General features: G+C 36.6%; 8 protein-coding genes across 22 annotated transcripts; 4 read left to right on the top strand and 4 right to left on the bottom strand.

The window, feature by feature from the left end:
• The first annotated feature begins 4105 nt into the window (after positions 1–4105).
• dnajc19 (DnaJ (Hsp40) homolog, subfamily C, member 19) lies at positions 4106–8775 on the top strand. Of its 3 annotated transcripts, none has more exons than XM_027158788.2 (6): positions 4106–4203; positions 6864–6915; positions 7501–7574; positions 7672–7751; positions 8310–8380; positions 8654–8775. In XM_027158788.2, exons 2-6 carry the CDS (start codon positions 6873–6875, stop codon positions 8722–8724), a joined length of 339 nt encoding a protein of 112 aa, XP_027014589.1. In that variant the 5' UTR covers positions 4106–4203; positions 6864–6872; the 3' UTR covers positions 8725–8775. The 3 variants fall into 3 exon arrangements, with proteins under 3 accessions (XP_027014589.1, XP_027014567.1, XP_027014583.1); XM_027158766.2 differs by having other exon boundaries at positions 4154–4193; XM_027158782.2 differs by lacking the exon at positions 4106–4203 and adding an exon at positions 5944–6099.
• A 662-nt stretch (positions 8776–9437) lies between these two features.
• fxr1 (FMR1 autosomal homolog 1) lies at positions 9438–22561 on the bottom strand. Of its 3 annotated transcripts, none has more exons than XM_027158575.2 (17): positions 22409–22561; positions 19921–19973; positions 19701–19791; positions 19544–19615; positions 19305–19453; positions 18518–18611; positions 17843–17959; positions 17520–17690; positions 17353–17431; positions 17145–17254; positions 16923–17009; positions 15823–16039; positions 15442–15648; positions 14462–14629; positions 14104–14181; positions 13153–13238; positions 9438–11636 (listed from the first exon to the last, which is right to left on the bottom strand). In XM_027158575.2, exons 1-17 carry the CDS (start codon positions 22457–22459, stop codon positions 11478–11480), a joined length of 1989 nt encoding a protein of 662 aa, XP_027014376.2. In that variant the 5' UTR covers positions 22460–22561; the 3' UTR covers positions 9438–11477. The 3 variants fall into 3 exon arrangements, with proteins under 3 accessions (XP_027014376.2, XP_027014369.2, XP_027014398.2); XM_027158568.2 differs by having other exon boundaries at positions 19701–19794; positions 22409–22560; XM_027158597.2 differs by lacking the exon at positions 14104–14181 and having other exon boundaries at positions 19701–19794; positions 22409–22551.
• A 14617-nt stretch (positions 22562–37178) lies between these two features.
• On the top strand, positions 37179–83902 carry atp11b (ATPase phospholipid transporting 11B (putative)). 9 transcript variants are annotated; one of them, XM_047802714.1, is made up of 32 exons: positions 37179–37532; positions 45256–45372; positions 45927–46016; positions 47748–47828; positions 49762–49869; positions 50340–50468; positions 51503–51606; positions 52616–52663; positions 52767–52831; positions 52968–53049; positions 53196–53346; positions 53631–53828; positions 54026–54187; positions 54593–54768; positions 55287–55355; positions 55600–55673; positions 56480–56583; positions 57809–57990; positions 58692–58895; positions 59330–59483; positions 60412–60514; positions 60913–61058; positions 61161–61220; positions 62614–62741; positions 63169–63307; positions 64720–64743; positions 65099–65164; positions 65254–65357; positions 65995–66160; positions 69936–70021; positions 78858–78961; positions 82264–82401. In XM_047802714.1, exons 1-31 carry the CDS (start codon positions 37506–37508, stop codon positions 78946–78948), a joined length of 3438 nt encoding a protein of 1145 aa, XP_047658670.1. In that variant the 5' UTR covers positions 37179–37505; the 3' UTR covers positions 78949–78961; positions 82264–82401. The 9 variants fall into 9 exon arrangements, with proteins under 9 accessions (XP_047658670.1, XP_027014261.1, XP_027014244.1 ...); XM_027158460.2 differs by lacking the exon at positions 82264–82401 and adding an exon at positions 72344–72475; XM_027158443.2 differs by lacking the exon at positions 69936–70021 and having other exon boundaries at positions 82264–83902.
• A 158-nt stretch (positions 83903–84060) lies between these two features.
• Positions 84061–93549, bottom strand: mccc1 (methylcrotonyl-CoA carboxylase subunit). The gene is made up of 19 exons (XM_027158538.2): positions 93244–93549; positions 92674–92717; positions 92073–92206; positions 91747–91842; positions 91085–91206; positions 90844–90991; positions 90435–90556; positions 90200–90311; positions 89609–89690; positions 89180–89307; positions 88198–88381; positions 87832–87941; positions 87365–87581; positions 86143–86229; positions 85784–85833; positions 85441–85578; positions 85118–85225; positions 84724–84795; positions 84061–84630 (listed from the first exon to the last, which is right to left on the bottom strand). Exons 1-19 carry the CDS (start codon positions 93297–93299, stop codon positions 84502–84504), a joined length of 2139 nt encoding a protein of 712 aa, XP_027014339.1. The 5' UTR covers positions 93300–93549; the 3' UTR covers positions 84061–84501.
• A 275-nt stretch (positions 93550–93824) lies between these two features.
• Positions 93825–98852, bottom strand: LOC113650393 (lysosome-associated membrane glycoprotein 3). The gene is made up of 6 exons (XM_027158742.2): positions 98696–98852; positions 97046–97260; positions 96138–96257; positions 95318–95390; positions 94893–95063; positions 93825–94401 (listed from the first exon to the last, which is right to left on the bottom strand). Exons 1-6 carry the CDS (start codon positions 98754–98756, stop codon positions 94262–94264), a joined length of 780 nt encoding a protein of 259 aa, XP_027014543.1. The 5' UTR covers positions 98757–98852; the 3' UTR covers positions 93825–94261.
• Positions 98853–102811: 3959 nt separating this feature from the next.
• Positions 102812–106129, top strand: kng1 (kininogen 1). The gene is made up of 7 exons (XM_047810614.1): positions 102812–103171; positions 103272–103388; positions 103459–103528; positions 104346–104521; positions 105048–105158; positions 105361–105456; positions 105672–106129. Exons 1-7 carry the CDS (start codon positions 102974–102976, stop codon positions 105987–105989), a joined length of 1086 nt encoding a protein of 361 aa, XP_047666570.1. The 5' UTR covers positions 102812–102973; the 3' UTR covers positions 105990–106129.
• A 7006-nt stretch (positions 106130–113135) lies between these two features.
• Positions 113136–131518, top strand: cers1 (ceramide synthase 1). The gene is made up of 7 exons (XM_027158698.2): positions 113136–114183; positions 122638–122797; positions 125236–125416; positions 126088–126249; positions 126887–127034; positions 128606–128745; positions 129481–131518. The coding sequence occupies exons 1-7, from the start codon at positions 113953–113955 to the stop codon at positions 129518–129520; spliced, it is 1062 nt and encodes a 353-aa protein (XP_027014499.1). The 5' UTR covers positions 113136–113952; the 3' UTR covers positions 129521–131518.
• A 54-nt stretch (positions 131519–131572) lies between these two features.
• On the bottom strand, positions 131573–141100 carry ncln (nicalin). 3 transcript variants are annotated; one of them, XM_027158637.2, is made up of 15 exons: positions 140674–141100; positions 139460–139650; positions 139213–139357; positions 138757–138851; positions 138477–138557; positions 137664–137767; positions 137470–137558; positions 137078–137217; positions 136642–136820; positions 136472–136559; positions 135933–135971; positions 134711–134871; positions 134541–134594; positions 133576–133654; positions 131573–132982 (listed from the first exon to the last, which is right to left on the bottom strand). In XM_027158637.2, exons 1-15 carry the CDS (start codon positions 140846–140848, stop codon positions 132920–132922), a joined length of 1683 nt encoding a protein of 560 aa, XP_027014438.1. In that variant the 5' UTR covers positions 140849–141100; the 3' UTR covers positions 131573–132919. The 3 variants fall into 3 exon arrangements, with proteins under 3 accessions (XP_027014438.1, XP_047660694.1, XP_047660692.1); XM_047804738.1 differs by having other exon boundaries at positions 134711–134874; positions 139213–139354; XM_047804736.1 differs by having other exon boundaries at positions 134711–134874; positions 140674–141090.
• Positions 141101–144179: the final 3079 nt, after the last annotated feature.

Below are 144179 nucleotides of genomic sequence, written 5' to 3'. Positions count from 1 at the left end.
ACTATTATGACTAAACAACTCATTATTTCAATTAATTATTTCATTACTTACTATTCAATTCAATTCAAGTTTATTTGTATAGCGCTTTCTACAATAGACTTTGTCTCAAAGCAGCTTTACAGAACATAAACATAGAACAGAAGGTAAACATAAGGAATAATATAAAGAATTAATATAATAAAAAATTCAAGACTTACTAGTCAAAAGAATTAAATTGTAAATAATTGCTGAGCATTTTAAGAATAAATATTACAACATGTGGTTCTGTACATAAGGAATGTAACTAAATATAAATGGATGAAATCATATTGTCTTCAGTTTGTTTTTATGTATAAAGCTTGTGAGACAAAAAGACAGAGTTCATTAACATGAAGTTGCACCACTGTGTGATTCATTTCATTCATTCATTCATTCATTCACTCATTTTTTCATTATTTCATTCATTTATTCATTCATTTGTTCATTCATTCACTCATTCTTAGTAAGTTCCTGGTGGTTTTTTCATTTACTTCAAGTTTTTCACTTGCAACAAGTTCAGGTCACTCTGTCATGCTTTAACTGAAGTCTGATTTGAGGCAAGGCTGTTAAGGGACACTGTTATTGTGGGTAAAATGGAGGAAAAACAAGTGCCATCCCTATTTTCCCAATGCTAAGGTATCTGGTTGTTATGTGAAATAATTTAATTAAGTCACAGGCTGACAGCTGATAACTACAGGAACTAACTGCTAAAGGGAGTTGTGTATTTTTCTCTCTCTTTTATTATTGACTTTGTGAAATGACTATAAGTGCATTTCCAGAGCTTTTTTAACATTTAGTCTTAATAGTTAACTTTTGCTCTTGAGTCAAAGAACTTAACCACTGGCATCACTGCATCTCAGAGTCTAAGATATGGAATTGGTGCAAACATGGTTCACAAAAAAGGCATGCTGCAAATGGTATTTATAACATTTTCGAACTCCTTACAGTGCACATGTAGTAATTGTTTCCTGAGATAACTAAAATGACAAATACAATACAGAATAAAGGCAACTTAATTTATTGCTAAGAATCAATTTGTTATCTAAGCAGACGTGCAAAGATATACCACCATTCCAATCTTTCACAAATCTATTCAGCCTGTACACGAGCCCTAGTGTCAATGTGCATCCTAAACATCAGATATGAAACCTTTGTGTCATAAACATCATGCTTTTGGACTTTACTATCATCATAAACAAGATCTGAACTTTTAAATATGTGTATAATAGTCTAGAAAGGAAAAAGAGCAAAATGTTTAAGCTTCAGCTTGGTCACATTAGTGAAAACTTTCAAGCACTCATAAGTGCTGAAGGAGTTTGAGTACATTATGTGTGAAAATACAAAATGTGAAACATATAACACAGACAGACTTATGCATGATGCTGAATAAATTTACAAGTCTCAAAAGTGACAGAAGAGAAAGCACAATAGGATCTTTATGTTACCCGACATCACTCAGCATCAAAAATAAAAAACAAATAAATGTCACAATGTGAGACATAATTATCAGTAAAAACCAAAGCAGAAAGCACAACTGCTGACACTGTTAATATCAAGTAGTACATAATAATATAGAACAAATTAAAGAATGTAAGAAAGAAAAGTATGATGTCTAAAGAAGAATAAAGCCATCATCATCTCTTGTTAACCATTTGACAATGTTTCCAGTCACCACACATGACAAAACCAACACTTGTGTATAAAGTGTCAGATGAGGAGGCTTATGAGGATCTTTCCAGCATTAGGAATAAACTCTCTGTTTTAGAAACATTATGTCTAATCCATTTCAGACAGAAAGAACAACACCTTACTCTGTTTAAATCTGTTAAAGAAAGAAAGAAAGAAAGAAAGAAAGAAAGAAAGAAAGAAAGAAAGAAAGAAAGAAAGCTCAGTATCTCGTTACTTCTAACTCTCTCACATGGTGCTACCAAGAGCTAAAATTGTGTGAAAATGTAGAATATGCATTACTCTATATAGTATTACACATATCACATAATACACCAAATACAACCATAACACACATACTCTAAGATCTGATGTTGAACTCTTTTAGCTCTCATTAGCTCTCACATCTGAGAAAAAAAAAATCCATCACCGTCTCTTGTTAACCCTTTGACACCGCGTGCAGCATTGCACCTACAAAGCCGACATTCGTGTCTAAAGTAGCAGGTGAAGAAGCACACTGGGATCTTTAAACACTTCCCGGCGTCACCCGGCGTCCTGATTATAATGAGAAATTAAAGCTCCTGAGTGCCACATTGTGAACCTTAATTATCAAATCTGCATCGTAAACAAGCTCGAAACTTTGTTCATTCCAGCCAGCTTCCCAGAAGACCACAGCCTTTGATATTAAAAACAAATAATTATCCAATCCCAAACAAAACAAAACAAAAAATATCCCAAAATACCTTTAGATGCCCAGAGGAAGCCCATGGCCAGAGAGATGGCGTAGATATCGTTCTGCCTCACATTCTTACGCTGTTTCCTCTCTCTGCGGCAGAAAGCAAATGCTTAGAGACTCGGTGGCATATTTAATTAGAAGCGAGCTGTTTGCACTATCAGTGTGAGGATCTACCTCTCCAATCTCTCCTGAGTCAATCTTCCTCCATCTCTGATTTTCTTTTATATTTATGCCGGAATATTTAATTGTAGACAAAAGGTTACTCGGGCTGCATTCACTGCACACAGCCGGAATAATCTGCTTTAAAAGGCTTGACATTTCAGGCTTTTCAGAACGGCTGAAAAAAAATTATATCCCTGCTTTTGTTAATCAATGAAGTAGAACTCTCGTGAACAAAAGAATTAAATTGCTTGGTTGGTTTAATAAAAAAAAAAAAGAAAAACCAACAGACAGGGCTGCTTCCTCTGGGCTTTTTGTGCACACAGGCACCAACACTGTAATTCCATATGATTTAGGGGCAAAAACTCTCATTTCTGCACACAGTTGGCTGTGTTTTTTGTGCGTGTGTGTGTGAGGGCTGAGGAAAGATTTATCATTAAGGCTGACTTTCACTGACTTGCAGCCAGTCCACTACAATTTTCCATCTTTATACAGAGTGGAAAGAAAACAGGGTAATTATGCAAATGAAAGGGGCAATAATTAGGATCTTTAATCTGCGATCTGAGCCGTGTAGAAAGGACTCACCGGCAGTCTTTCCACTGGCTTTCCTTCAAGAATAGCTTTTAAAGATTTAGATTTATGAAACACACATCTTTACACATACTCAATTATAAATGAAAACTTTTAAAAGTGAAACCTAAATGTACACATGTAACTTTTTTCGTAAACACTCAAATCAGCCTTGTTGATAGGTCAGAGAGAGGTCAGAGAAAAACAGCCTGATGGGTTTGAGCGATAGGAAGGCTGGGGTAACTCTGATAAGCACTGCTTACAACTGTGCTGAGCAGAAAAGCATCCAGAATATGTAACACATTGATGTACGGGAAGGATGGGCTATCGCAGAAGAAGAAGAGTTTTTTCTTTCATGTCAGCCAAAAACAGTAATCTGAGGCTGGAGATTAGAAATATAGAGATTAGAAACACCTGGCCTTTCCCAACATTTAACTGCAGAGTTTAATTAATTTATATTTTAAACACAAAAAAGATTTAGTTCATATAATAGTTCAGATAATAGTTCATATTTATCTTATAGGCCACGGTCTGAACATGGGGATGCACCTTTGACTACACTAAAAAATTACATCCAAGAAACCCATGGACCACCACTGACAGTGTGTGATAGTAGTAGTGGTTTTGTTTTAGGATCTTTTAGCCTGCTTAGAACTTTTTGCTTGTATTTCCATGTAATAAGCTGAATCAAATATATCAGCAATGTGTACATTAACAGTTATATTACCTGTGATATGGTGCTTTTTTGTTAAAAAACTTTAAATTTTGTTAAAACATCATTTAAAGTGCTCAGCTCTCCACACAGCAAATTCATGAGCGTTAAATTCCCAGTGTTAAAGCATTTCAGAGTGAAGTGTTGAAAGTGTAGTGTTAAATCTTGGGAAATGAACACTAGAAGTGTTAGAAGCTGGATTGTGACAGTGTAAAAGTACAGAGTTACAGGTAACCAAAACCTGTCATTGTTATTTCCAACATCCATGTATTTATGCAGCGATCTAATTTAGAATTGTCTAGGCGCCATTTTGTCCTCGCGTCAGTCAGACAGGTAACGGTTGGTGAGTAAAGACACTAAAGCTGCAATTACTGCTATTTTTAAACCAAAAATAAGTTTTATAGATATTTATGAGTGGGTACTGTACATGATGATTTCTGATGTTCGAAAGTTTAAAATACATTAAACCATATACTAAAACGGCAAACAGCGTCGTCAGACACGAGTGTGTCATTTCCCTCAGAGAAACAGCAAGTGCTGACGCTAAAACTTTAGCATTTTATATACACATTCGGTATGGAAATATAACTATATATGCACATTTGGTAATATTATATCGTATATTGTGACAAATTTTAACAGATTACTTGTCGTTGATTGTGTAATTGCTAACTATAACTCAGTCGATCATTATAACCAACCCAGTCTCACTGGATTGACCCACCGCCGGTTCTCTTTTAATGATATCTTTCTTTCAACACATAAACACGAAAGTGTGCTAGATAATTCAACAATACGATGTCATGACCATCTGTCTTTATTTGATTCTCAGTAAAATAAATCACCCAATCGCAAAGTGGACGCCCGTGACCATTAACCGTGAGTCTCCGTTGCTGAGCCAGTCCGCTTTGCGATTGCAGGCTTTCTAAATGTTCAAATTTGATCATTACATTCAAGTAACATTACCTGGGAAGTGGTTTGAGCGCAATGAAGGAGAATACGCGGGCTGCAGAAATCAGGAAAATCCAATAAAACAGATGGTCATGACATCGTATTGTTGAATTACCTAGCACACTTTCGTGTTTATGTGTTGAAAGACAGATGAGGATATCATCAAAAGAGAATCGGCGGTGGGTCATCAGGTAGTTATAGCTGACGTCTTCAACACAGTAAAAGTAGATAAGGCTCATGGGTACTGTAGTATTTAGTTTACCCTCCGATTTGACACACCAAATAGAAGGAAAAACGGCTTTTATTTTGGAAAAGAAACCATAGCACAATGGTTAGTACTCTACAGAATATAAAGCAATAAAAACAAGGATAAAATCGCCTGGTTAAATGTTGAGTAATGTAGTGCTTAACGTTTAAAAATTAATAACAAATGAGCAAAAACAATGCTTCCGAGTGGCAGAAAGAAAAACGTGGTGCAGACACAAAAGATGCTTCCTATTGAAATACATTAGATCGAAAGTCGTGCTTTGGGACACGAAAAAAAAAGGAAATTCGTGTCCACGTACACAAATAAAAAACGTCACGAACTGCCGTGAGACTAGGTTGTTATAACAATCTGGTTTCTGCTGTTTAAAACTGTATAGAAAATATGTGGTTTTTTTTTTTTTTTTTAAAGTTTGAACTTGAACTTTAATGTATAATTTATATTAAACCGCCAATCGTCAGGAACGCGTAACAGTCTTCAAGCAGAGAGCATTTTTTGGTGGCACAACAGTTACTCTCGCATTTTATATACTTTCGGTATGGAAATATAGCGCCAAAACGAGCAAATTGGGAAGCATCGTCACGCACTCAGGGTATGCTTGTCTGCTTGAGGTCTCTGATACCAGAACATCACAAATTATTTAAAGAATTGTATCCAACTCATAATTTGATTCCAAAACCTTAGTGATCCATTATGGTTAACACTTTTGTGGTGGTACACATATATACACTGCGAAAGTGTTCTGGTTTCATATTTACAGTGCATAGACTAGCATTGGCTAACGACAAAGTATTGCCCTTTCCAATATGGCGAAAATATTGTCGCGTCGTGGTATCTTGCGTTACGGGGTTTGATTTTGCGACGATATGTACGTTACGACATCACGTCCCGTTTTTTGGTAGATACGAAGTTCGCCTTCCAGAATATGGCCATGAGAGTCTGACATTGATGTGTGTGAAAATAGGTTATTAATATTATGCTCATAGACGTGAGGACTAAAAGAGCATTACTAGGGGAACAATGGTATGAATTATTTATCATTTAAATGAATGCTTGTGTTTGTGAACTGTGTTAACTGTCAGCAGAAATACATGATTAGCATCACAGCTAAGCTAATAAATTACCTTTAAATAATAAATTAGCTTATTAGACGAACCGTGTGCTCTTTATCTCCACTAACCTCGTTACGTTTTATTAAACAGTTTAACAGAATGAAATCATTATTATCGGAGCATATAGAGTTATATGGCTGTATCTATATCGTCTACATAATTTTGTATAATATCACATTTATTGTGACTTGGATATGAATATTATATCGTCACATTTAAGTTACATCAACAACAATAACGTTTAAATATTTAAGTCCACAGTGTTTACCCAAAAGAGTCGATTCACAGAGTCAATTCAGAGAGTCAACTCTCTAGTCAGCAACAGGCAAATATAATCACACACACTAGGGATGAGAGATGATATAATAATATCCATATCAATGTCATGTATAGTATTCAGCTTAATATCTACACTTGTAGGTGGCCTTAATGAAACCTGAGTGAGTGAGAACAGTGTGGATCTTATTTAAATCATCATATATTTTGTCCCCAATACATACACGTTGTGGTATCATACTGTATACTGTCCATTTTTTTTCATTTGGAAAAAATCCTGCTGATAGAAAACGTGATTTTCAAGTTTTTCTTTCCAATGATAGAAACTGTTGTATCTTTTGTGTGACGTTATGCAGATGATTTTTTTTGTTTGTGTGTTTGTTTGTGTGTGGTTTGCAGGCTGGCACCATGGTGGCCATGGGCCTCACCCTCGCAGCAGCAGGATTTGCAGGTTTGCAGGATTTTGACACTGATAAACATCTAATAAATTTAAACACAACTTTAAGGACAGTGTGATTTTCATCTGTGCACACACTATGACAAAGAGTGAAGGATAAAGATAAAGAGCGTCACACACACTACACACGACCTTGCCACTAATATAAGCATGTAGATGTTAAATTATTTGAGTTTTGTTTGTTTTGAGTTTGAATATCACTGTCCAGTTGTTCATTATATATCTTTATATATTTGAATATCACTATCTAGTTGTTCATTATATTTATAGTCCAGTTATACTGAACTCAGATTAAACACATCAGTAGTAAACATTTTATTGTATTTATCTGGAGTATGTTTGTATAATTGATTCATTATGCAAGCAAAATAATTGATTGCTGAGAATATAGAGAGGGGATTAAATTTTTTACATTATTTAATCACATCACACAGGGTTTATATATATATATATATATATATATATATATATATATATATATATATATATATATATATAATCAAATCTATCTATTTATATATTAGATGAAAAACACAAAAAAAATGTGGAAAAACAAAGCTAAACTTGTTTCTCGAACAGGTCGATATGCCATACAGGCCATGAAACAGATGGAACCCCAGGTGAAGCAGGCTATCCAGTCTTTTCCCAAATCAGTAAGCAAGTTTATATTCAGTACCCACACATTATATATAGTTACACATATATGTGTAACCAAAAAAAATGAATGTGTGTGATGTTTTTCTCCGACAGACGTTTGGAAGCGGTTACTACAGGGGAGGATTTGAACCCAAGATGTCAAAGAGAGAAGCGACTCTCATCCTAGGAGTCAGGTAGTGATAGTCATTTCTACAGTCTGTAAACAATAAACACTCACTTTATTTGTTGTCACCAAATGTGTAATTCCTCATATACTACAGCAATGAACCAGCTTTATCAATTTATTCTTGTTGTAATTTTTATCCATTTACAGTTACACGCAATGTTAATAAAGGTATAGCAGTTGTAATCAGTTGTTTCATTATCTGAATCTTTCTTCTCACTTTTGAAGTAAATTAGACAGAAAACCACTGTTGTGTTACAGAGAAAACAACTCTGTCTTTTAGAAACAGTTATTTACAGTTTTACCTCTGACACTGTTACAAAATACGGTCACAAAATAAATGTTAAATAAATGTCTTCAGTATCAATGATTACACCTGTTTTTTAAGGAGCATTTGGCATTCAACTCTCTGTGAATGGCTGAATGGCAGTGAATAGAAACCAAAACTTCACTGGTCATCATCTGACCAATCAGAATCCAGAACTCAGCAGCACTGTTATATTATACTCACTGATGTGAGAATGTAAGAGGATTTGTGACATTACTTTCTTTTTTATTTCTCCACCAGTCCTACAGCCAACAAAATTAAGATCAGAGAGTCACATAGGAAGCTAATGATCTTAAATCACCCTGATCGAGGTAAGGTCTCTGTCTACTGTATCTGTGTGTGTCATGTTATTCTGCACTAAGTTAAGAAAAGTTAAACATTGTTATTAAAATTTTTTATGAAAGCTAAAAAAAAAAATTTTCATTTACATTCAAACAGAACAAATCGTCCTGGTTGTACAGATATACAACTTTATTAATAGTGACTTCTCTGTTCTTTTCTTGTCAGTGTTTGTCAGTGGTATACACACACACTGTATATATGAGTTTCAGACTAATCTCCTTTGTGTCTCGTGTGTCTACCAGGTGGATCACCATACATCGCAGCGAAAATAAACGAAGCAAAAGATTTACTGGATAAACAAGCCAAGAAATAGTTTTATACACACTCAGTGAGTGACTCTGTTCCATTAAACTGATCGATTGTATCACAGGAGTCATGCGTCTTATTTTCATTTCAAAGTGAAGATCTTTACCGAGTCTCTTATACTCCCGAGTCCGTGACCATGGTGACTAAACACGTCTGTTACCGTGCACCCACACACACTAGGTTATGGACTCCTCCGTCCCACTGAGAGAGGCGTGGTCTACGTGAGAAGGGTGTGGCTTATGCTACTGTAAGTTTCAGTGGACGTATGAACTGTACTGTCAATTTTAGTGAAGGCAGTGAAGTCAATGAACACTTTTAATGCAGAAGGTGTGGCTTATGAACCTGTCGAAGGATGTGAGGCATACAGTATATTGTAGTCTTTAAAAAAGAGATATGGCCCATACATCCTTTAGGAAGTTTTAGTGAGGGATTATAAACTTATCAGTTAATTCAATTCAAATTTATTTATATAGCATTTTTAACAATGGACATTGTCTTTGTATTGTTTCCATAAGAAAAACACCGTATGTAGTTGGCATCTCCTCTTAAGGAGTTAATGGAAGAGGTATAGTTTATTCACACACAGTTTCTGCTGAAGGAGCTGAGTTGGTTTACACACTAGTTTTAATGAGGGAGTTGTGAAGTAGACAGGGAAAGAAGTACGTCCTACTTCAGTGGCCTATTTGCGCATACATTTCAAGGTAAAAAGAAAAGATGAGATTATTTGGAAGATCAAAGTTTATTTAAGAACTAACTGCATACAAAACATATTGCACATTAAACAACCAGTATGATTAAAAAAAGTTTACAGAACAGAAAATCTGGAAGTTGATCTCTCAGTAGTCCAATTTATCTCCTGCGTGCAATGTTCAGGTGGCCGATTTAGTGTTAGAAGAATTCCTTCTGCATTTCTTGATTAAATACTGTACATTTTAATAAATAAATCAAAGCGAGGCTCCTTTCGCTGAAGTCAGTCAGGCTTTTCAGGTCACGTGGAGCGTTTTTACGACAGTTTTCTATGCTAACATTTTTCTAAAGGGACAGAAATTACTATTCAGTGCAAAAACATCCTTTACTTTTCTGACTGCGTCTCCTAAACCACTGTATGGAACAGGCATGTGCCGATACGATGGTTTCCTTTCATAGGAACTGCCTCGTTTTCTATTTCTAGTCACAGTATTAGAAAGTTTAGCATCAGTTCTGTCTTTATTGAACAAAGTTGAGACATTCTTTAAGATTTGTCCTGAATCCTGGGTCTTAGCTGAGATCTGTGCTTTTGTTCTAAATTAGACAGTCCACCCTATGTAAGCATCCTATTTCTAAGTTTGTTATCTCAGTACTGGATGTTATATCATATATCAGCACATGCCTAATACGAAATTGGTTGCATATTTGAAAGAGAAAGCAGCTAATTCTCCTCTCTGGTTTTATTGTGGCCTAAGCCAGCCAGTGACACTACTCTCTGAAGGCACGACACCTGATTGTTTACTTCAAACCTTACAGACTTTTTTTTTAAATTTCATTTTGTCTGTAATGAAGCCCAGAAAGGTCATGCATTATACTTTATTCTGTCCCATTACCATCATGTCAAAATGACAACATCTCTGAGGTTTGTCGGTCAAAAAAAAGGACGTAAAAAGACATGAATACTTTGGAAAAACAGGAACACTGAGATCACGAGAACTTTCCAGAAATGCAGTACCTGTCAGCCCTGAATAAATGCAGTAAAAAGCACAGCACATTATCGGTCTATCACCCTTTCACAAATTGTTAGGCTTAACTAGAAACCGTGTATTTAACAAGATTTATCCTCCAGCAGCATGGGGGAAGACACGTTTTAAACACTAGAAAAGTTTACATGAATTATTTCTTTCTTCATATTATAGGAAAAGAGATGTTATGTACAACAATAGATTTAAAAAAGTGTGTATGTAAACCTTTCTAGTGTCCACTTCATAACTAAAACTCACTATAAATATACACACACACACACACACCAGTTTCTATGGCGATGGAAAAGATTGCTCGGTGTGAATGCACTAGTGCTGACAGTGCAGGAGAAAAGAAAAATTTTAACCAACTTCTAATTCTGTTAAAGGTATTTGTATAAAGTGTTTGATTTGACACTGTTTTTTCTCTTTTGAAAAAGAAAAAAAAACGTGTTGTTTTTGACTATCCACAGGAAACAATCTGCGGTATCTCAAATAAATCTCAAAAACAGATGTTAGCTAATTGGAACACACTGAAAGATTTAAATTCATGTTAACAAACTGAAAACATTCTCCATTTACCATGATGACACATCAGTGGGAAAATAAGAGTCGATTAAAAAGATTACTAATGTGAGATGCTGCTGGGGGCTGGTTAGTATAGACAAGATCAACAAAAACTGTCAATCACTGCAGATTAAAATATTGGTCAACTCACACAGCGGTCCGATGCAAAATGCGTAAAGGTGGGAAGGTCTGGAGTGATGACGTTCATAAAGAACATTACAGAGATATGTATTTAGCCTTCATGTTAAAGATAAATGAACAGAAAAAAAAGCTAGTAATGCATCGCACTTCAGGGCTCCTTATGTATTTATTGTTCTCCATTCATACCTGATCCACGGTGAAGGAACAGAAAAGTGCAGCAGAGAGAAGAATCTGGAAGTCCATGTGTGTTTGTAGCGGTGTGTCTATCTTTGGCGAGCTCGTACAAGCACAATTATAAAAGTGTAAAGGTTACGACTGTTTGAAGAAAGAATACAGGAGCAGATCAGGACGTTTGGGAGAGTCCGTTAACGACGCTTGGCTTGGCGGGGATCGTTTCCTTGGAAGCCTTCTGTGGTGCCTTTTTTTGCTCTTCAGTGTTAGCATCGGGACCGTTAGCGAGTTGTTTGGACACCCTGTGCTCAGATATCACGTCCACCTGATCCTGAGAGAGGAGAGAAATCACATGAACTAAATAAGAATGCTCTCCTGCAGATGTTCAAGTAATCATTTCTGAAAAACAATCTGAAGGGAAGAAATATCAGTTATCTTTATCTTTCCTTCAGAGTTCTGAAAGCAATAAATCACTGTGTAATGGCTTGAGTTTAAAATAATCAGTGATTTGGTGGTGTAATGTAAGTGAGTCTCTCTGATATGGGGTCAGAATTGTTTCGTTATTCTGAATAAATATACTATGATCCACAAATAAATATAAAGAGTTTCACAAATATTTTTTAAATTAACAAATGCACAATAAGCATTTTGAATACTGAACATGAAGAGTTAGTAAAACATGTTATTGTTGACAAGATTATTGATATTAGAGTTAATTTTTAAGGTTCTTCCTCTTGTGTAGATTTTTCCTCTTATTCCCAATGATACATGTTGACATGGTCTACCTCCAACCAATCACATGCCACGATTGGTCAGCGCCACGAGACCATTGTCTGATTGGCTGGAGTAGACGGTGGGCGGAGTCCACCTATTTGTGGATTCTTGCACAGGTCTTGACGTTAGAAATGTTTCAAATCCACAAATGCGTGCAGTGATTCACAATTGCACAGAACGCGATTTACAAATGAGCAGGAAGCCATTCACAAATAAATACAATTATATATATTTATAAATATTTTTTTTATTTGTAAATCACATTTTATTTATTTGTGAATTACATTTCTTTTTGTGAAATTTGTAACATATTTACGTTTTGCTTATTGTGCATTTGTTGATTTAAAAAATATTTGTGAAACTCTTTATATTTATTTGTGGATCATAGTATATTTATTCAGAATAACGAAACAATTCTGACCCCATACTCTGACCACACTGAAGATGATTATCTTCCTATAACAGAATATTCTTATATTTTTCATTCCTCTTATACAATAGCAAATTTTGAATATCCGACAGTCATTTTTTCATTTATTGATTATGTTTTTTAAATATCCATTTAGAGTTACATTAAATGTTCTAGAAACATCCGTGAAATAATGCTAATTCCAGTTTAATGTTTCAGCATTCTCTACCCCTCCCGCCCCCCCCCACCGTGTGTTTTCTCTCTTTGAGTTAATCAGTTGCTTGTCATATTAATGTTTAAAACCAACATGTGAACTCCTCTGTTCTGAAGATGAAGCAAATCTTCAAGTTTCACCTTTGGACTCTAGATTCTATAAATAAAAAACATCTCCTTACTGAAAACCTGAGGTCACAAATACATGTCTTTGTAAAGGTGCTGTTGCTATAGAAACAATAACGTATGAGTGCAGTAATACAAAGCTGTGATTCGTCAGAGCTGCTGTTCTAGAATGTTAATCAACAGCTTCTGACCAATCACATTCAAGAATTTAACGGAGATGTTACTGGTGGAACCTCTTTGTTTCCTGACAGTGGAGAAATTCTGGCTGATGGGAAAACATTGAATTAGTATTATATTATTATAAACAGAAGGAATTCTAACCTACCAAGTCCTTTTTATTCTTCTTCAGGTCTCGTGGCGTTCTCTGCCTGCTGTGGGATTCAGCTCGTGATATGTAATCAGCCACAGTGACTGCAAAGAAAAACCCATTAAAACTTTTGTAATGTTACCGGAATTTTATGTTCCATGCTGTAAAATATAAAGACAAAGTTTGCAGTAGTAGTTAGTAGAATCCTGACATGAGCCAAAAATGAGACATGCTGGACAATTAATTAGCACATGCCTAATAAACATTAGCACTAATAAATACAGAAACCACAGAAACACTCATTATTTTTTAGAACATCATAAACATTATACACATTGATATGTTTAGATTTTTGTGTTAATTTATGTGTTTAACATTTATGGAAGGAGTCTCCAATGTCAGCTCTCATACATCTTCACGACAGATCAGTTTTTCTTATTAACTTCAACAGAGCAACAGGAAATAACTTATTTATTACACAAAGTCTTCAGTAAACAGAAGATAAAGAAAGCCAAAGGCCTAGACACCGTCTCTCCAGCCTGCGCTGCTGTTCAGCTATCATCCACCTTCACATTAATCTTCAACAGATCACTGGAGCTGGATCACTGGATCACTGGAGCTGTGTCAAGTCCCTTCCTGCTTCAAACATTCCACCATCATCACCAAAACCCTAAACAGATTCCTTGGATCTGTTCACACTTGCCAATAAAGCTGATTCTGAGTTCAATTAACAATAAATGAAAAAAGTAGGAATTCTTGTTCTTTATCAAATAAAAAAATTGTGGTCGTTGGTAAATTGCTGTTGTATAAGTAGAAGAAAAGACACTATTAGTAGATTAAGCATTAGTTGGAAATTCACTCAAACTTTCTAGCTAACTCACAATCATTAAACCCTTAAAAGGAGTGAGTTACGCTCACTACACACAGTTTAGGGCTCAAGCACACTTGGTTCATGCACTACTGCACTACCTGGCTGTCTCTCTTCTGGGGGCCGAACACGGCGGCGGCGGCTGTGGTTTTGCCGTGGGGGCTTAGGTTCAGGCTCGTCTACAGCAGAGTAAAATCTCAGTATTACTTCAGCAAACACTCCGGTGCGTTTGGCTTAAAGCCGAAGGTTGATAGAGTTTACACAACCTTGCATGCCAAGTATATGTTGCTAAGTATAAAAGTCTACAGCTGAAATAACCTGTTCTGGCTCATGGATGCCCTGCATTAGCACTTTTGCACTTCCTTAAGTCATGTGAATACTAAGCAGTGGTGTGCAATAAAAATACAAACAGGAAGTTGCGTTTGAAGATGAGAAGCTGTGTGAGGGTGTGTTTCTTACCGAGACCGTTCTCACTGAGTGATGTGCTGTCGTCAGATTTAGGGCGTCTTCGACGCGAGCGCCGGCTCCGAGAACTCGCTTCACACTCGCTGGCTTCTGCATCGGCAGTCTGATCCGACTCAGAGGTGTCCAAAATACTGTACGGGTTCCGGTCTGGATCCTTCAGAACTGCCAGGAAAACCAAAAATAAATGTAGAGAACGAACGCAGAATTCTCTATCCATTCCTTCTTACGACACTTTTTTGTTTTTGTATTGTACTTTTTCTTGGAATTAGCAAATTAGCAACTCTTCCCTTTATCGATATACTGCTTAATACACAAATTTGCACAAATGACTAAGGATCTGCTACAGAAGCCCTGCTAGTTCATGTATAGAAAAGTCCCCGAGTTAAAAATATGCCTGGGTTACAGAGGTTTGCATCTCCTGACACACTCTTCTAGGTCTAGTGATTAATAAATAACAACATTGTCCTCAGTTCATGTAGTAGCTTTCTAACACTGTTGTAAGGCTGTTGTACACATGCATCAGCATACATGGAGAAACTGGGAAAAGAGTTTGGAGAAAAGATATGTTTTAAGTTGACTGGTAAATTGTATAAAAAACCCCAACAATGCATGGTTTAAAGTATTGTAGTTATTGTATCAGATGAATTCTCTGGTGTTTAGAAGGAACACTGGCTGTTTCATCATATAATTGGATCGAGTGTATGGATGTTGCAACAGATCTTAAATCAAGCACAAGCATTTGAAATGAAACAGAAATATTACCTCGTTAAACAAATGACTACCACAGCTTACATAGCTTACATTCCAAAATGGCCGCCATTTATTGTTGTAGTGAAGTGCACACGAGTTCAAAATCATCTGAAATCTCCGCTGGCCAGCCAGAGCTACAGCAGCTCTGTAGTTTTGTGTCACCGTGTGTCATGTATGAAACATGGGATGGTGCAGAGTGAAAGGTATTTCTTCACTAAATATACCTGAGCTCATGGTGCTCCCTGGCACTCTTCCAGCCCCACGACCTCTGACTCCTGAACTACCGCGACCTCTGACTGCTGCCACTCTCCTCCTGCTGTCTCTGGGCTGGACGCCGCGCTCATCCTCATCTTCTCTTACAGAGAATTCACTCAGCTCGTCTCTCCGCTCAGAATCCGTCTCCGAGGTGTACGAGTGCTCAGAGTTCATTCCTACGAACGCGGGATGAGACAATGGTCATTTATTCTCTTTTTATTTTAGCACTTTTAACAATTAATTTATAAAAACTTGAATGTTACTTTTTTACTAAAAAAGTGCATGAAGAAAAAGATCTGACAGGTAAAATTCTGGCAATCGTAGCATGGCGAGTGTGTAATGTGTGCTACCATAAGCGGAGTTGTGGTTGGCAGTCCTGCGTGCACGTCCCCGGCCTGTGTAGGAGCGCCCCGTGTGCAACGAGACTGCAGAGACGTTGTTGTCCCTCCTGTCGCTCTTTTCTTTGTCTTTCTCAGTGGAACGTGCCGGAACGGGCCGGAACCCCGAACCGATCTGACGGAGCTGCTCGTCAATCTGCAGTCGCTCCAACCTCAACTGTTCCACCTCCTATACACACAAATAAATAAATAAATAAAAATCACACAATCATTGACCACAACCATCATACAACAGAGGATATCAAAATTACCCTTCACCTGTGCAAAATAGTGACAGTTGATTACTAATACTATAAAGTTCCCAGACTGAGTAGAACATCTGTATTACATTTATTTAATACGGTGATGAACTTTCTAGAACAGCAGCTCTGAAGGGCTTTTTACACTTGGTCACTTCATGCCTTTGCTGTGATCCGATAGCTATCCGATCGTAAAAAGACCAGGTCTAAATGCCCCCGAAATGTTTTTGGACGACACGCAGGGTTGGTTTTTCTGTAGCATAACCGTCGTAACAAGTTTTTTCATCTTCTTTTTGATTGCATTCTGAAAACCGCATACACCAAAGCGTGTTCCATTTCAATTACCCCGGAAATGAGGTAAAATAGATTTGCATTTTGGGCGAGAGTAGAAAGATCGGATTGATATCGCCGTTATGTGGCCTAACGTAAATGGAACGGTTTTAACAAATCAGATCGGATCAGAGAAAACACATGAAGTGACCAGGTGTAAGAAGGCCCTTTTAGTCGCGCAGCTGCAAGTCACAGATTTATATTACCACACACTTTCTAATAATTTATCGTTTCTATAGTAACAGCTCTGTAAGTTCATTCATCTGTTGGCAGTCATTTACTTAGGTTTTATGGAAGGAGTCTCCAGTGTCAGCTTTGTGGAACAGCTTTAAAGCTGTAACTATGTTGTGTGACGTGTTCAGAACAGAGGAGTTTATAGTTTGTGTTTTTTTTATGACAAGCTTCAACAGAGTGATAAAAGTGAGGCTGGACAGGGTAATGTGTACAGCTGCTATAACAAGTGAGAGCTTGTTTAATACTCACATTCAGGTAAGCAATGTGGTATTCCAGAAGGACCTGAACATTTCCAATGCTCTCTTTTATGCCAACAAACGTGAATGGCACCATTCCCTAAAACAACAGTGTGTATTGTGTTTTTTTTGTTTTGTTTTTCAAATGATAATGAAATACAATGTTATGATAAGAAACAGCACTTGCTGTAGTAAAGGAAAGAGACATGAAAGCATTTTGTGAGTGAGATCTCACCTCTTGTCTGGGAAGGTTGTTGTCGTTGTCTCCTTCGACCCGCACTCTCACTACGCCGGATTTATCCACAATCTCCTGAATGACTTTGCCATTTTTACCAATCACCTTGCCTGCAATGGAAAAACACAGCGAGGAAAAAAAGCTATGAAAATATGCAAAGAAAGTACAAGATGATTGTAGTAAAAAAAAAAAAAAAAAACACCCATACCAACAAGATTTCTGGGAATTTGTACCGACTCTTCCAGAAACTCTAGGCAGCTCCTTGCTTTCTGGACGGCTTCAACGGTCTGGAGCAAATTTATAAACAAGAAATGAATAAACCCATCATCAAGCCGCAGATGACTGATGATCCATGCTGACGTGAAGGATAAATACCTCTCCGTAAACCCTGAATGTGCTGCTCTCTTCGTCCAGCTCGATGGCCGTCACACCTGGAATTTTCCGCGCCTGCTGTATATTTGTGCCGTGGCTGCCGATGGCGAGACCCATCAGATCCTCTCGCACTGTGAACTCCTCCTGGAAAGCAGAAGCTAGCTGCTTCGTGCACTGAAAGAGATCAACACATTGATCAAAAAACTAATACTCAGCTCATCCTTATTAACCATCGCATGTTTCCATAGAAACCTGCTCCATCATCATTTCATTCAGATTTAGATGATGAATTTTTCTTAACCCTCTTCATCAACACGTGTTGTTACCTCTAAGTGCTTTGTGGCCTCCTCGTTCCTGTACACGAGCATGAGTTTAGTCCGGATGCTCCTCAAGTGCATGTCGCTCAGGAGAGAAACTCTCTTCACTGTCACCTCGTTTACAGACTGCAACACACACACACACACACACACACACACACACACACACCCCAAGTATTGCTGGCTGTCTTTAAGGGTGAACATTGGAGGTCTTTGAAAGTTTTTAAAGAATTTAGGAGAATATTTGGAAGAATAAGATTTTTTTGGGAGATTTTAGAGAACTGAACACAGGTGAATAATGTAAGTCTGGAGGGAAACTTAAATAAATGAAGTTAAAAAAAAAAAGTCTTGTGTGTAACAATTCTAGAGAAGAAATATCTGTTATAAAAGATTTAAAAAGTGTCATACCTTATAAACAAAACAATGTTTTATGCAAAGCTTTTTTTATAAAAATTAAAAAAGATTAAAATAAAATCAGAATTAATATTTCTAAAAATGTTTACAGCATACATTTAAATTATGAGACTGCTATTTCCACTTTGTTTTAAATAAATACATTTTTATTTAACTCGTATATCGGTAAAAAAAAAAAAACTTCAGAAGAAGGTACAATATAAAATACGATCTGACAAATAGCAACAAAAAGCTAATATAGATATGAATGTCACAGTGTTCAGAACTCACCAGAACGAGCAACTCGCCGGTTTCAGGTTGGTAAACAATCCTGCTCGCTCCTACAGACTTCTTAAAGTCCTTATGAGCGAGCTCGTTCTCACAGCTAAGGAAAAATAATAATAATAAAAGGAGATGATGTACAAGTTACAGTACAGACAATTATTTCAGGTGATAAATTTAGGGAAGGCACTGAAGTAAAAAGTGTGTTTTCAGAGAGTAAACCGAGCAACTGAGATAGCAGCCGAGCAAAAAAAGTGCAATATTGAAGAATAAAATGTTAATTTAGGAAAGAGATTTTTGGGAACTACATAAGTTACAAAAGTGGGATTTAAAAAGGTTTCATGATGCAAAGGGGAATAAAATTGAAGTTTTCAGGAAGTAAACAAGAGGAAAAAGGGATTCTGGAGTAGAGAAGATTTAAGAGTAGAAAAAAGGGAGGGGGTGGAAAGTAAAGGAGTTGAAAGAGTTTAAATTCAATTTCCCCTTGAAATAAAGTGAGCTCAAGGGGAAATAAAGCATTAAAGATGATTTGGAGGTGTAAACTGTAATAAAAAGAAAAAAAATGGCTAATTTGAGAATAAATGGATTAACAGGAATAGAACAGTATTAGAATCAAAAGAAGAGAGATGTGATTGTGAGATAATTATGACTGGGGGAAAAAACTTTTCAGAAAGGGGAGCTGCAGCTTTACCTTTGGGATGTAATGCATTTCCAAGAACACTTACTTTAACATCATTAAGAAGTGTGGAGAAGAAAAGAATGAGGGGGAAAAGGGGGGGGATACAAATCCACTTACGCAGCCTTCAGATCATCAGGAACAGGAATAGTGCACTTATAGAAGGTGTTTTTCGTCACGGCTTTGTTCGGATTCACCGGTCGCAGACGCTCGAACGTGACAATCTCATTGTACGTGGCGTCACAGGCCGCGTACTCGATCACGTAGAACTGTGAGGTGGAGAGAAAGGGAAAGTTAAAGCGACAGTGCAGAAACAGAAAGTAAAAGAGGACGTGTGCAGGAAAGCTCTGTATACTCACATCTCCCTTCATCATGCGGACTTTGGCGAGCCACCAGCCAGACGGTTCCTGCTCGTTCGCCCTCGAGTAAATCTGAGAAACACAATCAGGAGTTGACACGATTCTTCCGGAAATAAGTTCAGTATTTCTATAAATGAGCCATCTCACAGGCACTTACCTCTACTTCATCTCCCTCACCGATCTCCTTCTTCACGTCAGCAGGAGGAGGCAAGCGCACGCCACTGAACGGGACCTGTTTCTCTGGCTGCCAACTCATTAAAAAAAAATAATAATAAATAAATAAAAGAAAAAAGAAAAGAAAGGATGAATAATTACACTTTATTTCTTTTTAAATGGGTACTGAATCAAAATGAGTCAGAATCAGAAAAAATGCTTACTTGTTTTCGAACGAGATAGTGAGCGAGTCGTCATGAACATCTTTGACGAAGCCCTGAAACATGACATTGTGTTTTCAAGTGCGTTTGTTTGTCACATGCACACAGTTCTACAGTGTAGAGATCTTCCCAAGCAGTTTCCCAAGATATACAAACATTACAAGACAAGATACATAACTCACATTGGACAGAAATCTTAGAACGCAGTGCAGGAAATAAACATTAATATCTACTTCAGTAGATATTGGGCAAGTCGTGGCCTAATGGTTAGAGAGTCTGACTCGTGATCCTAAGGTTGTGGGTTCGAGTCTCGGGCCGGCCACACGACTGAGGTGCCCTTGAGCAAGGCACCGAACCCCCAACTGCTCCCCGGGCGCCGCAGCATAAATGGCTGCCCACTGCTCCGGGTGTGTGTTCACGGTGTGTGTGTGTTCACTGCTGTGTGTGTGCACTTTGGATGGGTCAAATGCAGGGAACGAATTCTGACTATGGGTCACCATACTTAGCCGTATGTCACGTCACTTTCACTTTACTAGTAATGTGCTATACACTTTGTACATCAGAGTCATGTTTCACGTGTGTGTATGTTTGTTCTGTGAATGAAAAATATGTTAGAAAATAGTCCCGGTCCACATTGGTGCTGTTCCGTGTGTGTGTGTGTGTGTGTGTGTATCCATGTTGTAATAGCTTTAACACTGCAGTGAGAGCAGACTGTGGTTTGATAATATAAAAAGTGTCTGCTACTTGAGTAAGGAATAAAACACTCTAAGCCATGGAGTTATGGCTAAATAATCAATGACAGGGTGTGATGAAGTAGAGCGGAACAGCATAATTACACTATATCGGTAACACAACAGTAAAACAGTTTGAGAAAACTGTAACATGTTTATCCTTTTTAGAATTAGAGACTGAATGGACATTTTGTTAAATTTTATTAATTCTTTACAGTATTTCACAAAACATTTCAATGATTTTTTTTTTAACTTTTCCACACAACATGACTGTTCTTTAATTTCTGTAAAATTGCCAAATATTTTACGGTTATTTTATGAGCAAAATAAAAAGCAAAAAGCAATGCCAAACCACTAAAGTATGGCTGTGGTATGCAAAAGCTCTAATATCATAAAGAGTCAGTGGGAGTTTTTAATCAAGCGATCAACAGCAGCCAAGCCTCTAAGAGAAAGCTTTCTCTCATGTTCTCAGCTAAGTGAGAGTTATCAACTCTCTAACAGCGAATTAAAAATAGACCTGGCCTTTGATTTTATCCACTCACATCTTCCGATGACAGCTCATGATCCAAAAAAACTAACAGCTGACGTGCAGGCCAAAAACACGCATGTGTGTCATAACTTTTGCATGAAGCTCAAGAACAGATTCTCTGACCAGGCCTCGTCGGCATTAAGCTGTTATGGACCTGGAGTGAAAGAACAGTGTGCAGTGTAGTTGAGTGGCGTTACAGAAAACCACTTTTCCTGTGGCTCCAGAGGTTGCAATTTTGAACTCCTGAAATGCCATCTATCTGTGTCTGGGAGTCAAGACTATGAGTGGGAGGGTCACACTCTTTCAGCTGTCAATTACAGTGACACCAGCCAATCACAGCCATCTGTGAGGTCATATATGTAGAAGATGACATTCCTTCAGAGGTGTTGTATGAATGTATAAATGTGTACTATGTCTCTACTTTATATTTGCACATTTTCTTCTTTGCTGCTGTAACACAGACATTTCCCCAATGTAACACAAATAAACACATATATCATATCTTATCATATCTTATAAATGTAATTTGTTGTATTGTTTGTTGTCATGCTCATTGTTGTTTACCTACATAAAAAATACAGCAAACGCGTTTTAAATGCTTCAGCTTTAAGGTATACTGACATTAGGAAAGCGAAAGTTATGTATTGGTAAAGAAACGAAAGTGAAAATGTTTGCATTTAAAACTCCATTTAGCTAAAGACTTACTGATGAACTGAAATTGAATGTTCTTAATTATTTCAATGGACCCAAAAGTCGCAGACTGTATATAAACAAGCATGTCTGGTAAACAAGGATCTACAACTGATTCATTAATTTAATCCGTCGATCAAATGCAAAATGATGATAATATTTAGGTATAAATTCACGGTTAACGTATAACTAACGTCGAAAGAACCCGCCCGTAATCCGACGCCTCCTAGATTGTCCGTTAGGATTGGCTAGTGTTACTCCATATCCTGTACTGCGATTGGTTGACACCGCCGAAAATAGCGTTCGAGCCTATCCTAACGAAGTAGGTGGGATTTGTCGGAAAACGGGTTGGATAAGAACGCAATCTGAACCGTAAAGCTATGCTAACTATAGTAACTATAAAAGCCGAACCAAATACGTAACGCATTTTAAAAAAAAACAACAACAACAACTCAGCCTTCGTTTGTAACAACTTTGGCGTCTTATATAGCTTCGGCTATAAATAACCATCACGATCTGTTAGTATTTAAACACATTTTACCTTATAATAAGCTCCATTGGAGCCGCGAACCTCGACCGTCAGTTCGTCCATTTTGAGCACGCTAGGATTTGTGGGTAAAAGTTCTAGAACTATTCAGGCTAAGGCTAAAGCTAAAGCTATCGTTCGAAAGCTCAAATCTCTCTTTACAAAACACCGAGTGCATTTTGTGCACTGGTCAGATATTGATTATTTGGGATTTTTTTTCTATTTGGTGTAGTTATATATCGTTTAATTGCACTGAAACCCAATTTACATCTTACTATAAATGTATCTTTCTATACAACATGTATTTAGCCTTATTAGTGCACTCATATAGGGAGTAAGTAAAGATTTGGGATACAGCCATTTGTTCATACGTCACACTACATCCATGTTTATTATTATAATACACATTGATATAACAATAGAATGTCCTCAAGATTTTTTGTGAAGTTCCTATCATGTTCTATTATTTGTCAAAATGTGAAATTACTTTATGACTTTTCAGAGTTTGGGACCTCGTTCATTTAAGCTCATAAAAAAGTAAACATATATTTTCCAATATAACAGCACGGTTTATAACATCATTCTCCATTTAGTCGTTTTCCAAATTGATAACAAATGCTTTTTGAAGAACAGACACCACAGAAGGCTGACATAGTGGCATCACCCCAAAAAAAAATTAAATAAAAAATCAACATAATCACAAATCAAATGAACACAGATGAAAATAAAATAAACATTTCGGTATTGCTGCATATGATACTTTCCATCTCTCTCTCTCTCTCTCTCTCTCTCTCTCTCTCTCTCTCTCTCTCTCTCTCTAACACCAGCATTACAGTATGTTCCTAACACATGTTCTGAATGAGGATTTGAACAGGTTTCCATAGCTTTCTTTAGACAAAACCTGTTAGTGACACCTAGTGGAAAATCAGTGAAACTTAAACATTTTTCCTACTTCTTTCAGTCAGTCAAGGATCAAAATCCTTTTTTTTTTTAATGAAATTATGTCTCTATTTAATTTAGATTCTAAATACCATTTCAGAAATCCATGTCTGTTATTTTTGTTAATATGGTGAGGTATGACCATGTGAAATTTGATGAAAGCAGAAAGTTGATGTGTGAATGTTGTGCAGTCTCTCTTGCGTTATGTGTTCCAACTAGAAGTTGCATGGAACTGTAGACAGGAGACAGCCTTCAAGCTCAAACTGTTGAGAAAGAATTGAGTGCTTGTACAGTATTTACTTCAACAAGCAGGTATTAATGTGGTGAAGGTTGTAAAGTGAAGCTGTTCTTATCCTGTAGCTCAATGTGTTTTGCCATGTTTAGTTCACGTTTACTTTTATGCCATTTGTCAGATGCCATTATACAGAGTGATGTACAAAAGTGATGATATATTATTAAATAGATATGTTGTTTATCCTTCTTACCCTGAAGTTTAAACTGTACTTTACCGTCTTAACCTGTAGGTGTACTGTCTAAATCATTTTATATCTTATTTTATCTTCTTAACCTGTATTATAAACTCTACTATACCACCTTACACTGTAGTTTACCAAGTTACACATTTGTTTACCTCATTACACTGTAATGTACACTTTAGTTTAAAAAAATGTCCTTCAGTTTCCATTGTTAAATCTTAGCTTGCCTTTACACCCTGTAGTTTGCACCATATTTTAACTTCCTACCTTATATCTGTCTGGTTCCAGCCTGAATTTGCTTTTATATTCTTTGGACTCGGTTCCACATTGAGACATGGTCATGTGAAGGTCAAAAAAATCAGAAACACTTTTATGTCAAATCATAACTATGATTAAAAAAATGGATGAGAATAATGTTAATCTCAGTCACAATTTGCATCCTGAACAATAGTTCTCATTTTACATTTACATTTACGGCATTTAGCAGACACCCTTATCCAGAGTGACTTACAACTGAGCAACAAGGGCCTTGCTCAGGGGCCCAGCAATGGCAGCTTGGGGGACCTGGGGTACGAACCCATGACATTCCGATCAGTAGCCCAACACCTTAGCCACTGAGCTACCACATTTTATTGACCTTTCAGCTATAGTATAGTGTTTCTAATGAAATGTTACATTTATATAAAGGCACATCAAAAAATAACGATCAATTATGACTCACCTTGTCTTTATATTTTAACAGTGAATATAATTAACCTGCAATAGCTGATTACATTTAAACTAAGTTAATTTTCTGTAGAGGCATCTCTGACAGCAGGGGATTATATACTATGCTAAGAATGTTGGTAAAATCTATAATAAATACTCTATCTATATTATAAATCTATTAATAATTCAAGATTTGCTTTAATGGCTGAAGGCTACAGGTCCATTTAGCTAGCAAGTTTTCTCCTCAAATTACAGTGTTCAGAAATGTCCTGAAACCCTTTTCACTATAGGAAGAAAAGCTAAAATACATTTTCTAAATATGTGTTTGATCTCAGTTGAGAGTTATAGTAATAATTCCTTCTTTTAAAAACAGAGTAATCATTGGTACAATGCATGGATATCTAGTTGAAGTGAAGCCTTGGTTTTGAAAAGGTTTTGATGGTTTTATGTTTTGATATTGACACGATTCACCCTTGACCTCCTTAATACTTGACTTAAAAACTTGACTTAAAATCTTGACTTCTTCTTGTCTAGTTCTGGTCTTAACACTGGAAGTCTTCATTACATCCCTGTTTGTGTAGTAAATGGCCCAGAATCAGAATCAGAATCAGGTTTATTGGCCAGGTGTGATGACACACACAAGAAATTTGGTTCCAGCTAGACAGTATGAGTATTAAATATGAATACAGGATATATGACAGATCAGTAATGTACATAACGTGTGAAACTGCATGGTAGTGCAAATAACAGTATTGTGCAATATTATGCTTTTTGTACAACATACAGCAGCAGTAGTGTGTGTAATATATACAGATGATGTGATGACTGACAGTTCTGATAATGCAGTACTTATAGATATGAAGCAGGGAAATATAATTATGGTGAGTTGTTAATCAGGGTGATAATGGGCCCGGGGAAAGATTCTGTTCCTGTGTCTGGCAGTTTTGGTAAACAAAGCTCTGTAGCACCTGAGAGAAGGAAAGAGCTGAAAGAGATTGTGTCCAGGGTGTGAAGTCAGTAGTGATTTTTCCTGCCCGGTTTCTAGTTCTTGGATGGTACAAGCCCTGGGGAGTGGGCAGGGGAGCGCCAATTATTTGTTCTGCTGTTTTAACTGTGTGTTGCAGTCTGTTTTTGTCCTGTTTTGTTGCTGCCTCAAACCAGATGGTGATGAATGTGCACAGGACAGATTCAGTGACTGCAGTGTAGAAAAGCATCAACAGCTCCTGTGGCAAACCAAAGTTCTTTAATGGCAAGTTATGCTTCCCCTTGGAGTGAACAGCTAGAGGTTCTTTCTAGAAGAAAGAAAATCAATTATCCGTCCTGTTTTTCTGCAAGAGTGTTGATTGTAAGAGTGACGGCAAGTTTGGTTACTAGGTTATTAACAATTTCTGCAGTTCTCGGCACATGAACTATGGCGAGGTGTCTATCCGTAATAATGTGTGCCAAAATATATATGGAATATTCCAGGCACTGTGTGTGGCAGTGTGTGGGAGTGTGTTAGTGCCACATAAGCCGTTATGGCGGGGCTGATAGCGCGGCCTCGTGTTCACACTAACCAGTTTACCAATTCCATTATGCTAAGCCCGTACACACTCGCTGCTGATGAACGATTAGGAAATGCGTAATCTCCTGTGGCACCATCGCCGTGCTACAACAGGGAAATTTCATTCATCCTATCCAATTTTTCTCCTTATTTAGGAAAATAAATTACTCTCCCTCAGTAATCAGATCCATAGCAGGGCTGGTTCATGAGTTAAGCCAACTTCCATTAGGCTTTCTCCTGCTGTATTGCAAAAAACCCACACGTACACTCCAAGATTTGCCAAAGCTCTCTGTATTATCTTTAAGAAAAGAAAAAAAACATCTGAATTTCTGAAATAGTGCAGAAAGAAGCATTTACAGCTTAGTTTACACTTGACTTGTACAAATGTCATTATTAAATCATGAAACCACAGAACTGTAAATTCAGGTGTAATTAACTGACATGGTGTTTCTCTCAATTGTTCGTGAAATTTGTCATTTATCTGAGCTGTTAAAAACAACGAAATGTGCAAATGTTTGACTCAAAGCAAATTATTAACACTTATAATGACACAAGTGAAGCATTTTAGCAACTTTTTTCTATTTTATTGGATAGGACAAACTTTTTTTTAATGAGATTTTCATGAAATGCAATTATATTGTCTAAAAATTGTCTAAAAAATGTATGATCCCAAAGAAAGCTCTTATCCCAGCTTTTATCTAGCTATAAAAAAAATCATGAACCAGTTAGCTAGGTACTTACAGATAATTGATAATAACACAGCATCAGTAATTGACAGCAAGTAGTTATGCATTTTTCATAATTCAGGATGAAACCTGATTAGTTAGCTAGCAAGGGTTTTCTGAAAGAACCCCATAGTAATACTAATACTAATCTGGCTAGATCCTGCAAAATGACATTTTATGATGATTTCTAGAAACATCTTATTACAGTCATAAGATCTTTGTCAAAAAAACACACAAGCACAAAAAGCCCACATTTACATGTTAGATAGCTAGCTAGCAATAGCTTAATTACATAGCATGCGTGAATTGCAAATGCATAAATAAACAAACAAATAAATAAATAAATACAATTTTATTGAAAGTTGACTTTTTATGTTTAAAATGACTATTTCTTTAAGCGCACACTTTTATTACTTATTGATTCTTAAATTGACCTTTTCTATTAATAATTGAATGTTTATAACTCTTTTTTATTTAAAATGATCTCTTTCTTCAGATTGACTCTTTTTATTTAATATTTTCTATAGATATTTAATCATGTCCTTCATTTTTAAAGCCAACTTTTTCTTTTTCAGTAATTTGCCAAGGATGACCAAACATGCTGAAACTAATTTTAATTAAGGTCACTTTGCATGAAATCAGTTAAGAAGATAGATAAGTTTATGTGCAAAGTTTATATTTTATACTAAAAATAATAGAATCTAAAAGACAACACGGAAAAGTCATTATTACAAAGATGGATGATTTTCAAATATTATTTTAAACCCCATCCTTAAACTGATTATAAGGATACATGAGCTTATCACAGGCTTCACAGTAAATATTAATGTGCTTTAAAATATCCAACACAGATGAGGCCTTCAGAGTGATTGGCTGATCTAAAAATGGATTTCACATCCTTTAAATGGCAAATGAGTTTGTTTTGTGTTGAGAGAGAAAAAAGAGAGAGAGAGAGAGAGAGAGAGAGAGAGAGAGAGAGAGCTGGATCTGCAGATCTATTAGTTTGCTCTCCAAGCGTATCCAATTCCTCTTTAATCTGACGATGCATTTATAGGTATAATTGAAAATTAGCTGTACATGTTTTTTTTTTTTTTTGGTAGGCAGGCTAATTTATCACAGCCCATTGTTCCTCAGTGACACTTTCGCCCTGCGTCTAACGAGGCTGTGGGAGCTGCAGGTCGAGCCAAAGCGCCCGAATCTATTCCTCTCATGCATTTTCTGTGCTTTGTTGCTAATTGTGGCGTCCTCTCCATTGAGCGGTGAGTGGACTAAAAGAGCACGCTGGCTCCACACCGGCCGGCTCGGCCTATTATCAAAGATACTCTTGATCTTTTCAAAAGCAGGAAATAGATTTTTTTATCCTCTTCTTACTACATGAGAGATGAGGGGGGAAAAACGTAATTTGCAATGCGTCCATTAGTTCTTCATTAAAGCAAGATTAAATTGCACTGCAAAATCACATCTGCCCTTCCATGATTAAAGGGTGGCATTTTTTACAGGCCAAAACTAATTACTAGTCAAAATGAATGAGGGGTTAAAAAAAAACTACAGGCGTGTTTTTACATTAGATAGTATGGCTTGTAATTAGATTCGACCTAATTCTACTATTTTGTCTCCATTAATGAGATGCGGCAGTTCTCATCATTCTCTCTCTCTCTCTCTCTCTCTCTCTCTCTCTCTCTCTCTCTCTCTCTCACTCTTCTAAAATTCACTCCTGTTCTAACACATTAGTAAAGTTTAAAATATATTCATGTCATGTTACAAATGCTGATTTTTTATATAGAAAGATTTATAAAAGACTTAAACAAAAAACTTAAAAAAAAGATAAAAAAAAAAAAAAAAAAGGTGCCTGAGTGAGTATATCAGCAGTTCAGGAAGTATGCATGGACTTTTACAGATTTTCTTTTACATTTTTCAAGTTTGCATGTCACATATGCATATTACATTTTCAAGATAAATTCCAGAATCCAGAATGTTTTCTCTGTCAACTAAAGTGGATAAGGAATAAGACTGCTGGCTGAGCTGCCAACAATTGCAATTATTTTAATATACTAAATACAAAACATTTGAAGTTCTATTAAATTAAATTTCTTGTTGTGTTACATCTGGAAAACATGTTCTTTTCGTTCCTTATAATATAAGTGCGAACAAGTACAAATAGTTTTACAGATGTTCCACAACATTGAATATAACTTTAAACGAATACAAACTTTAATGTTTTGTTCTTTTATAGATAAACATTTTAATTTGCAAACACATTTGTACAGTGTAGGAAGAATAAAACACTCTGTGTTAACATTAACTCCACTTCATCACCCCACACGGTTATTGATTATTTTATCAAGAAAAGGAGCACACAAAGTGGTTTATTCCTTATTTGCTCATATCCATATATATGTTTCTTACTAGTTCTGTTTTTTAGGATTAAAAAAACATTCTGATTACATGAAATCCTTTGACTCTCAAGAAATATACATGCACTTTTTTCACTCTGCCTTTTTTTAGCAAAAATCCACACACTCACAAATGTTTAGTGCCAGAATCAGCCCAGTTGTGCTGAGCCAAGGTTTTTCACCATACACACGCACACAGAGACTCACACATACTCACACACTCCCAGCTCATAAACGTCGCAGCCCAAGCTTATCCTAAGCATGTTAGTTTTTGTGATGGTGTGTGTGTGATAGCGTTGCAGCAGCTGCAGCCCAAATCAGCAGAATAAACCGTGAGCGTTGTTGTGTGTGTGTGTGTGTGTGTGTGTGTGTGTGTGTGTGTGTGTGTGTGTGTGTGTGTGTGTGTGTGTGTGTGTGTGTGTGTGTGTGTGTAAGTAAAAGTGGACGACATGTGCAGCAAATATGCAGCACAGAATTTATTATGATAACAAACCATTATAAATGCTCCTAATCTGCTTATGGCCAGGGTTCAAATTCATTCTATATTTGTGCTTCATCGGGCAAATATTTTCCCCACAACATGCTGTATGCTTAACACGGCAAAATGTAGACACTTCCTGTGACGTTCGTGTGCTTAGAATTTATTTCATTCTGTTCATTTTGCCTAATTGATCTTATTTCAGAAAAAAAGTTTTAAGCAAATTAATGAAGAGAACATATAATATGATTTTATCACAGAAGCAAGTCAGCATCATCATCATCATCATCATCATCATCATCATCAAAGCATTTAAAAAAAATATCCCGAATGGTAAAGCAAATAAATACCAAACATTCCTTCAAACATCTACTTATTAATATCAACCACTTCTTTTACTACAAAGTACAACCACCACCCAGTGTCTTGTTGCTAAGCAACAAATTAACAATGTCCTTATTATAAACAGGTTAAAAAAGCACGCTTTGTCGAGAAGGCTAATCTGGATAATATATGTAACGTGTTTAGTAGTGAAAGGATGACTGAGATGAAATATTATTATATATGCATTTGAAACATTATTTCATCCTTCTGAGGGAAAAATTATTTAACTTTGTAATCAATCATCTTTCAGTGAAAATGTCACAGAGATTCCCTCAAGGTATGACAGCAAAATTTCACTTTTTTTCTCTGACTGATTTACTGTCGTTAATAAATGTATAATTAAATGTGTAAGGTTAACTGTACGGATAACTAAACATATGAATGTTGTGTATTTATAGTAATATAATTTTGACAGGACAATGAAAAGTTCTGCAGTCCAGAATTTGATTCTTGATCAAGATTTTCACTACAAATGACAAGTTTATAACATTATACAATGGATCTGGTTACTGCACAGGATACTGTTTTAATAATAATAATAATAATAATAATAATAATAATAATAATAATAATAATAATAATAATAATAATAATTTGTAAAACTTTTTAATCTTTTCTAAGATGATGTTCCTTTTATTTATTTAGTCTTCAGCATTCTATTATATTACATTTTAGAAAATAAGTTGCACTATTTATAATGTAATAGAGTGTTTATTTGTTTGCTGTTTAGTTTTATGAGTATTATTACTACAAGGAGTCTTGGCACAGTAGTAAAGCTTCACGAAAAAGGACAAGCGTTTTTGGAAATGATGATTTCAACGTTATGTAAATTCTCCCCCTCTTTATCAGCTATATTCATTCCTGTAAACACGAGTCAAATCCTTGTAGCAACATATAAAAGACACATCTTCCCTCTGGCTTTTTTTTTTTTTGCTTTAGCGCTCGATAAAACCGTGCCATTGCGAAGGAGGAACTAATGATTTAACTGAATTCATCTCATCAGATCTGGGAGAAATCCTAATGTCAGTTATGTCACCCTTTAATTCAAAGCAAATGAGTCTGGGCTGTAATAAGGAGCTTCTCCGAATTAGGTTCCGTTTGCAGAAAATTGCAAAGGCCCAGTACTTTTATCTGTGAATTTCACTCCTGCATAAGCAAAAAAAAAGCCTTCATACATTATTTGGTTACATTCCATCACTATGAGGAATAACGGCGGGTAAATTCTATGCATGCTAATGATAAATAGAAATCCACCTACCAGCCTACAGATAAAATGAGTTTAATTTTCCTCGTGCCTGGCGCTGGGTTGGCCTTTCACAAATTACTTATGCACAGCTATTATTAAAATAGGAGGGAAAGCAAATTAGTCGTCATATCTCCAGACTGGATTTAGCCAAGGCAGGCCCGAGCCCACAGAGTCAGCATTTTCCCCTCCTCTCTCTCTCTCTCTCTCTCTCTCTCTCTCTCTCTCTCTCTCTCACTCTCTCGTTCAGAATCCCTCCTCATTTCCACATCTCTTCATACTTCTATAACCGTGTTGCAGAAGGCCCGACCCTGTGTTTACCAAATTAACCTGAATCTTTTCTCCACTACAAGTGTAATGCAATTTACAGCCACGCATTCAGCACATGTTCAGATGCGTTTGTTGCTGAATCGCAGTGACCTTTTGCTCCACAATGCCTCGTCCTCCCGCCACCGAGGGAACACAATGAGAAAATATGACATTGTATATTTGTGATTACTGCTGTAGGAATGCCAAGCGAACGCGAAGTTCAACCCTGCTTTCTGAACTTGTGAGGCAACAAAACATTAACTGATGAGGCAGTGGAAAGTAAAATAAATATTATTAAGTGTAAATAATGGATCAGAGTAAACTGAGCAAATCTCATTGCCTTGCCAGCTTAGGGGCACAAAGCAATAAACTCAGCAAAACTGTTAATAACAGTCATAGCTCTATTTTGAAACACTTTCTTCTGCAATTCACACTTTGGTGGAAGGCGACTTGGAAGGCGACTTGGCCTAAAGTCTGTAGACGGAAATTGTATGTTAGCTAGATCGGCTGATAATAATGTTTTTATTTGAATTATAAAGTTCATAGATCATAGTGTTGTTGAAATCTCAGTTTTCGCTGGTCAGAAGGTGTTGATTCATTTTCTAGAACAGCAGCTCTGAGAATAGCGCAGCTGCAAATCACAGGTTTATTATATTAATGCTACACATAAACTGATTAAACATTGATATGGTGAAGTTTTCTGTAAGGAGACATTTCTGTCACATTCTAATGGACAAAGTCTCCAGTGTCAGAGGTAGACCTGTAACAATGAATTTCTGGACACGAGTTCATGCTCCTGGACACTTCAGGACACGAGTTCATGCTCCCGGACACTTCAGGACACGAGTTCATGCTCCCGGACACTTCAGGACACGAGTTCATGCTCCCGGACACATCAGGACACGAGTTCATGCTCTACGGTTTCTTGCTTATGTGAAATGCTACATTGATTTGCCTTCCAAATTTAAAAGTGTAACATGTCTTTCTTAAATAAATAAAAATGTAATTGTTGTGTATAAGAGGAATAAAATGGTTGTGTACATGCTGTTGTTGGAAATTTATCACAAGTATGGTAACTCCAAGTGTGCTTTATCGTACCACCCTTTTATTGGTCATTTTTCTATATCAGCACAACATGAAGCTTATTACTACTTATATGTAATATATACTTATACTGCTACTTTATTTATTTATACTGCTACTTTATTTATTATAGTGGACTTCAGGACACACACACACACACACACACCCCGCTCTTCCCCCGCTTACCATCATGGACAGCATTGTCACAGCAGTGGAGTCATTCAGATTCCTGGGAACCACAATCTCCCAGGACCTGAAGTGGAACATTCACATAGACTCCATTGTGAAAAAGGCTCAGCAGAGGTTGTACTTCCCTCATCAGCTGAAGAAGTCTAACCTGCCACAGGATCTGCTAAAACAGTTCTACACTGCAATCATTGAATCCATCCTCCTGTTTGGTTCAGCTCAGCCACCAAATTAGATCTCAGAAGACTAGGGTAGTCCAAACTGCTGAGCGAATCATTGGCACAACTCTCCCCACTCTTCAAGACCTGTACTCCTCCAGAGTGAGCAAAAGGGCAAAGTCAATCACTCTGGACCCCTCACATCCAGTACACTCCCTCTGAACTGAGCACAAGAACGACCAGACATAGGAAGTTTCTTTCCTATAGCAATCCATCTGATGAACAATTCACACCATGGAACACACAACACCTAATTGCACATTTCACACTTGCACATTTGTACTGTATGTATACCTCAATTGCACATTTCACAATTGCACATGTGTACATACAAATTGTATACAGTATATTGTATACTTCAATTGCACATTTCTCACACTTGCAAATTTGTACATACAAATTGCCTATATTTGTGTATATATATTTCAACTGCATATTTCACATCTGTAAATGTGTACATAAAATTTTGTCTATACTGTATGTCATTCTGTTACACTGTGGAGCTTCTGTCACTAAAACAAATTCCTTGCATGTGAAAACATGCCTGGCAATAAAGCTGATTCTGATTCTGATTCTGATTATTTAGTTATTATCTATGTTGCAAAAACAAAGTGAAACAATGCTGTTATAATAGCAGCCGTTACTTAATTTACCTGTTAGCCACATTAGTCTGTCGTGAAAATTTCAAAAAGGAGGAAACTTCACACACTGGATAAGTTTTGTGTGGTCAAGTGCATTTTGGTAAAGAGGACATAGGGATAATGTTCAGTGCTTTAATATATCTTTAATAATTTAAAGTGCTAATAAACTATACTTAGTGACAAAAAGGATTTAAAGTTTAGAAAGTGTCTCAAAAAGATGGATGATTTTTAGAGCAAAACTTTCTGATTTATTATTTATGATCTTTAAACCAAGGATTCTGAGAACTTGTGTCTCTATATATTATTTTTAAGCTATTGGCCCAATTTTCCTCTCCAGCATGAAGTCCTGCTCAGGAAATCCTTCAGTTTAATAACTCAGTTCTATTTTCTTCTTCTTTGAATCATAAGCATCTCACCTCAGTCAGCGGGTTTGTCTGAGAATGAATTAATTCAAACAGAATTTCTTCTCTGAAAGGAGCTCAGCCTGGTTTTCCATCATAAAGTACTCAGAGAAATAATTTCTTCAGTAATAATCACTCAAGAGCTGCTCAAGGGCATTCAAGGTCCTTCAGACATCCTGTTGGAGAAGGACACTTCCAGACTCGTACGTTATTATGAGGAAAACAGAAACGAAGAGGGATCGATGTTAAGATTATAATGGAAGGATACATGAATAACAAAACCAAACACACACACACACACACACACACACACACACACACACACACACACACACACACTCACACACACACACACACACAGGCACGCTTACATACACATACACATACAAGCACACACACCCTGAAGGACATCTACTGATGGAAAAGAATTATAAAAAATTATATTGAAAAGATTGAGTAGTATATGTTTACTACACGAAATTTCACACTTTGAGGATCAGCATCATATGTCACATATGACCTGAGGTGAAAGCCATTTGAGGCATTTAACCACAAGCCTCATTGACATCTCTTCATGTCACTGATCTTTGTTTAAGCTTACACTATGGTGAAATTATAGCAGTTTCATTCACACACATCTGTTCTGTTGGATCAGTTGAAACATTTCTGTAAGGTGAAAGCACAAGCTCTTCTCTGTTTTTATGATATGATGGCACAGGGCAGACATTTTGATTACAAATTGAAATCATTTGCTGTCCATTTGCCGTGACTTCAAACATCTGAATAAATTGTGAAAATGATACTTAGCTGGCAATGTTTTAGACATTTTTAATCAGACTGTCTCTTTTTAGAGCTGTCTTTGTTTAGCTGACTGCTAACACAAGGTCAGGAAATAACTTAAATAACAGGAAATAAAATTTCTATGGCAATTTGGTAAATTAAATCTCTTTATGCTTTCTATTTTTTAGTTTTACACTTCCAATTCTGATGTGGCTCTGGAAAGAGATCCTTTTACCTCCTGGCCTCATAAACCTGAACAATGAGACACTGGGCCGAAATAATATTTAAATTTGTTCAGCTCCACTGTCTGAACCAATGCTCACTATTTTACAAACACACACACACACACACACACACACACACACACACACACACACACACACACACACATATATACACACACACACACACACACACACACGCACACACACAAACACACACACACACACACACACACACAGACACACATACAGACACACAGGCACACAGACACAGAGACAGATACACACACACACACACACACACACACACACACACACACACACACACACACACACACACACACACACACACACACACACTATGAATCACTATAATGCTAGTTTGTGGATTACAGTTTGGTATCATGCTTATTTGTGGATTATTGGACTAGTGTTTATCACTAGCTTGTAAATTAGTGTTTACTATATTGCTAGTTTTTGTATTTAGTGTTTAACTGAGCGATTTAGTTACTCTAATGAGGTGTTTATACCAGGAATATTAACATATATTTGTGTTACATTTGATTCAAATAGTCTTACAGTAGCAGTAATTAACTAAAGACTATATGTAGTCTTTAGTCATATGTAAAATTAACTTAAAGACTATATGTAACCTTAGAAATTGTATTAGCGTCTCTAATTTAATCTAACTAATAATATATTTTCACTTCATGTCATTAAACCTAACACTGTTTTTGTTTGTCATTATGTTGCACTGCCATCTATTGGGTAATGAAATAATTTCATTTATTTTCACTTCAGTGTTTGAGTGTGGAAAAGAAAATAATAATTCTGTATATGCAAACACTATTGGAATCTGTAAAAAGTAAATATATTTTTTTGTATTTCGGTCACCAGAAGTTAGTGATGGGAGTCGGATCATTTGGCTCAACTTTCCAAAAAGAGTCGATTCTTTACACTTTATTCTTTAACCTTACATACGGCTCAGATATATACATACACATTGTGAACTAAACATATCTAATATTAATCTTCAATTTTGTGTTCTATTAATCTTATTAAATTATTCTTTATAATAAACTTTTGTTCTATGTTTATGTTCTGTAAAGCTGCTTTGAGACAATATCAATTGTAAAAAGCGCTATACAAATAAACTTGAATTGAATTGAATTGAATAGATAGTTCAATTCAATTCAAGTAAAGAGAATAAAATGGCTCTCTCAAGAGTGAAGTTAAAATCCTATGGCTGATAGAGTAATCGTGAGTGGATGTCTATCTGGTCCTGTAAACCGTTAGTCAAAGACATGTTCACATTTTCCTCCTCGTTTCTTGGATATTATTTTACCACGTGTTTCTTTATTATGACCACTAGATGGCGGACGAGTACAAATTTATTAGAAATGGTTTTTTTTCTGTATTAGTTATATTATACTATTACTTAAAATGTATATTTTTATGTCATGCACCTATCAGCGAGACACAAAATCAAGCTACATTTGTAAATATAGTTCAGAATTAATTGTCTAAAGATTAAAAACAAATGTTCTCTGATATCAGTTTTTGGCTAATTGATTTTACATTAAAAAAATCTTATACATTATTTGGCCATTTTTGCTGTTTGTGATGATGAAAAATCATCTATGACGTAAATAAATATTTAATTTTTAAATTTAATTAACATTATTATAATATTTAATTGTAATTAAAAATTGTATTCAGCATTTGAAACAGTCACATTTACGGCATTTAGCAGACACCCTTATCCAGAGTGACTTACAACTGAGCAACAAGGGCCTTGCTCAGAGGCCCAGCAGTGGCAGCTTGGTGGACCTGGGGTTCGAACCCTTGACCTTCCGATCAGTAGCCCAACACCTTAACCACTGAACGTTTACGCTTTACGTGTTCTCTGTAACACGACATGTTGTGTTTGCTTGGGATAATTACTTCAAGAAAAGAAAAAAGTTTATAGACGCTATAAATGATAACCTGTATTTCAAATGTTGCACAAATATCAATCTGGCAACTATGAAAATAAATTAATTGGTGAGTTGTGTTTGAATCAACCTGGCAACCAGTGAGTATGTGTCTGAGCGGTTTGTTGTTTCAACATCATTCAGTCAGTGGGAGGAGAAGCAGCTTCACTTTACCTCAGATATGAATGATTAATATTTTATTTTCATGTTTATTTTTAACGTTATACAACTTCTGTCATCACGTAATGTATAGTAGGAGAATTTTGTGTGGAAGGAAAATATTCATGTTGCGGAAGTATTCTGGCGGTGAAAGGGAAGGCGAGCTGGCTAACTTTTGCTAGCTAGCAAGCTAATCCGTTAGCAACGCATCATATTGAGCTAGCCGATCTAAGCTAAGCTAAAATCCCGAGGATGCTCCGGTGGATACGGCAGCAGCTGGTGAGTTACACTTTACTGTTGTTTTTTAACGTTTTTTTTTATTATTTCTTATAGAATGTAAGTTTTAGTAAGAGGAGATATTCGGTGTTCGTGACATTTTAATTAGCATTAGCTGTCGAACTTAGCTTTTAGAAGAAAAGTGTATGGTTTTGAGTGCCAGAACAGCCAGATATATATTTTATTGAGTTGTGTTGGTTACGATAATTTCTATATTAATATCTCACAGTTACAACAGTATTTAGTTCTATATCCGAACAATAAAACGAATGCTACAAGAACGTTGAGCTTCTTCTGTAGAGTTTCACTCACCAACTTAAGTAATGACGTCACACATAGTAGGTAACGTTATAGAATAATGTTGTATTTTAATAACAGTGAAACGAATGCATTGTATCTATGTATATAAAGTTAAATAACAGAGTAAGAATACTAAAGTGTATAGGCTATTATGTATTGAGCTCCTTTGCAGAAACGTATCTGATGATGCCAAACTGATGTAAAAATATATATCAATGAGATGAATAGACATTTCCTCCCTTTTCATAGGAGGTTATTTGTGTTTAAGGGTTTAAAAATTTATAATGATGAGTTTTTTTTATATTATTTTTTATATAATTGGGTTTCCTGTCAGCTTTCGTTTTGTTCCCATGTGTTGTTATTCTCTGGTTTGTCAGGTATGGGGGAAAAAAATCAGCCTAGAAGCAGAGGATGTGCAAATCTCTAAAGCCTATTTGTTTTTAGAGATTTGTTTTTGTCTTTTTGAACAAAAGTACTTTAAAAATCTATTAATAAATAAGTTGTCTAATTTTCATAGGTTTACTAAAACTATTAAATACCTTAATCATTAATTACATAAAAATATTGTCCAGTGAAATTGCACTAGTTTTTTTCATGTCATCTGTTTTTGAGGATAAATGTGACTAGGAGTAAGTTCTGGGCAGTATGACGTCAGAATATTGATACTGTCATAAAGTATCTCAATATGCAATGCAGCCGATTTAATGTTAACATAATTAAATTTTAATTTTTTTCATATTTTTTTTCTCATTTTCATGCATAAATAAATCTAGATACGTATGTCTGAGATAAATAATAGACATGTATTGTGCCATCTACGTCATCAAAAAGGAAGAAAGCAGTAACGAATTTTACCTGTTGTAAAATTGTGATATATTTTTGCCATATCGCTCAGTTCTAGTAGGAATTACAGGAAGAATTTATTAAAACTTTTCTGAAGTTCTACAGGTGTACTGTGTAGGCATGATATCAGTCAATTTTATGATTTACATAATAAATATAATTCACTATCTTTGCTGTGCTGAGAGATAATATCCTGCCAGATTAATCTAGATTATAATAACAATGGTGGTGGTTAATTTATTTCAGCATCTGTACCCATTAACAGCAAATCCACATGTTTTTATGCCCTGTTTGTTATTTTGGGTTTTATTTGAACCGGGAATTTGATTTCTCACATTTCCCTAAGTGTATTTCCTCCATAGTTCTCTTCATCTTTTCTATCACAAGTCAAGCGTGAAACTTCCTGCATGGAATCTTGAGCATGAAGAGAAACAGAAAGTGTTTTCATGAAACTGTTATTCATTCAAAGGGACTTGTGCAGCAACATAAATTCACATCATAACTATATTTAATAAATCATTGACATTAGTTTTATAATAATAATTGTTGACAAATGTTATGCAAGGAGAAATGTGTTTATTTCCTTTTTTTGGGGAGGAGGACTTGTTTAATAAAATAAAATTTTAGTCATTATTATATAATCTGTCATATGATATGTGAATAGCATGTTTACCACAGTAACAAATTATAATGATTTGTCCAGCACCTTATGCCTCTTCCATGTCATATAGTATGCACAGAGTGAAGGGTAGCACGTTTTCCATTGTCATCAGAAGCAGACTTATTGCGATTATGCATGTAGTTACTTAGCTGCTTGTTGAGCCTGCAGATAGAATTGATCTCACCTGACAGGTTTTCTGTTTTCAGAGTGTAGCTTTTCCAGGCGTGTGTTATCTGCATCATGTGCTCAGGTTATGCAGGATGTCAGCATTGCACAGGAAGTGCAGGTTTCACAGGGAAACCTAAGTTAGTCTGTATAAAGTAAGCTTTGCCTTTGTATCTGTAAATCCCAGTGAAGAAGTCATGGCCTCTTTGCATATCACTATGTATGTTGGAATAGCCAATTAATCTGTCTGTGTCAGGAATTGGTGGCATGACTTTTGTGGGTGTCATTATGGATGAAGGAGGAGTGGCCTCTGTGTCTGTCACTATAAGTGATGGAGTCATTTATATGTCACCCCCATGAAGAAGGAGTGGCCTCTGTGAGTGTCAGTGAAGGATCATGTATCAAAAATGTTCCTACACTGAGATGAGTGGAGGGTGTGGTTGTTTTGTGTGTGGTTGCCTTCACTTTCACACCTTACATTGTCAGTAGCATGAACACTTACTAAAATGCACATTTACTATATTTCACTCATCATCTCTATTCAGGTTAAAATACTCTCTTGTTTAAAATTGTTTGAAATCTATTAATGGATCTGATGCAATTGCTTTCAATTTATGAACATACAGATATATTTTAGGAAAAGTTCTAAATCTGATTTGATCTAAAATAAAGTCAGAATCACTTGTTTGATTTTTTCACACAACTTCATCGTAATGCTGGTATTTCAGTATTAAACTATCTGCTTTACTGTTTGTTAGCACAGCAATTGTGAAAGACTTAACATTGAAAGACTTAAATTCTTTACAGAAAATAGAGTGTGTATTCATGCGTTACATTCTCTTTGCTTATGTAAGGAAATTGGAGACTTATAATTATTATACATGAGCTCAGTGGAAAAAGAAGCTCTGTTAATTTGATACATTTAATTAAGCACAAATATACAATTAATGTGATTTTAGCTGATGCTAAATGGAATATGAGTAAATCATTATATCATCCGAGCATAGATGCTGCAGTTGCGTTGTTTGTTTAGCTTATTTTACTTGATGACAAACTTGACCATTCTCACACTTAGTTCCTTAAAAGTTTACGTAAGCTGGGGGAATTTGCTTTATCTCAGTTAAGACATCAAAATTATGAAATAACCAGGGACCTCATATGTTGGGTAAACCAAATGGTTAGCTGGTAAACGCTATAGTGGTAATTAGAAACGTAACCAATGTCAAATAAAGACAAGTCTGTGTTTATCTAAAGTATGACATTTTATTTAAAGCATTACAAAACATTCAAGACAGACAATAATTATCACAACCTGCCATGCTAAATTTCTTTGGCAGAGTGAGATATTGAATATCCTCGATAATATGGTTGCTAGACAAAGAAACGTTAGTTACATAAGTAACTTTGCCATTTATTCTAAACATAACACTGTGGAATGTGAGTCGGTCTTGTGCCTTTTAAAAATTCAGTTTCTTAGAAATCTTTACTCGAATGTCCAAAGAAATTAAGATCCTAAAGCTTCCTTTGTAACAGCAGTGCAATTACAAAACTGTGTCTTTACAAAATAATTTATTTCCTGTGATAAATACACACTTTGGCTTGAGATAACACAATGACACTTTCTTTTCTGATACCAGTCAGTTGTTTTTTTTTACAGGGATTTAACACAAAAATCACTTCTTTAAGAAAAAAAAATAGCTAAGGCTAATAAATATAAGAAATGTAATGTAAATGTAACATAAATCAATCCTGAAAAAGAAAACATCACAGAATACATGCACTCACTGTAACATTTTATAGGAATACCTACACATACATGAAGCTAACTAAATCATGTGGCAGCAGCACAAACCAAATACTCATGCAGATACATGTAAAGAGCCTCACTTACTGTTCACATCAATCATCAGACCAAAAAAAGTGTGATCTCTCTGACTTTGTACTTGACATGGTTAATGCCAGCCAAGAGCAAGAATCTGAGGCTATCATGGGCTCAGATTCCTACACACTGGACCGCTGAAAAAAAAAATTTGGTATTTTTTTTGTTTTCAGCTGTCTATTGTGGTTCAGTCAATACCTTTGATAGCCTTAGATTCCTATTGGCTGATTGGAATGAAAGTATATATTCTTGTGCTGTTGTAGCCCATCCATTTCAAGCTTTGATTTGCATGCTGAGATGCTTTTCTGCTCACCACTATTGTAGAGTGCCATTTTTGAGTTTTGCCATCCTGTCAAATTCTGAAACAAACCAGTTGCTTTGATACCGGCAGCTATGCATAACTATCACAGTGCTAAAACTGTATCAGCATCATTATTTGCATTGTACTGCTAAAACATGACTGGCAGATTAGATAACTGCATAAATGTGCAGGTGTCCCTATTAATGTGCCTGTTGTTTATACATATACATAACTTATTTCATGTGCATTTGTGTTTCTCAAAACTATTCTTATATCACACATCTGCTGCAGACCTGCTCTATTTATTTATTAATCATTATTCATTGTAGTGTATATACTCATTTATTCAGCATTCAGTGTATAAACAATATATTTATCATTTATTTAGGTTATGTGTGTTTAGTCACATAAACATCTCATTGAAACCCAGACCAACTTCTACAACTAATGACTAATGACTTTGGGCTTTACAAAGAAGTTTGTCAATATATAAGCTCTGTAGTTTTTTTTCCTGTCATTTATTCTGATTCATTTATTTAATTTTAAATCATATCCGCAAAACTAATTCTTTTTCTCACTTACGTTGTAGCAGCTTTAAACAGTCACCAGCCTCTCTGTTACTTTCATCAAGTTAACAAGACTAAAAACTCTCCTGTCATGATGCCGGAAAAGAAATTTACAGCTTTAGCCCCGATTGTTAGAAACGCTAACCCCATCCATAAATGGGACGTGGTAACTCCGTGGTTAGGGCGTCACACTACTGATCGGAACCAAGCTCCTGGGCCCCTGAGCAAGGCCCTTAATCCTCAATTGCTCAGCTTTATATGAGATAACTGTAAGCTGCTCTGTATAAGGGGGTTAAAATGGTAGTAGTGATAGTAATAATAATAATGGTCAGCTGTAAACACTTGAACGTACTGGGAAATTCCTCTCTGTCGTTTTTCTTTTTTAAAAGAAAATGAAGGACATGGCATGCAAAGTGAATGTAAAGTGTGTTTACTCACACTGAGACTTTCCCTAAAGTGAAATGCGTTTTCTCTTCATTTTCAGAATAGATGTCCACACACATTTCCATTTCAACATTATTGAAAAACTCCTTCAGTGACAAATGTATAGTTAATAGTGGGAGGAATGTGTTTGTATCAGTGATGTGTATTTCTTATATAATTCCTTTTAATAGTGAAACCCATTTTGTCACCATAGTTTAATCTTATGAGTAGGATGATGTCATTTACTGTATGCATGGTTTTTGTATAAGCTAGTGAGACATCTGACTGCCTTGTATGTTGACTGCCATTAGAGTGTGTGTACGTTTTTTTTTGTGTGTGTGTGTGTACACTGCTAACACAAAAGCTCAGCGAGGGCAGCTGTTGAATGTGAGTGTTGTCACATGGGTTGGGTGACGTGGCTTTCTAACTCACTAATTTTCATGTTACAGAAACAGCAGCTGTAAATGAAATGACTTTCTCATGTGCTCATTTCACTGCCACCTCTGCCTGGAATATTTCAAAGTGAAAGTCTTTTTGAACAGGGATTAGAAGCAATACAGAGAATGAAAACACAGAAAAACAGAACCAAATATTTAAATTATAAATATATATAAAGTGTAAAATTGTGCTGAACCGGTTATTGACATTAATATCAATTTATTTGTTCTCATTAGTTGGAGCAAAAACAAAAATAAATAGCTGACAGATTTTCTAAAAATACAGAAAATATACAGTACACCTAGTGAGAGTGTTGGTTTAAAATTGTCCTGGTAGAATAACCTAGACTAAAAATATAAAGATAGTTATTAATCACCGTAAATATTGTTTTAAAAATGCAGAAACCGATAATGAAATTTAAAGAAATTATTTATTATGAATTCTTCATACAGTAGTCTCCATCTTCATATAAAGATATAGTAATAGTCATAAACAAGATGCACAAATGAAATTCCTTTAAATTTATCATTTTTTTAAATTCTAAAATATTGTTCTCAATTTAGTATAGTGACCTGGCTTGTGAGTCTGCTTTTCTGTTCCTTAGTCATTTGTTGTTTTTATCGTCTTGCAAGAGAGAGAGAGAGAGAGAGAGAGAGAGAGAGAGAGAGCGTAAAAGCGAAGTAGAAACATTTCTTCCATTCTTAGCTGCTTTATGGAAATGGATTGTGTTGTCATGGCGATCGATCTGGTCGTGATTAGATTAGTGTCCCTCTTTAGATTGAATTATTCTGACAAATGTGCAGTAGTTAAGTAAGAAATCTAGATTGCATCATAATCTATTTACTTGTGTTGTAGGAGGTCACGTCCTCACAAAAAAGCTTGGTTCGTGTTTACATGGGATTTAATCTTCATCAGGAATATGATTTTTGTTTGCTGTGCGTCATGTCTGACATCCTGCATTCCTACCTCTGGGACTGTAAATAAAAGGCCAGTAGTGGAATTCAGTAATAAGTGATTTAAGTCTGCAGTGCTGCCAGTGAGACCTTTCCTAAATGAATTGTTTGGCTGCTCTATGTCTGAATTAATAATGCACTTTTCAGGCCAGCACTTGGGCACGTTTCCTCCTCAAGGCCTTTTTTTATTTTATGAGTTAAAGTAATGTGCTGTCATTTATGCTCCTGAAGGCCTTTTACAGAGATTAGAGCTCAAAAATACATTATTTAAATTGTTTCTTAACATTAGATTTTCTCTTTCATTCTTCTCAGAATCTCTTTACCATCTTTAATGCTGTCTCACCATTTTGTCTTTATCTTTAAGCTTAAAATTAAACTCAAAAGCTTGTGATCCAAAGCATACCACGTCATCTGTCAGACATGGTAATGGCAGTGTTGTGGCATGGGCATGTATGACTGCCAATGAACTAGGCCACTGGTGTTTATTCATGATTTGATATCTGATTGAAGTAGCAGGATGCATTTCGAGTACAATTTAAGTATAAGAGCTTCACTTTGTTCTCAGATTCAGTCAAATGCTGGAGAATTAATAGGATGGCGGTTTACAGTACAGTACAGATGGATAATGACCTGAAACATAACACTGAACCAACCAAAGGGGATAAGTTAAAAAAGGAAGAAAAAAGCTTTGTGGGAGTTTCTGTATTTTCTAATATTTAGTTAATGCAGTATTTTTGTTTGTAAACACTGTTGTGTTAAAAAGGTTTTTGCTTTTGTCAATATGGTGGTGTACCAAGGCAAAAATACAAAAATTGTTTCAATGATCAAATGTATGGACCTGGTTGTATGTTTAAAGACTAAGCAGTTTTTATAGTTTCTAGTAGTTTAAGATAATTCATTAAGTCTAATATTATTATTTTTACTAGATTTATATTATGTCACCTATGGTTTATTTCCAGGAATTTTGTATTCAAGAAGTTTTAATCCTCATAATTAATTGCTTCATTTTTTGATTGTACTTTCTTGTGTCCTGTCCACTGGAGCAAACAAGTCAATCATATCTATACATACTGTATATATATTGAACCATACATTCATACATACCATAAGTAAATGCTACTAGGAAGAAAGTTTGTTTTTGGACTCATTACGATGAGACTAAGCCTGAATGTCTGACCTGTTTGTCCTCTCTTGCAGGGTTTCGACCCACCACATCAAAGTGACACCAGAACCATTTACATCGCAAACCGCTTCCCTCAGCATGGGCATTACGTTCCACAGAAGTTTGCGGATAACAGAATCATCTCCTCCAAGGTACGTCTGGACTGAGAGAGTCAGATAATTACCACCTCTGCAGCACAAGACCTATAGTCTGCATTCTAAAATTAATGGCTATGTTTCATAAATGGCATCCTCTACACATTACTCAATGTTTTAGTCTTATTCACAGTATCATAATTTGACCGATTCATCTTTCTAAATAATTTGTTGTCATTATTATTAACCATCAATGTTTTTAAAATTTGCTAACTTGGTGCAAAGTTTGTAAACTGTTTTTTTTTTTATTATTGTAATACGTTTTTATAAATCATGTTAAATCTCTGAACACATTGGACTGAGTTTTGCTGGTTTATTATCAAATCTACAGTAAAATATGAATCTGTGATGCATAACTTGAAGTGATTAACACTGTTAATGTACAGTCATACTTTTGTGTAGTTTTTATTGTCCTAAACCAAATTAAACTCTTACACATCCCTATGTCATGCTAAACATAAAGGAATTATTAGATTTATTTTTTTCTTTCATCTTTTCTCTGCCTGGTGGGGTTGGTAATCACTCATACAGCTTTATTATTTCCTCTGCAGTACACAATATGGAATTTCATTCCCAAAAATCTGTTCGAACAGTTCAGAAGGATAGCCAACTTTTATTTCCTCATCATCTTCCTTGTCCAGGTAAGATGTGGTCTGTGTGTGCATGTAAATTTGTGTGTGTGTCTGTCTGTGTGTGTGTGTGTCTGTCTGTGTGTGTGTCTGTCTGTGTGTGTGTCTGTCTGTGTGTGTGTCTGTCTGTGTGTGTCTGTCTGTGTGTGTCTGTGTGTGTCTGTGTGTGTGTCTGTCTGTGTGTGTGTCTGTCTGTGTGTGTGTCTGTCTGTGTGTGTCTGTCTGTGTGTGTGTCTGTCTGTGTGTGTGTCTGTCTGTGTGTGTGTCTGTCTGTGTGTGTGTGTGTGTGTGTGTGTGTGTGTGTCTATGTGTGTGTGTCTGTGTGTGTGTGTGTGTGTGTGTGTGTGTGTCTATGTGTGTGTGTGTGTCTATGTGTGTGTGTGTGTCTATGTGTGTGTGTGTGTCTATGTGTGTGTGTGTGTGTCTATGTGTGTGTGTGTGTCTATGTGTCTATGTGTGTGTGTCTATGTGTGTGTGTCTATGTGTGTGTGTCTGTGTGTGTGTCTGTGTGTGTGTCTATGTGTGTGTGTGGGTGTGTGTCTGTGTGTGTGTGTGTCTGTGTGTGTGTGTGTCTATGTGTGTGTGTGTCTATGTGTGTGTGTGTCTATGTGTGTGTGTGTCTATGTGTGTGTGTGTCTGTGTGTGTGTCTGTGTGTGTGTGTCTATGTGTGTGTGTGTCTATGTGTGTGTGTGTCTGTATGTGTGTGTGTCTGTATGTGTGTGTGTCTGTATGTGTGTGTGTCTGTATGTGTGTGTGTCTGTATGTGTGTGTGTCTGTATGTGTGTGTGTCTGTATGTGTGTGAATTACTTTAACATACCCTTGAGGAATTCAGCAGGCATCTGTAGCCAGCATCTGAATGGCTCTAATTATCACAACCTTCTTTCTTGAATCATGTATTCTTTCACTCTCCTTTATATTGTTCATCAAATAGTTAGATTTAAACTCTATGGGACTGATGGCATTTATTTGTTTATTTTGTATAGGTCATCTAATATTATTTTTGAAACATTTAATAAATCATGCTAGTGCCCTTGAGGCAGCTTGCTCTTTATCAAATATGCCACCATAGAGTAAAGGTCATGAGAGTCAGATTGTCATGGAGCTATGACTGAAATCTGAGCAGAATTATAATTATATTAGTGGGATTTTATTTTAAACAGAATCATAACACACATTACTTTAATTAGAACATTTAATGCCTTCATTTATTGTATTTTACAGCTCTCTCTTATTTCTCTGATGAATTTTATTCCCCTTTATACCACAGTATTGTAGAATTCTCATCTCTGGTTGATGTTGAGTACTTTTCTGTAACAGCAGAATATTACTGTATTTTTTCTACAACATTTATTTTTTTATTAACATTCATAAGGACTTGTATGTCAGACACACCACTAGTAATATACAGATTCATACTTTTTTTCTGTAAGAATAAATAGATGCCTGAATTTGTTTACATGTAACTACAAATTGCTAAAATAGTATCATGTGTCTGTTGTCAAGAAATTGTAAATTATTAGATTAATTCTAAGATTAATGATTTTTTGTAATTGGTAATAAATTGCTGTGGTTTAAGAATAAAGAAAAACCTGCTCATTCTGTTAGGAGACATCCCCAAGTGTCTGTGAATTATATGTCTGTCTTTAAATACTAACCTTTTTTTTCTTTCTTTCTTTGTTGAGTGCTGTTTACAACTGCAGTAGTGGATGTCTACCTTATGACACTAAACTTCTTTCTGCAGTTAATGATAGATACCCCAACTTCCCCTGTGACAAGCGGACTTCCTTTATTTTTTGTCATTACAGTAACTGCCATTAAACAGGTGAGTTTTCTGTGTTTAGCTTATGACACTAGTGTACACAATGGCGAAAGTTTGATTTTGACATTGGTGGGGACATAATTTATTTGACATTGGTGGGGACATAATTTATTTGACATTGGTGGGGACAGCATTCCCCGTATTTTGTGCATAAAACTGTTGTTATAAGAATACTTTCTACCTCACATACCGGTAACCTGTATAATCACGTTGCATATTGCTTCATACAACGGAATATAGCTGCAGCTGACCTCAACACATTAGCGATAAAGACAAAGCCAATCAAACAGCGACGTGGGTTAGAGAGGCGGGACTCAAAAAAGGCAAAGGCCAATCACTTAAGAGAGTTGAGTTACAGAGGCGGGATTCATTGCAGGGGTTAAATCTGTTAACCTTTTGTGTTCCACTAGTTGCGCTATTTTTTTACAGAACGCCGTATAAAATATTTTCATCTTATTTAATGATTCCTGGATAAATGTTAAATGAAGTAAGTAAAAAAGCACAAGACACAGACGGATATCAGTGGTTATATATAAATATATATAGGCTTGGTCGAATTATTGCTAGGGAGTTCCCTGGATATTGGTAGGGACATGTCCCTACTGTCCCTACCCAAATCGACGCCCATGAGTGTACAACATAATAGTGGTGGAGTTAAACATTTAATGTATCATTAAAGTAAAAGTGCAATAGAGCTAAATTCTGAATTTCTTTCTTCACCAGTTCCTTTGAAATGTACTAGAACAACAAGACAAATTCTTTTGTGCTTGCAATGCACCTAATATACTTGAGTGTGGAATCAAAAGATGGAGATGAGACAATAGTTTAGACATTATTTTCTGAAAAATCTTTTCTTTTCTTATTTTTACATCCAGATGTTTTTGGACGCATTTTTGGCGAGCAAAGGTGTAGGTACAGATAGTTTTAAAATAAATAGCACTTAGCATTTGGTTGCATATCTCTTCTGGGCTTGTACTGCAGCTTTCAGTTTGTTAATTCTTTTTGGGAAGGATTTCCCTTCGTTGTCCTCTTGAGAAGGTGGAATGTTTCTAAAGTCTTGGTGATTGACTTGGCCAATCTAAACTCTTCCACTGTTGTCTTGCATGAAAGAATTCTTTCTAATTAGATTAGATGCATTTCTCTGTAAATTGTCAGACAGAATGCTTCTGTAGACTTCTGCATTCATTCTGCTGCAAACATCATGAGTTACATCATCATTAAATATGAGCCTGTTCCATAAGCAGCCAAGGAAGTCCAAGCCTTGACACCACCTCCAGCACACTTGACTGATGAGCTTTTATGTTTCGGCTCATGAGCAGACCCTTTCTTCCCCACTCTTTGTTGAAAGTTGAAATTCTAATCTATTGTGTCATATTCATCTTTTAAACTTAAACCTAATGTCTTCGGTGTATAGCACAAAAAAAAAGAGAATTAGCCTTGGCATTCCATTTGCTTGATATTTTATAAATTGTACTGCCATCCTAGGTGTTTACATTTTTATTTCTGAAATTTTATTTATTAAAGTTGATTAGAAACTAGTGTAAATTCAAGAGGAATTGATATAAATAATATGCATTCTTTACTGAGATTAAAAGACACATTGTTGAGAGTGATGTACACAATGTCCATGCCTCCTTCACTGGGACACATGCACACCTTGTCTCCAACACTGATGTACACTTAGGTCAGGCATACAAAGCACACCTCCATCACTGAGGCTGACACACACAGAGGCCATGTCTTCTTTCACTTATGCTGAAAGGCACAAAATCACCCCACCTTCACTGAAACAGACACACAGAGGCCACGTCTGGGTCTTTTTTATCTGTCTGTAAAACGTTAGCTAGATTAGCACAATGATTCAAAGATTATTACGACAGTTGTGTAATTGTGTTTTTGTTATTTGTTCCTGATGCACGCACACACAAACACACAGGGCTACGAGGACTGGCTAAGACACAAAGCAGATAATGAAGTAAATGGGGCTCCGGTGTTTGTGGTGCGCAGTGGCAGTTTGGTGCAGACTCGCTCCAAGAATATACGAGTGAGTTTCATTTCTAATTCTCTTCTCTCTCTATGCTGTAATCATAGCATTTTAGTTTGCATAGCATTTTAAAATTGAACATTTGTTTGCACAAATATAGTGATTCACACTTTTATTCCATTATTACTATTAGTGATTGCATTTTTTTTATATCATTCAGTTTTATCATGTTGTTTATTGTGCGATGCTGTATACATAACTAATTAACAACCTGCAGTCATAATAGCATCTGAAGTACCTTTAGGTGCTGTTAGTACTGATTTTGATTAGGTGATACAATAAAACCATGCAACCTTCTTCTGGTGTTGAAACGTATGCTGTAACTGCAGCAGTGAATAATTTGCTTTAATTTTTTTCAGTAAAAAGAGCTTTTACTACTGTAACATTGTTAAAGCATTATAACATTGTTATATTGTTACTACTGTAACATTGTTGTAGCTTCTCTGAATGTCTTTTCTGTCCATCTCCAGGTCGGAGACATTGTGCGAGTAGCAAAAGATGAGACATTTCCGGCTGATTTGGTGCTGTTGTCTTCAGACCGAGAAGAAGGGACATGTCACATCACAACAGCCAGTTTAGATGGAGAGACAAACCTGAAGGTCTGTGACTGTATGAAGTCTCTCATAGTGGAGTTATTTTATTAAATAAACCTGATGCCAAAACCCAACAAATATTTCAGTTCGGCTGATATCATTGAAAATATTGACATAGAAAGTCTGGTTTGCTGTCGCTTTGTTCTAAATGAATGTTTGAATACTTAATTATTGTTGAAAGATTTATACAACTGTAGGTTGTAAAACAGGCCAACAATGTCCTAAATATGATAAATTGGGATTCCTTTTAAGCTTGTATGATTTTCAGCCTGATCTTTGTGTCATGCAAAAAAAAACAACAACTCACACAAGATTTCTTTAATCCTGAGTTGAGCTCACTGGTCTTAGAAAACACAATGTGACATCTGGTCACATCACTGGGAACCACTTAAGTGTAATCACAACCAGAGAAAACTCCTACAACATTCTGTTAGCTTTAGAATATTTTGATTATAATCTATGAGCACTGCTATAATGCTCCTATAGTATTCACCAAGAGGACAATGGTGCCAAAATAATGGAACAGCTACATATATGATTCTGGTGATGGATAAATTAAAAAAAAAAAAAAAAACATACTACTGGACAAAAAAAAACTCCTTACTAGCTCAGATCATTTGTTCTCATTTAGGATAAATGTCAAATTTAAATTTTGTGTCTGAATGTACATATTCCTGTAAAGCTGCTTTGTGGAAGTTTCCAGCTTTAAAAGCTCTATAGGAAAAAAATAATATTATATATTTTCTTTAACTGTAGAATTTGAACACAGTTTTATTTGTGCTTGGTGAGGAAAATCAGATATTTTTTCCTAAACATGATTATTCCATGATCAGGTTTAATAGGTGCAATACATTTGAAATTAATTATATTTAGGTAAGCATTAAAGTGATCTGTCCTGAATGTAGTCTATAAGCTGATATGAGGCAATATTGTAGAAACAGTATGTAAAGAAGTATTGTAGCTTTGAATCTGCGGTGCTCTCTCCTTAATGTGCCGTTAAATCATTTTTGCTGCTCAGCTTATTACTCCTCTGTATTCAGACTCACTACGCAGTACCTGAAACAGCTGTGTCGCAAACCGTGTCCCGGCTCGAGGCCCTGCAGGCCGTGGTGGAGTGCCAGCAGCCTGAGGCTGATTTGTACAGGTAAGAGAATCAAAACTCACCATACAGTCCTGCTTTTCAGTGCAACTATTGGATCATTCTATTAAATTAAAATGATTAGAAATATAAAAATCACTCTGTAAATGTCAGAATTAAACAAAATCTTTTAAATATGTCCAGAATTATAAAATGTAAAGATATAAAAGGCATAAAGTCGGCCTGTTCTAAATAATAGATTGTAATTAAATGTATGCCTACCAGCATGGTAGTAGAATAGGTTTTTATTGTCATTGTTTTGAAAAAACAAAAGACTTTTTAGCAGCTCACAAGAATTGTTTTGCTAAGATAGGAACATATTTTGTCACTCTTTATTATTATTATAATTATTATTGTTATTCCTACAATTTTGTAACCATACAAAATGAACAAAAGCAAGCGTTTCTTTCTTTTCAACTTATAATCCTATATTTCATTATATGCACAAAAAATATACATAATAGTTTAAACTATTAATTAAGTATTAAGATTATAAATAAAAGTCATAAATGGACTTCAAAATAAATAATGCACTTATGGAATTTGAATAAATAGATAAAAAATGATACATAAAAGTAATTTAACAATAAATCTATATCCTGTTTGCTCTAAAAGATTTATTTCAAAGTATTGATCGACTAATCAGTGTAATAGTTTTTGCATAAATGTGGGTAAATGATAAATAATAAGATAAAAATCACCATAAAGATTTACTTTCAACTAAAGAGTACTATTTTAAAGGAAGGTTTAATTTAATTGAATAAACAAGGCACTGATAGAAATTATAGGCTGTTAGGTTTAATAGGACAAATAGGTTATAATGTTAAATATAAATAAAGATCTGAATACATTTTAAAAGGAATCTTTTTTAAGTAAAAACCTAAAAATGTTAGTTGTCATCATCATTATTATTATTATTATTATTATTATTATTATTATTATTATTATTATTATTATTATTATTGGTGCAATTTTCTTGTCCTGGGCATTTTCATTCTGTGTCTGTCTGTTCAAGGTTTGTTGGGAGAATCACAGTGACACAACATGGGGAAGAGATCGTCAGGTAGGTTTGTAAGTCATAAAGTTATGTTTTTTGTTGTGGCACATTATTACACTAAAGACTCTTAGACAAAGTAGCTAATGGCTATGTGATCTGTTGTGTTCAGACCTCTAGGACCTGAAAACCTACTGCTTCGAGGGGCACGACTTAAAAACACCAAAGAGATATTTGGTAGATCTTTCATTTTTTTTCTCTGCACTTTTCTGTGTTTTTTGTAAGTTTTAAATGTGTGATGAGTTTTCTCCAAAGCATCATTTAAGTATTTGTTTGTATTTGTGTAATTATTCTGTATTTTGTTTGTGCTCAGGTGTGGCCGTGTACACAGGCATGGAGTCCAAAATGGCTCTGAATTACAAGTGCAAGTCCCAGAAACGCTCAGCAGTGGAGAAGTACGATGTTCTCTCTTTCTCTCTCTCTCTCTCTTTTTTTTCTATGTGTCACTTCCGCTATATACCTAAAAATGGTCATCTTTTCTCATTTCCTTTACCTTCATTTTAATTCATGGCTCCTTATCAATTGCGTAAATCTCTCTCAGGTCGATGAACACATTTCTCATCATCTACCTGGCTATCTTGCTTTTTGAGGCTGTCCTCAGCACCATTTTAAAATACGCCTGGCAAGCAGAGAACAAATGGGACGAGCCATTCTACAACAAGAAGACCGAGACAGAGCGCAACAGCAGCAAGGTAAGATCATGTTGGTTTTTCTCCACTCATCTAATCAGGTTGCTTGGACGTAATGAAATAAATAAGTGGACAGAAAGACAGACAGTGTGGATGCTAAGCCAGACTAGTTAGTTGGACTATCCAGGTCTTGTAAGAGCATTGCAATGGTTACAGACACATTTTTTTTCTTTCTTTTAATTTTTCTTGCTTTTATTGAAAATAAGATCTTTTTTTAGCTTAGATTAGACCTCTAATTAAAGGACCATTTTATAAAAAGGATTTTTATACCATTTCTTTCCTCACAGATTTTGAAGTTCATCTCCGATTTCTTGGCCTTCCTGGTTCTATACAACTTCATCATCCCCATTTCGCTGTACGTTACTGTGGAGATGCAGAAGTTTCTTGGTTCCTTCTTCATCGGCTTGGATCTTGACCTCTATCATGAAGAGAGTGACCAGAGAGCCCAAGTCAACACCTCTGACCTCAACGAGGAGCTAGGGCAGGTGTGTGTGTGTGTGTGTGTGTGTGTGTGTGTGTGTGTGTGTGTGTGTGTGTGTGTGTGTGTGTGTGTGTGTGTGTGTGTGTGCTTGTGTGAAATGTCATCATGGGTTTTTTCTAAGCAAAAATGTAAAATAAATGTTTTGTTTAAATTTAAAATTTCATTCTGAGTAAATGTATTTTTTCTTTCTTTGTGCCGTAGGTGGAGTATGTTTTTACTGACAAAACTGGGACTTTAACTGAAAACGAGATGCAGTTTCGTGAATGCTCCATTAACGGCATCAAGTACCAAGAGATCAACAGCAAATTGGTTCCTGAGGGAATGACTGAGGATGTCCCAGATGCCAGCTCTTTTTCTCGTTTGGTGAGAATCAAATAAGCATATACATTGTGTAAAATTATAAACATTTGACACCACAGGAACATCTTTGATAGAAAAGAATTATGATCAAGAATTAGGATGAAATGCTTGAAAACCAGGTAGTGTGTTGAGGATTTTATAGGATTTCTTGTGTAGGCCTGTGATAGGACCATGATTGCATTTGAGTGTAGTATGACTGCAACACACTGTGGTAAATATGGAATGCAAAGATAAATTACGTACTGACACACTGTTTATTTAAAATACTAATACTACTACTAATAATAATAACAGTACAACAGTATAAACTAACATTTATTTCCAATGTTTTTTGCCTGTTTGTTTCTGGGTGCATTTTGGACATATGAATGGAAATTTGAGTTGTATTTTCATGCATGTGTCTTTCAGAGCAGAGAAGAAGAGCTGTTCCTGAAAGCTGTATCCCTGTGCCACACAGTTCAGATCAGTTATGATAACACTGACGGTGTGTCTGATCCTTTTTCACATGCTAATGGGTTCACGTCTCAGATGGAGTACTATGCCTCATCTCCTGATGAGAAAGCCCTCGTGGAAGCCACCAAGAGGTAAAAATAAACCCACTGCATGTGTCAGAGGAGCTTAAACACACAGCTTTCACACCGGGTCACTGTGCTGCTCTGTTGTGTTGGTTGATTGATGTGTCCTTGCTGTGAGACATATTTGAATTAAAACATGTTCATGATCATTCTGCTATTCCTTTTATTAATATGTTTAGTAATACAGACCAGAAGTGTGGGTTAGAGAGGGTAAGGAAGAGAAAGAAAGAAAAAGTTAGGAAAGACAAGTTGAGAGAGATATTAAGAAAGAGAGAGAGGATGAAAGTGAGAAAGAACTGTAAAAAAAATTATAGGGAAGGAGAAATAAATTAAGAAAGATAGAGGGAGGAAGAAAGAAAAAGAGAGCGGGTGGGCTAGAGATGAAGAAAGATGGTGAGAAAAAGAAATATGTAGAGAAAGAAAGAGTGAGAGAGCAGTTTAGAGAAGGAAAGATTTTTTTTTTTTGTTGTGTTGAATAAACTGATTTTCACATCTGTTCATTTACAATTTTTGTTTTGATTTTGCAGGATGGGTGTGACCTTCATAGGAAGTAACGGAGAAACCATGGAGATCAAAACTTTTGGCAAATCAGAAAAGTGAGGCATTGTGCAGACTCCAGTTATATAAGGAATAAGCCATTTAGTGTTGTGCTGTTACTGCATTAATATAAACCTAGCATTACTGTCAGATCTGCTGTTCTAGAAAATTAATGAGCACCTTCAGGCCAATCAGAATGCAGAATTTAGCAGCGCTGTGTATAAAATGAACTTATGAGCTTAATTGAGTTTCTAATGTTTGTGTTTGATTTAATAGTCACAGCAGTCCTTTTTTTCCCTACAGATATAAACTCCTTCATGTGTTAGAGTTTGATGCAAACCGAAGGCGCATGAGTGTGATATTACAGACTCCCTCAGGTGTGTGAGCAAAACCATATAGATGTCACATTCATCAGTACATATCTAGCTCTATATAATTGTTGCATTCAGCTATATTGGGCAATGGGATGCCTGAACCCAGAATTATGTTCAGAGTGTTCAAGCTACAAATTGGGGGGACCTCAATCCATGTACTAGCCAAGTATCCATAGTGATCATGAGTATATGATGCATTTACTTTCTCAAACCAGTGAGCTGTACTGTCTGAGTTCAAAAAGTTGTGTTCCAAGATTTAGTCAAAGGCAGCTAAATGAAGCTAGCTATATAGACAGCTGTCATGTACAGATTAAAGAGTCTGATTAATTAAGCGATATAAAGACAGTTTAAATGGCATAGTAGCATGTCATTTTTTCATAGCTAAATGGTATCTTTTGAACTTTTAATTATTTGATACCTGAGCTTAACTTACTGTGTAGCCTTTAAAACTGTGTACTTAAACTTAAGTAAAACATTACCTGTCATTTTATACTCATGATGAATGTTAGCTTAGTTTTTTTTATATGTTGAATTTAGTTTTCTATTTCACACAGGGTAGAATGTATAAGTCGGCATATTATTACTGTAAATAATACATAAGGTGAATGTATTTCTATTGTTTATAAATGTTATTATTTTACTGTTGTAGGTTTTTGTCAGCACATTAAAATATCCTTCATGTTAGATATTTGGAACAACATCTTGATATACAATTAGCAAGTATTATTGCCGTGAAGATTTTAAGTCATGTGAAATAAACTGAGGTTAACTCGGCTAACAACATACTCCAACAACATGTGGTGTGTTAGGGGAGAAGGTGTTATTCACTAAAGGAGCCGAGTCCTCTGTTCTTCCCTACACCAAGAGCGGAGAGATTGAGAAGACACGAGTGCACGTGGACGAATTCGCTCTGGTAAGAGACTTGATTGACATTGTGAGAGTCTCTGAACCTGATTAATTAGAAGTGAATTACACATTATACGTATTATAGGAAAATAATGAATGACGGTATGGTGTGATAAAGCAGTTATTGTTACTACTCTGTGATTGGTTACATTGTTGCTATAACAGCATGTTCTGTTACCTCAGCATTTTTGTACGATTACAATTTTTTAACATATTATTGAACGTCCTACATTTTACCCACTTAGTTACGTTTAACATTGTACAACATCTGTAAACATTAGTTTCTGTTATAGCAGCTATTAAGAGTTGTTTGTTCGTTAGACTGGATATGAAAAATATACAGCGTGACAATTAACCATAAAGCGTAAACACCTCTGTTCTGATCATCTCTGAAAAAATAAAATAACTAAGACTGAAGAATTTGGGAAATCTGTGAAGCATCCGCCATACAAGTCTCTGTAAATGACCATCAACTATAGACATGATAATATTAGAAGGAGCTCATCACTATAAACCAGATGCACTGTCTGAGCTGCTGTTATCGAAAATTAATCAACAGAACAGAATTATGAGATTGCAGGAATATCAGAGTTTTTCAAACGTATCCTTCTTTCTGATTTACCCAACATAATACATATGTTATACATATATGCTTTATACAAATATTATAGATATCGTACATATCGTGACATAAACATACTGATTATTTGTGACAGGAGAAAAACAGCTTTCTATGCTACCGAAAAAATTAATGCATAGCGTGCAATAACAAATAAATCTAATCATGAGATAATGTGATTTAGAGTGAAACAGTGCATTCCCTTGGGAAAACAGCACCATGTGAGGAGTCATCTGTGTCTCATCAGCATCAGCCATGCTCTTTAGAGTCTCTTCTTATACGTACATTTGACTTGTAGGCTTTGGCAAGGAAATTGGGCTTACAATTATTCTTCACCAATAGCAATACATAAAAAAATTTAATGGGAAAATATAACACAGAAGTGATTGATTCATTTGTGCATGTTTACTGACTGGGAATTTAAGAATTAATGCTTTTTTTGTAACACATTTTAACTTCAAAAAAGATGCTGGGGATTTAAACATAACCTAAGCAGAACTGAATATTATGTTTTATGATCTCTATTTGTGACTATTGTCAACTTAGGTAAAGTGCTATAGTATATTATATGAAACTGTAGTATTGTAATAATTTTCCTGTATTTTTTTTATAGAAGGGTCTGAGGACGCTGGTGGTGGCCTACAGGCTCTTCAGTGCGGAGGAGTATAAGGAAGTGGAACGGCGGATCTATGAGGCTCGAACGGCTCTCCAGCAAAGGGAAGAAAGGCTAAGTGAAGCCTTTAACTTCATCGAGAAAGACCTGCAGCTGCTCGGCGCCACTGGAGTGGAAGACAAGTGAGTCTCTCTCTCTCTCTTTCTCACACACACACAAACTTACTGGGGTGTTTTAAAGTATTAAACTATAATCACAAGACATTATAATATCCTGCAGCTCACTAGACTTAGGAGTAGACCACAGGATTTTCAACAGCTAATCATGATGATAAAAAAAAAAAAACATCTTGTACTGAACAAAGTTATGAATCAGTTTGCTGCAGATTGTGCTTCTTTTCTTCTCATCCTCATTTAATGGCTTATTATTATTTTCCTCTGTCCTTTTCCACACTTTCTCCCCTATCCTATTGCACTATCCATCCTTTTCTTTTTTAGCTGCATATCCCCCCCCACCCTGTCTCTGTGTGTATGCTGAACATGTGACACATCATCCTTCACTGCAGCTCTTAAAATAGTAAACTCCAGTCACAGATTATATTCATGTGCACAGTGCGTTGTGACTGCTTTGTGTTTTCAACCTAGATCCCCTGAGACTCTGTTTGGGTATTGAGCGCTTTCTCTGTTTTCACACTGATCGGAAAGTCATGCACCGTTCTGCAACACTTTTATATATTTTTTGACTCAATGTCACAAAAATCACTCTTTGATTTTTCATGTGTTCTTTCAAATCTTCAAATGTAGACATGTAATTCTGTCCTTCAGCACACCATTTTATGATACCATCCAGTTTTGTGACTCTGTGTGTATGTATTCTTGTGCAGGCTGCAGGAGAAGGTCCAGGAAACAATTGAGGCCCTGCGTTTAGCTGGAATTAAAGTGTGGGTGCTAACAGGAGATAAACACGAGACTGCAGTCAGTGTGAGTCTCTCCTGTGGCCACTTTCACCGTACTATGAACATCCTGGAACTCGTGCAGCAGAAATCCGATCACGAGTGTGCAGAGCAACTCCGCAGACTCGCACGCAGGTAGACACACACTTCCCCATTTTTCTATATACCCATTGAGTTTATTCCCTATTCATATTTTAAGCTGTTTATGGTGTAATCTACTAGACTTATTACTATGTCTACTAGTACTTAGTAAATGTTGAAGTTTTATAATTTGGAAGAAGAGTTTGAGAACTTTATTGGAACAATGGCCTTTATTGGACCACACAGACAAAAGCTACACCTCCTTTATTGGAGCACACAGACAAAAGCTTTTTTTCCGTAAATGTTCTTCCAGTCTGGCTCAGCTTTACAACTAGTAATCAATAATAAAATATTTGTTTCCTGTAGCACTGTTACAAAATCGCATTAAGAATCTGGGTTTGAAGATTATAGAGCAGTGAATCATCCACAGTTTGTGCCGAATTAAACAGGGTTAAGCTTAAACAGTATATTGTGGTGTTTGTGTGTAGGATCAAAGAGGACCATGTAATCCAGCATGGGTTGGTGGTAGATGGTGCAAGTCTGTCTCTGGCTCTACGTGAACATGAGAAGCTCTTCATGGAAGTGTGTAAGGACTGCTCTGCTGTGCTCTGCTGTAGGATGGCACCATTGCAGAAAGCCAAGGCATGTTACACCTTGCTGAGTGCGTTAGCGAGTGCGTGCGTGAGCGAGTGCGTGCGTGAGCGAGTGCGTGCGTGAGCGAGTGCGTGTGTGAGCGAGTGCGTGTGTGAGCGAGTGCGTGTGTGAGCGAGTGCGTGCGTGAGCGAGTGCGCGCGTGAGCGAGTGCGCGCGTGAGCGAGTGCGTGCGTGAGCGAGTGCGCGCGTGAGCGAGTGCGCGCGTGAGCGAGTGCGCGCGTGAGCGAGTGAGTGCGTGTGCGAGTGAGTGCGTGCGCGAGTGAGTGCGTGAGTGAGTGAGTGCAGAATTTTATTCCCACGTCACACACTAAATAGATTTTATTAATCTTTTCAGCTTCATTGTAAATCAAGCATATTTTTTCTTGTATTCATTTTAGGGTTTTGTTTTTAATATACTGTGTGAATCTCTAAACTGCAATGTAGTAAACTAATGTAATTGCTAGATTGGTATCACTGCAATGAATACAGTAACATATTAGCTAATTACTAAATGAAAGGTGGAATGGCTACTATATGGTTAATCACATCGTTCTTTTACTGGCTAGCTAGCTTGCATTGACAGTTGTGCCTTTACTATACTATAAGCCTTTTAAATTGTTTTGTGTATTTGATTTCGTCTTCACATTCTTGGATAAACTAACCCATTGTAGACCCTTTCTTTTCAGTAAAGTCAAGACAAGTTTTTTTTTTTTTTTTTTTCTGTGATCTTTCTAATGTAGAGCTGCTCTCTATCTTTTTGTTTTAATCTACAGTTTTATAGATGTTGATTTATCACAGAGTTATTGATGTGGTGCACAGAGTATAAGAAAAATGCCTAAATTGTTAATAAAGTCTTCTATTGTTGTTATTTGTGATTATTAACAACCCCTGTTGGGTTTCTTTTTAACATTTGTTTTAACGCGGTGCTGTTTGGCAGGTGGTTCGCTTGCTGAAGACGTCCCCAGAGAAACCCATTACATTAGCCATCGGAGACGGAGCTAATGATGTCAGTATGATCCAAGAGGCCCATGTAGGAATAGGTAAGTGTCTGTATAAATGCAAAGCAGACTTATTGATTCAGATTAAAAGTGCAAAAGTCCTTTTTTTTTTTTTTTTTTTTTTAAGTGCATATAATCTGGACAAATGTGGAATAGACAGACAGTATCTGTCAAGGACTAAAAAAATATTTATTACTTAACTCCTTTGATTTAACTTCTGGAGAGATTAAAAGTATTGTAGGGCTCCTGTTTATATCTGTGAACTGTATCTGCTACCAGTTTTAAAAAGGAAACTGATAAAAACTAGAATATTTTTGGATGGTGACTTAGTCCTTCAGTTTACATCATATAAACTCTCACTTTACAGTCTCACTTTACAATTCTGTTAATTAATTGTTTTTGGCAGATTTAATGCCCTAATTGAATTTATTGATCTCTAGGCATCATGGGAAAAGAGGGAAGGCAAGCTGTGCGAAACAGTGACTATGCAATCGCTAGGTTTAAATTCCTCTCCAAGTTACTGCTCGTCCACGGACATTTCTACTACATTCGAATAGCGACGCTTGTGCAGTACTTTTTCTACAAGGTACATTCAGAAGGTTTCATGGGTTTATTCCTGGATTTATATTATCATCATAGATGCATGTTGCTTAAATGTATGTGTGTTTTATTGTGTTTTGTTTTGTAGAATGTGTGCTTTATCACACCGCAGTTTTTATACCAGTTCTTCTGTCTGTTTTCACAACAAGTAAGTCTCTTTTCCATGTTTAGTTATCTATTCATTTGTGTGTTTATTTTTTTTTTATTTAGTGTTTTAATACTTGTCCTCTGTCTGCCACTCTGTGCATTGAAAGGTCATAGACACCCCATATCTTTTCTACACCATCCTCCTTCCGAATTGCATGTATATATTTAATGATTAAAAAACATAATAAATGATCATAAAAATAATGATTAAAAACATAATAAAGAATAATAATTTTAGTTTATTTTCGGTTTATTTATGAGAAGGATGTGCGACAGGTATGGGTAATTAAAGGTAGAGATGGAAAGGTGCTAACGGTAGAAGAGATGGTGAAAGGAGTATTTTGAGGAGCTAATGAATTAGGATGGCGTGAGAGGCTCTAAGGAGAATCAAGTACAGAAAGGCTGTTAGTCCATATGACATACCTGTGGATTTGTGGAAGTGTCTAGAAGAGACAGCAGTGCAGTTTCTAACTAGATTGTTCAACAGGATTTTGGAGAGTGAGAAGATGCCTGAAGATTGGTGGAGAAGTATTCTAGTGATCTTTAAGAACAAGGGTGATGTGCAGAGTTGTAGCGACTACAGAGTTATAAAGTTGATGAGTCACACAGTGAAGCTATGGGAAAGAGAAGTGGAATCTAGGATAAGAAAGATGTGTATATTTGTGAGGACGTAGTATGGCTTCATGCCCAGAAAGAGCACTACTGATGCAATTTCTGCTCTGAGAATGTTAACAGAGAATTACAGAGATGGTCAGAAGGAGCTGCACTGCGTCTTTGTGGACTTAGAGACGGAGTATGACAGTGTGACATCTTATGACATGTAGGTCAGACAGAGGAGTTCAAGGTAGAGGTGGGGCTACATCAAGTATTGGCTTTGAGTCCCTTCTTGTATGCTATGGTGATGGAAAATTTGACAGATGATGAGATTGTGATGATGTTTGTGGATGACATTGTGATTTGTAGTGAGAGTACAGAGCAGGTGGAGGAACACCTGGAAAGGTGGAGGTCTGCTCTGGAAAGAAGACCGAATACATGTGTATGAAAAAGAGGGAGGGAAGTAGAACAGTGAGGTTACAGGTGGCTGAGGTCAAGAAGGTGTATTTGGGGTCAACCGACCTGTGCGACAGGCAGTGTGGAAAAGAGCTAAAGAAGGGAGTGCAGGCGGATTGTAGTGGGTGATGAAAAGTGTCAGGTTTGTTGTGTGACAGAAGAGTTTCAGCAAGAATCACAGGAAAAGTGTATAAGTCAGTAATGAGACCAGTTCTGCTGTATGGGTTAGAGACCGTAGCAGTGAGGAAAAGACATGAGGCACAGATTTAACTAAATGTATCTTATTTAAAGTGTGTTGTTTTTTCTAACATGGCACATTTCACACTTCTCTGTGTGTTCCACAGACGCTGTATGACAGTGTGTATCTCACACTGTACAACATCTGCTTCACCTCCCTCCCCATCCTGGTGTATAGTCTCTTTGAACAGCTAGTTCATCCTCATATTCTACAGAGCAAGCCAGCACTTTACAGGTATATAAAGCAGACCTCACTCATGTCCTACCTTGTCAATGCAAAACATACTTATATTTATAACTAACAAAAGTGCTTATAGTGCATTTTGATTTGTTGATGAAAGAGAAAAAATTAAACAAAATCTAGAATAAAGGTAGCCACACCTTTATTTAAACTAAAAGACATAGAGGCCATGCCTCCTTTATTAGATCTGACAGGGAAATAGCCACATCTCTTTTAATGGAACTGACATACTTTCTTTTTTGAACTGACAAACACAAATGGCCACACTTCCTTTATTGAAACTCACATAAAGGCTACACCTTTTTTATTGTATTGTATCTAATTATAATAATTGTGTTAACATTCTTTGAAAAGGCTTTATGCATTTATTAAAATATACATTTACATTTGTGACTTTTATTTTGTAACCTCATGTTAACAGAGATATCAGTAAGAACTCGCTGCTGTCCTTCAAAACCTTTTTGTATTGGACGGTCCTGGGCTTCTGCCACGCCTTTGTCTTCTTCTTTGGCTGCTACATCCTGATGGGAGAGGACACAAGTCTGATGGGAAATGGACAGGTTTGCTTCTGTGTACACAAACACACACATGCACACACACTTCCTATTTTTCTTGTTCTATTTCTACTTTCTATACTGTCATCTGAGCAGTTCCAGTGTGTCAGTCATGTAGAAAGTAAACTTTAAAATGTGTGTGCGCGTGCGTACATGCATATGTGTGAGACGCAGCACTTTCTGCCTCATTGAAATGATTCCTTATTTGCTGGTGAATCTCCTTAGTATGTTATATTCAGAATGCATTTTCTGAATATAACTATAAATTAACCAGATGTGGAGGATATAGTGTTACATTTCCAAGAGCATTTAGCATTTCATATTTATGCTAGTCCTCTTTCTGGAATTAAATTAAAAACTCTCTTGAAGACCATACCAACTGCTAGGTAACAAATAAAATCAGTTCTCCCAAAATTTCCCAAAAGGTACATTTCCATCATTTTTATGAAAGCATACATTAGTTTTAATATAATGTAATTGAGTATAATTCTATGAAGCATAAGGTAAGCTGTGGTATATTTAATATGTAGCTAGGATATGTTGCTGTGAGTTGATAAATGTTGCAGAACAGCAGCTCAGACAATAGATGAGGCTCAAATCACACATTTAAATGAATGTGCTTGTTGTACTATGTTATGGGTTCTATAGTAACAGTTTGTTCACACAGATTTAAAGCTATCTGTGCATAGATTAAAGCATGTGTAATTGTTTATATAGTGAAATTTTCTGTAACATTTACATTTTTCAACCTCTTTATCACAGAGGAGATTTCACTTTGCAGTTTCTCAGTTAAATGACAATAACAAATGAGAGCTCTTTGAGGGGATACCTATTCATAGCTGCTATAATGTACATAAGAAGAGAAACGTTTTATTGTTCAATACATTAAATGCAAGTGTAAAAGTGTTATTTCCTACATAATCATAATGCAACAACTGTGGTAAAAGCAAACAGAAGCATAATGTAACTACTATGGTTAACTCCATCATGTCATAACGTCACTACATCACTAATTATTTGACCATGACGACACCACACACATATAAGGCATATTCCTTACTCAGTGCTCAGAAAGCCCTGCTTTCACATCTTTAATTCGGTGAGTTATTTACTAAATTATCCATGCTTCTATGTTGATACTTGTTAAAAAAAATACAAAAAAAACACAGACTCAGACTGGAACTGCTTATCATGAGTTCTTTTTTTTGAGGAGTTTGAGAATATTTGTCAACATTAAAGTTGGTTAAACTCTACAAAACTTCAGCTCCCCGAAATCATTCCTTTGTTTATAAAAAATAAATAAACACACATTTCCAATGAATTTTGGCTTTTTCCCTCCCTGTTTACATTCCAACTTCCCCCTTCTTTATTTCTCATCTTTCTCTTTTTCTCTGTCTTCACGTTCTGCATGTTTTCAGATTTTGCGAGCTAACAGACAGCTGGTAAGAGTTGTTTGAATTACAGTCGTTGCATGCCACCTATAATGAATCCATCTTTGAGTTTACTCTCTCTCACACACACACATACACACACACAGTTTTGGAAAAATTCCCTCACTCACTGGGGGGAATCGCTTCCGATGTCCTCCGGATTTCCTCCTCATTTCAGATTGTCAAGTATCATCTACTCAAGCCCTGTTCTTTTATTTTTAATGAAAGACTGAAGACATTTAGCAGACACTTGTGTCCTCAAACATTTAGCATCTGCTAGACTACTCATCAGCCCCTGATATGCTTATAAATGATAAATAAAATCAGATTATTTAAAGCTTTATAAGCATGCCTTCTCCTTTTGTAGATGTTTGGAAACTGGACTTTTGGTACATTGGTGTTTACTGTTATGGTCATCACAGTAACCTTAAAGGTAAGTTAAGTATGTAAATAAAGTAAAAAAAAATAATCTGAAGACAGCAACATTTTAATTGGTTTCTTAATTTTTCTCTATGATGACAGTTGGCACTGGAGACACACTTCTGGACATGGATGAACCATTTTGTCACGTGGGGATCCATCGCTTTCTACTTCATATTCTCCTTGTTTTATGGGGGAATTATATGGTACCACAGCTTTATTCTCATACAAAATACAAATAAAAAAAGCTGTACACTTCTTTTAAACTAAAAATGAACATTTAAGCAGAAGACAAATGAACATCCACTGTCATGCTATATTGCCATATCATCATTAATTGTAACAAAATTACCATGAACCGGTTAACTATTGTTAGCTGCTTTAGCAGAATTATGACCATATTAACTGCTGTACCTGGATTACAGTAACTTCATTAACTGCTGTAGCAGGCTAACCATGGTTTACATGCTGTAGAAGGAATATTACTTTGTTGAAACTTGTAAAGGGATTATTATGATTTAATTAGCTGGTTTAGCAGGTTTATATCTTTATTAACTGCTCCAGCAGTAATATTACCTCAGAAGCTATTTTAACCTGATGGTTACGTTATAGACCTGGAGCTGTTTGGCATTATGACCAATTTAACTGTTGTGGTGGGATTATGACCTTGTTTGTGGAATTACCATGACATTTTTAAGTGCATTCACAGTCCTTATAGTACAGCTGTTCAATTGTTGATGTAGGCAGGCCATATTAACCACTTTTAATTTGCTATTATTATCCACCACAATAATGCTTCTTTTAAGTACTAGGAAATAATACCTTTTTTCCTTTTCCTTGTAGGCCGTTTCTCCACACACAGGACATGTATTGTGTCTTTGTCCAGTTGTTGTCCAGTGGCTCAGCCTGGTTTGCGATCATCATCATCGTCATCACCTGCCTGTTTCCTGATGTCATCAAGAAAGTGTTTTACAGACACTTACAGCCCACAAGCACGCAGAAGTCTCAGGTCAGACTGCGTTTACTCATTGACGTCTAACTGTTTTACTGATTAACAAAAGCTGGTTTGAACATGGCATTTTGCATGAATGGCATTTTGAGAAGTCTCCACTGAATTTAGCTGTCTTGAGAACTGCATAAGCTGACACTAATACAGAAAGCATGCCACTTAGCACAACACAGCATGGCTTGTGAGCAGCATAAACTCATGACCTTATTCACAATAACACACTCACAGTTACAGCTCACAGAACTGCATTGAATCTTAGTGACCTTGGATCTATAAAAAACCACATCCTGTAGAAACTCTACAGATTTACAGTCTAACTGGTATTTAAGTTTAGGTTGAAACTTGTGGTGTGATGTTTTACTCTTTAACTAAAATAACACCTTCCTCCTTGTTTTGAGAAGTTGAAGAGATAATAACTGATTCACCTACACAAACTTCCTCCTCACTGTAAAACATAAAAGTGTTTAAAGCCTCACTCAGGACTGGAATTACCTCAGAACTGTTCAATGTCCCATATACCATAGACTTCTAAAAATCTGAACAAATCTATGAGTTTTTTGGCCCTACTTGATCCTTTCCAAATTTTATAGAACCGAAAAGTGCCTGTTTGGGGTTAAAAGTCAATATGATGGCAGAATTATTTCCAAATAGAGCATTTTCTCCTGTTCTCCTGTTCGGCTCCTGTTGTGCCTGTGCACATGAATTAATTACATGTCATAGGTCTCTACAGTTTTGGTATTGGACAATCTCTGATTGCTTGGCTGTGAGGCATGTCTGATTGCTTACATGGAAACAATTTGATGAGATGTGATGTTTTTTCAGTGGGTTTAATTAAATTCAATCATTAAAACACCTTCAGTAAAATGCTCTGTAAAAAGGGCCCTTTAAGCAAATTTACTCTGTTAGTTTCTCAGTCCGGTGTCTTTACTTAACATTTGTCCTCTTATGCTGCACAGCTAGTATAAATTATGTAATGAGCAAGATTTCTCTGTGTTTTATTTGTTTCATCTTGTATGATGGGTTCATTAATGGACAACTACAATTATTTAATAATGTTATTGTAAGTTTTTTATATATAGTGTGAGTCTTTACACCAGCTATAGTCCTCTGTAAATAAGCAACGTCGCATGAGCGTAGTTTACTTTGATTTTCCACATTCATTCAGAGCAAGTGACATTAGTAACTGACATATCAGACCCAATTTGGCCAGACTCTTATCTATTTAAATGTTAAAAAAATATATAATATTATTATATTATATTATGTTGGTTAGCTGGCTATCTAGCTCTCATTAATTTATAAGTAATTGGCATCACTTCGGCCTTACATTTTCACCTGATGAGTTTTCATGTTCAGGTTATATTTCTGAAAATTTTTGTTTGTCATGTCCTCTTATGATGGATCCAGCTATACTGTATTCAGTGGTGTTTTTTGTGGCGACACTGACAGACGAAGTTATACACAAAGGGACTTGTCACAGTGTGGTTATAGGAATTATAGGCAATCTTGGAACACTGCTTAATCTGCTTAGTGGACTGGAACTAACTGTTGTATAATGACCACTTAAATCCTACAGGATCACACATTTTATTTTCATTTTATTTTGTCTTCTAATGTACCACTACAGTGTAGGTTATGTAGGCCACAGCAACTTGATGAAAATAAAATCTAAAGCATCAATCAATTAATGATTGATAGTATTTTGAATTTAAACATTGATATATAGATCTGCTCAAACTTGAGAAATGCTTTCAGTGAGAATTCACTAGGCTTATAATTAATCATGTAAAGTTTCTTTTATGCAACATTACACCTGTGTTGTCTGCTGTTTATTATTCCTTCCGTGAAACACAGAACTTGCATTGTTTTTCAGCTCAGCTCTTCTAAGCTGTAAAGTAAATATTTCAGTAAATTGTCTGTTTCATGCAACACCTTCCAGACGACACACTTACATTATGTACAAGTATGATTATTTCACCCTGTGCAAGTATCCAAGTACAATGTCCTCACATGTGTGCAAAGTATAAATGATCCTTAAACAAAAAAGTCTTATGAAGAATAGATGCTTTTCTAGTCTTCAGCTGTTCAGTTTGGGGGAGTCTGTGCCCACTCTAGTCTGAAGTGTGACCCACTTCAGCATTCAGTGTGTTGTGCATTTCCAGGATGCTTTTCTGCACACCACAATTGTAAAAAGGTGGAAATTTGAGCTGATGTAGCCTTCCTGTGAGCTCAAACCAGTCTGACCATTCTCTTCTGACTTCTCAAATCTGCAAGGTATTTCTGCCCTACGAAACTCCCTTTGTTTTCTGCACCATTCAGTGTAAATCGTAGAGACTATTGTGTGTGTGAAAATCCCAGTAGATTTCTGAAATATAAAAACTGAAAAAAATGAAAACTGCTGCCAACAACTATGCTGCCTCCACGTGATTGGCTGTTTGGATGATTGCATGAATGAGCAGGAATGTAAAGTAACATTTCAATTTTAAACGTCAGTCTTCTTACTGATGAAGTTCACACCTCTCATAACTCTAAAACTTAACATGCTTAATAAATGTTGTCCCGGTTGAGGCTTTAAACCTGTTCAGGCTCTAATGAGTCGAGCAGATCAATAAACCACAGCCCTTAATGTACTTTGATCTCTGTTCATTTCCTGTTTCTGTCCAGCTTTTGTGGCTTTTTGTGGTCGTGTGTGTGTGTGTGAGAGAGAGAGATATACAGAGATATACAGAGATATACAGAGAGATACAGAGACAGACAGACAGACAGGCAGGCAGGCAGACAGACACTGATTTACCACTCTCTCTCTCTGTGTGTGCGCTGGTTGTTTCCTTTTACTTTTGTATGTTTTGGTGTGTTTTTCTGGCGCAGCTTGTTTCAGTCACCCTGTATTCACTAGTTGGCTTTTTTCCATTGATTGTTGCCAGATTGTTGATTGTTGCCATGGTTTCTCAGGTAATGGCTTACTAGTGAAAATGTTGTGCACATTGTGTAGATGTGTGTCATATGTTAATTTAACAAAACCCAGCTCCCAAAGTCAAATTAAAATCTATATTTTTTATTAATTCTTGTATTTAGTTATAATTGATGCATGCAGCCAGTAATTCAGTGTATTACAGGGAAATCAGACCTGCTCGAAACTTATTATTTTACATTTTATTATACATCCTAAAATATTAGAAATGGATAAAACTCAACAATTAAGACGCACTTCATCTTGTGTTGTAGGGATTATCCATCTTATAGGAACTAAAAAAAATAATAGATGGCTGGGCCACTATTATAATGAAATTTCACGATATATTTCATATTTCACAATTTTATATATATAATATATAATACAATTTTATATACATTTTATATATATATATATATATATATATGTACATACACACACATACACCAAAGTAAGTATTTTAAAAGCATTATAAGATTTAATTTAATTGTTGTGTTTTTTCATTTATTTTTTTATTCTAATGTATACTACACAGAATTTCTAACCATAAACTTTCACAAAGGAGCTTTTAAATCCCAGAGGTATTGGTTTCTAATGAACACCCCCCAATATTACCACTCTTTATCAAGACACTTTTTAGATTTGTGTTTGCATAAATGTTACTCTGTTTTTTACTCTGTTACTTTTTCTTTAACAATGGCCAGTGTGAATGCAGGGTTAAAACTTCTGACTGAGAGTGTGTTTACATTGCTCTGCGTCTGTGTCCTTGTCCTCTTTTTACTGATCCTATGTGTGTTTTCACCCCTTCTCTTGACTCTGTAGATGTACTCCAACAGAGTCGCAATAGGTGACGACTTCATCGCTCTGCAGCCACTCTCCAGAGCCAAGAATCAGCTGGGCAAGATTAGGTAGAGTAGGAAGAGCCGTTTAACCCCTCAGTGTCGTGATGCATGCTGTGTTCAAACCCAACTAACCAGCATTCAGAGAGAGAGAGAGAGAGAGAGAGAGAGAGAGAGAGAGGGGAAGAGAAAGAGAAAGAGGCAGGCTGTGTTCCAATACTGCTCTAACACACTTTCCTTGCTATGTTTTTCTTTAGTTTAGCCCAAAGCTTTAGGAAGTCAGTTATGACTTATACAACTATATAAGCTTCATTAAATGTTTAAAGAAATAATTATACACATTTATACGACTGATGCAAAGATATATTCTGAAAATAGGAGTTTATTTAGTTAACTAAATAAAAATGGGATTATTTATTTATAATGTTAAAGACGAATTCACGTCATTTAGTTATCATAGATAATAAGATTTTATGACTTGTACAACTATATAAGCTTAATTAAATGTTTAAATAATTATACACATTTATACGACTGATGCACAGATATATTCTGAAAATAGGAGTTTATTTAGTTAACTAAATAAAAATGGGATTATTTATTTAAGACAAATTCACATCATTTAGTTATCATAGATTTATTATTATAAATCTTATATATATTTATATATATATATATATATATTCCATTTATATTTGAAACTTTTATACATTTGTAAATTTCACAGGTTTAAATCTAAATCATAATCCCTCATGAACATGTTGGACCTATTATGTGAACTGTGGAATTAAAATGAAATTAAAATAAACATGACAGCTTGTTTTGTTTTTAACCTACTTTGAGTTTTAAACAAATTAAGTTTGTAAATTTTTAATTAGATTATATTAAAGACAAGTGGATCTCAGCACAGACTTAACACACACATGCACAAATGCACACACACACTACTGCAGGTGTCTACTCTTGTTTATGCTTTTATTTGAAAGCATACATAAACTATGAGAGAAAGCTTACAAGGGTCTGTTAAATCAGTATTGGAAATCAGACAGGCAAAAAGAAAAGTGAAAACAACAGTCAGACAGTTCACTTTGCATGTGTGCCTGAGTAAGCCTGCATGTCCCCGTGTGCACATTTCCATTCTTTTCTTTTCTTTTTCTTTTTTCATTTAAATGAAAGTTTTTTACAGAATACGTTCTACCATAAATCAGATCTGGCCCAATAATTAGAGGGGTAACTAGAGCTGGCACAATATCACTTTTTTCTGTTTGATGGTAATAATAAAACATCAACGGATATTGTTGCCTAGACAATTTAACTTAAAAATGGCAAGCTTTGGCTTTAAAATAGTGAGACAAAATACACAAGATTGCACTTTTATTTTTATTCAGTTTATTCAAATTTTCCATTCAAAAACATTTTAAAATAAATGTAATTTAAATCTAGAAAATACAAAAGGAATATACTACTACTACTACTACTACTAATAATAATAATAATAATAATAATAATAATAATCAAATTAATCCTGACAAGAAATACTGTCATGTGTCTTAGGTATAATTATTTCTAGTTCCAAAAGAAATGTTGTTGACCTTAGGCTACGTAACCAAGAGTACCTACATTTCATTGTTGTGCAACAAACAATCCTCTGATATTTCAGCCTTGAATAGTTACAGGATCAGATCAGTTTTTTCTCCAATATATGATCTGAGAGATGCCATCTCTAGTTACACAGTATGTGCTGTTTCAGTCTGATTTCAAACATCTAAATATCTATTACAACACCACACTGCAGCTTCATGTCTGAATTAAATTTGTCTGGATTTTTGCTAGCATGCATGTTCCACCGCTAACCTGCTAAACTGCCATGTCATCTGTGCATGTGCACAGTGTTCACTTCTCATTTGTTTACTTTTTCCTTTAGTTCAGACTGAAGAGAGCACTATAATCTAGGCCTTTTTAACCAAACATGCATGCATCAGAGAGCGCAATGCTCAAACCTTTATAACTAACACACCTGAAATTGGCACAGCCTTTTTCATTGTAAACTGCATGGGCCAAAATAGCCACATGGAATGAACCATTTGTTAGAATTTATTGCTATGAGCAGAGAACATGACCTCCAGTCCATCTGACATGAGATTATCAATCAAAAAATCATTCGTTTGGTTATTTTTTTTCTCTAGTAAACAAGTTTGAATATACTGATTGCAGAATCTCATTACAGCATGTTACAGCATGGTCTCTGCAGTGGACCAGTAGCCATTTTCTTGCTCGCTCTCCCTTTTATTCATTCATTTATTTGTTTTTTGTTTTTTTCTTTTGGTTTTCCCCTCCGTTCTCTTGTTTTCGTTGGTTTGGGAGCCTTAACCAGCTGTTTTGTCCTTCCAGATGGAAGAGGATAAAGTTTCAGTCGGCTCAGAATATGACTCTGCTGAAAGCAGGGACAGAGGGGAGGACAATAGGCAACTGCTAGCTGCTTCTCCTTCCTCTACCCATCACACAGTTCCCCCCATTCCCTAGGTAGTACTGCCCAGCCTAGACCTGTGGAAGTGTGTGTTCATGTCTGTGTGTTCATGTCTGTGTGTTCATGTCTGTGTGTTCATGTCTGTGTGTTCATGTCTGTGTGTTCATGTCTGTGTGTTCATGTCTGTGTGTTCATGTGTGTGTTTGTGCGTGCATGCGTGTGAGAGAGATCACTTCGGTCATGGGGAAGGTTCATGTTTCGGTTTTGCCCCATTGTGTGTACTCTACTGTGCCATCCATCTGTCAGAGCTTGTGGGTTCTGATTTTCACACTCGTGCCTTCAAGATGTGCATGCTTTTAAATCATTCAATCATTACCTATATTTTTGCAGTATATTTTCAGAAAAAATATTTTGCGGTACATTTTTTTGTTTGTAAAATCGAGATATTATCGTAACTGGAACTATATTGGGAATGCATGTAATGATTTTTTATATATACTCTTTCAGGTATTTTTATATGATTATAAATGATTTATAATGTATGGATGTATGAAGTTTTTTCTTACTGTGTTTGTCTTCATTACCAATAAATGTGTACTGTCAAGCAGTGTTTAGCTTCAGTAATCAAATTCATTGTTTACATTTACAGCATTTAACAGAATTCCTTATACAGAGCGACATACAAAAGTGCTTTTAAGTCTCTATTGATGAATACTTTAACTCTGGTTCACAATGTTACAGACTCATGATACCATCAACCTAAATCTTTTTTTTTTTGGTTGGTTTGGTTTCTTAAACATGCAAAAACAAACAAGGGAAAGAATGCTAGTTCAATTACTTTGTGAACAACTGATTTTCTTCTATACTTGGTGTTTTAATAATCAGTCCTCACCAGAGGCTGAAGCTACACCACATTATTACATCACAGTGCTGTTGAAGTTTATTAATGTTCTATTACAGCAGCTTTGACCATACTTCCAGTTTATATTAATGTGTCTTTATAATATGGTATAATGTCTGAAGTAACAGCTCATTCACAGGGACTTTTTTTCTTTATGTGGATTGTTCGCCGTACATAATAAGTCAACGTGGCAAGCTGATTTTTTGTTTTATTAACTTCAATAGATTGAAAAAAGAGGGGCTTGTTAGGGAACGCTTGTTTATAGCTGCTATAACACAAGTCAGAGCTTGTTCCATGACGTTCCACACCATTGAATGCAACTATAAAAAAATTAATTTGAACTGTATTTGCTGAATAAATAATAATAGGAAAATAATCAACTGCTCTTATCATTGGCAATCCCACAACGTTGTCATTGATAGCTTTAGTAGAACAACTTGACACTGAGCGTTTTATTGCTTCGAGCTTTTGTGTGGTGAACTAAATCAAGGATATAATGCAAAGCTGCTTTATCCACAATGCAGGTGATAATATTGCGACATATTGTGTAAGCAGATATTAGTGTGTGTGTGTGTGTGTGTGTGTGTGTGTGTGTGTGTGTGTGTGTGTGTGTGTGTGTGTGTGTGTGTGTGTGTGTGTGTGTGTGTGTGTGTGATCTTCATATGCAACTGGAAGCTCGTTTGATTAATGGCTCTGCAAGTTTAATTTCAGCTCATTAAAGATGTCGGCTGTCTCAGTACAGATGCTCCGTTTGCCATTAAGAGAATCCTGTTTCTGTTGTTTTTTTTGTTTGTTTTTTTTTAACATGTTGCCAAATCAATTACATATGAATTCTTCATATAATAAAATAATAACACACATCAACACAAATGATGTAGACAATGTAAACTACTGTATTATTATAGCATGTTATGTTTGATCTGTACTATTTCTTTCTCAGACTGTGACATGCTTTAATACAATGTCTTTCTAACGACACCCACATTACACAATGTTATATAAACCCTAGTGACATGTCTGTGGCCAACGTGCAGGAAATTGAGAGAACAGGTTTGTTCACATTATGCAATCATTTCTTGGGCAGTTGTTTTGAGCTCTGCTTGTATTTAGTGTGTTTTTTCCCATTTTGTTTGAAACAGTTCACTAAATATTGTATAAATCATCAATTTCCTGGTCCTTCCACTGCATATATAATGTTAACAATGGGCAGGATCTGTTTTTTGTATGTTGTGATTTATTACATGGTGTTTACAGATTCTGAAAAAAATATTTATAGCATTAAAACTTGAGGACTCACCAATTTTATTAGTAGTAGTCGTGATCTCAGTAAGAAACTCTGAGCGCCCTGGAATTTTCTCTTAGTTTTAGAAACAGAAATTGAACCCGAACCTTAATACTAATGTTTCCTTTATTTTGTTTGTTTTATTCATCTATCTATCTATCTATCTATCTATCTATCTATCTATCTATCTATCTATCTATCTATCTATCTATCTATCTATCTATCTATCTATCTATCTATCTATCTACCTACCTACCTACCTACCTACCTACCTACTTACCTATATATCTCTTTTAATCTATCTCTAACTAACTAACTTACTAACTAGCTAGCTAGAAAAGCACATAACACATCCAGGTGGTGTTGGAGTGTAATGTTTTGGCCCAGTTCCTTCTAATATTGAAGCATGACACACTAATCTCTGTTATTACACACACACACACACACACACACACACACTCGGCAGAGTCATTTCTCAAACTGTCAGAAGCAGTAAATTCCTCCACACATCAGCAAGGTAAAGCCATGACATGTAGGTTAAAGAGAACAACGCACATCACCACTCACACTCTCCACAGATCTCTACATGCCTAATTTATTGCTTGAAAATTATTGATTGATCTCTTTCTCTGTAATCTCTAGTTTATTAGAGGGGTTTTTAGCGGCGTGTATAATTTTAAAGGCACATCTGTGCATCCGTATTCTCACCAAATTCCCTGATGTGCTTATATTAGAATTTCAGGCTGTGGGGGACGTTAATGACTTTAACTTTCCATTCTAAACACTGTGGCTGCGTTTCAATATCAAACTGCTGAGTTATTAGAGGAAGATAAACATATTACATCTTCATGTTTTTCAGTATAAAGCAGTTCAGTATTTATCAAATGATGTATGATGTGTCAGCTAGAACTGATCCACAGTCTGTCCTTGTTAGTGTCTGGATTCAGGATGAAGTGATACTGATTCTGGTATCAAATGCATGTCCAATACCTTGCTTATTTATTAAAACCTCTCCAGTACCAACATCCGTGATACTACATGACAGAATTCTAGTGTACACTGTCACCCTAACGAACAGAAAAAACAAATGACGGCTATCTCAACTGTCTCTCTCAATACATTTCATGTTTACATATGTCTGTCATGAAAGTCTGCAAACTGCTTTGTGAAACTATCAGCAGGATTAAATACAGCATCATTGAATCTTTATGAGCACAAGAGGGTGATGACGACCGCCCAGAGAGCGCAGAACACCAACAGCGATCATTCTAATTAAAGCTGAACAAACGGTACTCTAAATTGCGAACCCTCAAAGGTATTCATGAGCATGTAGGGAAACTGTCTAACATGACAGAGCACTTTACTCGTACAAGCACTCCGATATGCCCACATCCTTTCACCAGCATCTACACTTTACTCGGTGCATTTGTTTCTCACCGCGATTTTTGCTGATGCAGCTCTGCTCGCTCAGGTCAGCCATCCTTGTTTATTACAAAACATTAATCCTCATCATTACCACAGCTTGAAGATATTACTTAGCACAAGGAGTTTATTGCTAGTAGAACACAACATGAATATACAGGGGTTGGACAATGAAACTGAAACAAATGATTTTAGACCACAATCATTTATTAGTATCGCGTAGGGCCTTATTTTGCGGCACCATTTCATTTTGGGAATGACAGATAGATGGATTTCCACTGCTGGCTCCATTGTAATTGAAGTTTGGCATTGGCACAAGAGACTAAAGGTTTGGTCAAAGCAACACGACCGAGACTACTGACACTGTGGAGCTCGTGACAAAGTGTTTTGGTGGAAACAGGAGAGTTGAAGCGATGGCGTTGTGTTTTTCATAGGGTACAGTTTAGACCTGGACATCCCTTTTAAACAGCGTCCTCTTGCATTGAAAGTTACTCCTGTGGATTTGGTTCGTCCTTGGTGGTGGTATATAGACATTACCCTGAATACCGTGGCTCTCAGTATATCATAGACTTGCTGTCCAGTTCACAGGTCACCTGGTTGCATCAACAGTTTGTAATATTTTGATCACTGATATGTTTCTTATTAATACAGCATGGATTGCAATGTTGTACTGTATGTAAAGCTGTTCTGTTGCTCTGCAGATTCATCGTTCACACTCTGCTCTTATGCAGTGTGAAATGAGTGAAGATTGGCCTTCAAGCCAAGCACATATAGGTGTGAAGCCTCCAACACTACATTGGCCAGCGTTTCAGTTTCATTATCAAATCCCTGGCTATACAAATGCATTTTTATTAGCATCTTTTTGCTGTTGTTTTTGGATTTGTTCTTTGAGCTTCTGTTGGAAATGAAAGGTTTCCCTCTTTCTCTCTCTCTCTCTCATTTATTTCCATGTATTATCTATAAAACAAGAAAACTTTACAGTTTTTAAACAACACTTTCCAGGCAGTATCAGCAGATAGTCTCGTATTTGACTTTTTTTATGGCTTGCAGTAGCTGACTTGGCATTCTCCTCAGCTGGAGAGCAGCTAAACTTTTTTTTTTTTTTTTTTTTTACTTTAGCTAAGCTGAGATGTAACATGTCTCTGAGGGATTTGTGGAAATGGAAGCTGTGTGAGATGTTTGCTTAGTCATCAGGAAGAGAAGGTTGAAGATTTGGCCAAGAAAGAGATTATACACAGATCGAACGATCGACTAGTCTCAGTTTGCGCAGTGCAGTTCAGTGTCATCTGTACGAGAGGAATCAGTGTGACGCTTTAGTAGATTATCAGAGCGATGCTTAAGTCAGGGACGTGAATACGTGATTTTAATTCATAAGGCAAGGACTTGAGATTTCATAATAAATGTATGAACCGGCTACAATACATTTCGATTCAGTTCAGCAGCCTTCGATCAATATGTGACCAACTTTAATTGAATATTTCTTCCAAATCTCTTTTTTTTTTCCTTCTAGCTGAGTTGTTTAAGGGAAAATCTGTTCAGAACCCATTACATTTTGTACATCATAGTTTAAATATCTGAATCACAGGTTCTCTTCTTTTTAATAATAATAATAATTAATAATAATTGAAAGCAATTTCGTTCATTTCAATCCTTTTGAATGTAAGTAATCCATCTTTTATAGATCTGAGGTTAATATTGCTAACAATTATTGCAAGCGTTTAGCTTCCAGTGTGGCATCATGTAGATCATCACAGTAACATCTCAGAGTCAATAAATAAATACATGTGAACTATATTATCTAAAACTTCTTTCTTTTTGTAATAGAAACATTAGGCCATGATCTGTACCTGATGAAGTTGTTTCTGTAAGGATATTTCATCCTTTTTTTTTTTTTTTTTTTTTTAACAAAATAACTGCATTAAAAAAAAAGGTTTTGTTGGAGACACTGTCTCCGTGTCACTGAGAGGATGACATGCTGCTGTGGGATTTAAACTGGCAGAAATAAGACTCCACTACATGTAAGCAACTCTGTTGCTCCACGACTGATTGTATCACACGATTCACCAAGGACACGTGTACACGTGAACACTGCTGTACTGTGATTGAATGTGTCATGCAGGTGAAGGACATCCTCATTCATGGTCCCGAGCTTCATCCATCACTTATAGATTGAATTTCTCATCCATCCTCTGTGTGTGTGTGTTCGCTTAACCTGTGTCTACACCAAATCACTAAACATAAACCTTCGTAAAACATTGTGTATGAAATATTGTGATATTATTATTATTATTTGTATAAATATAGCTTATTATTACTTTAAGATAAAGTAATGAGATATTAATGTTTTTACTTCTTTTTTTTTTTCCTCTTACCTGATCTTTTCTGTCTTCTATTATTATCTTGCTTTCTACATGTTTTGTCTTTTTCTATCTTTCTGCTTTTCCTGTTCTGTCTGTTTCTCTCTCTCTCTCTCTCTCACCATTGTTTCTGTCTTTACCTCTACCTCTATCTTTTTATCTATCTGTCTCTCTTTCTGTCTTGATGATCACTCCATATCTCTCTCTCTCTCTCTCTCTCTCATTTTATTTCTGTCATTCTCATATCATCTCTCCTCTCGGTTTCTTCTTAAAATCTGTTCTTTTTTTACTCTGTACCGTTTCTCCTTAATCTACCATCTCTCTCTCTCTCTCTTTGTCTCATACTCTCTCTCACACACCATCTCTGTCTCTGTCTGTCTCATACCCTCTCTCTCTCTCTCTCTCTCTCTCTCTCTCTCTCTCTCTCTCTCTCTCTCTCTCTCTCTCTCTCTCTCTCTCTCTCTCTCTCTCTGCAGTATATCGAGGCGTACCAAGGCGTTGCCTGTATGGACTCAGTGTCTTGCTTCCCAGATGGCGGTGGTGCCTGTGGCTTTCTGGAGCGACTGAAGCGAGCCAACAGGTGCCAGTTCACTCTGTCTAACACTCCTGAAGAACATTAGAGCAGAACCGTAAACATTGTGCATTGCTGTAGTGAAGGGGTTGTGAGTAGCGAGCTGAGCAGGTGAAGCTAGCTGAGCTTACACACCTTTACATGTAGCTTCAGAAAGTCTCGAGACATAAACGAGGCTGCTGATGCATTGTCAAATATGCTGCCAAGTCTGTCCTTTTCTCTGTCTTTTCTTTAACAGTTGCATTGTTTCTTTGTGAAACTTTTTTTTTAGATCCCTTAACTCTTTGTTCGAGACATTATGTCTGTCACCATTAGGCCATTTAACATATGTATTATTCCCACTGGTTTGGGACTGTTACCTCCTAGAAAAGTGTTTGTGTGTTTTGGGGCAGTTTTTGGACAGTGTGCAGTTTGCAGTCTTCCTAACATTTGTCCTCATCTGTCTTTAATCAGCACTTTGGGAAGTGTCTGCATGCAGAAAAGCCGTGAGAAGAGAACTCGATTCTCTTAAAGCAACAGTGTGCTAAAAAATAAATGTAGATTTTTGTCTCTGAACTGCTCCATTAATGCTAAAACACTGCCACGGGGCAAAAACGACATTGCCATAGTAGACAATAAAATAACGGGACCACACAGTGGCGTAGTGAGGAAATCATTTCAGCAGGGAGTGAGGAAATGTATTATAAGCTCAGATTTATAAACAACCAATCAGAATAATAAGAGTTAGGTATGACTGCTATGAAAGGTTTCAACATTATGACTGAAAATGATTTAAACAACACGCCACTAATGCGATTTAACAGGAATAATTCATGCTTCTGATTGGTTCATCCTGTTTCTCAAGATGAACACGATTAAACAAAAACAGAAAGTGTTTGTTAGACACTGACGTTTTATGAGCATCATTAAAGTCCGATTGCTGTGTAAAACACTGTTGTGTGACATAGGCTTGTACGATATATTACATATAATATTCTCTACAGGATATTACACTGCCATTATGTGCAGCGATGTTCACTCCTAATATATTTCCAGATCTACAAAGTGCTGCAGTGTAACATCAGTGTAAGCTAGTACTGAGTTATCACTCAAATTTACAGCAGATCAAGAGAGAAAATGTGGAGATTAAACACCTGATCTGTAAAAGGCTTACATGTAATTTACAATGTGACTGTAAGGTCAATTTCTTTGTTTGTTTACTGCACGTTATCACAGAATAACCAGACTGAACAATTCCCATCAGGCAGTCGGGTCTGAACGATGAAATAGTCCATCTTGATTTTTTCAGATCAAACCCAATATCCCTGAACACACACACCGCCCCACTACACCTTGGGGACCGTGCCATAAACGAGATGAGACACTAGAACTGTAGATCTGTTCACTCTGAAATGATTCTTTTCTTATTTTTTCTATATTTATTTTATCAAACTCTCAGCCTTAGAGAAAATGACAGAATCTACTGCAGCTGTCGGTGGCGTTCACGTGTGCTTCGTGATTGGTTAGAGCGTGGGCGAGAAAGTGTGTGTGTGCGCGTGTGTGTGTCTGTGTGTCTGAGTGTCTGAACACTGAATGTAACCTCACACTACGTGCTTTTGCCTGCTTTGCTGCTCTTTCCTGTTTTTGTTTGTCCACTGTTAACTGTTCATATCAAATCTTCCAGTTAAGGCATACACTACATGTGCTGATAATCAGGTGTTCCTATGTGTAAGGAATACAATGTTTGATGAGTGAAATAAACCTGTTAGAGCATTTAGAACACAAGCTCTAAGTGTAGTTGTCCTTTCAACTAATCTGCTAACCAGAGTCTACTGAAATATAATATAAAACATTCAGTAGCAATGTGTGCCTGTACCATGTGTCTAATAAATGTGTAGAGCCCTGAGGTTCAGTATCAGTATACACACACACACACACACGCACACACACACACACATATATATATATATACACATACATACGCGCGCGCACGCCCCCTGGTGGTGCCTTGTATTATTTTAGAGGTTATTTTATTAATTTGTAATGGTTGTTTACACTTTATTACATTATGACAATAGTGTGTTTATAAGAGTTTTTAAAAAAAGAAAAGATGAAGCAAAGAGAAACTGCTGCCTGTACCTTTTATAACAGTATAAAAATGAGAAATAATAACTACAAACAGATAATGTGTCATTCATTAATGACACATATCATTCATTAACCAGAAGAAAGTGTAATTGTTGGTATGTTGCTGCGGTACGAGAGACTGAAACACTGATCTGTTCATCAGTGCTCTGGATATCCTATAATGTTATAATTCCTAGAACTGATTATCAGCACATGTTTAGTTTCACTGAAAGATTTTAAACGGCTGTCTCTATTTTAATAGTAACCCTTTATCCAAAGCAGTTCTGTCTGTTCATGTCCTGTCCTTTTACCTGTGCTGCACTAACACTTCATCTTTCTTCATCCTGGTCATCTGTGTCTACACTTCACCGCAGGGAAAGGCTAGGGCACAAACCTTCTTGTTTGTTATTGTTGTTTTTTGAGCTGCGACGTATCTGGTCAATAGGTTAGAGTGCAAGCAAGAAAAAAAACAAACATGAAGGACAGAGTCGTGGTAGTGAGCAAATATTGTGATGAAGGTAATGGAGACGTCTGCTGATATTCCAGTGATGCTGTAAATCAAAACAGAGAAACTTAGCAATTAAAGGTGTTTTAATAAAGGAAAAGTTATTTGATATTTCTTATTATGAATGTAAAATAGAACAAATATAGAAACATTAAGCCCATTTTTACAGATTCTAGCTTTTTTGTTCATTGTTAATGATGTTGGCAGATAATTTTGCTTTATTTTCTTTAAATAAACGGTTACAAAAACAAACAAAATTATCTGCCAATAGAAAAAGAAAAAGTTTTATTTGTCATCACTTAGACAAACCCTGATGAGTGTGTGTCAGTGCAGCTATTAAACTGTGATAAATACATTGTCAGTGTGTTCCTCATGAGTAAAAGCCTTATGGCTTCTCCTTATACCCTCAACTGAATGAGGATCAGCCATAAGGTTTGGTCATCACTAACAAACACACACAATTGAGGTAGCTACATTAAAGATGGCTGTTTTTTAATTCTCTTGATAAGATAATGAGCTAAAACATGATGAATGAGCTGTAATCAGGAAACTGAAGCTAACATAAATCCTGTAATGTTTACTTAGGATCAGACTCAAATTGGTGCATCTCTGTTGAAGAATATAACCATTTAACATTTCCTACCATGATGTCATCACAGTACCACTCACAGCTCCACCCTTTTTTTATTGATGCTTCCAGATCGTGGAGCGACTCGGATCCGTTCTCCTCCAACGACCGCAGTGTTCTGACCCTCTCTCCTGTGGAAGCTTCTCACTGCTAGTGTATTAAGATGTCCTCAGTGTCGCCCTAACATGATTGTATGCACCTCCATCAGAACGGTCCGTCCTTCCTGAGGAAACGTGTCTGAAGCCATACTAGCCTCTCTGCATTACTTTTGTCCTGTCATGTAGCATCCAGTCACTCCAGAGATCACTTCCTGAAGGAAGCAGACTCCTCAGCTTCAGCTTCATCCATCCTTCACCTTATTTATACATAAAGCACGTACGCTTTAAGCTCTCGTCCATGATCCTCAGTTCATTTCCATGCACACACCGCGCTTATTATTATTTTTCTTCTGTTTCTGTTTGTTGTGTGTATCTTGCCGAGTGAGCCTGTAGACTGCATGTGGCTCCTCAGCTCTCAGAGGCCTTTGGGTTACTATGGCAACCGTTGAAGTCACTTTAGAAACATGATTTATTTCAGCAGGTCAGAAACAGTTTGACCAAAGATAAAAAAAAAAAAAAAATCCTCCTTTACTCCAAATGTAATCAATCAGCAAAACCAGTCTCGTGCACAAAGTTTGCTGTATTTGTTTTGCACTGGAGCTATGAGGCTAATGTGTAATGTAGCTCTACCACTTATTAGACAAACCTCAACATAGACACAGACATATCAGTCTAATAACATGCTCATTTTTAAATAAATAAAATAAAATACTTTAACACCGATCTGATACTATGTTTTAAGTCTTGTGCTGTTGCACGAATAAATAAATGAATTAATAAAAATGAACAATTTTCTTTAACATGTCCCTTTCTAAATCTTACGCCAAAGTGCGCTGAGGAAGAGATCGATCACCTCTGTAGCAGGTTTAATAGCAGGTGAAAGCATGTCAGAAACCTCATGCTAAACCTGTAGCTTATAGCTTTCATTATTGTCAGGTTAAATGTAGCTCCAGCACAAAACTAGACAAGCAAATACGTCTTGGCTGATCACATTTGGCCGTCGTGAGAGGTTTTGGCCAATTTTGTTCCTTTAAATTGGGATTTTTTTTTCTGTAATGAAGTGTGTAATGATATGATAGATCCTGTTTAATATATAAATAGAGAGATGTGTGAGCCGGTCACAGCTCGAACATGAGACTGGATGTAAAACTGTAGTTTTGTTTTTCGTTTTGTTTTTTAACTTTAAATTTGGAATGAATGGAGAGACGACAGACATATCAGACAAGCACTTGTAATAATTTTTCTGTCAGTTAGTTTGTTACACCAATTTCTATGTCAGGGAACACACAGGTCATGAACATCCCACTCAAATCTCCACACTTAGCTGCCTGGTTATTAGTGACTACAGTGTTCTAGCTAATAAACTGATAGCTCAGTGTGTTTCTATGTTTTTCTCAGAGACAGTAGCAATAAAAAATCTCTGGATCAAAGATCATCCACTCCTGCTGTGAGGCCAGGTCTTTATTTCCTGGTTCATTTTCATTCTTTTCCCTTTAAAGAAAAACAATGTCATTGAAGTGTGTTACTGTAATTGTCCTCTACTGACAGTGAAAGTGTTCAATTGCTGTTTATGGAAATTCTATTTGCAAAAAAATAAAACCGTTTTTAAAGAATATTGTACTGTACACATGGGCTTTATGCACAAAGTTTCCCATTTTTTATCTCCATCATCTGTGTTTGAATTAACAACCATTACAGCTGCCTCCCTTCAGAACAAGTCCTGATGACTGACTCCATGACTGTATTCTGTTAGGATTGACCACGACTAAGGTGCAATAAAATATTTTTATTATTTAGAAAAGGGAGAGAAAATGAAATACTAACTAGTTACTACACTTATTGTATGAGGGGATTTGTTGTTTGGGGGAATAGCAACAAAAGATAAGGGAAGAGAAAAGCTATAAAATGATAGCTCCCAGGTGAAAAACACAAAGAAAAAACTTACATCTATGAACAAAATGTTTGTGCAGATGATAGAGGTTTTTTTTTTGGCAGAGGTCTCCACCAGCTCGTAACCATTAGTGTTGAACTTATTATAAGTTAAATTATTACAAAATCATGATCTCTGAGTGAACAGTAACTAACAGTAACACTACTTTATGGGAGTTAATTAAACAAACACAGATATTAGGTCACTTTACAGCACTGAAGAAATTGAGTTGCACTGATGACTGCATGTGTCAAGTTTAGCAGTAAAGCGCTCGCTCTCTGTTCAAGATTGTCCCGTTTCTTCCTGTTCCTCCTCCTCCATTTCCACCAGGGCTGCGTGACGATTAGCCTGTGAACCTTCTTTAAACAGGACCTTCTTAATGACCCCTGCTTTAGGAGCTCTGATCGTGTGCTGCAAACACAAGATAGTACAATAAATTATAAAAAAAAATAAACTAACAAAAATACATGATTTTCAGTTTCTAAGGAAACGTCTTCCACTTACTTCCATCTTCATCGCAATCATCACCACTAGTGGATCTCCCTTCTGTACAGCATCACCAACCTTCACAAGGACCTGCAGGTACAGATATAATTTAAAAAACAGCCCACATCACAATATATATATATATATCCCATATATAAAATATTAAAGGAAAAAAATAACCAGTGTGGTGCTGAAAAGAAAAGAATCAACAAGGTGGTGTGATGTGTGTGGAGTTACTATTACCACAGTGAAGTTCATCAATTTACTCTAACCAGTGTTATGTTTATATGATTAATGACATCATACTTTTATCCATTTTTAGTTACATTTAATGCTGTGTAACATTCACTGAACAAGCTATTTCCTGCTGATGACAAAAGAAAAAAACAGGACATAAGGCTTAAAAATATACCTTCTCTATAGTTCCAGTCATGGGTGCTACAGCGCCACCTTGTGCCCCAGAAGAACTCACACCTGCCAAGAATTTGGGTACCGGCACTTTCACCTCCACACTGCCTTCCTACAGACCCAGGAACAGACAAGAATAATGTGACAATCCAATGTACATCCATGCTTTTCACCTGGTATTTTTTATTCACTGTGCTGCAGCTGATCCACTTCTGGCTGATTGGGTCAATTTATGTGAGCAGCGTTAGAGATGTATTAAAGTGGGTGAACCTCAGCTGCTGGAGATGCTTTATTAAAATCTATATTCTTTTATAAAACAAACCTCACCATGGAGAAGAGATGAACCATGTTGTCCTGTATGACGAGTTTGGGTCGTGACAGAACTCCATTAACACAGCAGTGCAGGTATGTGGCTCCGCCCACTTTCTGAAGTTCACCTGACACCTGGAACACCTGGCAACCAGTCTAAAACACACACACACACACACACACATTTTATTCAACAAGAATCAATTAGATAGGCTGAGGAAAGATCAATCAATTTTATAATACAAAATATGTATGCATGCTGCTGGCCCTGGAGGTGTATTAGAATGAGCACATTCATGTCAGTGTTACTTATTATTGTGTTTTACAGTGCTGTTATTTGTGTGTGTGTGTGTGTGTGTACCTCCATGCTGTATGTCCCGTCAGGATTGTAGGTCACAGCTACTGCAACTTCTGCAAAACACACACAATCACTTAGAAAGATTTTTCCCAGCTCAGATTGTTGTCTGTGTGATCGACAGTCCATTAGAGATCATGTATAATGCAGGCGATGAAGCTATTTCAGGAGGCTATTCAATTTCCTGCTCTGGACATGTGGACAGAATCCAGAGTGTTTCATCAGTATGGGGCAAATCCATCATGCAGGCATAATTAGAGAAAGTGAAATTTTCTCACTCAATAAGAAGAAGAAAACACCAGCACGAACTTTAAGATATAGAAAAGTGTGTGTGTGTGTGCATGTGTGTACAGGGTAACACTCACTGTTTTCCCCCAGCTGTAGTGTCAGGTTCCTGCAGTAGAGCACGTTGAGCCGGCTCCCAGTACTCGAGCCAAATGGAGAAAAGACGTCTGAAAAAGAGACCTGTTATTAACTCCTTACTTTTTAAATCTGTTAAATACCTCTAAATTATTTTTTTGTTTGTTGCTTTAACTGTTGCTGACATATCTCCTCTCAATTTCATTATTAAGGTCATCCTGCATGACTAAAATCTACAGACATTAGGTGCTGCTGCTAACCAGGCCTGGGCAGTATGTGTTATAATATTGAGATCATGATAAAAGTAGGTCAAAAGATTTTTTTATGAAATATTGTGCTTTTTGTTGTGAATCATTAAAATTGTAAAATAAATGTTAATTAACTGTATTAAGCAAATAGGGAGCACATAAAAGTGCATAAAATTACGCAGATACGGTCCAGTAGCTTCAGCCAAAATGGGCAAAAATGTAATCCCAGTTATTTGAACTGTTACATGATTGGTTAGTGCCAGTAGGGAAGGTTAAGTAAGGTTCCAGTTCCTTCAGAAAGAACAGAAAGCTATATTGAGGTAAATATATATTGAGGACAGACTCAACAAAACTGAACAGATCAAGAGTGGAAAAACAGCCTGGACTGATGATTCTTGTTTTCTGCTGAAGCACACAGGGTCAGACAATGGTACCACCAGCATGAATCCATGGACCCACCTGCTTTAGGTGTTAACAGTCCAAGTAGAGGAGGTGTGTGATGGTGTGGGGAATTTTTTCTTGACACATTTTAGGACCACAAATTCCAATGGCCTGAAATTGCTACAAAAGTCATCTCAAACTGGTTCCATGAACAATACAGTTGTTAGTCACTGGATCAGAATCCAGTAGATCACCTTAAGGATGTGGTGGAACAGGAGATACACACACAAGTGCACCTCAGAAATCTGCAGCAATTGTGAAATTCATGCCACTGAGAGATTGGCTGTTTAGAGGGCAAAGGAAAGTCTAAACCATTAATCGTTTAGTGTTCCAAAAAATATATTTAATGAAAGTTTATTTTGTAAATGTTTAATAATTAAAATTAAACCAAAGTATTATAAACATGGTTAGACTTAATGCAATATTTCTGTTTAGCTGGACATTTTGTAGCAAGCCTGTATTGTGTGTGTGTGTGTGTGTGTGTGTGTGTGTGTGTGTGTGTGTGTGTGTGTGTGTGTGTGTGTGTGTGTGTTCTAACCATGTGACTTGCACAGAAACTCCTGTGTGTTTTGTCTCTCCTGTAGCAGAAGCCCAAGAGCAGCCTGACACACTACATCTCCTCCCGGTGCAGTCGGTTTGGGAAACAGCTCATCGTAGTGCTGCTGGATGAAGCTGGTGTGAACATTTCCCGCCTCGAACTCTGCATGACCCGAAAGACTTAACAGGAAATCAATGTTGGTATTGAGACCCACAATCTGAGGACAGAAAGGGTTAAAATCATGGATAAAAAAAAATAAGATACTGGAGGTCATTTCTACAATACCTGTTATACAATAAATATTCTTAAACAATATATTTATACAAAAGCACAGGATGAAGACACACATGTAATCTAAACTGATATACACTGATGCAGGATTCCAAAAACCTGAAAGTGATACAGAATAGTCTACTGAAAGTTAAGTAACATGATGTAATGAGTGATATTGTCCACTAGGGTCTTACATTGTAATGCCGTAAGCAGTAGCGTAGTTTCTTCAGAGCAGCTGAGCGATCCTCTCCCCAAACAACCAGCTTAGCAATCATGGGGTCATAATGAGCTGAAACCTCATCTCCTAACACACACACAGCAAATCAAGAAAATCAAATATAACCCAGTACAGAGGGATTTTTATCAACATGTTGTTAAGGGTTTGCAACAATACATACTGGGCAGATAAACAACATTCAACTCTACAAAACTATGTACCTATGTGTTTGTCTGTGTGTCTGCAAGGTAACGATCATGAAATAAATGTTAAGATGTCCTGTGTGTACACTGAAAATGTAAGCTGCTAACAAAAAAATGAGCTATACATATATCATGCTGACCTTGTCGTACTCCAGTCTCGATTCGTGTGTGCGTCTCCTCCTGTGGTGTGGAAAGGTGCAGCAGGGGTCCAGCTCCAGGCATGAAGTCGTTATTGGGGTCTTCAGCATAGATTCGGGCCTCAAACGAGTGACCTCGCAGCTCAATCTCATCCTGAGAGAGAGGAAGTTTCTCTCCAGCAGCCACCTGTCACACAAACCACCCACATAATGTTAGAGAAATCAGCATGCTATGTTAAACACAGAATTCATGACCAGAGTAACTTTTTTCCGTACTTTCCAAAGGAAGAACTGTAGCACCAAGAAATTAATGATTACAAAATGACTTTATCAGATTCAGTCTTAGCTTTCTCTCATAAAATAGTGATGAGAGAAATCGATGTTTATTCTATTGTATTTATCTTTTACGTCAGCTTTCTTGTCTACATGAGTGTTCTCTGATATGTTAGAATTCTCTTCCTAGGTTAGGGTTAGTCTTCACACGAGCCTTGTCCTGTCACGTCACCTTCCTCAACCTACATTGGCTTTCTCTTGCTGTCTTCATCTCCATTCTCCTCCATCAGTTTTCTCTGCTACATACGATTTCTCTCACTACGTTCTCTCATTTACATCAGCTTGCTTTTGCTTCTTCAACTTTATCTTGCTTTGAGTGTATCTACGTTTCTCCCTCAACAGCAGCTTTTCTTCAGTCTTATATTTCTGATTTCTCTTGCTACTAAAAGATATTTCTCAATAGATTAGATTTCTCTTGATACATCAGATTTCTTTCACTCTGCTTACCCGATGATTGTAGCTACTCTGTAACCACATGATCTTTACATGGAGTCTGACTCTACATTCTCGTTGCCTGTGCTGTAGCAGACAGAGTCTCCAACAGACAGCTAAAAAGCAATCGTGCTCATTAGAATATTAGACCACACCCACCTGCACAGCTCTCAGTTCAGTGTGATTACTAAATAGTGTTTGGTGACATGATCAGACTCACCCTAAGCTGCCACTCCACCAGGTCTGTTCCAGTGATCATCTCAGACACAGGATGCTCCACCTGCAAACGGGTGTTCATCTCCATGAAGTAGAAATTGTGCTGAGGGTCCATGATGAACTCCACAGTTCCTGTAGGTGTGCACACATACACACTGATTGGATTATATTTAAGTCCACCTGCAACTCTAAACCAGGCTCTGATTTTTTTTTCATGGTTAAAAAAAATTGTAATGGTAAAGTGGGAAAATGTTTTTGCACTACAGAAAAAGAAGAATTTGATCACATTTTATTGTGTTATGATGAATTTTACACAATCAGATCAAAGACACTAGGGTCTAAAAGGGCAGTTTTGAGGTCTCTTTAATAAACATCTTTCAGAACTGAAATGAAGATAAATGCAGCATTGGTACTACTGAATTGAGTGTTTTACCTGCGCCCACATAGTTTACTGCTTTAGCTGCCCGGACTGCGGCTTCTCCTAGTTTACGCCTCACTTCAGGACTAATACCAGGCTGCACACACACACACACACAGACACACACAGACAGACACACACAGTAGTTTAAGTCACAAAAGCAGCCTTATCACATTTTAGTAATAAGTGTCACTGTGGAGGAAATGAAAGAAATATAATCCACTATAAAAGGCATTCCCATATCAAAGCATCTCTGATCATAATCACTGAAGTGCAGATTAGGGCTGTGATTGGGCAGAGATTGCATTTCAGTGTAGCTTGACTGCAATCCCCTGATAAAAGGAAAACGCAGTGCAATTTTATTTTAATTTCTAAAGTCAGCATTTAATAATAAAAATAATTTAAAAACCTGCCAATTGTTCTTTACTGAACGGATTAAATGACAAAAGAAAAAAAAAACAGTGGTGTGTTTACTATTCACTGTCCAATGTTCCTCAAGTATTATTGCTTTTCTACCTGAGACAGAAATCATCTCTGTATATTATCTGTTTATTGTGAAGAATGTATTTCTGTTGCCTAATATAAATAAATGGCATCAATATTTACCCCTGGTGCTTCTTCTATGATCTTCTGGTGTCTCCTCTGCACACTGCAGTCTCTCTCAAACAGGTACACAGCATTACCATGTTGATCCCCAAACACCTGCACTTCCACATGCCTAAACACCCACAAAAACTTACAGCAAATGTCTTCCCACATACACCAAGAATGAAGCTGCTGAAACATCTGAAAGGTAACAATATCTTCCAGTCTGTTTTGTGAACAGTGTTGGACCAGTTACCTGGGGTTGTCCACAAACTTTTCCACCAGCATGACGTCATCATTGAATGATTTGAGAGCTTCTCTTCTGGCAGATTCCAGCTGCTCATGAAACTCTGCTTCGGAGCGAGCAATACGCATTCCCTGCACAATACAACACACTCAAGCCAGTCAGGCTAAACATAATTAACATATACATAACAAAATCTTGACTAATCACAGATCTTCCTTGTGCTTCGACAGCATACTTCCATTTCCCCCCAGACATCAATTATCTGATCTGTTCTGATCTGTTGAATTTATTATTTGCTAATACAAGGTTAAATTTTACCACCATTTTTTATCTAGTAAACAAAACAATAATGCATAAACAATTCATGTCTCAATAACAGGGTTTAGTGGGAATTTTGTTAGTAAGAATTTTCTCTCACCTTCCCACCTCCACCTCGTACAGCTTTGATCATAACAGGATAACCAATCCTGGCTGCTTCAGCTTGAAGCTTCTCATCTGATTGGTCCTCTCCATGGTAACCCTCAATGATGGGAACACCCGCAGCAGACATTATGTGCTTGGATGTACTGAGAAAAAACAAAGCAAAACAAAGCTGTTTAATTACTCTGGCTTTAAAAGCAGATTAATAAATGAACAATAACAAAGGCATGAAGAGTCACCTCTTGATGCCCATATCGCGAATCGCTGATGAGGGAGGCCCGATGAAGATGATGCCCTCCTGTTTGCAGAGTTCAGCAAACTCCGTGTTCTCAGACAGAAAGCCATATCCGGGGTGGACAGCCTTTACCACAAACACAGCAACTTCATTATATATACACACACACACACATCATGCATGCCAACAGTTAAAAAAGTCGGTCAAAACTATCTGGTTTAAAAGAAAATATTATATAGTTTCTTATTGGATATAGTGAGGGATTTTGGTGAAAACTAACTGAAGTCATCTCATAGGTTCACTCCAGTTAGGCCATAAAAAGGTCAATTTATGAGGCAGAGTGAAAGAGGTAGAAGAGGTAGGGGTGTGCATATCATGGCCAATTGCTTTTCTGTAGTAAAACAAAAATAAAAGCAGCTTTATCTGTACTTACAGCACTAAATATGTACCATGTCAAAGAGAGAGAGAGAGAGAGACAGACAGACAGAGAGTGAGTGAGTGAGTGAGTGAGTGAGTGAGTGAGTGAGTGAGTGAGTGAGTGAGTGAGTGAGTGAGTGAGTGAGCGAGCGAGCGAGCGAGCGAGTCTGTGACTGAGTGACTGAGTGACTGAGTGACTGAGTGACTGAGTGACTGAGTGACTGAGTGACTGAGTGAGTGTGGTTGTACCTGTGCAGAGGATTTTTTTGCAACTTCTAAGACTTTCTCCATGCATAAATAACTCTGTTGTGCTGGTGCTGCTCCAATGTGGTATGCTTCATCTGCCTGCAATTTAAAGATTACACTGATAAAGATTACATTTCTATTCAGCAGTACATTTAATTTACACCTATCGCTGCATAGCATTTCCAACACAGTCAAATAAGAGAAATGCATAAAAACACTGAAACTTTTCTGCTATAAAATACTTTTGCACTCTACCAAATTTTAAGAAAATGCTGACACTTGGACTTGCAGGTTTCTAAAGAGGAAGTCCTAACGTGTGATTTTCTCACCATTGCCACATGCATGGAGTGTTTGTCAGCATCACTATACACAGCCACAGAACGAACACCCATCTTTTTTGCAGTGCGCATCACTCTGCATGCTATCTCGCCTCGGTTAGCGATGAGGACTTTCTCTATCCTCCCTGCAAACACAAAATTATGATCGGACTGTTATAACATACCAACAAGTTCAACTTTTTGATTCCCTTTAATTCACAAACATCAATTAAGACCCATAAATCAAACAATTCATGATTCTTTGTCACATAACAGCATTGAAGGTTTTAACAATCTGGGTTCAGGTCTATACAACTAAAACAATAATAAAAAAAAAAATAATAAAAAAAATTATTAGAGACGCAGCAATCCTTTCAGCACAGGTGCATAACAATTCATACAAATTGCATTTTCTTTTACTTTTTATTTATTATTTTCCTGTTACACCATACATACAATATGTGAGTACTGTTTGTACAATTTTAATTTTAATTTAAGTTTAATTTAGTTTCATCTACAGTGTGCCATAGAAATAAGGGTGGTGAGTTGATTTAACACTGAAATCAGGCATGTGAGTGCGTGCTGGACAAAACATGAATCTTATCCAACTTACCCACAGATGCATGTCTGACTGCTCCTCTGGTCCATATCAGCTTCCTACAGAAAAGAGGAGACTAAAGGTCAGCACTTTCATGTTTCAAACAATCAGTCATATTTAGTCAACAAACAGCCTTTTCAGAGTTAACAGTCAAGGACACTTGAGTCTTAGACAGTCAAAGAGACTCAAATATTTAGAGCATCAGATAAAAGTCAGTAATAAAACTACAATCCAGTTTTCAACCGAACAGTTTCTGTCCCTAATCTTAACCTTGGCTGAAAGTGACGTCACAGTGCTGAATTTAGCTTTAGATCATCAGATTATTTAAACTAAATATCTCCTTAGACACACAATTTCTTCAATCTACTAACATATACAGGTCTATGTGAGATCAGTTAAAGCAAATAAAGTTGCACATGACTTTTTTTAGGCTAATGTCATTCTGCTTGACAGTTAGCTAAGATGTGTTTTGTTGTCTATTAGCATTTGCGCCTTACAATTGAATAACCAAGCGAAGGGTAACACGCAGCATTAAATATGCACCATATATTTAAATCACACATATATGTAGTTAAAATAACTTACTGTAGCTGAACTCTCACAGCCCGGTTGACTCCTACTAGCAGGACAGCAGCAGCCATTATTATTAACTGAACAAACACCGGCTAGCTAGGCTAATGTAGCTAAGCTAACAGAAGTCTAAAATCTTCCAAACTGATACAATAAATTATATTATACTACCTAATACATGGCAGTCTTACTTTATACCTTATTCAAATATTTATCTTTAGCAAATACCTTTAAAAAGCTTATAAATATATACAGCTTATAGCAAAATGCTAGCTAGCTAGCTAGCAGGGTGTACGGATTGACCCTGACGGCGACCCGTAGTGGCGTAGTCCCGTTAACCAATCACAGTGGAGGATGATGAAGGCGTGTTGATTATTATTATTATTATTATTATTATTATTATTATTATTATTATTATTATTATTATTATTATTATTATTATTATTATTATAAAAGAGTACTTCATAGGGTATAACAAGCTCCATACGTTTATTGCTAGTACACTACACGTGTAATAAGCGATTAAAAAATGTATACTTGTAAAATGTAAATTGTTTAAATAAAAAAAATTGAAATTAAAAGAAGACACAACGTTATACAATTCCTCTGTATTTTATTTTATTGAGTCCTACATCCACACAGACAATACATAAAGACTCATATGTAGCTTTCTGAATGGTGAAAAAAAAAAAAAACTTTCACACTTTTTCATTGTCACTTTGAACAAATGTTTTAAACTCATGGTATCTTAAGTATGTAACCTAGTGAACCAGCATTAATGTATTCAATGTTAGAGATTTAAGCACTTATGTACATCGCTCTGGATAAGGGCGTCTGCCAAATGCTGTAAATGTAAATGTAAATGTAAAATTTGTAAACATTTTTTTATAGTATATATGTATTTTAGCATATGATGGCTGATAGATGCTGAACATTCTGAGTGTGTAATCGTGCTGGGTGTCTTATCAGGCTGTTTTATGGTGTAAAACAGTGTTGTTAATTGAGGTTTTTTTTTTTTTAATGATGTTGACACTTAGAGTTGGTCATAGCCATGACCACGGCGTTCACGCTTGAGCACATACACCAGAATGGCAATGAGGATTATTCCTGCGACTACAGCACCCACCACAATGGGCATGATCCTTTTGGTGTAGTCGGCCCAGCACTCTGTCTCTGCAATAATAATAAGTTTAGTCAGATTTCAGGCTGATCAATGTATATCATCATTCTCATCAGTACCCATTGATTCATCCCTCATATCTATTTGGTGTGCTTTTCAAAAAAATAAAAAATAATAGAATGATCCCACAAGTTTTTTAACGCACTTGTGACTATTTAACACCTTAAACACAACTGTCATTGATATGGTGTGTGAACCTGCAGTGTGATCTAGAAATTCAGCTGCAAGTTTTTTCACTTCTTCTTATTGTTATTTTTATTTTATTAAGACTGCTGGTAGTGCTGTTTAGGTTTCTGTCATAAAAGTTTCAAATAATCCAGATTTGTAAACAGCCAAATATAAAACTGGTCATTTTAATCTCTGAAAACCACAGTCTCTGTTATAACATTTATACATGCTGTCCTGGTTTATTCAAAAATACTTCTAACTTTTTTTATTACACAGCAACGCAAATGAATATGTGCAATGTTTAAAATATAAGCACCTTTTCCAAAATTGTTCATGGGAAGGTCAAAAGCTTGAATCTGCAGAGGGATTAGTTTAATCGTCAGGTTTTCAGCCATTTTCAGGGAAGTCTTTGACTGGCACTTGAAGCTCTTGCCCTTGGTGGTCTTAAAGAGCTTCTCATGGTCCAATATGCCAGGGTAGCTTTGACCTGTGGGAGAGAGGCATGGCAGTTGTGTTGTGAAAAGTGTCTTTATATTTAATTTCATATGTTATTATCCGCAAGAATTATTCTAATAAAAATGGGGCCCAAAAAAAGCCCTACAAACACCAAGCAATATTAATGATCTTTTTACTTTTAGATCAAACTGACTGGAACATCATCTCAATAATAATAACATAAAATACAGAAACATTAAAATAAGACAAAACTTTTGTTTTGAATGCTACGTGTTAAAACTTTACTTTTGCATTGTTTACAGAAAGGCTCAGGCTCCAGCACCGCTCTCAGCCTGCTCACATAGGACAGATCACCATTCTGCAGGTGAAGGAAAAACATCAAGTGTTAATAGAAATCCAAAATAGCAATGTACAGTAAGAAGTACGCAAGTACCTGTTATAGACAAATAATCAACAGTGATGTGCTGTGATGCGGTATGATGCTAACTAGTACTAATTATTTTGTTCTAACATTCATAAATATTATATTCCTCTTATATCACAGCAATTTTTGAATGATTTCTTTAAAAAATATATGTTCTCACTTATGGACACAGCATGGTATCTTTATAATATCTCACTGTAAGGTACCTTTAAAAAGATATTCCCTCATCAGTTTTCTCTCTCTTGGAGTTAATACAAAAAATTGCAGCTTAAAAACTTTCCTGTGTTGGAAAACCTCTAAGCTTTAAATAGCTGATTTAGCATCTGCTTCCATACATGTTAAATAAACATCTCCTTACAGAAAGAACAATGATATTCAACCTCAGGCTGGAATAATGCATCTTCACCCAACATCAGTTTCCAACTACAAAAACGTCAGTTATATTGTGTGGTTTCTCAGTAACATTAAACAAAAATGTAATGTTTCATTCTTTTATACAAAATAAATTGTTCGAATTTTCAAATTGATCTGATATACATGAAATACTGTAAAATGACCTAAAGTGACCTGCTCATGATCTGTCACTGGAACTTCCCCTGGAAAATCATACATATGCTCATTACATGAAGTTCTGCTTCAAAACATAATAAACAGCACTTAAATTCAGCCACAGCTTATAACCTTTATGAAAGTAAATTCTAGGTTCCCTCCATCAAATTCAAGAGAGAGGATTGCTTTCTGGTCAGCACAGTATCCGGTCGTCCTTGTGAATTTGGGCTCAATGTTGAAATACAACGTTTTCTAGAGAATTAAAAGAAAAATATTTATGTAAATTGAATGCATAAATCAGTCTGTATCACATATTAATTTACAGGTTAATTGTAAATATTTTACAAGCACACTTACAGACTGTAATTCTACACACAGTTACAGTGAGCTTTAAACACACATCACACAAGCCAAAATGTACAGTTTTACATTTTATATTTTTAGTGATATCGGCCAGAAGCTCTTTGTGTGTGGATGTGTGGAATTCCTGGGAAAAGCAAAATGGATTGGAATTATTATAGAAGTAGGTGAGACTGGGCACAACTTCTGCTGAAGAATTGCTCAAACAGGATTGCTCAGGATTCCTTCAAGAGTGAGGGGAGACTGGTGAAGAGGTGGGATTGAGATGATTTCAAAATATCCTAATGCACACATCTGCACATTATAATGCCCAAACCTCTTTCTTTCTTTGGAGTGTTTAGATTCTAAAGTGTATTGAGTGTAAAAATTTCTAACCTAAACTAATCCTTACATATACTTTCAGTTCAAACCCTAGATATTACAGGCACATTAAGTTGTCTTAATGGTACCAGGTCAGCAAGTGCAGCAATGTCTAAAACTGTTGCATAAGCTGATGTGTGTGTGTGTGTGTGTGTGTGTGTGTGTGTGTGTGTGTGTGTGTGTGTGTGTGTGTGTGTGTGTGTGTGTGTGTGTGTGTGTGTGTGTTTTTCACAGCTCTCATAGTGGGACATGACCAACTGTGTTTTTGACCACAATGTGCAGTTAAACAGAAAAAAGCGCTGAAACTTTGTTAACACTACCTCTTTCTCTTTTACCACAAACTCCACACCAAGCCTGGCCATCGCACACACTTGGCCTCCTTTCCTCATGATGTATGTTTCTATCGGTGGTGTGCTCTCTTTGGGTTGGAGGCTTGGTTTCTTGGACATGTTGCGCAGAGCATTGACATCCTTCACTTGGTTCACAAAGTCCTCAGAGAGCAAAGAGCTTTCAACTTCCGATGGCATGCTGCTTCCTGTGGGTTACAGAACCACAAACTAAACACACAGATCATGATGGTGTTTACTTCCTCACTTATGAAAAAGATAATCATTATCTTATTCACCAAAAACCAAAGGTGTAATGAAAGCTGGTATATTGTTGGCTGAAAAATAAATAGTAAAATGTTTAATACAACAAGTTCTCTCCTTTTACCTGATGGTTCACATGTTTTAGAGATTTTTTGTTTGCTTTCAAATTATTTTGGTACTTTTGGTTGTTTGACATTTGAATAGCTCACAGTGAGCCAAGATAAAAGGCCAGCATTTCAAAAGGTGATTATATTATCATTTTTATTTTAATGCACGTTAATGTCTTAATGTTATCATAGTAACAGCTCAGTCCCAGGGATTTGTATGATGCACCATCCACATAACCAGATATGGTGATATTTTATTGTACAATGACATTTATTTAACATTTAATGAAGGAGTCTCCCATATCAGCTCTTTCTAACAAAGTGTGCCTGTGTCCCATTACGATCTACAATCAACAGACCAAGTTATCAGAATTCTTCTCTTCAGCCCTTGAGATAGATAAATGCAGACAGAATCAGTTAGAGTCAAACAAGTCTATGTGTTTTTGTCAGCATCATCATCCATTCAAGAGATATCATCTGTGCTCACGATATGAGCGTTTGGCTCATCAGGAATTAAGCTTTCACATAAAAAGTTTTGATTGAAGTTACACCTTAAAAGTCATTGACTGCAATTTTAATGTCATTATACATAAGGAGATTAACAACTCACCATAATTATATTCACTGCTTCATATCTATAAGTACTGCATTATCCTGAACTGTCAGTCATCACATCATCTGTATATGTCACACACACTACTGCTGCTATATATTGTACAACAAGCATAACATTTGCTTTTTGTACAACTGCACAACATTGTTATTTGCACCATGCACTTCCCACACTTTATGTACATAACTGATCAGTCATATATTCTGTATTCATATTTAATACTCATAATGTCTGTTGTATCACATCTGCATTGTCTTGTATAGTCTGTATTATCTTGTATAGTATAGTGTTATTTATGATTCTGATTATACAGTGTATAGCCTACACATATTTTTATCAAATCTATAAAGAAATGTCAATTAACATTGACCAATATTTAACCTATATTACTCTAATCTGTATAACTGACATTTATTCATATTCATAGCTTCACACCTGGACAAGTGGTCACACCCTTTAAGGTTCACCTTGACCTAATACTAAGATGCTGATTTACAAAAGAAACCACTAATACAGAAAAAAAGCTTGAGACATGCACACTATCAGTAAAGCCTATTATTCATCTATTATATAAATTGCATTGCTTTTAAACCTTTAATGTTTAGTTTATTGGCCTCTGTAAAACTCACAGCATGTAGAGAAAAGAAAACCTAAACTCACCTACAAACAGCAGAGCAGGGAGGATGAAAAAGTACATGGTATATCGTTGTGAATTAGTCATCTTGAGAAATGAAACTGCTCTGTCTCTGTTAAGTGTGTGTATTGTGTTTAAATGTGCATCGTTGTTTTGTGGGGAAGGGATGTCATGTTATAGCAGTAGGAGGTCTCTTCCTGTACAGCTCAGTCTGAAGTATGCGTACAATTGAGTAATTTTATTTGCCACTATTGTGTAAAAGGTGTATTCCCTTTAATTATGCACTTGCCACCATGGAAATGTGTCCTAGATTGTATATTTATTTGTGATTATCCTAAACAGATAGATAGATAGATAGATAGATAGATAGATAGATAGATAGATAGATAGATAGATAGATAGATAGATAGATAGATAGATAGATAGATAGATAGATAGATAGATAGATAGATAGATAGAGTCAGACCTAGAGACAAATAACACACAGACACACAGACAGAGAACAACAGATTGCGGGACAGACAGATATATGTTTGTTAAAAGGATGTAACTTTTATGGACATTAATTGAGCTATGAACTTGACTGTTTTGAAAAAGTGCTCAAAGTGAAAGCGGATTAATAAGATATTAATTTCCCTATCTGTAACAAAAAGAACTGAGAATGACAACAAGGAGCACGATTAAAGAAAGACAATACAAAATGTGAAGATAATCACCAAACCTTTTTCTTATTCTAATTTGTAAAGTTATGCTTGTTACACAGTGTATCATCATTGCGATCAACTGTTTAGTCACACTGCCTTTAACTGACACTCTCACTCACTCATTTTCTACCGCTTTTCCGAACTACCTCGGGTCACGGGGAGCCTGTGCCTATCTCAGGCGTCATCGGGCATCAAGGCAGGATACACCCTGGACGGAGTGCCAACCCATCGCCTTTAACTCAGTCTTCCTCAATTCATCAGTAAATGCTGGCTATGTGTTGTCACATAGGGGGGCGATATTACACTCAACACTGTCCAGGTCACACAGCCCACTCAACATTGTCACTGTTCTCATTAAATGACAGAAACTACTAAAAGCTTACACACAACACACACTGCTTACTGTTACATCACCTCATCTTTAGATACGCTTCCCAGAAACATTCACTTCCTTAAAATGTTCTTTTGTTTTCTATATAACAGAAAGAGAGACAGACAGACCGACAGACAGACGGACAGACAGACAGACAGACAGACTATCTAAAGAGTCAAAACCTATTAATATAATGTTGTTCAGTTTATATTTTCATCATTAACATGTGTTCACTGTTTGAAGTCATTTTTGCAGTGTAGAATCTTACTTTTGTTACTGCATGTGGTCTAACATGATTACTCCTATATCCTGACAGACAGACAGACAGCCAGACAGACAAATAGATAGACAGACAGCCTGGCAAGATCTGTTAGGGTTACTGATATTGTGTAAAGACAGAAAGATGGACAACCAAACAGAGACAAATGGACAAAGACGGACAGAGTCACAGAGAAAGAATGACAGATACAGATGGAGAGATAGATCAGATAGACACAGATAAATACTTAAAAATAACAGTCAAACAAAAAAGAGCTCTGGTTTGCATTTTTTTAAACCAATTTTATTCTCCTTAATAAATGAAGATTTGTTGCTGTTTTTGTGTACAGCTTTTTTATTTTGGGTTTTATCAGACAGCTGAGCACTGCTTCACCATCTCTAATACACACTCATATCGTGAATTCTGATTAATATTTTTCAATATCTACTCAGAATGGGTGTTTTTATATAAGACCTTCTGAGAAGCAAAGCAGCAGAGCATTTTAGCTCAGGGGTCAAAGGTAGAGGAGGTCAAAGTGTATTATCCTTAATTACACACTGCTGGAGTTTGTCTATGTGGCTGATGCAACTGTGCATTCTGAAAACTTTGTTTACTCTTCCAAAGTCTTCAGGAAGAAAAAAAGCTGAACGGCAGCTGCTGAAACTCACCACCGAGTTTGAAGTGAGACGTGTTTAACTGGTGTCTCATGACTCAAACAACCACACAGCAGCAGAATGAGCTGTAAGAAAAAGATCAAAAAACAGTTTTGTTCACAAGTAAATTCAATTTCACAGTCACATATACAACCATCATTTATGGAAAAAAACAAACAGACAAAATATGGACATTGGTAAAGGAAAGAGTAAACAACACATGTATAAGACAAAAAAATAAATAAGTCAAGATCACGTTTTAAAGGCCTAGTTTTATGATTTCTACAATCAACCAAAATGTAGTTGATTCGCTTAAACCTTTTTTGTCTGTAGTTCGCATGCAGAAACAAAATTTCCCAAATTCCCTCAAAATCTTTATCTTCCTCTTAAATTGTATTTTTAATTGTAATTGTAATAAAGTTTTGTACAATAGCATTAATTGTACGTATTAAAGATGTTTGACTCGTAAATGAATCATCCGTTTGAGCTGATACATTTTACAGACAGACAGAGAAAGAGACAGACAGTGGAACTTCATTATCATCTGTACTGTTAACAGGTTTCTGCTATAGTTCAGGGATATTTGACTTCTGAATCGTTCACAATCAGACTGTTTTCGACTGTGTTAGGAGGCAAAAAACAGGAAACTGACCAGCAATTTAGAAGATTACAAGATACAGTGTCATGTTTGTTAATGTCTCTGGCTTGTACTGAGTCTGATCAGTACAGCAAAGCCAAAAAACTTCAAAACTTTACAATTGCGATTTGGAGGTTTGATATTCAAAATGCGAAAATGTCTTTGACATTCAGTTCCTTGAATTGATTGAATTGGTTCAGCAAACTCTGACTTACCACTACTACAGTTTCACGTTCTAACCTGAGGAGGTGGATTCTTTTATTAGTGATACTGCTATATACAAGCCTACAGTAGGAAAGAAAAGTATTGACACCCTATTCATACTGTTTCAACATTTAACTAGAGTTTGTTCTTTTTGTGATTACAAATGGCAATAAGTCCTAAACTATATTAGGAACATGGACATGGTTTAAGATTTTATTATTATTATTATTATTATTATTACAAATAACACAATAAATAATAATAGTTTGCATAAACAGAAATTGATTATTTCTAGAAATTTAGTCCATATCACTATCATTGAAGTTTTGATGGCCAAGCTTTGTCAAAAAAAATAAATACTGAAGTCTGTTGAATGTTGAAATTCTCCCAATCCTGAACTCTGATCTATGACTCAAAGTTTAGCCTGTAAACATCATGTGTGTGGGGGCAATATGAAGTGGACACACAATGTACATGAGTCATTTTTTTGTTCAGAAATAAATGGGATGAACAGGTTAGAGTAATACTAGCACATATCACACTCAGACAGCGGCATCATATCAAGAAATACTCATGTACACAGAAATATGAGTCCATAACTGTGAAGCGTACATGTCTTTATTCTCAGAAAATACTGTGGAGGAATGCTGATAGTTAGACATTACAAACGAATAGCAATCAATGTTACAAGATGAGATGTTTTCTCTTTTTTAACTACATGATTTCGTTGTAATAACTAAGTGAATAGACTATATTGAGCAGAGGTAGACGAGAAACAAAACATTTTTCATATAAAAGTGCTATTAATTATAAAAATTAAAAATCAATAAATCAATGAAACAAAAGGTATTTTGGTAAATACACAATTTACCAATTGGTTAAAACAATGCAAAATCAAGTCAAGTCAAGTCAATTCAAGTAGCTTTTATTGTCATTTTAACCGTTTATAGCTGACGCAGAAATCCATTGTACTGTATGACAATATTTTCAATCACACTTTACCTTGTGTGTCTTTAAAATAATAGGATTATTGCAGGTCTTTAAAATGTTTTAAATCTGCACCTTTAAAAGCTTTAGTCTAGTTGCACATTTTGATGTGTGTGTGTGTGTGTGTGTGTGTGTGTGTGTGTGTGTGTGTGTGTGTGTGTGTGTGTGTGTGTGTGAGAGAGAGAGAGAGAGAGAGAGAGAGAGAGAGAGAGAGAGAGAGAGAGAGAGAGAGAGAGAGAGAGAGAGAGAGAGAGCACTCTGAACCCAAAAGAAATTATTGATTTTAGAGAGATGTGTGGGCAGAGGGACAGGCTTACAAGAGAGTAAACATTTGCATTACAACCCCAGCAGACAACCCCAGCATTTGCATTACAACCCCAGAGTGTGTATCATCAGATAATCAGTGCAGTGACAGCGTGTGGGTTATTTTAGGTAACTGAGACTCTTTAGCCACAGGGTAGTCAGGCATGCACAAGACTTTGGAATAATGCAAGGACACAGCATTTGGGTGATTTTGGCCTTATCATGGCTTTTCTGCTCTGGATCACATGCGGCCCAGGAGACCAGGCTTCAGTGTGATGATTTAAATGTCTACCGTGACGTGGATTTGGTTCTTTCAGCACATAATAAAGGATTAACTGAAGGAAACCAGCTGGCTCTGTATCAGATCCTTGAGGCTGCACAGGTAGGCTTTGAAGATATAAAGTCTTACTATATAGTTTTTTGAATTGAATTCAATCCAAGCAATATTTCATCATGGATTCCTTTTATTTTTTTCATCCCAGTCCCAGAATGAATCAGGCAATTTTCTCTCAGTACATTTTACAGCAAGGGAATCCAACTGCACAGCAGGAGAAGACAAAACCTGGCAGGAATGTGACTACCTTCAAGATTCCTCAAAGGTACAAGTTAGGAACAAGTTGTAATATGGCTTCATCTGATTATTTGTTTATCTAATTTCTATGTTTCTAGTTGCTCAGACATTGTCATGCAAGACTCCTGCTGAAAGAAACTCAAGAGATCTTATCACATCACTGTTCAGGTGGGTATAGATTAACCCTTATCTCTTTATCTTTAGACACTGATGCCACTAGGTGGCACAGCAGGCATCCCTGCAATTATTTTACTTTCTCAGAACAATTCCTAGAAATTTAACTCGATTCTATATTTATATGCAAAATGTTTTGTCTCTTTAGTAAATAAATGAACAAGTTTAAACAAGATTACATTACATTCAGCATCCAATGAAGACAAGATAATGCATCCTTATTAAATAAATAAAGTTTGATTCATTACTCTTTGTAGTCCAGATGAAAATCCTGGTTCTTTTCACTGAATCATGGAGTCATTTGGCTTAGATCTGGTTCAACAATTCAACAGTTGAATCCAACAGTTACAAAATTGCTAATATAAACAAGTCGGTGCTCAAAGTTCACCTGAAAGAGCTGACTATAAGAACTGACTCAATCATGTACAAAACATTCACTTCATCACTTCAGCAAGTTATTTGGTAGCCAAAAATTAGCCAGAATCCATCATGTCATTTTAGATACCTAGTGATAAGAGAAATGACACACATTCCCATTATTTAAAATAATACAGTTAAATAAAAATTCCTTACAGAAAACTTCACCATATCAACAGTTATACATTTTTTAAGCCTTTGCCACATTAATTATTAGTACAAATGTGTTTAAAAAAAAGTCAACAGTGTGATGGTGCAATGCAGAGTTCTATCAGCCTTGGTGTGATTTGTGAATTGCTGCTTCACTACTGTCAAAGCTGCTTTTATAGAAAATGTATCTTATGACCAATCAGAATTGCAGATTTAGTAGCAATGTGTATTTTGCTCTCCTCAGTGGAGCCCCCACTTGTTGCAGAGCCACGGCCTCCATGTCTGGGCTGTCCTGAGAGTATCAGAGTGAACAGTAATGACCTTAAAGAGTCTCTGAGTTATTCCCTTTCCAATGCCAATGTAGTGAGCGGCCACACGCATCATTTCCTCCTCAACTCTGTCGCCTGGGCCACAAGACAGGCAAGTCTATTTAAGCACACCACAGATAGTTAGTGTACTCAAACACACTATGTATGTATGTACCTGAATATATATTATTTAGTAGCAGTATTGAGCAGTAATAAGTTAATACTAAAATTAAATAACAGAAATACAAATAAGAAGATGATATTAATGATACTAAGTGTTTAATGTGAAAAATGTAAGCAAATAAATGAATTATATATTGACTATTAAAAACAAATATTATTATTATTATTATTATTATTATTATTATTATTATTATTATTATTATCATTATGTAATCATTAGTAGATTGTAGTCAGTAGTCATTACTGTAAATGTAGTTTAGCAGTCATTACTCCTAAACAAATCAATAAAACGTATTAATGTTGATGAAATTAATTTATTAATTTATAAATAGAAATCCCCTATTATTGGATGTGACCTTGTGTGTGTGTGTGTGTGTGTGTGTGTGTGTGTGTGTGTGTGTGTGTGTGTGTGTGTGTGTGTGTGTGTGTGTGTGTGTGTGTGTTTCCATGTGTAGGTGATAGCCGGATTCAGATATCGGCTCCAGTTTGACATGCAGAAAAGTAACTGCAGTAAAGAAGACTTTAAGTACATCACTGACGAGTGTCACCCAGACCCTACAGAACCGGTGAGACTCACAACAAACCTTCTCTGTCCATTGTGAATCACATTTGATTAACTTTTCTAATACACTATAGACTCCACTATAGACTATAGTAGCACTGTTTGCACAAATTTTAATTTTAATAAAATACAGTACTTTGGGCTATTTTTGATCAATTATTTTTAACCTTATTGATATATTCATATTCAACTGTTTCATTATTAAGACATTCATCAACTGCAACTCGACTGTGGATGTGGCCCCATGGAGGCATGAGCTCCCTGGCATTTCCATAAATTGTGACTCTGGACCTTTACAAACGGTGAGATGAGACAATCCGCTTTTGTGGAATAATTTTATTAGTGTCTGTGGGGTTTTGTTCCCGCATACTGAGCCAACTTGTTTGCAAATGACACACCTTTTAGGAGAATACTACACTTCAGTAGAATACTACACTTCAGGAGATTTCAGTTTAAATGTTTTATCATTTTTAAAATTAAAAACCTAATTTTTTGTTTCTCAAAATGTTTATTTCAGAACCTTTCAATTCGCAAACGTCCTGCAGGTTGGAGTCCACTAAGGAACATTCATGACTTTGAGGTCAAACCTAACAAAAAGGATTCATCTGAAGAATCTCAGGAGAGCAAAACACTTAGTGTCACTCTTTCAGAAAGCCAAAACCCAACTACAGAGCATAAGCCCTCTCTGTCCATAGATGAGGCACTCAGGATTGATAATAGCACTTCCTTTAACTGTCCCAGCAACCCATGGAAAGTTTTTCATGTCAGAGCTAATCCTCCACCTCGTCCTCGTCCTGAGATCCATGAGAAGCCGTTTGAGTTAATTGATAAATAACCAACATCCATAGAATCTACAGTCGAATGCATCTTTTATCAAATTTTGAACAAAGTATTGCTGTCATTTCCATATACAATTTTACAGTGATGTAGAGTGAATTATTCTATCTAAATAAAGAGGAAAATACACACCTTTAATTTGACTTGTTTATTTTTTAAATCATCAAATCAACAGACTTTAAGACTGTTTTGTGATTATATAAAAAATTTGCATGTGTTCGAAATATTTTTTTTTTTAATTTGATGTTCCTGGGATTCTTTAAGTCTTCCTGACTATGCTGTAATGACTCGCACGTATTGCATGGTATAATAGTCATATTCAGGCCCTCAAGAGAACAACCTGTAACTCTAAGCAAAAGTCTAGAAAAAGTAAACTAGAGGTTTTAAGAATTGTGTACAAGGACAGTATGTCTAGCTATAGACAGGCTCTAAAAGCTGCTAGGGTTGAGTACCTGAGCAAATTCATAGAAAATACCCCAAAAAAATCCCAGGTTCTTATTTAACACAGTACCTAGATTTAAAAAAAATCTGATATCTGAAAACACAATTCCTTCACAGTTCAGAAGTAAGGACTTTATGAGATTCTTCACTGCACGTCACTATTAGTTCTACTTAATCTTAGTGCTGAATTCGACATTATAGATCACAACATTCTCCTAGATCGCTTACAATGTTAAATAGGTATCCTGGGACAGGCATTAAGTTGGTTTAGATCCTACAAGTCTGATCGATACCATTTTGTAGATTCAGATGGAGAATCCTCCAGTTTGTTGCCAGTTAATTATGGGGTCCATCAAGAATCAGATTTAGGACCTCTGCTTTTCTCAATATACATGCTTCCATTGGGAAACATCATTAGATGGCATGGGATTAGCTTCCATTGTTATGCTGACGATACCCAGTTATATATCTTATAGCCTGATGAAATATCTAAATTGTCCAGGTTAACAGAATGTGTTAAAGATGTAAAAGATAGAATGACCTTTAATTTTCTGTTGTTAAATTCTGATAAGACAAATATTACTTATAGGTCCAAAAACCAGTACACAGAAGCTCTCACAATTCAACTTCCATTTAGAGGAAGTACTGTAACTACAGTACTAGCTCCACAGTGAAAGACTTGGGTGTTATATTAGACAGCAACTTGTCTTTTGAAAATCATATAGCCCATATTACAAAAACAGCCTTCTTCCATCTTAGAAATATTGCCGAGCTAAGAAACATCCTGTCTGTATCTGATGCTGAGAAGCTAGTTCACACATTCATGTCCTCCAGACTGGACTATTGTAATGCTTTACTAGGTGGTTGTCCTGCATCTTCAATAAATAGGCTTCAGTCAGTCCAAAATACAGCTGCCAGAATTCATATCAGGACAAAAATATACGATCATTTCACCCCAATTTTATCATCTCTACATTGGCTACCTGTTAAGTTTAGAATTGATTACAAACTGCTGCTACTTACGTACAGTACAAGGTTCTAGATGGTTTACTGTAGCTCCCACGTATCTAAACAATTGTCTAACAAAACTCATGACATCTGGTTGTTCCAGAATATCAAAATCTACTAAAGGTGGTAGAGCAATTTCGTATTTAGTTGAATTAGTTGAATTTTTGTATTATATTAATCTTTGTATAATATTAAACTTTTGTATTATGTTTCTTTTGTTCTGAAAATCTGCATTGAGACAATGTCCATTGTTAAATGCACTATACAAATGAATTTGAATTGAATTACAGTATTTCACAATTGCTAAAACGCTAAACCCCATTCTCTGAACCCAATGCTCAGTGGCCTAAACCCATTTGTCGAATCAGTCACTTTGTAGGCAAAACCTTAAACAAGTTCAGGTAGTTAAGACACTGTTTGCAAATCTCATCCACTCTTTTTGCAAAACTCTAAACACTTTCTTACTCACTAAAACACATTTTGCACTGTGTTGCAAAATGGTAAATACATGTGGCAAAAGTTAAACACAACTACAACACAGCTGTCATCGTTTATACACAACAACTCAAAATTGTTCACACTTGTTTCTAACGATGTGATCAAATCAGTTGTCTAGAATATAAGCCAGTTCAGAGTATACACTTCCTATTCATACATATATTGTTCATATACATACACGTTTGCAAAAGTATGTCTTTCTGTAACACTTACAAAACTATTTATTTATCTCTTTTACAGTTTTTTTTGGATTGCTTACACACTAAAATTAAAAGTAGTACACTATTAGCAAAGCCTTACACTCAAGAGGCAAAACATCAGCCCATATTTGCACAACCTCACACATTGTCAACCTCACACTTGTTGCAAAACTCTACACACAGTGATTTGCAAAACACTAAACACAATTAACATATTATTACACACAAAAATCTATCATGAAGTCACTTCCATGCAATACCAAAGCACTGACTGTCAAATTACTGCACCGTCCAACCAGTCGGGTCAACACAGTCATCAGGTGTGCAAACACTTGTTTGCTTAATTGTAGACACACCAATCAGGTGTATAATCACTATAATATATGTTTACCTTCTGCTCTATGTTTATGTTCTGTAAAGCTGCTTTGAGACAATTTCTATTGTAAAAAGCGCTATACAATTAAACTTGAATTGAATTGAACTTGAATTGAATATAAAAAGCAGCAGGTGAGTTCATAGGTCTTCAAGCACAATGTAAAGAGTCAGAGAAAGAGTAATACGAGGAGGAGAACGAGGAGAACGAGAAGGAGGAGAAGGAAGGGGAGGAAGAGGAATCAACAGAGGAGGAATCAACAGAGGAAGAGGAAGAGATGGAGGCCATGCTGGAGGTAGAGGTAGAGGTAGAGGTAGAGGAAGAGGAAGACAAGAAGGTGCACAAAGAGGACCGAATCTGACAAATGAGATCCGCGCAACACTTGTTGACCACGTTGTCAACCATGGCCTGATGCTGAGGGAGGCTGGACTGCGAGTACAGCCAAATCTAAGCCGATACATAGTGGCAAGTGTGATAACATTTCGAATGGAAAATACGAGAACACGAAGGAGGGGAAGAAACATCATTGGCCTCAGGGCTATAGTCAATGTCCCAGGGCAACGTGGGGGTAATATACTATAACACTCTGTGCAGCCATTACACAGAATGGAGTCGGTGGAAGGTATATGATCTCCGTCTCCAGGCTGAGGTACCCCTCATCCAAGCCATGGAGGAGGCCTGTGACCAGATGGAGGTAGCAGCAATGCAAGGATGGATTCGTCATTCACGACGTTTCTTTCCAAGGTGTCTTGCTAATGACAACATTGCCTGTGATGTTGATGAAATTCTCTGGCCAGATCCAGCTAGGTGAAGAGACAATGTCTAGTTTTTTTTTGTATTTTTTACAGTAAACTTACAGCACATGTGAACCTTTTGGACGTGTTGACAAATAAATGAGTTTCTTCAGTCTGCAACATTGGTCTTGTGTAGTGTTTGGTGAATTTGCATTATATTTGTACTTTATTGATGGTAGCCTACTCTAATCATAGGGAAGTAGAAGTGCTAAAAGTGTTTTAGGTTTATCACAGCAGAGTGTAACTCGTGCAAACAGAGTATAGTAATGTGAAATGTGTGTGTTTCATATGGTAACCAAGTGTGGTTTTTAAACAGAAGTGTATAGTTTTTACAAGAGTGTTTAATTATGCAAGGGATCTGTAGTGTTTTGCTAATTGTGTGTGTGGTTGTGCTAATTATGTGTAGTGTTTTGAAAACACGGGCCCTGTTTTGAAAATCGTGCACAAGCAATCCAAAAAAACTGTATATATAGAGGGTGTTTGAAATGGATTCCATGGAAAGGCCCCATGAACATATTTTTGTAGATGAAGCAGGGTTCAATCTGGCGAAGAGGAGAAGGAGAGGCTGGAACATATTTGGCCAACGTGCCATTGTGGAAGTCCCTGGCCAGCGTAGGGGTAATGTCACCCTATGTGCAACCATAAGCAATGGGGGGGTTCTCCGCCATCATGCAAACCTGGGGCCATATGACACTGACCTTCTTCTTACATTTCTGGGTGGTCTTCGGGATGTTTTGTTTGAACGTGAGCAGCAGGATCATCAGCAGGCAGTGCATCCTGTCTATGTTGTGGTTTGGGACAATGTCAGCTTTCCCTGTCTTGTCAGAATACATGAGTGGTTCAACATCAACCAGCGATTCTTGAATGTTTGCGTTCCACCATACCGCCCTTTCCTCAACACAATAGAAGAGTTTTTCTCTGCGTGGCGATGGAAGGTCTATGACTGTAACCCATATACAAGGGTAAATCTTTTACAGGCAATGGAATTGGCCTGTGATGACATAGGTGTGGAGTGTTGTCAAGGCTGGATCCGGCACACGAGAGGGTTCTTCCCCGTTGCTAGGAAGGGACAACATTGCATGTGACTTGGACGAAGTCCTCTGGTCGGACCCAGCACGAAGACAGGATGCTGAGGCAGAATGAGTATCTCATTGACTTTGATTGTGCAATTGCACAATTTTTTTTGTAATATCAATACTTTATTTTTATGCTGAAAATACAGAAATTCAATACTGTATTATTTGCAGTACTTACAGTATGCAATATATTTGCTGTACTGAGTTGTGAATTATTTACTTTTATTTATGGCAAAATTATTTTCTAAATGCAATAAATATATTTTCTCTGTAACTACAGTACATGCTCTGGATGCTGTGTTCTCAATTTTGTGATGTAGTGTCTAATGAATGCTGATGATGATGTTTATATATTGACTGGCTGTGTTTATGTTTTCAAAGCATTGTTTGATTTTGAGCACAGATCAAATGGTTTTGAGGCAAGTGTTTGATTTTGCCAGAAGAGTCAGGGTTTTGTGAATGTAGTTTAAAGACTGGGTTTTGTGTTTAAAGTTTTGAGAATATGGGTGAAGATTTCAAGAAATGTGTTTTAGCAATTGTGAAATACTGTAAATTTAAATACAGTATGCACTGACAAATACAGTAACCCTTCTTGCATTGAAGCCACTCATACAAACAAGTCAGCTCATACTGTACTGTTTGCCTAAAAGATCCAATTCAAAGAGCCAACTAATTTGCAAATGACACACCACTAGTTTATGTCAGTATTCTGAACACTTTAGTGTTCCATGCATGTGAGTAATGTGTACAATTAAATGTTCCATACATGTCCGATTTCCATATTGTGGACACTCTTCAGTATTCCAGCCACTTCAGTTTTCTGGACAGCTCAGTACACCACTTCAGCATTCTGTACTGTACATTTGACTGATTATTTTGGTGTTTCACATTTTCAATAAGAATAAGCATTATTTAAATGTTTGCCACTGTTAGATGTATTCGGGGTTGTCTTTGAGAAAAACATTACAGTGTATGCTAAACTAAATTTTAGGCTTAAATGTGATCTTTATTTTTTATTATTATGAACAACAACAAGGTTGTTCACACTGGACTATGCCTCACAACGTCTTCTTTGACCGATAACTCCAATAAACAGTTTTATATATATATCTGTTCTCAGGTATCTGAATGTTCTAAGGTGATGTGAAGCTTTGACAGAATCAACACATCCAGTGTGAACATCTTCAAATTGACTCTGTGACTTGCCCCTCTATGCCTACAATCTTTATTTATTTTCCACCTTTTCCACTTGTATTGATCCAAGTTTACAGTTGTGAAAAGAAGTACTGACTACTGTATATCAACTGTTAATTGAATGGGTTGGTATTGTGTACCGTGAACATCTGTTCACTAGATGGTGCTTTTTATATATTGTGTACCAACAACGCACATACTGTCAACCATGTACTTTTATAACATTTGGCAGATGCCTTATCAACCACTTGGATACTAATCAAAAGTATTGTTTCTAGTATAAAGTGAAAATTTTACAAATTGAAATGTGTTAAACATTTGAATAGTTGTTCTATTGGTGCAACAATGCTATCTGTTTTTACATTTTAACTATATAAGTATATGCATTTATTTGAAATTCTTTTGGGATTAAGCCTGTGTTGAAACATTGCTGTTAGGTCGAAATGTTTCAGTACACAAGAAGCTGCTCTGATGAGTAGTGAAATCATTCAACCTAACGAGAAAGAAGTTAAAGCTCAACTTCTAGATAACCTCACCTGGCTGACTGAGAATCTTCACAGACCTGAATGTACAAAAATATAAATCTCCTCTTTTTCAGTGCACAGTGCGTACTAATCATCAACTAGTCTTTATCCATGTTTCTGAACACAGCACCAGGGTAAGTGAGATTTAATTTTGTTTAGTTGGTTGGTTCTGAGTCATGTGTAACTGAACCACACACACTACCACATCTGTGTCACTGCTATACTGAAAATAAACCACCATCTATAATGCTGACTTATGACTTGGGACATGGCAGTGATTCTGGAGCTTCTATCCCCACTTCACCAATTGAGGATCACCAGTTTGAACCTGTAGACAAGTTTCCGTATGTGTGGTTTTTACCATGCTCTCTCGTGTCAGTGTGGGTTTCCGCAGGTTCTCTGGCTTCCTACCACTGTCAATGACATGCAGTTAAGCGGACTGGCTAGAACACATCTTACCCGTGTGTGCATGTGCATGGTGTTCTGAGATGGACTGGCATGGTGTCCAGTGTGGATTCCAGCCTTATGTATAGTTTTCCCAGCATAGGCTCAGTATCCACTGACACCCAGACCAGGATAAAGTGCTTTATTAAAGATAAATGAATCGGTGATGCATTGCATTGCTCATTCTAGTCTGCCACTGGCAAGGATAAAGTGATTAGTAAAAACATTTCACTCATGACCTAAACATTGTGTGTTATTGTATAGGTGTTGACTACAAGCATAGCTATACTACTAGTTGAAACTAGTTGACCAGTTAGCTAGTTGGTTAAATATGTAAATATGTATTTATCACATATGCAGGGGCCATTTTATTAGATTTGTAAGCCTATTAAGAGTTTATTAAAAAGGTTAGAACTAAGCACAGATCACATAACGGTATATAACACCATACTAATCACTTATCTTCGATTAGTTAAACCCGTCCTATAGGTTGAGAGACAGTTAAACGCTTGTAGCGCTACGTCATGACGTCGCCACGCAGCGTTCTCTCACGCGCCCTCTTTTTTTTTTTTTTTTTTTTTTTTTTTTTTTTTTTTTGAAGCTTTAAGCATGTTGTCTAACTGAAAGTGCGGAGGCTCGCGCATCAGCACCTGTAGCGACCGCTTGTATTTATTTACAAGTTTGTTTTTGTTTGTTTTGTTTATTATTTCGAAGTATTTGTATTTTTGTTCAGTGGATTTCCAGCTGAGGTGTCTTTAAAAAAATGCAGCCGGCTTTTCACGATGTGGACTGAAAGCGGATCAGCAGCCGGATTCACACACGTCTTCGGATTATTTGTGAATTTTACGGATTTTTATTTGGTCTCAGATTATTAACAGATTATAGATTCGTGTTATAGACGGAAGATGTGGAGGGTTAATGAAGCGGGGGGGTTGGAGATATAACGGGAAATAGAGGATCCGCCATTTATCTGAGACGTTGTGAAACAGCTCAAGCTTTTATTATTATTATTATTATTATTATTATTATTATTATTATTATTATTATTATATCTCACCATAGCTCAGCTTAGTGCTGTCTATCTACATAACCATTGGGTATTTTTGCTATTTTAAACTTAATTTCAAGACCTAAGTGCCATAAATTGTCTAATACACTTAAACTATAATAACCTCTATGTCCCTGAAATCTATTATATATATATATGTGTGTGTGTGTGTGTGTGTAAACTATAATCCAGTATAGTATAATATTACACAGGAAACCACTTTTAAATACAAGTGCATTACGAATTAGGAGGCCTGCTGTGAAGTTAAATAGCCTGAAGTCTATTTTTGGCTTAGTAAGCTACTAGTAAGCTTTTATATTAACCTCTAAAGAGACACAGAGCTCCAGGTGTGTTAGAAATCATGGAGGGTGTGTTAGTAGAGGAGCCCATGCCAGGGTACCTGCAGCTCTTCTCCTCATCCTGGAGTGTTATGCGAGACGCCTATAGAAACTGTAAAGATTGTGGCATCAAACTGTCCATACAGACCCTCCTGGACCATGCACACCTCACGCCTACTGAAATCCTGCTATTCTTCCTGTTCGTGGTGATGTGGACCAGTCTGAGATGGGCACTGACTTATCACCTGTTTATGGTAAGTTTTCAATTATTAATAACCCTTAGCATGAACTGATGGGTTGTTGTTAAAGAGATTACCAAACTTCGCAGTATCAAATGTGAACAAATTTATAATGTTGCTATTATTTGGGTGTATATATATATATACATATACTCTCCTGTCTAGCTACACAGTGCCAATCAGAAAATCAGCAGATAAGTGAATATGGCTACAGTGAAAGAACGAAAATTGAAATTGAACTATGTGAAGCATGGTGGTGGTGGTATCATTGTTTTCATAGTTACTCTTGGCACCTTGGGTCTCTGATCCTTGATCTAAATTGTAGGCCATTGTTTTGGCCATCATGACTTGTGTTATTCTCAGAAAACACAAGTTTTGTGTGTTAATAAAATAATTTGACAGAAAGAGCTGTCTCTTGGCCTGGTCCATCTTGGGAAACATTTGCTGTCTCTTTTGTGGTTATGTTGTAAATAGTGATTAAAGATTAGACAGTTATCTTGCATAAGATAATGATCTGCATAAGTGCACATGCAGCAGAACTTCCTGAAGTTGGTAGTATTTCTGCCCATCTCAACCAACCATGACACACATCTGTGTTCTTCATTTTGCACGGAGGTTTTGCTAACTGTACTCATTAGCATAAAAAATCCATACGAGTGTTCACTTTCTCACTAAATATTTGAAACGGTTCAGTAATGCTAGCTGGATGTCGAACATCAACGCCAGATACAGTGAGCAGAGATACATGAGATTGTGTGTGTGTGTGTGTGTGTGTGTGTGTGTGTGTGTGTTGGTTCTAAGCTCCTCAGTTTAATGAGTTATCTGAGCACTTTGACCAGCTTCTCAGCAGCTACAGTGACATTTATCATGGCTTATAAAGATCAGCAATTACTATGTTGTCTTTTGGTGTAAACATCATCTTAGAGAGATAATATGTGCAACATTAACCATTTTATAGGCATCTATATGGGGGGGGGCAGAAGGATATTTAAAAAAGAAAAAAACAGACAATGAACACAGAAAATGTAATGCAAAAGTTGTGAGCAAGAAATTGAATTCATCTTCTGTCATGCACAGCAGATCTCTCAATCCATTTGTTTTTTTGTGGGAGGTTGAGGAACTGCTGCTACCACCATGCAAAAGTTTGGGTCAGGGCTGTGATTATGAAATACCTTAATATTTTGAAAGTTGTACAGTATATATGCTACCTAACACCTCCTTCTATCTTGAACATGTGAGTAGTCACTGAAATGTAGAGAGTCCATGTATTGATTTATTGTAAGTAAGTAGTTCTTGGCACATGTCCCTATCTTGCTCTGAGTTTATCTGTTTTTTCCTGTCCTCATATAAAACTGGAATATCTTTTGGTGACTCAGGTGTTAAAGGTTTGTATATATTGGCATAACAAATCCACCCAGGTCAGTGGCCTTGAGATCAGTGCTGTTTATTCATGGATATGTGTCAGAAGTCTTGAAATACAAAGGGCTATGGATAGGGCAAATGTAGCAATGTGGTGGCTCCTAGATGCTGAGTTAAACGAAAAGCTTTCAGAGAAATAAGTTTTGTTTATCTATGTGGATACCCAGTTTGAATACTAATGCAAGAATTTTTATTTTCAGTGCAGTTTCATGGACTCTATTTATTTTTAAATAACACACTGAGCTGCCTAATTTCAGCAAAATGGCACGTGAGATTCTCATGACGGATGGGTTAGAGGGTGTTAGTCAGAGGGTGTTAGTTTTCTATAACAGCAGCTCTGTGGTTTCTGTGATACAGAACATGCTGAATTTATAGAAATCTAATACTAATTAGTTAATTAATTAATACTAACACTAAAAGCTAACTGTAACCATAAATGGTTAAAAAGTACATGTCATTTTTTAAAAATAAATAATAATTATATAAATGTACATTTAAAATAATTACCTTTGGGGTGATAACAGTAATTTCACTTCATCACACATCCTATTTGGTGATTACATAGTCCCTAGATATTGAGCAGATGCCAAAAAAATTATTGTTGGTTTGATCTATAGTCCTTTACAGTCTGGAATTCAACATGGAATTTGCACTGACTTTATTAGTGTAAAAAATATTTGTTCTCTTGGCCTTGGTATAACACTGATGGAATAGAAACAATAGACTACAAAGTCTGAGGGACTTGATCTGTCTTGTCTCTCCTCTTAGTTTCAGGGAAATGATTTCCAAAGCTGATTTCCATTTGCTTCCAGAATTTGCAATCAGTAACCTCTTTGAGTGTATTAAAAAGTGTGTCCTAGAGTTTAACAAACATAATACAAACCCTGGGGTGACCTAAAGTAACCTGCGGCATTTAGTGTTAAAGTCCGCTGAAGAAACCACAACTGTGTGTGTATCAAACCGTTTTCATCAGATAGGGTGCTGGTACACTGATACAGCGTGTACTATGATTTATTGATTATATTTTCTTATGTGTCTTGTATTTATTTTAGACTAGATTTGCTTTTGAAACTTTGTGGTCATCCTCACTCACTCACTCACTCATTCATTTTCTACCGCTTATCCGAACTACCTCGGGTCACGGGGAGCCTGTGCCTATCTCAGGCGTCATCGGGCATCAAGGCAGGATACACCCTGGACGGAGTGCCAACCCATCACAGGGCACACACACTCTCTCATTCACTCACACAATCACACACTACGGACAATTTTTCCAGAGATGCCAATCAACCTACCATGCATGTCTTTGGACCGGGGGAGGAAACCGGAGTACCCGGAGGAAACCCCCGAGGCACGGGGAGAACATGCAAACTCCGCACACACAAGGGGAGGCAGGAATCGAACCCCGACCCTGGAGGTGTGAGGCGAACGTGCTACCCACTAAGCCACCGTGCCCCCCACGTGGTCATCCTTGTTTGTGGAATTGCATGAAAATGGGAAATTAGCCATTTTTGCACTTAGTGTGATTGTCCACACAAACTCATATTGCTGTGTGTGTACGCTCCTGTATCAGTTGTCTTTAGTAGGTTGTGGTCTAGCCTCACCTTTGGCTCCTTCAGCGAAATGCAAAAAAAAAAACAGCACCTGCCTATTTGCATATCTTTTCCATATTGGGCACAAGTTGGAACATCAAAATTGTGTGTGACGTTTGGGATGCGCACAAAGGATCTGATACTCTACATTGTCTCAGGGTCAGCACCTGCCTGAAACTCCTGCTTGGTAATAGATTTGACATTTTTTAAATCCAGATGCAATATTTGGATTTTCTGTGACGGTTGAATGTAATGTTCTGTAATGATGAATGACATGACAAAATCTTTTGCATGTTCACTACAGCAAGCAAATTGTCTTAATGTGCCCTGTCTATTGTTCCTGTTATGTGTCACAAAACGCATTACTTCAATCTAAGCTCTAAAGCTTTTTTTTATCTTTAGTAATGTTGTATTTTGCCAGTAAAGCTTGTGTTCAGTTACATTTTGATTGGTGCCACATTATCATTGGCTGAGAGGATAATTGCCTTGCTTTTATTGCTCTTGTCGATCAGAGCAATGCTAGCAATGTAGTTAGCACCATATTAGTTAGCAAAGACTCCTACTATACCAAGCATTAGCAGCTAGTTTCGTTTGTCTTTGAGGACACATTATTCTTTGTCTTCCCAGGGTTTAAAACTGTGGTTTATGGAAAGTGGGAAATAGCTACATTAAAATTAGTGAAATGTGCTACAAAACAATAAAACTAGAAAATGACAGAACTCCTAATGCCAATGGTGCAGTCTGTAGGTTAACCTCACACTCTCTCTGTAGTCTTTACTGTTGTAGCTGAGCTATTTGGAAACAGAGACCACAAATTCAAACAATCCGACCATTAAACTTCCAGCACATCCTGTAATTAGTGTTTGATCCTGATTCTTTGAGGCTTGTGGATACCTGTGGAGTTTTGTAGAAGCTGTACTATTTCTTATTCGGATGTGCTGTTCAGACAGTAATAATCTTTTTTTTTTATTATTTATTGGTTATTTCTTGTGTCTTATATTTTGCATTTGGTCACAGTGATTGATCACTACCTCAACAGCAGTCGTATGCCCCCAACCCCCCAAATTATAAAATGAAATGCATTTTCCATTTTGATTCCCAATCCACCATCCTCAGAGCCAATATTTCTTTCAACTTGAATGGAATACATACTGGCAAGAGATTAAAATATTTTATAGAAATATTATTTCTTACAGAGATTTTATACAGACAGACAGATAGATCACTTTTATTATCTGAGAGGTAAATTAATACTGAAACATTCTCAGAAATATGACTCTAAAGCACTTTCTAAAGCTAGACTGGACTAGTATTACATAGGGGTTTTAGTCCTGTCCAAATAAAAAAAAAACACAATAGATGAGATATTTAAATGATTCATGTAATGCAACAAAAGTGAAAACCAGATGAGTGATTAAACCTTTTAAGTTATTGAACAAATAAATGAAAGGGAAGTTACGCTTCTCTTCTCTGCAATTAGATTTGGCTTTAATTCACATTACCTGAGGTAAACCTGGAGCCATTGTGCTGCTCACTAAACCAACAGCTTGTGTTGCACTGTCTCTGTATTATTAATGACAAACACTGAAACAAAGGAGGCTTTGCCAGATTGCCTCCATTTGCTAACAGATGTAATGATTGATTCAAATACAAGCTCTCTTTGCTCACAGCAGATGTGTTTGAGTCTCTTCTTTATGATAGAGAAATGATGGGATGTTGCTTGTAAAGATCAGTGTTTGAGACCCAGTGCTACTCTTTCAGAGTGCATCAGTTTTTAGTGGAGTGTGTTGGTGTTAGATGGCGAGTACGTATTGTTTGAAAAGCTGTGGTGTTTACTGGAGTGTTGGAGATTGTCAGACTTTGTTAAAGTGAGTTGGAATTTGCCGGTTTGTGTCGGATTGAGTGTACTGATGTTTGCTGGAGATATTTTGGTTGTAATGTTTAATGGAAGAAATAGTCTGTTGAAGAATAGTGACACTGCTGGTGGTGTTTTGATGGTGTACATTGGTATTTGATATTTTTCCTGTATGTCACCAGAAGCTGTCTTGCAGTGGCCTGGGCTTTTGGCTCAGATATTTAAAAGAATATGTGTGTGCTTTGTGTTTGATTACAATTACAGTAAGCTGCATTAACTAACAATTTTAGAATACTGATCTGTTAACGACTGCTCTACAGATTTTATACACAAAGGATGAGAGAAATGTCATGTTGAGACTGCCTTGGTTGCTGTGGAAACGTTATGCCCCTCGGAGGAAATGTCATTTTGGCAGAAGTAGAGCAACTACTTTTAGGTTTGTGTACAACAAAAGTCATATTTTGTATGTCAGCTCAGCACACTTCAAAACTGAGATTATCAGTTGCAAGAAGATTAAACCTTCTGTATGTTGTGGTTTTGTTTTGGCCTTCATGTGACTTCTTTACTGCTGCAGAAGGAGCTTTTAATATTTCATGACCATTTCCACAAGTACAATAAGAGGATTGCTTCCTGAAAAGTGCTGACCGCATAAACAGTGGTGATGCAGGAGTTGGACACGAACAAATGTTAGAACACTAAGAAGGCGAAGAACTGCTTAGGGAAAGAGATATCAGATGCACGAAACCATTAAATAAGTCAGTGTTTGAGAATGGCAAGTTTAGCATGCTAGCATTTAGCATGTGATGCTTGGAATCAGCTCAGGCACACCTTTTTTGTAACGACCAGTCACAGACTTGTTCGAAAAACATTTGTTTACAGACTTTGCCCAGCTTCTATATCTGTGACTGTCATGCACAAGTCTCCACGCAACCTTCAGGGTCTGTGATTGTTGTATTGTTTGTGAAAGCCAGTTGAATGTTGTTTGAGCCTGGAGCATGCTGAAGCCTTATGACCTGTAGTCCTACACTTTGGACTCATTTGAGGTTTTTCTTCCAACTGTGCTGTCAGTGCAAAGGCCAGTGCCTGATATTGACAAGTGTCATATATTCCCATTGTAAAGCATTACCAAATTGTCTTTTATTTAGCTTTTTTTTCTAACCTACTTAATAAGTTAAAGCAATTTTTCACAGTATATGGTTTGAATACTATTATATTCACTAGTCACCACTGTGTGGATATGGCAAAACAGTGAAGCAGATGGTAAAGCTAGCAGGAAAATGTATTATTCTGAAAATACTTCAGACAAGATGAAGTCGATTGTCTTCTTGTTGCACAAATAAGAGCCTAAAACAGCATTTGCTTTAGCTGTGAAAAGATGACTAGTCTACTACCTTTTTTTTAATAACTGGACACAGTAAAATTTAGCAATCAACACCTAGCAGAGAATGAGGCATAACTCTGTCAGATTTATTATGCTCAGCAACAGTGATTAGACACGAGTGTATTTTTATAAGATGGAGCTGGAGTGTAAGGGTATGAGGTGGAGTATGGGGACACACTGACAGCTGGTCTCTATAAATACCCCCAACATGAGAGGATGCATGTGGATCCCCTCAGAATCAGCATTTAGTTATTTCACCCTATCGCACAGCAACAGCTGGACGTCTGTGCCAATCAGAGACGCTGCTGCTTTTCAGTTATGATTATTTCACTTCTTAATTCAATTCAATTAAATTCAATTCAAGTTTATTTGTATAGCGCTTTTTACAATAGACATTGTCTCAAAGCAGCTTTACAGAACATAAACATAGAGCAGAAGGTAAACTTAATTAAAAGAGTGGTGTCATGCAATGCGTTACTGTGGTTTTATGGTGTCCCTTTCTCATCCCTGGCCTCCATTCACCCACACACAACACTAATTGTAAATAGTTAGTATTCACTGTCTCTCATTACAATAGCCCTATGTCTGCATGTGGCACTGGGCAGAACAGATAGAGAGAATTAAGCTAGCATTACTTCTAGTGGCACATGTGCACACACACACACACACACACACACACTGTGATGAAACATCCACAACCTTAAAACATCCACCAGGAAAAACATGCATGATTTTTCTATCATTAACTTGCCCATGTAATACCACTAAGGTCTGTCACAGTAAACAGACCTTACTCATACACTTTTGTGAACATATGTGCTGAAACTAATTCACCTGTTGATTCAAACATCTGCGATTGAAACAGAATTTTATTTATTTATTTATTTATTTATTTATTTATTTTAATCCAGTGAAAACCCATCATAAAAATTCTAAAAAGTACATTTATAAAGATATACCAATAGCAATTCATATTGCATCCTACAGGATTCTTTAACATGCTAAAGTTTTAGAGTCTACAAATGCAACACTCGCATCTACACACAGTATCTATCATGCAGTTCATTACATTACGTTACATATCCAGCATTTTTATACAGAGCAACTTACATTTAAATTTCATTTTATACAACTGAACATTTGAGGGTTAAGGGCCTTGCTCAGGGGCCCAACAGTGGCAGCTTAGTATACCTGGAATTTGAACTCACAACCTTCCGATCAGTAGTCACCTTAACCACTAAGTTATCACATGCTCCTAGTACAGAGTTTAGTAATGAACATTTTACTATTTTGCATTTTTTCTCACTTAGTGTCAAGTGTACCAAGTGTCTTGAAACGTGTCAATAATTTTTTTTGCATATTTAGCACTTTTAGAAGTATGTGACAAGACTTCTACTCCCCCCCCCCCCCCCGTTCCATTCTAAGCAAAAGCACATGAAGATTTACTGAGCAGCTTAAATCCAAGGTCGTTCATGTCCGTTTAGTAAGACATGTTCTTTTACAGGAACCTGAGAGCAGTTTGTAAATGGTACCATTTGAAAAATAGTACGGTGCATGTTGGCCTATAATTATCCTTTAAAAGTCAAACATCAACATGAAAACAGAGAAGGTACAATCAGAGAAATATAATCACTAGAATAGAATCTAGATAAATTATTAGATAGGAATTTAAATAATTAATTTACATGTTACATTACTTGTTAATATTTTGTGCACTAAATACAGCATTAACTCTTTTTGCCCTGCATGGTATTTTCGCAGTGCTAGAGCTCTGTTCTATATCTCAGTTTAGCATCTTTAATAAAAAAATAAATGAATAAAAATAAACACTGCACCTCAAAACATGTTTGATTAACTTTTTAAAGATGAGTCGATATAGAGTCATATTGCTGTCTCACTAAAGTTCACTCAAAGACACTGACATCAGCATGTTTACATGCTCTTGGAGTGTAATGGCTGTGATCTCACCTGCCTAAATAACCATGGCCATGGAAAACAGCTGGGATTCTTTTATAAACGCTAACGTGTGTATGTGTGTGTGTGTAAGCATCCTGTTGCAGAAAGCAAGCTGATTATGCTGTTTGACACAAATGTATGATGTGACATTTTGTGACTAGATAATGTAGATGCAAGTTAGATGGAATTCTACAAATTTCTGAATGCTGAACAGATTGTAATTCATACTGCTAATATAAAAAACCTGCATGTTGTGTCTGCTGTAGCCTTTTGCCCAGTGGTGTCGTCTTCATCCCAAAGATGTGGTGAAGATGCCAGAAAGTGCGTGGAAGCTGGTCTTCTACACTGTGTCATGGTCCTACTGCGCCTACCTGCTCTTCTTCTGCAACTATGGCTTCTTCCACAACCCTTCATCTGTCTTTCACAGTAAGTTGATTTGTTTTCTATGACAGCAGCTGTGACAGCAAATCACGAAAAAAACGAAGATTTTCCCCCAAAAAGAGGTAAACATAGCGGACACATTTTCCCACTGTATCCCATATGATAAGCAGGGGCCTCGATGGAAAGATATTACTGATCGCTAAAGACATTCTGCCCATATAAACAGTTGAAGCCTGGATTTATTTATATGCTCAAAATAATCGACCCCCGATATGAGCTTCCAAGCCGAAAGTATTTTTCAGAATTTTCGCAAAAAAAAAAACAACAACTCTATTCTGATGTTTTTATTAGGGTTTTTTAAAATAATTGTTTTCAAATCGAAAATTGAATTTGGTCTCAAAAATCTGCGATTCGATTTATAGGACATATCGCCCAGTTCTAGTAATGGCTCATTCACAGGGACTTACATAAGCGGGTTGTATCAGTAACACAGCACCGTAACAGCAACCAGTTGTTTTTTATTTTCCCATAACAGCACCACACAGAGTGGTTTGCTCCTTACAGAAACACACACACATCCAGACAATATCTGTCCTGATAAAAGAAGAAGAACACCACCACAGAGTGCTGAACATTCTGCAGCAATGTAATGTTACAGTGTGTGAGCATTTTATGTGAGCCTAATGCATTGTGGTGGGAAAAGCTGATTTTGTTTTGCTGTAGAAAGCACTCTACTCCTGTCATTGGCCTGAGAGCTGAAGAAAGCTCTGATCAATAAACATTAGCAGACCCCAAGTGCATAATTAACATCCTCTGTGGTATTTCTAATGGTGAGCACTCGCTTCATCCTCACATAACCCCACACATGACAATCCGTGGAAAATTGTTGTTAAAGCTACAGCTCTTTTATGTCAGATTCTCCAACATTAGACTCTTTTTTGCTGTAGTGATGAACAGATCTGAGTGAAGTGCATCTATAGACACCAAAGCAATGTTTTTCTATAACAAAACAAATTTCGATTCAAATTTAATTCAAAAACAAACAAAAAAGAAATAGGATAATCTTTTTCGACTCCTGTCATTACAAGTGCTATAGTTGTGTGTTTCGGGAACTAGAGTAAGAATTATTTGTATATTATTTTAAAATAATTTATTTTGATTAAAGTCTGAGAGGTGAAAACAGATTAAATTATGTAGGTTTGAATTGTCTACAGTTGATGTTGTTAACTAAAGATAAAACTATGCATAGAAGATGCATTAATACATCTCATGTGTTTTTTTGGTACACAGATGACCGATACAGATACTGAAATGAGTAATTAGTTGGTGTTGGTCAAATTGGTGGGTTGTGAAATGTATTTTGCTCTGTTTAGTTTTATGACTGACATCTTTATAGTGTTTAAATAGTGAGTCAAATAAAGCTGGGCACCAAGCAGAGTTACAGTAAATAAAGCTGGGCATCCCCTCCTTTCTGGAGAGAGAAAGGTAGTGTAAATGACTCAGTGCTTACTCTCACGTGCTACAATATCTCTGCACACTTCCTTTACTGCTCCACACCTGCACGTGTGCGTTTGTGTGTGTGCGTGTGCATGCAAATTGCAGCACCTTTGTTCATTTTTAATGACCACTCTCTCTGATACTGCTCTGTGCACTGGGGTTGGCTATCTTCACACTCTCTTGAAGATTAATCACACCGTTAAAGCACCATGAAATAGTTTTATTAGTCCTCTGTTTTAACGTGTTAGACGTAAGTTTAAATATTAAACTTCATTTAAAAATTAGATATTGGTATCAGTGTTTCAGTATATGAGCATGCTGTGACACTGATACCTGATACTGGTCATTATTGCTGCATCTCTAACTAAAAGTATCTCTGTAATCTTTTTGCTAAAGTTGCACTTTTTGTTTTATAATCTTTGAGATATATTCAATACACCTTTGGCATATTTGCACCTTTGTACACTGCTGCTGTCCTGTCTTCATTACTGTAGCCTCTCAGGCTCATGCAGTCTTTCATTCGTTATATTCATTTGCACTGTTCTGATACCATCTGCACATGTCACTTTGCACTTTACTAAATCGCTACCTCATTATCTATTTTGGACTTCACATTTAATGCTACTTCCTGTTTTTAATGCTACTTTCTGGTTAGATGCTGCCTACCTTTCTTTGGCTTTGAACTTGTACTCTTCTTAGTGAAGTTGGAGCTAATCTAATTTGCTGTAGTATAAGGGGAATAAACACTTTGGCATATGATGATGTAGGAAAATTCAGTAACTCACCACACCACTCTGTCGTTGATTAATTAATAGAATATTTTTCATTATTAGGAACATTATTTTGCTCACTTTCTGTTATCACAAAAGTGTTCCTTTACAACATGTATCTTCTTTACTGATCCTTTCCCATAAGAATAACTTTGTTGTTTCAATGTTTGACTGAATCATCACTAATACATTAATCCATGAATATTTGATCAATAGATTGGAAGAGTGGAATGCAGGTGCCCACGGACATCGCCTTCGCCTACTTGATACAGGGAAGCTTTTATGGCCACTCCATCTACGCTACGATTTACATGGACGCATGGAGGAAAGACTCTGCCGTCATGCTGTTGCATCACTTCATCACTCTGGCCCTGATTGCATTCTCCTACGCCTTCAGGTCAGGGAGGAATTTTGCGTTTAAAATCTACCGAACATAAAAGCAATCAAATCTTTTGCCATTGTTGTGTATGAAGACCAGAGTTTCTCAGCCTCTGGTAGAAAAATAAGTTTCTCAGCCTCTGGTAGAAAAAAAACACCATGGCTCATGTTTTTATGATTTGTTAACAGCTTTGTTGAATTCTAGATTCAGGTCTTTCTTTTAGAACATGTTACTTTCAAGTGCTTTGCTACAGGCCGAGGTAAGCTTTAGGTACTCTAACATCTTCAGGACAGATTTTTTTACTGATGTATCTCTAATGTAAGTGAGACCAAGAGCTAATTTGTTTCAGAGATATAGATAAATAGGTATAGATTAATATTAATAAAGAGACATTGTAATTGTTGTCAAATTGCTTTGGAATAAGAGGAAACTATATGGTGGTAACAGAAACTCTACTTCATTAGATACCATTTTATTGCTGTCTTATAGTTTGCATTGTTGTTCCGTTACAGGATTTATTTTTATTTTCTGTAATTAGTTAGAGATATTTTTGTTCTACTGATAAGCCACGGAGGCTGGAAACTTGTCTACCCAGCTGTCTCTCTATATAGAGACTATATACTGTGGTCTTTATCTAGTTAGACTCACTATGCTTACATGGGAGTATTTTGTATTTTCTTCTCCTAAAGGTTTCACAACATCGGCCTCCTGGTGTTGTTCCTCCATGACATCAACGACATCCTGCTGGAGTTCACAAAACTTAATGTCTACTTCAAGATCCGTGGAGGAAAAAGCCACATGATCAACGATGTCCTGTCCAGTGTTGGCTTTGTAGGCTTTGGCATCACATGGTGAGGCCTGCACATGAAACACACACACACCTATGATCTCTTTGTAAAGGCAGAATATAACACAGGGTTTTAACTAAACACCTGTGAGGTATCGATTAGTGTGTCAAAAGGCACAGGATTTAGAATCATGATATTTGCTTACAGCTTCTGAATACAGCACTTCAGGTACAATATATAACAATATATAAATTAATAAAACTATGAGTGTTCACTGTATTCACACACTTGCTTGTGATGTGATAAGAAAGGAGCAAATGACACAGCAACAACACTCCAAGAGATACAACATGGGGAAATCTGGATTACTTCTGTGATATTGAAGAGCCCTGATATCAGAGAAAATGATTCCACAGCTTCTGAACAGCCGGAATCCAAAACTCAGTGAACAACAACCATGTGGTATAAAAGTGCATAAACTGCATGACTCTGTAAGACTGATTTAATGTCATTTCAAACTGAAGAAAAACGAATACCTAAGGAGATTAATGGTGCAATTTGCATTTCTTGTATATAGTGTATAGTGTATATCATTATCTTCTTTCTCCTTCAGTTTTCTCCAGTTTGGTGTTGTTTTCTCTGTCCTACCCTCTCTGAGTCACTGGCTGTTCACCTAACCCTGTTCTTGTCTCTTCTACAGGTTTTGCTTCCGACTGTACTGGTTCCCTCTGAAGGTGCTGTACGCCTCCTACGTCACCAGCCTGCAGTCTGTCCCTAACATACCTTTCTACTTTTTTTTCAACGCTCTGCTGTTTGCACTTCTGCTTATGAACATCTACTGGTTCCTGGTAAGACACCGCAGTTCTGAAATATCACCCTTCTATATAGTTGCAGTTTTATTTCCACTTTAGTTCAGCAATTCTTTATGGTGCAGGTCACCCAAGAGCACCTGAAAATGAATGCAAAACACAAACCTGAATTTTACAATGCAAAATAATGGAAAACGAGTCTTCCAGACACACTCGCACACATACACGGACTCCCACTGAAGTCCTGGATTGAACCTTCTCCACCACCAAATCATAATCATGTTATTCGTCACACTCGGTACAGCCATGTTTGTGATTTGCAAATCTAGCACGCTACACTAGTTAGTTTAATCATAATTCAACCACTGTTTTGAATTTAGGCTTACAATTTGACAGGTAGATTTAACCTCAGTGACTTCAGGTGTGCTCGTTTTAGCTAGTTGGCTAGTATTGTATTAGCCAAACACTACAAAAATTATAAAGTTAAAACATTTTATCACTAAATAACATCACTGTTGTAGAAAAGGTTGTTGTAACTCACTCAAACACACACACACACACACACACGCACACACACACATACAAACTGTCTTCTTTGGTCCAACATGACGAGAAGTATCTATGACCCTAGCACAATGCTTGGGTCAGTGGTGGCTCAAGTGGTTAAGGCTCTGGGTTGTTGATCCGAAGCCCGGGGATTAAGCCCCCACACTGCCAAGCTGCCACTGTTAGGCAATTGAGCAAGGCCCTTAACCCTCTCTGCTCCAGGGATGTTGTGTCATAACTGAGGAGGTTGGGGTCAGAGCACAGGTGCAGCTGAGATATGCGAAGAAAAGTATTACACTTGTTGTGACGTATATGTGGCGATAATAAAGGCTTCTATGCCCTAATTTCATTCATTCAATTTAATTGGCTTTCACAAACAATATGGAGGAATTGTTCAGTGACGTGAACGTCAGCTGGGTGTACTCCATGGACAGTCTCTAACCCAGAGAGGTGTGTGTGACAGAGAAGGTGTGTCTAAGCAGATTCATTCTAATGTGGATCGACAATCTCCTTCCTTATGTCCTGAAAACTGTCAAAATTTGAACAGCCCCACCTGCAGTACTGGATAAATTGTACATGACCGACAACACGAATATACGTTATTCACAACCGCTCATAAACTTCGTATCAGAATTTTGGGTTGCTGAGACTTTTTTTTAATGATTGTGGAGCTGCACAAGCCTGCAATAGCCTGAAAATCTCATAGAAACTCTTTCTTCAGGATATAATGGAATAGATGGAACTAATATAAAGTTTTATACAAATATACATGACCTTTTACCATTGGAAGTGAAATAAAAAATATTGCTTTAAATAAATAAGAGGTACATTATCATGAATGATGATAATATTACAAGAACATAATTGTATTTTTTATTTTACAATTGCATTAACCACGTTTGAGCTGATTGATGACTTGTATGACTCAGTCAGTCTGAATCAATCTGTGAAGCTTTCCCTTCACCCTCACTCACTTGTTTTCATTAACGGAATCTTCTTGTGGTGAAAAGAGTGAGTAGAGCAATCACTCACTAAACACATCTCCACTTGCATGTGCTGTGCAGTTTATTGTGCAGATGGTGGTGAAGGTTCTGACTGGGCAGATGAAGGGGATCAATGATGTGCGTGAATATGAAGAAAATGAGTTCCAGAAATCCCTCAAGGCTAAGAGCCATAGCTCAGGACATCAGGGCTCTGGAGAAGGGTGAGTGGGGTATTAACAATGATTTCTCAGTTAGTTTGTTCCAGGAGATGTGTGGGTGAGTTTAGGGTTAGTTGTGATTGTGTACTGTATGTATGCTTAAACTTGATTAAGGACTTTATTACCTGAGTCAAGTTATCCTCAGTCAAATCAGATATGGACTAAAAGGATCTGAAGCCTCATGCAGTTCTTTTTCACTACCAACATGCTAGTCATAATAATGGGAACATTTACACACTTATTTAAGGATTTGGTGTGGTGTCATAGCTCAGGTTATTTTTTTAAGGCTATGTCTCCTTTATGGGGACTGACACCCCACTTCCTGAGACTTCTTTCAAGCGACCAAAGGCAACAAGTCCAAACCTCGTTCACTGGAGCTAAACACACAAGCCACTTTTCCTTTACTGAGACTGACTGACGGTGACAGAGGGCCAAGCCTCCTTCACTGGGACTGACTGACAGGCACTCAGATCCACAAATCTGTGCCTAGGAGTGATGGGCACTAAGGCTAATCTTCCTTCACTGATATGGTCTCATATGGTTTGCCTCAGTCTGACATATCTGTTAGAGTTAAATAGTTTTTGACTGTCTGACCAGCAAAACAAACAGATAGGATCACATTGCTGATGTGCACATACTTTGATTGAGGCCCAGCTTTATCTCTCACTTTTAAGGGAAATGACACACAAAGGACTTTCATCTCTCTCTCGCTCTCTCTCTCTCTCTCTCTCTCTGTAGGAAGCACACGCGGAATGGAATCAACAGGAAGCATCAGTAACAGCCTCAGTGCTATCACCTGCTGGCTCTCTACAGCAATTACAACGAACAAAAAGGGCAGTTTGTCTCTGGCACTCCGTTCGTACTACAGGAACAAAAAAAATAATCTAGATTTTTAGACCAATTTTTTTTTTTTTGTCTTAATTTAATAAAACGTGAATATTATTTTAGCGGAATGGTATTGTGTCACAAAAACGGGTAGAAGTGAAGGTAAAATGTTATTGTATGTGTAAATTGTTAGTACCCATATGGGGCAATTTAGTTTTTAGGTATTCACACTATAATTGTTTTCTTTAAGGGTCCATATATGAGATTTACATGAGTTACAAGATTTACAAAACTTTATGGACACCATTTTTAATTGTAGAATCTTAATCAAATCACCTAACATACAATTCTGATGCCACTCAGGAGCTTTGTGACTGTTTTTGTAGATCTAGATTTCTGCATTTAATCAGCTACCTTTATTGCACTGTCCACTGATTTTAATCTCTGAGAACTTGGTCCATCTCCCATGGTCCACCTACTTTGAAATCATGTAGTTTTGACACTGTGTCTTTACACAAGTATTCCACAAGACACTGCATTGAATACCGTACCTCATTCGCTTTAATAGAACGGACCTGTCATCACTCTATAATATACTCTGCTTTATATAAACAAGAAGACAGTCTACACAGGACAACTAGTGTTTACTAGATATACCATAAACGCCTTATGAAATTTTCCATATTTAGCCTCTTTTAATAAGTAAATGTTTTATAACAATCCTCTCTTACCCAAACTCTGAAGAGCTCGATTCTGTTCGTTAGAAGTTTGTGTGTCACTAGTTTGTTCTCTTTTTTTTTTTTTTTTGCTGCATATGCATGTTAATGACCATAGTAAATGTATCAGAGTGCTATGTGACTATCATGGTATTTTTTACACAGACCCACAGAACCACACTCTGTTAATGAATATAGCATTTATTGTCTCATGAGCTTCATATGTGATCATGTGAGAATTAAACCTGTATGTTTTTGTTGTTGTTGGATTCTGCAGGGTTCCCTGTCTGTTTTGTTCTAGCTTTAGATAGGTGCACACAACCTGCCTCAAGTGTGACTTTTTTTTTCCCAGGACAGTAGTTCACCACTGGTTCTCACACTTTTTCATTCTTTTAAATTATTTTTTTTTGGCAATTATTGCTTTCTGAACACTGGCCATGTGGTACTGCCTGGGTGTGTGTGAAGTATCATTGATTAACAATCAGGCTAGATGATGAACATGATGTTGGTTTATAATTACAGCAACCCAAGACCTCCTAAAACCACCATACGGCTTCTACAGTAATGTATTTCTGCACAAGGTCTCTAGTTTCCAGTGTTTAAAGGGGTTAAATGTGCCAAAGGAGAACCTGATGTACACCAAGTTAGCTTTATAGCACAGTGCTGTTGAATTCTGGATTCTGATTGGCCAGATGGTATTGATTTATGTTCTGTCGCAGCATCTGATTTGTTATTGTGCTTGTATCATTACTATAACAGCTCATTCGCATGGACTTGTTATGCGGATGCTAAGATGCTGACTCCTATCCTAATGCTGTGGTATGAGAGGAATAAAACAGAATTTCGGAATATGCTGCTATAGGACTAAAATCAACTTTGGGGTTGTAAGAGTAACGTTGCTTCATATAGTGTGTTGTTCAGTGTCAGTTAGGGACCACAGCACTGCTGTTAACTGGGTGGGATTTTTTTTGTTGTTGTTGCTGCTGTTATTTTTAGGGAATCGTTTTTCAGTCTTGCAGTAAACTTACAAAAATGTCATACATTGTAATGTCTGTGCATTGTTTGTTAGCATACATATTCAACATTGGGCTGTATCAAATAGCAGAAAAGTGAACTGTTTTTATTGTTAGCAAAATAACTAGAGAAACAGGGCTTTGATTAATCTCTTAAATATGTAAGAAATTTTCCCTTGGACCACATATTTTGGCAAATAAACTTGAATTTTTTCAGTTGAATAGTGAATACAGTTTTTTTTTTGTCTCGTATAAATGTTCAATGAAAATCACAAATGTATTTGAACAAAACCCTTTATTCCTCGACCTGTCTTCAATCTTTATTTTTATTTTGCTGCAAGAATCCAAGTTTTTGTACACAGGTTCTCACACAGCCAGCAAAACCTTTAGATCTCAGCAAAACAAAGGAAACCGTGTAAAATCAGTGCAAGGTGAAGCTTCATCTGCTTCCATAAATAACAGCAGAAAGACCTGAAGCAGGGGGAAATAGTGTCCCGCTCTCACTGAAGGATGTGAAAGAGTGTCTCCGGCAAGGAGTAGAAAAAAGAAAGGAAGGACGAGGTATATTTCGTGTTTGTGTCGTTCGGCAGACTGTTATGGCTATCCAAAGTGGTGAATGTCAAATTGATGGAAAACTAAAGTGATGGAAGTTATTTAATGAAGAAATTAATACTCTGGTAGTTTTACCCTATAAGACAGATGGATAATTTTGCTGAGTGACCGTTAACAAGGGCAGAGCCTAGATTAAATCAAACCAGCAATTTGCAGAAGCTTCATCACACATTATATTTACAAAACATTATCTTAGATAGTTGTCTAGATTAAACAAAGCCACTTTTGTGCACTATAAACCATCATTCTTACATTACACTAGTTGCTGGAGAACATCTATAAAACCATCCATGTGACCACAACTCAGTTGTTTTTCTGACTTTCTAAAAAAGTATTTTTAATGATATTAGTGTTGTACATACAAACTGTCTACTAGTGAAAGGATAAACAACTTTTAACGATTCAAGGCGGCTATATTGGATTTTTGTTTAATTGTGTAAAACTTTGATGTACTGAAAACTAAACATGTAGAAGGTGCATGTGGAACTAATGTAAAAACAACCCCATGACCAAGTTTGCATTTTTCCTTGATTAAATTTAACCTAGGTGTCCCTTGGTCAATAAGGGTGGAGCTCGTCACTCAGCAAAATCAGGATGTGTGAGGAAGAACATAGCTATTAGTCTGTATTAACTAATGCTAAAAAAAATCTGGGCTGACATGAGTCACATCTGCACACTTTCCAAACTGACCAACATTCTCAGTCTAGCTTCAGCTGCAATTTGGCCCATTTTGACTTTAGCTGCCTGAGAAGACGACGACACTGTTGCTTGGCAGAGATCTCACTAGCTTCAGACTGAGGCAAAGGAGAGTGAGGCAGTGTAAGAGAGAATCTTTTGTATTAATTAAAAAAAAAAAAAAAGCTGTCCCCGAACTGACGAGGACAAGCAGGCAAATGCAAACACTTGAAACGTGACAAGAAACATGTCAGAGAGGGAAAAAACCAATCACACTCTTGGCTCCATTGTGGGACTGCAGGAGTCCCTCATATTGCAGGGATGAAGAGAGCGGTGTTAATGCTGCTTGACTCGGGATGCTGTGACCCGCCGAAGGACACTGTACAAAATACCAAAATGCTGCAAAGAAAAAAGTGCAAGAAGATTAGAACAGTATTTAAGTGTCCCAAACAGCACTGTTCAACCAGTATCTCAACACCATCCATTTTCATGTTCACACACAGTGTTACTCATAATGCAGTTCATTGTAGTATCTTGAAGCATTTTGAACTTGTCTCTGGACACATGCTTCCGAACATTTGAAGGTTGTGATCTGATTGGCTCTCAACATTTAGACATACACATACACACATGCATTGGCCTCAAAAAAAAAAAAAGGAACGACTTGAGTGCATTGGGGAAAAAACTTCAGACAAGCAGCTTCTTTCTAGGAAAAAACAGTTCAATCATTGATCTATTACAGTAAATCTCAAATTTCTAGCATAGCAGTACTGACTGAGGCACAACTCTATATATATTTAATGAGCTCATTCTAATACATTATCACTGTTATAATAAAAAGCAAATTTACAGGAAGTTGTATATCAGATACTAGAAAGACCTTAGTAACCTCTGTAACTAAGCAACTGTTCTTTTATGAATTGTCTTGTGTGGTATAAGAGAATAACATGATGTTGGTGATCGACTTCAGATTGCATTGTATTTCCACTCACCTGGACAGCCAAGTACACGATGCCGAGGTATGCAGCGATGCACAATGCCAGCAGAAGGTCAAAAATCGCTGGTTTTACTCTTAAAATGATTTTGGAAAGAAGAAAGTGCGATATATTAATTCAAGCCATACAAACACTTACACAGTCATCAACGTGGACAATGTGTATTACGTGAAGGGAACAAGTTTTCAAACTGTTTGACTTTTAACCAACACATATCTGAACATGTGGACAATATTACCTAAAAAAATACTGTAAGCATGACCCTTACTTTATACTGGCAAACAAGAAAAAAAAAACATTCAAGCATTTTATAAGATATCTGAATTCTATGCAAATTGGCTATAATGCTGTAAAGAGACAAATCGAAGCGATTGTTTTGAACGATTCCTGGGACCAATTCTTTGAGGCATGTGGTCCAAAGTTTCTTCAGTTCCCCAAGTTCATACCTTTAAAGTTTGTTCTCTCTTTTAATTAATTCCACTTTACCGTTCCAAATAAAAAATGGAAGAAAATCACATCCTTTAACTTGCAATAAATATGTATAGACAATGTAGCTTGTATGAAGCAGCCATAATAGCTACCACTTACTTATTCATCAGGTAAAGGCCATCCTTACAAATATTTGTTTGCACTAACAGAATATAAATAAAAAATAAAAATAATTTTTTTTAAAAAAAAGACAGTAGGTAGGTCTATATTTGTTTTTTTCCAAGTTTCTATGTAAAAAAAAAAAGTAAAATTTTGGTGAAGGTGATTACGTAGGTATGACTTTAAACTAATTAGCATATCGTGACATCACTGACCGGGTCTTCAACCCGTGCCTTCAGGCGCATCATTGCAAACCTTATTTTGATGCTGGGCAGTTTTTCCAGAACTTCGTCAAAAGTTAATGCGGTGTCGAGCTGTTTTAATGGATTTTTTAGATGTATTTTGGTGTCCGAACTTTGGAGTTCGATATTCACCTGTATGCATTCATTGTCTGTTTCAGCTGATCATAGAAGACGAACTCAGGATCCCTAGGAGAAAATGTTTTAGAAAATATAATGTAGATAATGTAAAGTTTTGCATGAGAGAATGGAAGTTAAACACAAGACTATGGGGCGTCATGAGGAGATACTCGGGTTAAACATACCGCTTGTCGGCTTTGATGAAATGCCTCTTGACGTCTTTGAGGTAGCGGCTGAGGTAATACTCCAGGGTACTGACCACACTGCCGTCTTTATCCACCAGTTGGGCGGCTCGTGGCTGAGTGCTTAACCAGTCAACCAGAGAGAGTAGCTGATCCTCCTGCACCTGCTAATTACAGCATGTGTGATGTTTTGTGGTGAACCAGAATGTTTTCCAGCTGCCTGCTGCAATAACGTAAATACATAGTGTGTGCTGGGAGTTAAAAGTAGCTGTCTGAATTACCGTGCTCTATCACTGGAATTTCCTCAGCTATTAAATTTGACATAAAAAGGAAAAATTTAATCCACATGTACTTTGCAGAAGACTGATACAAGAACAAGAGCTGATGGAAATGAGCAGTTCCAGATTTCCATTTTTGTTTCTGTGGGTGCTTGAGAACAGTACTTTGTGATGGGCCTGTGTGTGTGTGTGTGTGTGTGTGTGTGTGTGTGTGTGTGTGAACGTGTGTGAGCATGCGCATGTGTGTGTAGGCTCACAATATGTAACCAATCATCAACCGACAAGTGCTGCTAGCCCATTGTATCTCAAAGTACTGTTCTTCAGCAAGGCCAAGTCTAAAATCTTGCCATTCTTTAAGACTTACAGTATTTATACTACACACAACTAGGTCAAACACCCTGAAAGTCTCAAATGTGCTCAAAACCGAATTATTTTTGAATCTGGGTTAAAAACTTTTTTCTGTTTTCCTTGTGCCTAGAACTGAACCTTTATGACTTGCACTTTATTTTCTGAAATCTATTTATTTCTTATTAACTAACAATGACATGATTAAAGATAACATTTTCTTTTCTGTTACTGAAGTCGATATCCATCTGATAATTAGTCCTTTAAGAACTAGTAAGCTTTAAATAATTGTGTAAAACTGAAGCACAAATCAGTTACACATGGGCTAAAACATGGCTTAATTTATATTTTTATAAAGTTTTGTAATTACATCTCAAGGAATTGTATTCTTCTTCTTGTTAGTGATGGCTAAATACAAAACCACTTCAACAACAGTCATCAACCACTTTCATGCTGATGGAAAATAAGTAAGAACTAGAACCCAGATTCTTTTAGCAGGTTATTACTTTTAATGCTGTGTCTTGAAACAAGTACATCAAGTTGCAAAAACAGACTCTGGATGCTAGAGGTGAGAAGAGATGAGTCATGAATCGTGCACTTACCATCTGCTCTGTGAAGATCTCCAGATCTCCATTAGTGCCCTGTGGGATTTACATGATGCTGTTAGTCCAGTGTTTACTTTACTTTACCTGCATCCACACAATCTGATAGAAATTTCTGATAAAAACACTGACTGTATTATGCATTACATACACCATAGCTCTGTTGATTCTGAATGATTTTCTATAACAGCAGCCCTAACAACAGTACAGCTACAAATCACAGATTAATATTCATGCTCTCAGTCTAATATATTATGGTTTCTATAGTAACGCCTCATTTAAAGGGCATGTACGATGTATGCGCTTTACAAACAGATTTAAAAAAAAAAAATCTTGATATGGTGAAGTATATTTAACATTTATGGAAGGAGTCTTTAGTGTCAACACTTTATAACAGTCAGAAGTAAAACTAATTTTTTTGATAAAAACAACACATACATTTCACTTGGACTATACAAGACAAAACAGATTTTGTGAGACCATAAAGACTGTACGTGTATTAAATAGGTATACAGAGTTATAGTCAAAAGCTTCCTCACCTTCTCAGTCAGGTTATAAATGACTCGTGCTAAAGACTCTGCAATCAGTTTAGTGTTCCTTCTGAGCTTCGTCAGGTCCACATGAGTCCTAAACACACAAACACCTCACATTACCTCATTACACAAGGAAACACATGGATCGACGGGGTGACAAAGCGGCCAACACTGACCTCAAGTCCATGATAGAGTTGCGTGTGGAGCTGCGGTGGCTCTCCAGATGCGAGAGAGTGAAGGCAGGAAGTCTGCGGATCCCGAAGCGCTCATGCTCCCACGCCAGGCTGTCATCAGCCAGGTTGATCTTCTTATGAACCATGGAAAACTTCAGCTCCGGGTACTGCTGAGATATAACCTGACAGGAGAAAAAAGCAAAAATGGCAATCAGCTTGGATCTCAATGAAGATGATAATGACATTGTTTTAGTTTAGTCCATGGTCTTTAGTTTTGAATAGAGATATAAATCTACTGTATCTTGACATTGCATTTTATCTATAAAAATGGGCAACAGACATCACAGTGCAAAAAATAAATCTCAAAATACCAAGTAATTCCAGAATTTCAACTAACTTATGCAGTTCAGCTGTGTGTGTGTGTGTGTGTGTGTGTTACCGTTTGCAGCTCTCGGAGTACGGCGTGCTGAGGTGTGCCTTCTTTAGGAGGTTTAGACACATGCAGGTAAAGATTGTCCCCATTCCCCAGCGTGTCCAAACACAAGACGAACGCCACGTTATCCTGCAATAGACTGGATTCTAACAAAGGAATAAAAAAAAATAATAATTCCACAATATTAGACATAACTCTAAACAGATAAGATGTGCTATGTGTCATTCTTTAGGAAATAAAGATATTATGCAATAATTGTTAAATTGCTCTAGTATAAAATTAAGAAAACAATTTGACATGGCGTTACACAGTCACTGACCAATCCTCTGTAAAAGAATGAGACTAGAATATAAGGAGTGTTTTACTCCTTATACACTACATAAAGCATGTGTGCGCACCTGTGTGGTCCAAATTATCCTCTAACCACCGTTTAGTGCCCTGATAGTTAAATTTCCCTCCTCCAGACAGGAAAAACAGCAGGTTATACCTACAGGAACAAGAACACTAGCTTACACATGAGAATCTGAAAGAATATTTCAAAGTGTATTTTATTTCCTAAAATACAGGACACTGATCGAGTGGATTTTTCTACCCAGCGTGAGTCCGTTTGTGAGAGTAGAGTCTAGAGAAGAGTCGAGCCAGCTCCAGGAGCACAGCCACACCACTGCCGTTGGAATCGGCACCGTATGACAACCACTAACATCACACATGCAGACACAAACAAGAAGAAAACAAGCGTTATGTGTATGACAACCAGTTTTTGACTTATGGTTAAACACCTGCCTGCTGCTCTGGTCTTTTCAGTAGACAAACTTTTAAAATGATTTATTTATAAAATAAATCCTGGATGGAACGGGATAGTGCTGATGTCAGTGTGAATGTTACATGATTCATTTATCAAATATGATATACGATATATCAAATATGAATCAGTCAAATGTAATGTCATTTAGAAATATCAACATTGGCAGGTGCAGAGGTGGCTCAAGTGATTAAGACTCTGGGTTGTTGATCCGAAGGTCAGGGGTTAAGCCCTAGCTCTGACAAGCTGATACTTTTGGGCAATTCAGCAAAGCCCTTAACCCTCCCTGCTCCAAGGGTGCTGTATCATAGCTGCCCCTGCACTCTGACCCCAACCTCCTCAGTTGGGATATGCGAAGAAAAGTAGTTCACTTGCAGTAATGTATATTTGACGATAATAAAGTGCACAAATTTCATTCTTAATTTCATTTCAAAATAACATGTAACATGTAATATGACTGGATTTGCTGACAGTTAGCATCTTGTTATTACACAGTTTTTATTTCACACTTCAACTCCTTTTTTTTTTTAATGGGACTAAAGCTGTTTAATAAACCAGCAGCTAATTAATGGTGCCAAAAAAAGTAAATAAAAAAAAAAGTACCGGAGCCACGCCAAAAGAGTCATAGTGAGCCACAAAAACGATGGTGGGCAGATCATCTCCTCCAGCTCCTGCTAATTTACCCTGAAACCATCAACACCGTTAAGACAAGCATTATTATGATGACATATGATCATCAACTTATAATTGAACATATCAAACAAGGCTAGCCCAATATTGAGTCAAAAGGATATTAGTGGCCCCAGAAAAAGCTCCAAGATTAAAGAGTAAGAGCTAATTTCCAACCATCTGCTGCCATATTGAGTTGAAGAAGAACGCTCACCTCAAGGCTAGTGATGGCCCAGTCACTCACAGCTTTACTCTGAGCTCCACTCGTCACCATCTGGAATCCATTTGCAGTGGCAGAGTGCAGCAGCACTGGAGACAAGAAAAACAAATATCATTAAGATTTACACCAGAAACAAAGACCAAACTTTAGAACCTATAACCTTAAAAGGAAAGTAAAAAGAGGGAGACAGAAAATGAAGAAGGAGAAATAAGAAGACAGAGAAAAAGATGAGAAAGCAGGGATACATAAGTATGAAGAGGATGAGAAGGAAAAACAATTCAAAGTTGAAAAGAAACAAAGAAAAATAAAACATGAAGTAAGAAGATGAGGAGGAAAAAGAATGAAGAATTGAAGTGCAGATGCACTACTGTTAGAGCTGTCACAAAATGATTCAACACCTTCTGACAAATCAGAATCCAGTGGTGCAGCAAACTGGCTGTAACAACATACCTTCAGCAGCGGAGGAGGAGCCCTGTGAGGCAGAGGACACCTGCGTCTGGGTGTAAATAGACAATAGCTCATCATCCTCCAGAGCAAAGTAAACAGGAACAATGGTCTCTGTGGCCATCAGTTCCGGCTCCAGCTCCATGAACTGCTAAGGGAAAAACAAACACACACAAATCATAAAAAAAAAATTAATTAACATTACTCGTTATCTCTAAAGACAAATGATGTAGAGTCAATTCTGAGCTCTTACTTGCACAATGTCCTGAGGCATTGTGGACATGTTTTTGGGGAGAATGATGACGACAGCCCCCGCAGACTGTCGGAGAGCCTTCTGGTATTTCTCGTAGGAGAAATCCGCTAGTCGCATCATCACACAGCGACGGCTTAGCACCTCCGCCTCCACCGTACGTGCTTCAGTGTTCAAAATCGCATTCCTTGATCCTGCAAACACAGTGCAAAGCAGGGTCACACAGACATCACCAGCTAATAACAGGGTTTCTACAGGGTTCAAATCCAGACACAGAGCTTTGCTGCAACCACTGAAATGATTCAGATGCATGTTTGGGGTCTTTATCTTTTAAACTATCCCATTTAAGACAGTGTGTTAACATTCTGGTCCAGGCAACCAGATTTTGAGTTAAAATATTCTTAGCCATGGCCAAATTCATAATAATATGTTCCAAAGATCCCCAGTGTGTCCTCGGTTTCTGTGTTGGGGCATGTGGTAGCCTAGTGGTTAAGGTGTCGGGCCAATCAGAAGGTTGTGAGTTCGATCCCAGGTCCACCAAGCTGCCACTGTTGGGTCTCTGAGCAAGGCCCTTAACCCTCAATTGCTCAGTTGTATTATATAAACATGAGATAAATGTAAGTCGCTCTGGATATAAGGGCATCTGCCAAATGCTGGAAATGTAAATATAAACGTGTTAAACCTGAATATATTAGAAAATTCTGTGCTAAATACAAATGTGCAATATACAAAATATAGATGTTTTGGAAACGGATTGCAATTTGTTTGTAAGTATTTTAAATGTTAAATAAGTGTAAATTCCGTCAATATATTTTTAATAAACAAATGGTTTCTGAATGAAACTAAGAGTTACGGTTGCATGGTCAGTTGAAATGTGCCAATAATCGTGTGTCTGACTGCACAGTATCACTCTGTAGTTGTATTTAAGTAGAAGTGTACGTCTATAACATTACAAGGACGTCAACCCAATGCCTTTTCCGTTTCTAAGTCAGATGCGGGTTGATTTTAATAAACGAAACGGTCCCAATGCTAGTCAGCTACCAGCTACTTGCTAGCATAACTAGCATTTAAATGACAAGCTGACTTGTGTGAAGTGTATTTACAAGCTAACGACCCCCACACACGCTGAACAAACCGATCACGTTCGCTTTCCTGATCCTTTCTAAAGCGTTTGATGAATATTACAGCGTTCTAGAGTGCTAACAGAAGGTGTGTACCGTAGTTCTGTCCCTGTAGGTCATACTGCTGCATGCGGTACACTGTGAACTCATGCGCCGCTTCAGCTGGGAGCGGAGACACCAGGATCAACACCGCAGGCAAAAACACGATAATCGTCAGCGGAAAGGACGATTTTAACATGTTGTCAAACACCTCGCTGGCCTCCTCAAACATGACGATAAAATCCTAAAAAACCCGCTGCAGGAGAAACCAAGAACAATGAATGAATCCGTAACCAAGTGACAGCTCTCGGATCCAGCGCTATACGCTCTGCCTAAAGGACCCCGGATTTTTATTCTGGCAATTTCTCTTGACACCTATACTGAGCTCCAATACTGAGTTGCTGTAGTTCGTAGATATCTACACCTAGATGTCGCCTTGGCTACGGCAGGTCATTGGAACGAATGGGTCAATAGAGCCGCCATCTTGGAACAGGGGACACCTTCCTCTTTAATGTATCAGCGTCAATGTCAACAGCGTCAACAGCGTCAACAGACCCCTGGTGGCAAATCATGGCCTAATGGTTAGAGAGTCTGACTCGTGATCTTAAGGTTGTGGGTTCGAGTCTCGGGCCAGCCACGACTGAGGTGCCCTTGAGCAAGGCACCAACCCCCCCAACTGCTCTGTGTGTGTTGGGTTCATTCCAACGGTCAGACATGTATTTATCATTGAGTCCAGATAAAATTTAAGGTTTTGATATTAAGATAATCTACTTTTACAAAATATAATGCATAGTGCTAGTAGGCCTAAGTTTATTACATTCTTCCACTTGAGTAAACGTCTAATGAACAATCGCTACTTACCTTATAGCCTACTGCATGAAACAGTGCTACACTGGTGTGACTATACATGTTCATTTAAACATTTAAATTGTATCGGTTTATTTGTATTGGTTTATATAGTGTCCCTGCAACAACACGACCTTACACAGTTTCTTCCTTAGAGTTTTGATCTGCAACAGTCAACTTCTGAAAGGTAGAGACAACCACTGAAATTAAGCTAAAGTGGTGGTTGTCTATGCCACTTTGAGTATCAACAATATGATCAAATATGTCTTCAGAGCCTACTTCTGCTTTAGATTCAGAATCAGATTATTTTATTTAATGCCATATCAACAATCAAAGCTATTTTCATGGCAAAGATTAAATTACAAAAACACAAATATCATATAAATATAATAAAATCAAAACAAATATAAACAGAAAGTCATGTTATACGATTTTTTTAATGAACATAAAATAAAAAAAATTCAAAGCCTTTTCAGGCATAATGTCATTAAATATGTCCTTAAGTGAAGTAACTTGATAAAAGAGCATTTTGCTTGTGTTAAGTCCAGGACAATCTAATAAAATATATTTGACAGATAAGGGAATCTTACAAAACATACATAAAGTTGGGTCTTCACCTTTAAGCAAAAAAGCATGGGTCAATTTTTATGTCCTTATTAAGTGCTTCTTAATATACAAACACTGTTGGTTTTCCTAACTGTCAAAAACTAACTAACTAGCATGGATTAGCTGCGGTCGTTAACCAAGGACTGAAACAAACCAACGTAACCAGAAATATTATTTCGTTCATATCATCATAACATTCAATATCATAAAACACATTCACATCACTTGTGAAATGCAATCCCTTGCTGTTTGGTTTTAAGATTTCGTTCATTTGAACATCCGAACGCAGCACAAAAGTCCGGCATCGTCCATGAATTTGAAATACAATAACCCTGTACCAAGATGGCGGCGGTTTTGACGTATTTTTAGAACATCTAGGCGTAGATATCTATGGCTGTAGTTTTACACACAGCATACCTCTGTATTGACTGTATGTACTGCTTAACAACTGTAATATATTGTGAGATATGTTTATATATATATATATATATATATATATATAATATCACTTAAAAATAAAAATAATTAATATGAAAACAATTAAAAATAATAAATTGTTTATATATAATATAATGTATTGTTTTTAAAGTATATATACAAAGGATAGTAATAATGGGGTGATATGAAGCTGTAATTCCTCTGACTGCACAACCAAGTATTTTTTTCTTAAACCACAGCATAAACAACAACGGTTCATACTTGTTCCCTGAAACAAGTCAGTATTTTAGTACATTATAGCAGTTAGAAACAGTTGGTCCTTGACCAGTCTCTCATTTTTGTCTGTCTCTCATTTTAATTCTTCTTCTTTGTCTTTTTCTTCATTCTTTTTCCCTCCTCGTCTTCTTGCTTGTCATCTATCCTGTACACGTAGGTAAACTTAAAAATACAGTTTAAGTTCTGACTGTTACAAGGCACTTAAACTGGAGACTCATTACCTGAATGTTAATTTATACAACTGAACAATGGAGGGTTTAGTTCCATGCTCAGGGGTGACAGCTTTGTGGACCTGGGATTCAAACTCATGACCTTCTGATCAGTAGTCCATACCTTAACCACTAAGCTGCCGCATGCATCCCCTAACAATGCTTACCATCAGCTCCAAGTGTTGCCAGGATTTAAACAATGAGAAATAATGAAGGAAACTGAAGTTAAAGCACTGCTCGACCACATAGTTGTACGAGTTCTACCAGTTCTCACCACCAGAGGGAAATAAGTGGTTATAAATAGATCATTGTTCGTTTTTTTTTTCTTCTGGATGGAAAATCATCAGCTCAGTCATTTGTGTATGTGAACTAGCTATATGGTGTAACAGATCTCCACTAGTTTTAACATAACTCCTACACTGTGAGATAATCCCCATTAGTGAATAAATGCTATCAGATCCTCATTTATCTTCATAGATAATGGATAGATAACTGGATGAATATGTCTATAATATATTGATGAGAAGGATATGAGTCAATAAAGTGTAGCATTAACATTAATGAAGCAAAAAGCATTTAGCAAAACATATCATTGTGTAGGCAGTTGGTGTGGTCATGTGTGCTGCTAAGTTCTCTAAAGATTTGACCAGTATGTGTTTGACAATAATCACACGCTCATCTTCAATATTTGGGCTCAAACAGCAAAGTGTAAACTCCTGGAGATGTCAGAAAACTTAAATTTACAGCTTTACCTCTGACTGTTACAAAGTACTGACAATAGAGATCCGTGTTTCTCTTCTCAGAGAAAATTTAAACAAACCAGCAATTAAACCATTTTTAATCCATTTATGTGGAACATCCTGTTAAATTTTGATAATAAATCTTAATATAGTATATAGCCTATATATGTGTATGTTTCCTAATGCAAACTGCAAAATCAAAACTGGAAATTGAATAAAGTTTCCCCATAAATCTTTAGTTATGAATCTTTTAAAATCATCTTAGGAATTGTTTTGTATAATGAACTTTTAATGCAGAATGTTAATATAATAAGATTTGTATGCTTCCTGTTTTATTGCCTGGTTTTCTCCAGCCATGTCCAGTTTGTTTAGTCTCATTACTGTCACAATAATGTGTATATATAGACACAGTTGGTGTGCATTCTTTGGAAATTCTCATGTGTTTCAT

The sequence above is a fragment of the Tachysurus fulvidraco genome, chromosome 2 (assembly GCF_022655615.1).
Source record: "Tachysurus fulvidraco isolate hzauxx_2018 chromosome 2, HZAU_PFXX_2.0, whole genome shotgun sequence".
NCBI lineage: Eukaryota > Metazoa > Chordata > Actinopteri > Siluriformes > Bagridae > Tachysurus > Tachysurus fulvidraco.
The sequence above is the reverse complement of the archived record's forward strand: the minus strand, read 5'-3'. Positions and strand labels throughout refer to the sequence as shown.

Bases quoted from the DNA above. Each gene is read 5' to 3' on its own strand.
- atp11b (XM_027158443.2), top strand. From the start codon at position 37,506: ATGCTCCGGTGGATACGGCAGCAGCTG. The intron at 58,896-59,329 runs GTAGACACACAC...GTTTGTGTGTAG, and splicing joins CTCCGCAGACTCGCACGCAG to GATCAAAGAGGACCATGTAA. The intron at 64,744-65,098 runs GTAAGAGTTGTT...CTCCTTTTGTAG, and splicing joins TGCGAGCTAACAGACAGCTG to ATGTTTGGAAACTGGACTTT.
- dnajc19 (XM_027158782.2), top strand. The intron at 6,916-7,500 runs GTTTGCAGGATT...TTTCTCGAACAG, and splicing joins CGCAGCAGCAGGATTTGCAG to GTCGATATGCCATACAGGCC. The intron at 8,381-8,653 runs GTAAGGTCTCTG...TGTGTCTACCAG, and splicing joins CTTAAATCACCCTGATCGAG to GTGGATCACCATACATCGCA.
- kng1 (XM_047810614.1), top strand. From the start codon at position 102,974: ATGCAAGGACACAGCATTTGGGTGATTTTGGCCTTATCATGGCTTTTC. The intron at 103,172-103,271 runs GTAGGCTTTGAA...TTTTCATCCCAG, and splicing joins AGATCCTTGAGGCTGCACAG to TCCCAGAATGAATCAGGCAA. The intron at 104,522-105,047 runs GCAAGTCTATTT...TTCCATGTGTAG, and splicing joins TCGCCTGGGCCACAAGACAG to GTGATAGCCGGATTCAGATA.
- ncln (XM_047804736.1), bottom strand. From the start codon at position 140,848: ATGTTTGAGGAGGCCAGCGAGGTGTTTGACAACATGTTAAAATCGTCC. The intron at 137,768-138,476 runs GTACTTTTTTTT...GTGTGATGTTAG, and splicing joins ACTCTTTTGGCGTGGCTCCG to TGGTTGTCATACGGTGCCGA. The intron at 136,821-137,077 runs GTAACACACACA...TTCTCCTGTCAG, and splicing joins TACTCCGAGAGCTGCAAACG to GTTATATCTCAGCAGTACCC.
- LOC113650393 (XM_027158742.2), bottom strand. From the start codon at position 98,756: ATGACTAATTCACAACGATATACCATGTACTTTTTCATCCTCCCTGCT. The intron at 97,261-98,695 runs GTGAGTTTAGGT...TGTAACCCACAG, and splicing joins CCCTGCTCTGCTGTTTGTAG to GAAGCAGCATGCCATCGGAA. The intron at 95,064-95,317 runs GTAAAGTTTTAA...TCTCTCCCACAG, and splicing joins TTTCTGTAAACAATGCAAAA to GTCAAAGCTACCCTGGCATA.
- cers1 (XM_027158698.2), top strand. From the start codon at position 113,953: ATGGAGGGTGTGTTAGTAGAGGAGCCCATGCCAGGGTACCTGCAGCTC. The intron at 122,798-125,235 runs GTAAGTTGATTT...TTTGATCAATAG, and splicing joins CCCTTCATCTGTCTTTCACA to ATTGGAAGAGTGGAATGCAG. The intron at 128,746-129,480 runs GTGAGTGGGGTA...CTCTCTCTGTAG, and splicing joins CATCAGGGCTCTGGAGAAGG to GAAGCACACGCGGAATGGAA.
- mccc1 (XM_027158538.2), bottom strand. From the start codon at position 93,299: ATGGCTGCTGCTGTCCTGCTAGTAGGAGTCAACCGGGCTGTGAGAGTT. The intron at 87,582-87,831 runs GTAAGACCCTAG...TTCTGTCCTCAG, and splicing joins ACTGCTTACGGCATTACAAT to ATTGTGGGTCTCAATACCAA. The intron at 85,834-86,142 runs GTGAGTGTTACC...TGTGTTTTGCAG, and splicing joins ACTACAGCTGGGGGAAAACA to AAGTTGCAGTAGCTGTGACC.
- fxr1 (XM_027158568.2), bottom strand. From the start codon at position 22,459: ATGGACGAACTGACGGTCGAGGTTCGCGGCTCCAATGGAGCTTATTAT. The intron at 16,040-16,922 runs GTGAGTATTAAA...TTGTGTGTATAG, and splicing joins ACCACATTGCTTACCTGAAT to GAGGTGGAACAGTTGAGGTT. The intron at 11,637-13,152 runs GTAGGTTAGAAT...CTCCTCTCTCAG, and splicing joins AGAAGAATAAAAAGGACTTG to GATCAGGTGGACGTGATATC.